Source organism: Epinephelus lanceolatus, chromosome 1, assembly GCF_041903045.1.
Source record: "Epinephelus lanceolatus isolate andai-2023 chromosome 1, ASM4190304v1, whole genome shotgun sequence".
In the NCBI taxonomy this organism is placed as follows: Eukaryota; Metazoa; Chordata; class Actinopteri; order Perciformes; family Serranidae; genus Epinephelus; species Epinephelus lanceolatus.
This window is the reverse complement of record NC_135734.1, coordinates 40,737,128-40,861,797: the sequence shown is the minus strand read 5'-3', so window position 1 is coordinate 40,861,797 and position 124,670 is coordinate 40,737,128. Positions and strand designations below refer to the sequence as shown.

The following is a 124,670-nucleotide window of genomic DNA, read 5'->3' as shown; positions in this document are numbered from 1 at the left end:
AGTAATCATTTTAGACCTTGCACAAGTGAAAAGATTAAAGAGACAATGCAATATAAAATGTATTTCTTTTTAAAATAGCATGTGAAAGTTTCGTATTCAGCTCGAGTCGTTGTGTGGGTTCAAAGATTTGATGAGGTTGGACTTGGTTTTTAATCAGAGCACTGAAGGCGTCCTCGGCCCTTTGAAATACAAGACAGCACAGAAAGCAAAATCTGTTCAGGACGGCAACTCGATTCCTTCAATAAATTTTATTGTGCCAATGTGTTTCAGAGAACGGCCTCCTTCTGCAGGGCGCACAAAGCACGCTGACTCCTTTTAGTGTGTGTATGCAGTGACTGAAAAAGGAGGTGTTTTTCTTCCCCTCACACACACAGGTGAAACTCTTTGAGGTTTCCTGGCCTCTGTGTAAAGATTTCGAGTTCATTTATGTTCTGTGTGCGAGGAGGCCGCTCTCCGAAAAGCTTTGACTCGACATAATAAAATTTACTGAAGGACTCAAGTTGCCGTCCTTCGTGTTTTTTATTTTCTGTGCAATCTTTAAAATGATGTTTGCGTACTGTAACTGCAGCGTGGTGAGAGTCCATGAGGCAGGACGGTGCTACAGGAATGTATTTTTATGTTTTTTTAATGTTATCGCTATTAAACAGCACAGTGTTTTGCAGTCATGTATATTTTATGAGGAGATATCCATCATATCGTTTGGTTATAGGTGCCAGCTGTCGCCTTGAATCCTGTGTTCACATCACAAATCACACAGTTTGCTCAGAGTTGTGTTGCACTTCAGATCATCACAGGAGCTGCGGAAATTTCCTATTTACTTTGTGAATTTTATGAGTTATAGTTTGGACTTGCTGATACTGTAGCATTTGTACATCACTGTGGATATTACACCACGTAGTATGAGTGATTTTATTCATGCACTTGCTTTTAAAGGTATAAACTACTGTTCAGGTATTTCCACAGTTCAATAAAGATCTAATAAAAATCCTGCAGCATGCAGCATGTTTAATGACATGGGATCTAGATTTAGATTTAGATGCGTTCACTGTTGGGAAGCGTAAAAATAAAAAAAGGTTGATTTAACTTGCTGGCTGCTCTGAGGGATATTACGTCTTTATTGTATTTCCTTTGTACTTAACCTCAACCTCTGAGAGGAAGGAGGGAGAGGAATTGGGAATCTCCAGGGGGATCCAATTATATTTTCTCCTGTGTTCACTGCAATATAATGACTTTGCAACAAGATCTCTCTCTGCTTTATGACTGTTATTTCTCATTTTATCTCACAAGACTCAAGAAGTTTATTTTTCGTAGAGGCCCTTTGTCTGGTGCCGTGTCATTGTTCTGACTGCACAAAATTCTGGAGCCCCATTAGTCGATTAAAAAATGTCACACTGGACCAAAAGCCCATTTTTATGAGAGCCTATTATCCCCAAAACAAACGGTTATTGCTGCCGAGTCATGCTTCTCTAAAAATACACACTCCACAGAGTTAGTTTAGTTTCTCAGCAGCTTTTGAGTGACCAAACCTGGATATATAGATTTTTTAAAACTTTATATTTATTAATTTTCCAATTATTTAATTAACAACTTTTCAATACATGAGTTCAGACCAGCTGACTGAATAACACCTCATTTCTCTTACAGTCTGTCCATGTATCCTTGCTTTAGGGCCCATTTATGCTCAACGTTAAATACGGATCCGGATATGGACGGAGCCTTCTGTTCGTGCTCCGCGTTCATTTCGTCCGTATTTCTGCACGTTTCCATAAAGCTTACGGATACGGGCCAAATGGAGCAGTGCCACCGGGAACCGCAGGGGAAGTGTTGCTGTCACTACCTGATACGTAGGTCTAGTGAGACACGAAGAAGAAATAACAATTGAGTTTCTCTCATCGGCAGTACTAGAGAAAAGAATTCTCCGTCCTCCAGTCGCGATGTATTTAACGGCCTCACGACCACCGCCTTCTACAACGCTGCCTCTGTTTTTTTCTTTCTTTTATTCTTTTTTGACTTTGTTGTTGTCATAAACTTTTGACGCTGGGCTGCCTCCTGGTGGATATATTGGTTAACATCCATGCCAACATAAAGGGCGCATGGAAGTATGTGGGCAGTGACGGTAACATCGTTTGAAACAGATGTATACATTTTCGTATGTAAAGGGAGCATAAATGAGCCCTAAGTCCTCAGGTGAAAGTTCACTTTTTCCATGGAATATAGTTCCTTTACACAACACATTGTCACTACGACCTCGTCACATATCGACGTTTGGTCATGGACTTTCCACGTCCACATACGTGCAAGGTACCCTGGGTGTGTTGGTTGTTGACGTTCTGGGACGCCGTGTCAAGTTCTGCCTGTTACATGCATTGTCTTCTGTCAAAATACTCTTCAGTATTCACAGGAAATTTACAGTTTACATGCAGTCTCTTTCAAAATAAAAGCACTACATCAGTACAATACTGAGAATTGACCTTTTTTTTTCCAAAACAACAAACAAACATGGTTGGGTTCAGGAAAAAAGAACAGGGTTTGGCTTCAGAATCTTACGGGACACGAACACTGCTCTCTCTCGCGAAAGTTGGTGTTTGTTGGACCTGCCCACCCCAGTCAGACTTTCACCGCCTTAACTTTCGTCCTTGTCCCACCATTTTTCCCCCGATGCTGCTGGGCGCCATTAAACTGGCCTTGTATCATGCCAACGTAAAAGGACAGCTTTTTTTATTTGGTTTCTGACTCCGCAAGTCACCGCCAGATTTCAATGACTTCAGAGTGAGACCAGGCTCCTCTCCAATGTCCATCCACTGTCTGGGCCTCGGAGCGTCACGTTTCAGCCAGTTCCTAGTATTGTCCTTTTTTCATGTCTGTATCATAGACTGTAGGGCCAGTATAAGAATACTGAACAGGTAAGTGTCTTTCTTATGAATAATTAGTACATAATCCCAAGTACACAGTTCGTGGGTCCCTTGGGATCTTTTAACCTAAAACTCTCTCAAGGATCAGAATAACCCCATCCCAGAATGTTTGTAGTTTTATTCATGACCAGAATATATGGGAGAATGTGAGTGATCAGCATTAACCTGCCCACAGAGTCTCCAGCAGTGTTGTTGTTTACCTTGCTTGTATTTTGTATATGGTGTGATAAAATATCGAATTACATTCTTCCAACCAAATTCTCTCCATCTTTTAGAGCTGGTGGAGGTTTGCAGCATGCTGCTCATCTCCCGACAGATTAATACTCAGTTCTGCTTTACATTTCAATTTCACATATTAAGTTTTCCCTCCATTACATTTTTGCACCTGTCAGTACTTTTATCACATCGTTACCTTCTCCTGAAATTAACCTGGATATTTTTAGCAAGCCTTTGCTGCGTTTCCCACCAGCGTTTGAGCGACTGAACCGAGGTGTTTTTCACCGACACGTCTCTGGTTTTCCAGCGACTTTTATGCCACCAAACTTGGATGTTTTAGCCAAAACGTTATCTTTTCCAACCATAACCAAGTGGGTTTTGTGCTTAAACCTAACCACACATTCCACCGCAGCATTGCTAAAAATGCAGCTAACACATTCTCACTCCAACCTCGTCACATTTCGACATTGGGTCATGGACTTTCCACGTCCACATACGACTTGCAAGGTACCCTGGGTGTGTTGGTTGTTGACGTTCTTGGACACAGTGTCAAGTTCTCTTCTTTCAAGATACACTGCCATCATCACAGAAAATAACAAGTGGTTGGGTTAAAGGTTGGTTAGGAAATAAAGAACCGGGTTTGGCTTTAGAATCTTACTGAACGCAAACACCGCTCTCTCGGGTGAAAGTCGGTGTTTGTTTGCCGCCTTAACTTTCGTCCTTGTCCTGCCGCGTTACCCCTTTAAGACATTAAAGGACACCTTTTTCGTTGGTTTCTGACGCTGCAAGTCACTGCCCAAGTGCCAGGTTTCGATGGCTTCAGAGTGAGACTGAGTTCATACAACATATGCCTGGTTTACAAAAATGTACAGTGCAGATATTTTTTCTAGTGATTGGGTTGTCTTACTTCAGGGAGTGTATATTTTCAGAGAAACAGGACTTTAGAGCTATGAGCATTTGTTTTGGGGATAATGGGACATCGAAACAATGGGCAGTTCCCCTTAATCTGACCTCTACATTTCTTTTCCTGTGACCATCTCATAATTTTAATCTAATGACCAATATAACAGGCCAAGAACTGCTTCTCTGTCGCCTGTGGTATCTGCTCTATACTTGCGGTAAATCATCCTATTTAAGTAAAAAACATTAAACTCTCCACATTAAAGAAACATTTGTCTTTTAAGGCTTGCATGGTACAAGTTAAAAATGAGGGATTAACATTTTCCCTGCAGATCATGTTGAGTTCAGCCATTGAGTTTCAGCATGAACAGACATGGGAACTTTCCAAGCCCGATAGCTTGTGGCTAAAATCTTTCTGTGCAGGCTTACACAAATTTGTCACCACCAACCAGAATTTATCTGCAGGCTGTAGGATCCTCAGATGATGCTCAGCTGGGCTGACTTGCCAAAAACGAGAAAATAATTTACAAATCTGGTTATAAAAAATTTTAAATTGGCGTAAAGAGATAAAAGTAACATCAAGGTTTGGATATTTGTTCGACTACAAGAAATTGAACATTTGCCTGATTTAATAAGCCGATACAGAGAAATGTCCTTTGGCTGAACATCCGGGGTTGATCAAGAGCAACTGAGAGCAAAAGGTGAAGTGTGTGTGTGTGTGTGTGTGTGTGTGTGTGTTTGTAGGAGTGGGGGTGTGTTTGTGACTGCATATACATGTGTCAGCATACACGCAAACGCCCAAATGCCCTTGCATGTGTGTGTGAGTGTGTGTCTGAGTGTGTGGAGAGGAAACAGAGGGAGCTCAAAGTGCAGAGCAGAGTGAGGAAATAGAGCAGAAGAATACAGGCCTGACATAAAGAAATCCCGGATAATTCTGCCTTAAGATGTGCAATGGCTGCAAAGAGCAGAGCCGAGCATCCAGAGGTCGTTCCCATGGCAACCTTTGCCCAGGGAGATCGCTGACCCTCCCGCCCCTACAGTACAAGCAGAGCACAGATTGTAGGTCACATATGGCACCAGCGATCCAATCAGGCCTAATCTGGCTTGACTTGTGGGTCATAAATTATACTGGAAAGCTGGTTTACACTGCGGCTTATCGCATCGGGAGACTCGGCTGTATGATAATGGTCGTGGCAACTTCAGGAATTGACCCATTAAATGTATATGTCAACAGATGCATGTTTCGTCTATCGGGAGAGAGCAGAAATAGATCAGGAGCGTATGATACAATAAAGAATAAAGCTGTCAACATGAGGTACATAAACACAAACATTAGTCACCTCATTTATTCAAATTATCCAGTATAAATGTTTTAGCTTTTCCCCCTTATTGTTCAGTCTATTGAACAACATATAATTGTATTAAAATCAAATGTAATTTTACTATTTTTAAGTGTGGATGGCAGCTTCTTGTGAATCACATTACAGTTAAAAAAAAAAAAAAAGTATGGAAATATTCACACAAAAGTAGCCTTAACTATTTTACTCATTTTTTAAAAACATTTTTTTTTTACATATTTTTTAAATATTTATTTCTTATATTTTATTTACTTGAAAATGATATACCCATACATTTATTCATGTATATTATTTACTTATTTTTTAACAGATTTTTTTCCATATGTGCATAAGTGAAAAGTGTATATAGTGTAAATAGTATTGAGTGTACAGTTGTGTCTAAATTTAGTACTTAATATTTTATATTTTTCTGATTCTTATATATATATATCTTTTTGTATTTTATATTTCTGAACCTCCAGGTTTATGAATCAGTGGTTGAATGGTGTGTCTTCCAGAATTGCCAAAATTATTCTTCTGTTACTTTCCTGACTTGCTTTGATTATGATTTGGAAAACATCATTCACCCCCTTAGAAGAATCTGATTTGATTTCCCTTCTGTAAAAGCCCCTCAAGCATTCCCAATAAGTATTTTCCCCTCAGATTGAACTGTTTCACCCTTATTATTTTCTTTTTTACCCTTAATCTAGATGACCGTGACATATTCAAAGAAATTTATGGGCAAAAAACCCCCCATTATACTAGGGCTGCATGAGATGCAAAAATAAAAATAAAAATAATATTGCAGTTTTTTTGACAGATATCACAATTGTGATATGAGTCATGGTTTTAGTAGCAACATTTAAATTTCATTTTCACTCAAAAAATATAAAATATAAAAATAAAAAAGGATGTGATTTCTGCTTGGGTCGGCACTAAACAAGCATGTTTTCTTACATGTATTATTAGAGTATTATTTTGGGGCCAGGGCATCTCTGTAGCACCAAAACGCTTCATTTACAATGCTCATGTGCGACACAGTTTACCTTTATCAAAAAGTTTGCAGCTCCTGTGATTTGGTTATTGCACTCGGCCATATTGCTATAATATTCCAATAATTTTCTGTTATTATTAAATTATATTTAATCCTTGGCTCTGACTGATTGTATGTGTAAGAATATTTATTTTCCTTTAAATAGTTCTGTTCTTTACTTCTGACCTTACTTAAAAAGTGTAGAGAATGAAGGCAACAAAATAAAGACCATGTTAAATGCACCAGATAAGGAAAAAATAAAATAATAATAATAATAATATATATATATATATATATATATATATATATATATATATATGTATGTATGTATGTATTAAAAGGCCCTTTTCAAAACACCCAAGGTCCCCTTACAGAGAAAAAAATAACACACACACAATGTTGCTATGATTAAACCAGTCAGACTGTTGGTGGTGAGGCAGAGGGTACAGTCAGTATTAGAAATTAATTTTTACCTTTTAAATCTCTTTTTTTCCTCTATTTTCTGTATCATTTATTATATTTTATTGCTCTGTAAAGCACTTTGAATCACCCTTGTGTATGAAATGTGCTTTACAAATAAAGCTGCCTTGCCTGGAGTGCATAAGCTAGTTTGAATAACTCACACAAAAAAATGCACTGATGAAAATATATCTATTGGCTATAAATGCATGAACAAATACACTCCCTTTGCTCGTAAAACAAAAGAAACGTACATACAGTACATGCATGTGTTGTCCTACATGGTGATGGTACTTATATTTTGGCTCAGTTAGACCCCAGACAGGTCTGACTGCCTGTTACAAAAAACAGAAATATGAATTTGGGATTTTGCTGCATAAAAAGCTCTTTCAATTCCAATCACAGACTTCTCAACATGTCATTAGCTCAAAATCATGGTTATGAGCAACTCTAAAAATACGTTAAGGTATGACGTTGATAAAACAATGCTAGGTATGTTTTCTGCTGTTAAATGAGACGTGATTTCCAAAAGAAATATGGTGAAATGGTGAATTTCAGTGCCAAAGAGCTCAAAACGTCTCTGTTCACAGATGTCACTTTATAATTCCGACTGTACGCAGAGCCATCAGCGCGAGGAACTCTGGGAGCAGCACTTTATCCAGGACATGAGGCTGAGAAGCCGGCGGCAATGCAGCAAAAAACACAGATATGATTTGAATGATTTATACGTCATGTTCCTGGTGTGTTGGGATAGTGCTGCTAGCCGACCTCAGAGGGGCCTTATAGTTTTATGTGCTTTTTGTAAAAGGGTTTCCAAACAGCAGTGAGGGAGCTTAACACAAGCTCCCATTTTCTGAGGTTCATAAAGCTGTTAAATCCTATTTTAGGTCAAGTCAGCGTCATGGTCTGGATCGTCTGAATTCTTAACACTCAGCTATGCATTAATAAAACCTTGATTTGTGTATGGGAAAACATTAATTTTCTGCAGGCAAGGCGCCGAGAAAATGATCTTTTTTACTTTACTTTCATGTGTTTCTCACAAACATGAGTCAGTTTGTGTGTCGACTCCTGCACGCTGATAAAAACACTGAATCTAATCTGGATGTAATAAACACAATGCTGCAGGAGATGGAAGTCTCTCTGGAAAAGCTTCTCGGTGGAATATAAATATTTCATGTGTGTGAATTTAAAGTACCAAAGTATTAGTTGTGGCAGACAGGGATGACTTTGGTGTCCAACATTTGCATGCATATTTTCTCCTCACATTTTAGACACTAAAAAAAAAAGTGTTTTCCCTCGGTGTTTGTCAGGTGGCGGAGGGGCTAAACAAGGCGGCGCCCCTCTATGTGTGCGACTCCAGCCTCAATCTGATAGAAACCAGCCCCCTGATCTCCGCCTGTCTCCCCTCGCTCCATCACTGCCCCGTGGTTGGCGATTTCATGAGTGAGCTGGTAATAATCACGGGTGACTGCATTCTCACCTTTTCGCTGGGATCTATAAGTGAAGGCGCAGCTACACTTTGTGAGGCCTACGGTGGCCATATGGGAATGCTTGAGGTCTGAAGTCAGAGGGATCGTTACATCTGCTTCTTGTTGCTTTATCTGCTTCTTATAAGCTTCCAAGCTGAAGGAATAACAGATTACATTAGGGCGAAATTGCTGCAATTACTTAGAAAAAAAATCAAAATGTGACGTATTATTGCAGTAAACACATGTTGTGATGTTTGTTGGAGCTTTTAGGAACACGCTGGAAGAGAAGACGAGCCCGTAGACGCAAATATAATTTTACACATCTTGAAATATTCCAGCAAAGTGCTCACAGGTGTTAATAAAATTATCTAATGTCTGCAGTCTGGGGTGAAATATTACTTCACGTGCATATTTGTTTCCTCTCATTTTAGTGTATTTTCAAAGTAATTTGATATATTGGCAGATTTCTGTGTGTGTTGTGCAGCTCAGGTGAGAACTGAACCTGTAATAGTTTCACAGTGTTGGTCTCTGTACCCAAATAGCTGCACAGCACTGCATGGCCGACCTACGTCTCCTCCTCCGCAGATTAAGCCCCGGTCTTCCTTTCAGTCAACCCACTGTGCTCACCAGTCGTGACGTCTGCTTACATAAATATACCGAGCCCAGTCTGACACACACACTTCTTTTCCCTCATAGTCTTTCCTACATTTGTTTACGCTTCAGTCATTTTTTATTTGTCTAATATACTTAACCCAGTTGAAAAATATGTGAATAAAAGGGGACATCACTCTGTCAGTAATCCAATATACACACTTTAAGTGGCTTTTTAATTTCCTAGATAATTAAAACAAACATTTATAAAGTTGACAGTCATCCAAAATAATTAAGTCCAAGAAAAATGTGGTCTTTCTAAATATTATACCTATTTTTTTAAACTATATTGTGCTTCAAAGACAAAGAAAAAAGTATGTTATCATCCCTGCACAGTTTTTGGCAATGATCTTTTCATATATTATATAATATATTTATGAACACTGCAGTTAGAGGAATATTTGTGTGAGTGCTAAGCAACTGTGTGTACTGTTTTATTAACAGAATTTATGCTCACTGGGTTGTTGGCATTAACTTAAGCTCTGTCAATTGCAATCACAGATACAGAGCAGATAAAAATCCACTTTATTTGACCCTATTTCACATCTGTATTACAAAAGTAATCCATCGTTTTGTGTTGCAGACTTCACCAAGCCTTTATGATTTGGTGGGTTGGACGTCACCGACCACTCACAGACAACAGCACTGGTAGATTTCTATCTATAAAGCAATATTGGGCAAACGTCCAGCCGACCTTGGCTCCCTTCTGTGTGTCAGCTCTGGTAGTTACCAGTCCTCCAGGTGGATGCTTTTTACTGTACCCTGGGTTTTTACAGATCTGAGGAACATTTCCTACTCTGCACCTTGGACATGAACAATCTCCAAAAAGACCTTAAATTAGACTTACTTATATCCATCAATGAATTTAAGGGCATCATAAAGAATGTGGTGACAGAGACATGTGCTTGTTTTAATGTTTGAATAGTTGATTTTTGTATTATATGTTGTATTTGTTGCATTTTGAATGTGTTTTGATTGGTTGCTACCTTGAAATTTTCAATCTCAATGGGACTTCCTGGTTAAATAAAGGTTAAATAAATAAAATAAATATTTTTCAAAGTAATTATTTGCTTTAAATTGTGTTCTTTAAGTTGTATTTTCTAATACATATTGTCTGTAATTTTCAGTTCTGGCTTTTATAGATGTAATATATAAATATAGTTTTAATTTGCACTGTGCTGCTGTGCTGACCAGACTCTGTGTGAATTATTTATTACTCCATTTTCAATATGAATTCCAGGGCAGCACCCGACTCGACAGATTTGGCTGTTCAACATGAAAAATGATTTATTTGCTCCATTTTTTCATATAGAGTTTAAGAGTTAAAACAAGGTTTGGCGAGACCTTCAGGCAACGTTCACGTAACACTGTGTAATAAGCAAGCCAAGTTAGCCCTCTGAGCTAACGCATGCTAACGACAGATCGCAGATGTGCACCGGTATTTTTTGCCAACACCTAACGTTAGACAAAAGCCAGAGACGGTCTCTGAAATTGCTGTGAGCTGTAAATTCACCACTTGTAAGCAGAAGGCAGAAGATAACGTTATCTCTGAGCCAGACCGGGTTAAGCCTCCTCTTCTTCCTGCAGGCAGCTGCCTGTGTTTCACTCAGACTCACCCTGGGTTTGTGTGTGTGGGGTGAGCGCTCACTCTGTAGCTTAATCTGGGGACTGAAATGTCCCCGGGGGTGCACTGTAGATGACTGACAAAAAAGATCCGACTGATTCAGATCTCCAACTTTCGGGGGGCAGCCCTAATAAATTCCATCTTAAATTAAAGTTTAGTAAATTAAAAAAAATAGTTTCTAACTCCCGTGTTGTCCTTCTGAACTCTGCAGCTGTATATTCAAAATGTCTGCAAGGTTCACCGAGCTAGATGGAACTCTCTGGTACAGTCAAGTGCACACAGTGTGAGTCATCAGACCTTTTCTTGTTACTGAATCATGCAATGTTCAACCTCTCAGACTGCTTGTTTTAGGAAATCAGCCTGCCCCCGCCTGAACGCGAGGAGGAGAGGTACGCCGGGAAAGGAGGAGTAAAAAAGGTGACAAGAGCAGAACTCTGAGGCTAATGCAATCTGAAATGGCCTGTAATGCCCCGTTTCTAAATTGGAAAAATTGACCTTCCTCGGAGAGGTGACACAAGCCTGCACTCCGAGACGTTTCAGGGGCTAAGTGGAGGTTTCAGAGCAAGCTGCAGCAGACCCTGGAGGCCAAGCAAATATTTCATGAGTAATTTAATATCTGGAACATGAGAGCGTGCTCCACTCAGGATGCTGGCCCGGATATGGACAGTGATCTGGGAGGGAGGAGAAGCGAAAGGGCAGACCAATGAGTAGTTAATGCTGTACATCAACTTCCCTCCAAGGGTGCTCCAGGGATACAGCATTATACCACCACCTTCCCTCCACTTGGCACACTTCTGCAAGCCCCTTGCAGTGGAACAGACATTAGCATCTACTATTTATTTAAAACGTGGAGCAAGTTACTGCTGCACTGCCCAAAAGTAGGTCTCAACATTATCAGCACCTCATACTGTATGAACGCAAACTTATAACTTAGCCTTCAGACCCTTTAAGGGACTTCTGGGCTTTTAATGGATGCTGACAACAAACAAAACCACATCCAAGCAGGTTTTCGAAGCTTTTCAGAGCAACAGAGGAAAAACACAGGTGTAGCTAATAACAATGATGATACTGTAGCTCTCTTTCACTCCAAGAACTGGCCCATCTGAATGGAGTACAGTCATTACCAATGGTATCAATTACACCTGTGCTTTCCTGCTAAGATAACTAATGGCCGAAGAGGACAATACATTTGTACAGGTCAAACACACTCTCCCTGACAGGTGGGTACTCATGTTTCTAATTAATTGATATGTATACCCCTTTAAGATCAGGGTTTGATCAAATTTGTGTTACTTGTAAAGTCCTGGTGTAGCTTCATCGTCTGCAATGTTGGGATAATCCCACCAGTCCTGAATAGCTCTGAGGGACATTTCATCAGGAATAAAAAGAGTACACCTACCAGGATACTGCACTCAAATGAAAGAAAGATAGCTGTGTAAAAAATGTGCTTGAATTAAAGTAAAAAGTAGGTCAGCTAAAACACTAAGAAAGAGAAGTGTTACACAGCGTTTTTACACATGGAAGGCGATGTTGCTAGGCAACGCAGTGACTGTAGAGTTAGTCACAACAGTCACTTTGTTGTTGCACTCACCTGTCTGACGTCATTGTGTGAGTCTTGTGCACTACAATCTTCTTCAGTCTGCTCCAGGTTCAACTTCTCTGCTTATTCATTCTCAAAGCATAATAATCCAGCCTCTCTGGTCCCAGTACAACCAGTCCACTCAGCCTCTCTGGTTCCACTGCACTCCTCAGTTTTCAAATATAACATGAAAGACAAAGTAATAAAACAAAAAGTTTCTCAAAAACGCAGAAATTACAGATGGATCCACAACAAGCATTTTAGCACTTAGCATGTGAGCTAGGCCTAGCAAATCAAACGTCTCTGTTACGTCGGCTTTGTGTCGGCCCACACCTGCCCACATACGGAAGTCGCCACAGAAGGCGGAATTTCATCTCTAGTTTAGCTCATGTTAGTTTTCATTTCATTTTCCCTAGTTGACGTTATCTGCTTATCTGGTTATCGTGAGCACTCGTTTTGGGTTAAAAGTGGAAGTGCTCAGAGCTCCCACCCATGGTCCAAACTAAATGAATAAAGGTCGTAGTTAATGAAGCATATGAATATTAATATAGAAGGAGTGCCCACTGAGCGCAGCTTCTTTTATTGATCGTTTGAACATCGTGTTGTGGTCATTTTCGATTAAAGGCCGATGTCTCGGCGACATATTGGCAATGAGCAAATGCTGTCCCTGCTACGTCTCAACGATCTAAACTTGATACATCGGGCCGACGTCGGCCAGTTGTATGTGTGTTATCTGGGTCAATAGCCTACAAACTCATGAGATGGTAAACAAACTTCTTAGCAACTTAAAACTCAAGTGTGTTGGATTTAATGGCATCTGGTAGTGAGATTGCAAGGGACTGAAACCTCCCCTGTGTGTGTTCCCTATGGTGCAATAAACGTGTTGAACTATGGCGGCCAATGCAAAAACACTAATGGCCTCATCGAGAGCCAGTGTTTGGTTTGTCTGTTCTGGGCTACTGTAGAAAAACATGGCGGGCTCCGTGGAAGAGGACCTGCTCCAATGTAGAGATAAATGGCTCATTGTGAGGTAATGAAAATACAATGATTCTTATTATTAGGTGATTATACACTAATGAAAAGATACTTATTTCCATTATTGCCAATATATCCACCTAAACCCTACACAAAGAACCTCTGATAGGCACTAACAGGATATAAAAGCTATAAAATTACCTCTTAAATTACAGTCGACCTCAGTGAATAGATGCAGTCTGTTGTTTTGCGGTTGATTAGTACTTCATTCTTCCAAAACAGTCATTCAAACAACTTGACTGCAGCAACCATCGGCATCTCTTCTACTTGTGCCTGCCAAACAGATCTATTTATCAAACATTTTGAATTGTTGTTGAACACCAGTGTCCATGAAAAGTGTATCTGTGGTCAGCTCTGTGCAGCCAACAAACTTGTTGACTGTCTCATTGGCGAAGTATTCCTGGCTTATACATCCACAAAGAAAACCAGAGGACCTGCTGTAGACTGCCGTAACTGCTCATTCTGAGGTAATTAAAACTCAACAAATCTTATTTTCATGTGATTATACACTAATGAAAACATAGTTGTAAATATTATATTTCAATCTCTGCCAGTATATGCCCCAAACTGTACAGACTGGAGGGCAGTAAAAAAGTATGTCGTGCAGGTTTGAATGATGAAAGCATGATTTAGCCTGCTTCAACAGAGAGGGGCTGACTTCTATTAAAGTATAATATAAACCATGTAAAATCAAAACTGGTGCAATATGTTTTTCTCTCCAGAACATTCAGTGCTGTCGCTGGTGGCTGGAAGCTAACGTTATAGGACAGTGAGCCTATGGTGTATAGCAGCAGGTGTTGGTTACAGAGGTCGGAGTTCAAGCAGTCTTTGTACAGGAGAAGCAGGTGAGGAGAAATTGTTCAGATAACATGAAAATTTGATTCAGTTTCCTCTACATTTGTTCTCTGTTTCCCAAAGTAGATTAAAAAATCATTATGTGTGTGTCATCTCTCCTCACTTACAACTTGTTTCCACTCACGTATGTGTACGGAGACGAGTCAACCGGAAATCCATTCATTCCTATGAGAATCTCTCTGATATCTGATGAGCCTGCAAAACTCTTCCCCTCTGTAATATTTTGGTCTGGGATTTGCCTCAGGTACTTTCAAAAAATTGAATTTTTGCGGTGGATTTTGTGTGACCATCTGACAGTGTGCTAGCTTAGCTAACGGGCCTCTAACTAGCTAACGGTTTACCTCAATTCAGTTGCCTGTGAGTTTGTTTGATTAAAAATAACTTGTATTATCTAGTTTTAACAGAATGTGAATCTAAGTAATGTTGAAAATACAATATGATTTATAATTTTAATATGCTACAGCCGCAGTGGTTAGCAATGTCGCCTCACAGCAAGAGGGTTCCTGGTTTTCAAATCCAGGGTGGGGGAGCCCTTCTGTGGGTTTTTTCTCGGTACTCCAGCTTCCTCCCACATTCCAAAGACATGCAGGTAAACTGGTGACTCTATTGTTCGTAGGTGTGAATCTGAGTGTGAATGGTTGTCTGTCTCTGTAGCCCCTTTTACACTGCCAGATTTTCGGTGAATGTTGGGCCGTTTTGCTGCGAGTGTTTAGACACACTGAGACAGATTGGCGAGTTGATCCGAGGTGCCCAATTTTCCGCCTCGTAGGGTAGTCATATTGGCGGAACCCTTTTTGTTTAAACAGACCAAGGCAGCCTTGTGCAACGGGAGGGGCTGTTGATGACTTGTGGGAGGAGCTGTTGATGATGCCGTGTGTGCGACCCACTGGCGGTGGATAAACAGGAAACAGCTGATAGCAGGAATTAGCGAGCAGCTAGTAGCAAGAAGGAAACGCAAACCTGACAGACACCGTAAAGATGAGCAACTGGGGAGACAAGGAATTGCCGCCCTCCTTGTCCTCGCAAACAAAGAGGGCATTACCCTCAGATGACGGGGACAGTGAAGGACGGGCCAACTTACGAGTGAATCGCCAAAGGACTGACTAGCCGCGGCTTCCCTCCCACGTCACTGGTTACGTCACACGCTGAGCTACACGTTTTGTTACTTGCTCACGCCCCCCATTGCCCCGAAAAAGGCGCATTCTGTATAAACATAATTTTGCTGCCTACCTACTCCCCGATTTTGTTTTTATACTGCCAATGCTGAAAAAACACTGATTGGGCTTTCCTGCAAATTTGCACAATTCATATCTAAAAAGGGCTTATGTGTCAGCCCTGTGATAGTCTAGTGACCTGTCCAGGGTGTACCCCACCTTTTGTCCAATATCAGCTGAGATAGGCTCCAGCTCCCCCACAACCTCTAACAGGATAAGCAGTGAATGATATGAAATAGCCTACAGTTATAGTCAGATTTATCAGTCTGATATGAAAGTGCAGGCATATGACTCGTTCAGCTGTTCATTTGTCTCGTTAATTAAATATTTCACAAAACATACCTGGCAGGTCAGCATTTTCACTTACTTGTTGCCATGCAGTATTGGTTCTGTTTTTGTCCCGGTAATGTTCCAAGCACATATTTGAAACTACTAGATGGTGAAACGCAGACAAAATAACCCTCGCCCACGGCTACAGGTAGTTTCTATCAGGTTTATATCCATGTGAAAAGATATGCACTTCCTTGTGTTGGACACTAGACGCATCATCCATATATTTAGAGATCTACAGCCACACACGCAAGTGGAAACGAGGTGTTAGGACATGCACATAGTATAGCTCATTTTATCTTATATGGTTGTCTTTAGGGTATTCATAGTACTTGGAGCTCCACTAGGCAATACTTTTACATAAATAATACCTCAGTGCTTCCCTATTTTGCACCTCTTGTACTTTAGGTCATATCTGCAAAACCTTGCTATTTACAGTTTATGGATTTCAGAGTGAAAGATTTCTCAGGAGTAAAGTTCAAATAGTTTTGAGCCCTCCAGCTGCCAGCATGCAGGTTTCACAACATTAAATTTGCAAAGGCTTTTTCACCTTCGGAAAATCATTTTCCTGATTCTTTAAACAAACATAGGGCCTCTCACAAGCCTTAGTTGTTGTCAAATAGCAACCGGGGGGCTTTCTAAGTCAATATATTAAAATGAATGCAGTCATCACTGGTTCAGCTCGGCCTTTGGACTTTCATGATTTACCATATAAAGCAGAAATAACCCTCCTGACATGAGGTTAATAGCAGCTCTGATGGATCTGATTATGTCTGGTGTCGTTTTGAAGCAGAACATAAGAGGGTACATATTATGGCTTTAGCCAAAAAGTTTGGGAGGTTCATACTGCGCCGATTACAGTCACGTGGGACAAAAACCTGTAGCATCTGTTATTGCTGGCACACACACACAGTCTAACTCATGTATTATTGAGAGAACGGGAGCTCCCAGGACGCGGCGAGGAAACATGTCGATGCCTTGTTGGGAACAGAGATGTGTGCAACCAAACAGGAGAGTTATTCAGCTGTGTGTAACACAACATGAAGCCATGATGTAAGTCAGAGTATCTTTGGGATAATGTCATTTTGAGCTGGGTTTTAAAATTACTATGAAATGCAACACCACATGTGCATCTGACTTAATGGAAACAGCTCTGTGATACATTACTTAATTTTTTAATTTAACAGCTGCGTTGTGTAATATGAATGTACCCTACTTTATACACTTTCTTTCAGTCACATTTCACCAGTACAATACAGTACAATACCAGTACAATATTTATGTCCCTAAACTGGCATGTAATGTAACCATAACTGACTGTTTGCTAAGACCAAATCAGAAATTATCTAATCATAGCAACAGAAACGAAGCATGGCAGGCCTGTCAAGGTTTGGGTTTCTCCACATGTCCAACAGGACGTTAATAAGAGTGACACACAGTATCTCAAGGATCTGGAGGGTGGTGTCTTTACAAAACCAAAATTACAAGAGCAAAGGTGTAAGGAACAGACTAAGCAGTATTTATCAGCTCTAACGTGAGCTGCAAACATTAGCACACCTGGCTAACATTTGTAGCAGTAAAATGGTGTTATTTTTAAAGGCAAGGGGCAGTGGTAGCCCTAGCACATTCAGCACCCTAGGCAAGCTTAACCTGGCAACCCAAATTTCTATGTTTCATATTCATTACAAAAAAAACGACAGGAGCTAATGAGAAATCAATACCAATGAAAACCATAGGCTAATAACAAGATAAGAAAATGGTAAGTGGACATTAGCAAATTTCATCTCTTTTTTTAATGTACTTAATATCAGTTTTGACAGGACAATCACTGTCTGGCTGGCAGAGCATGTATGCCCCCTCATCCCTGTTCATCGTCCCTGGGCCCCGCTTCGTTATTTCAATAGCCTCCCTGATCCAGCGCCGGTATTTGTTGTCCTCGTTGTGTATGATTCTGTGCATGACGAGGGGGCATTCATAGTTCATCTAAAAAGCCGATATTGGCTGATACCAATGATGTGATGTTATTGTGCATCCATAGTTATGTTATTGTCTGTAAATAACATGTGCAGGACTGGGACATCCACTCAACAGGAGCCAATGGGAGCTAAGATAAACACTAGTGACTCCAAAACTGCTCTTCATTTGGTTATTGTAAAAATTTAATTAAAAGCCCAAAACTTTGATTAAAAATACCCATGTTGCTGACTGATACAACTTCCTTTGGAGAGCCCTGTTTGGATACTTAAATTGGCAGACGGACGCATAGGGATCGCTGCCCGGTACAGCGTTGATAGGCCGGCATATGTTGATGACATCCATGGTCTGCCAGTTGCTACTGGAGCGTGACATACTTGAAGTCGTACTGCTCAAGAGTATTTGGGTCTGTCATCAAACACTCATGAGGCCTTTCAAGGCATGTGTAGGTTGTACTAGTGGAAGTGTATTTGTCCTCAACCTGGAATTTGGGGATTCCAGCTCCAAAGAGGAAGGAGATGAGTGTGGATCTGAGAGTGTTTTCTTTGTCCCAATTAAATGCCCAGTCCCTTCAACTAGCCCGGCGTGGCTACACATTTTGACAAATAAACGCCTGTCTCAATTAGATGCCTGGTCTGGTCGGCAAGCAGTTCATTCTTTTAACAGAAGTTTTTAAGATGTATAAAACCAGGTTGTTGGCTACCTCAAATTATGTGTCCATTCCTCGATTACCCTGTAAATTATTCATATTCCTGTAGTCTGTACGGGTCCTCAGATGAAAAGAATCCAAGGGTTTTTCATTAAAATTAATCCAAGTTGTGAGTTTTGTTTTAACAGGATAAAGTGGTGTTGTGTCGGTATGCCAGGTGCCTGGTACCATAACTCTCTTTCTCTCTCTGACGCTTCATCTGCCTGAGCTAGATCAAATGAATAATTCATAATTGATATATTATCTCAAGCCTAATTTTTAAACAAGTAATATTCATACTGGTTTAAATAAACAATTTGATTGTATTTCCTGATCTTTGTTTTGTGTGAAATGAATTAATTACAGGCCTGTTCCCAAATATAGACCTGTTGATTTCAGTGATTTAAGCATATAATAGCCTGGGTATTAAATTAATTTAATAATTATTAAATAAGTTGTAAATGGATTAAAATGTGTTTTAATTTTGGTTGTAACACTTCAGTCTTTTTGTCCATATAATAAAACAAGTTAATCCTATAATCATGTTTTAATGGTTGTTTAAACAGTAAAAATTAAGTAATGTGAACTGTTTTAACAGCGACCTGCAGACTCACTGAAAAGCTTAAGTTTAGTTGTTAACATCTCTCTTGAACAAGCCCTGTGTCACAGCAGGATCCCTCAGATTAGAGCTCTTCTCTCTTCACTAAGTGGCTCCTCAGTCTCCACAAATGATGTCTTTTTCTTCCACAGGAGGATGCTGCGAACCTGCTGACATTAAAATCGATCGCTGTCAACACGCTGCCATCCCTGATACCACAAGGGACATTGATAACTGGTGCTGGTGTGAAGACCTGCAGACGAAGACACACATCCCCGGTGTGCTGCAGGAGACGGAAGGTGAAGGAGAGTGTAGGAGAATTTGCAGGTCTTCATGTGCACTTACCTGTCACTTCTCAGTCTCAGGTGCTTCCTGATGTGACTACATGGACACATTCAGTTTAAAGGGTTATATTCAAGACAGTGGTGAGAGGAGAAATTACAAGTGCATGTACAGTATATTCATATGTAGCTGAGATACAATGATGCTCCTTTAGAGTCAGAATCAAAATAAAGTTGGTTACCAAGTAGGTTTTCACTTACAAAGAATGTACTGTGGTCTTTTCTGCATACATTAAACACACCATAAAATTATTAAGAAGAAATAAAAATAAATGTTGAGCACTTAAACAGTCAAGAATATAAATAAAGAACAGAAACTCTACGATAAAATTTTGGGGAAAAAAACTCACTGTAGACTCTTTTACTGTTCGGTTGGTGGGGCTTTGCTCGAAGCAAAACAATCCTCCACAGACAGCTAGCGCTAGCTAGCAAGTTCTGTTGGATTATTTTAAACAATGGAGAAAGATGATACGAGTTGTGCAATTAGAAAAACTCATTCTGAGTGCCTGAGTGCCCTCTGGCACAAACTGGTCCGTTCGTGGATTCGGAGCGCTGTCTGAATGTACCATTGGGTTATCTTGGAGCGTCAGAGCACCGAGTGGAGTGAATGTGTGATGAACTTAACTGTTCATTTATTCATATAGAAATATAAAGCTCCATTTCTTTGACCAACAGGGCTCTCATTTTAGTGTAGAATGTAGAATTTATGAACGCACCATGTCAGGTCACTCACTCTCCGGGACCACAAGTATTACTTGAATAAGTAAACACTGACCAACGGGACCAGATTGGCCGACATATTGTCACTCTGACCTAGTTGCATATTGACGTTTGGTCATGGACTTTCCACGTCCACATACGATGTGCAAGTTACCCATGGTGCGTTGGTTGTTGATGTTCATACAAAGGTTTTTGTACTGTTTACTTATTTTACATACTATACATATATTGCTGTGTACGTTATTCTTTTCCTTTGCTACTGTAACAAATTTCACTGCTGTGGGACGAATAAAGGAGTTCAAGCACTTTCTGTGCGCGCGCGCGCGCGTGTGTGTGTGTGTGTGTGTGTGTGCGCGTGGTTATGAGATGTGTTGACAGCCGCCAACACTGGATGGTGGAGTGATTGTGCCTGTTCAGCTCCGAGCTTCACCATAAGCCACGGCTGGCTGGATCAGGAGTGTCACACAGGGGTCAGGCAGAGTTTGGTCCCCTGAACTCTCCGATGTTAGCTGAAGCATGGCAGCATCGACGCTCCCACCCCCTCCAGGCACCGCTGCCCGCTAAATCTGTGTCAAACTATATGAGCCTGATAAATCTCCTCTGCAGTGCAAAATAATGAGAGACATCCGCTGTTCGCCTCTTGTTGGTGGAGGCTGATCAATGGGTCACCCACAGTTATTAAGTTGTGTAAATGACAATTGACAGAATGTAGTAAAGGAAAAACGTAGGCTGTCACAAAGATATACAGTGAATGACTTTTGAGCTCCAATAAGTCTAATATGTGTACAGCATTATACTGATGTGAAGATAATATTTTGATGTTTTACTGATGCAAAATCTGACTTAAATGATTTCCTACAGTGTTAAAGAGTTGCTCCCAATCCAACTCATACTCACCAGCAGTGTCAGATTAAGGCTTTAGTCCTTGTTTTTTCACTAAATTCCTGGAAACTACTGGTACTCAAGTATCTCTTCCTAGAAGTGACTACAACTTAGATCAGTGGATCCCGACCTGGGGTTGAGGACCTTCACAAGGGTAGCAAAATAAATCTGAGGGGTCACAAGATGATTGACAGGATGGCCACCTTATGTTTATTCAACAGCTTTTTATTTAAATTACAATGTTTTATTTAATTCAAGAACAGTGTAATACAGAGAAAAAACACCTGACAGCAGAGATAGACCCTAAAGCAGTGATACTCAACTCACAGCCCGGGGCCAAATAGGGTGCCAGGAAGCCACCCAACCAAACACATTCTCTCTCTGACCTCATCACATATCGATGTTTGGTCATAGATTTTCCACATTGAGGTTTGATGTGAAAGGTACCCTGGGTGCGTTGGTTACTGACATTCTGGGACACGGTGTAAACTTCAGCCTGTTACATGCATTGTCTTCTTTCAAAATACGCTTCCTTTTCCACAGAAAATTTACCATTTACATACAGTCTCTTTCACAATAAACACACTACTTTGGTACAACACCGCGAATTGAGGTTATTTCCTTCAACAACAAACACACGTGGTTGGGTTTTGGAAAAGAGAACAGGGTTTGGCTTTACGATCATATGGGAAGTGAACACCAGCCTACTGGGTAAAAGTCCGTGGTTGTTTGACCAATCCACCACCCCACCACCAAAACTAATTGATTCACTTTGGGAATTTTTTTAGTACTTTTTAATATAAATTAAGGACTAAAGTGCATAAAAAGCATCAAAATAGAGCCAGTTTATTAAGAAAAAGTGCCAGTGGAGGATCCAACCGACCCTCCTTTCCGAATGTCCTGTAATCCAAGAAACACTCCTGCATACACCTGACATATGCAGTTCGCTGCAGCTGGCCCCTGACCTCCTGTCATAAAGTGGCCCCCAGGAAAAGCAAATTCAGAGTCCCTGACCAAAAGGATGGAAAAACAACTGAAATGGAAAAAAGGGGAAAAGCAGCGTGGCATGCAGGCATACACACATTACATGGAAAGACATTACAGAGATCTCACAGCTTGAATTAGCTGCACAGATCAGAGAGTGCACAACTGATGCAGAGCATCAAAATACCCAGGAGAGAGCTTCAGACATTTGCAGGGCACTGGAAGGGTGCCAGTCTGCAGTGTAATGCCCCCTGTGTACCAGATCTGCTGCGCAATTTGGGAGGTAGTTTAGAAAAAGCATCCACAGCTTACTGAAAACTCTCTCGTTCCCCTTTAAGACTGAGCTAAAGCACTCCATCTGCAAATAAAAAAAATCCATACCACTGGTTAACAACAGGAGGTCTGGACATGATACAGTGAAATAAGATGCATCTTCTTGCTAACAAGAGAAGGTTGTTCAAAAGTTTTGGCTGGACACTCTTCTTAGAAAGTGCTTTACTTGAAAGATTCAGCAGAAACAGACCAGGATTCATCTGTATTTCTTTAGGTACTGGATCATTTTTATGTTGAACCACAGGTGGTGAAATACAATAAACACAGCTTCATTTTTAGGCATTCCAAGCCCAGATGTTTGAGAAACATTGGCTATGATTAAGTTTTTAAGAAAGAAGTAAGAAAATGTTGAGTAGTAACTTCTAACACACAAACATAACAAGCCCATTCAACATTTCATCAGCAGCAGTCATTAAGCAATTGTAGATATCAACAATTCCTTTATGACTGGTTAGAATTCCAAACCAATTACGTAAGTCCAATTTCCAGAAGGTACACTTGCATTTCAGTATTAATAATAATCTAATTTTGACTAGTAGCAAATTAAATAATTACTCTCATTAAATATATCTACAATTAATTTCTAAGTAGTCAAAATGTTGATTCATGATATCAACAATTAATCGATGTGTAGTCGAAATGTTGTTTGTTGATATCAGTAACTTAATTACAACTAGTAATTAAATTGTTGATATCAACAATTTAATCATCACTAGTAGCACTGTTCATTGTAGATATCTGCAAAAATAAATTAATTCTAAATATCTAAAATATATTAAGACAAGTCAGAATTAAATTATTGATATGGAACTGTAAAGTTAAATGTACCTTCAGATAACTAGAATTAAATTTAAGATATCTAAAATACAAGTGTACCTAGTGGAAATTCTATTCTTTGGTTGCTCATAGTGGTTTTAATATTTTAGTATTATACAGTCTTTTTTAGGTATGTAATTGTTCATGCCGGTTTTATCCTGTTTTATATTTGTGTGCTTGTTATATTGCTATATATTTGTGTTTTTAAATCTGCTATATAAATAAACTTGATATGATCTGATTTGATTTCCTTTTGTAATGAATCAGAATCAAATTTTAGATATATAAAAAAAAATGTCCACCAGAAAATGTCATTGTCGATATCTTCAATGATGTACATACACAGCCAAAATGAATTAGATAATTTGGGCTACATATTCAAATTTAATATGCTAATTTAAAAGGGGACTGTCGGCTCTTTGGTACTTTAATGGTATGATGCCCACACATCTGAAATGGTTTGTTGATTTGTCGGACATATTGGAAATGTTACTGTTGATATTTGAAATGGGAAATTACACTTCCACTAGTCACAATCCTTTGGAAATTCAGTTGTAGATATTTGTAATTGTTATTCTTACCAGTGAAAATGTAAGTAGAAATATTTATAATTCAATTAAAGATATCCACAAATAAGTTTTGACTGGCTGAAATGTGATTTAAAAGATATCTGTAACATGCCAAAGTTGTTTTGCAGATATCTTAAATTAACATTTCAACATGGCGAAATGCCATTTCCACTGGTGAAAACCAAATCCATACCTGTCAGCCCTATTGATTAAATGTTAAAAGGGCTCGCTGTTCAAAGACACAAGCTGACTGCACACTTATTGAAGAGTGTGAAGTGACAGGCGAAGAGAGAAGACCAAGATATATTTTTTTAGCAGGTGATAGACTAAACCGAAGATACACCGAGTAACATGGAAACAGGAATTCAATGCGACACCATTTCTTCTTGACATTTAATATTTTAAAATTTTAGAAACCTATGTCAAGGGTTGTTGTGTGGAATTTGTTATGGGCTTGTTCTGCCTCCTAGTGGTCAAAAACCTTATAATTCAACTTTAAATAAATGTCACTAAAATATATTGTTGTATATATTGTCCTGAAAACACTTCCACTTTCCATGTTTCATGTTGTAGGCACTCTTTTGGTATTAACAGGAGGGTGTCAAGGAGCCTCCAATCACATTAAAGCTATTTATTAGCATGAACATCATGTAATGCATGTCAAAAGCAAATAATTATACAAACCATATGAAGGGCCAAACAAGCATGAAGCATGAAGAAAAATTGGCAACAGATGGGATTTTCCCCCAGTGCAGTGACATCCCGTGAAATGCACATCAACCCTCCAATTAGTTAGTTGTACTCCTATACCAAACCACACACACACACATACACACACTCTCACGCATTCTGGATCTGTTTATGGTTTGCACAAGTGACACTGAGGGCAAGTTGCTGACCTACATAGACGGCAGTGTTTGAGTAGCTCTTAGTGGGAACGCTGCGTCCAGATGCCCTTCTCTGTGCTCCGGAGTGGAAATAGGTCAGAGGTCAGGAGAAAACCAATGAAAGAGGAGGACTCACACAATCATCAATGGGCTATGTGGAGGAGAACAAAAAAAAGGGCCGCTTGTTTATGCCATGTTTGCAGAGGGGCTGGGCTTGTCGGTGGCTACACATTTGACACCACAGGCGTGAATCTTCAGATCCACACGCGAGAGAGCGGCAAAGCTGACAGTGAGTCTCAGTCTCAGGGGCCGTAAACCTTAGAAATGTTCATTGGTGCATAATTTGGGAGTCTAACATTGAGTGGTTTCTAAAGGTCTTAGGATAGACTCAGTGCTACACATTATGATGTACCACTGGTGCTGAGATAATACATTATTACATGACAGTGCAGCTGGGGTCAGGGCTACGGCTAGGTCAGAGAACAAGTACACTTGTGAGGCACTAATATTTCACTAATATTTTATATAGTGTCCTTAAAAATTCCATTCAGATTCCCAATAAAATCTGAATTAACTTATCATTATTTTGCACAGAGGTTATAATTGTAACTTTTATGTCAATAATTCATACAGACACCACGGCTAATCTGGCTGGTAAATTAGCTAACTTGCTGTTTTCAAGTAACTCTATCAGCTAACGTTAAGAAACAACCAACACCATATTAAAGATTCTCTTCAACAGAAAGTAGCCCACTACAAGTTGTGCAAATGGTACGAAGTGGGCTCGGTCGTCTCTCCACTGCATCACCCACCTCGTTTGGATGTGTAGTAAATGTCGTGTGGATGGATGAAATCACATTCAAAACAACACAAAACTATAAAGAGTACAAATTAAATGTTAGTTCATTATTTTGGCAATTTTGTCCAATAGGTCAAACAGCGTGTTAGATCGTCAGTTCTTGCGAGAATATGCTGCTTAAACAGAGACAAATCTCGAACAAAGTTAATTTCCACCCCATTTGTCTGTCCGAAAAAATGCCATGTCAGTGTCAGAAGGTTCAGAAGGGTTGAGGTTGTTGAAATTGAGTCCAAGTTTTACTTCAGTGACTATGGGACGAAAGAAATAGGAATAATCTGTACTCACGTTCAATTCTCCCATCGAAATGAATGAACTTAGGGCCACCGTTAGTCTCCAGTTAGGGCAGTGGTGAAACCCACGTGACAGAGATACAGGAAATGAAGCTAAAGTGGGTTACTCAGTTTATCAGCAGTCTCTGGCTGTTGATGTGCAGCCTAGCTTAGTTCAGCCCTTGCTAACGTTATTCCTAGCAAAATATTTTAGTGGATTTGTCAGTAGCTAGCTCACCAAATTAATTCCCCAGCTAATGTGATACGTGATACTAACTCATGTATTATGATAATCTCTTTTAATTTAGCCAACAATAAATGATGTAATGGTACAAACTGTTTTCTACTAGCTAAGCGATGTAGTAGCGGCCAACAAGCTAACCGTAACTTAGGTTAATGTTAGCTAGCTAGCTGCAAATTAGCTATTCTACATGGCAGCCTCAGAATAAAGTGTCACTAATAACAAGGATTTTCTGAAAGTTACATACAGAACCTTTAACTCTGTGTCCGAGTTTCACACTATACTAGAGTTGCCACCCGTCCCATTTTTCCCAGAATTGTTCTCTTTTTTCATCAGCTGTCCCTGGAAAAAAAAAATCTCTCCTGGGACACAATTTGTCCCGTTTCTTGGGGAAAATGCAGCAGCAGCAGCAGGCCAAGGAGTCCATCCAGAACGACGCATAGTGCGTCCAAATTCACACCTGTTCTTCTCTATGGTTTTTCTCCACGACCGTGCGTCATAGTGAGAAACCACGCATATCACATGAAACAGCGGAATCGTAGCTTTCTGAATGTTTTCACAGGGAAAAAAAATGATAAAGTTACACTAAAATGATGTATAACAGAGCTTTCATACAGCTTTGCACACACATTACTCTTGGATGGATTACTTGCGAATGCAGGATTGCACAGAAATGCCACACATATCATATGAAAGTGCAGGAGAAGAGCTTTCCAATGATACCACACACATCATTGTGCTGTCCTCCCATCACGCTATAAATACAGATCAATTGTCTACCAAATAAAATCCTGACGAATTTCTTTACAACCCATGATACAGATCTTGTTATCAGTCACTTCATATAGTGAGGAATATCGTATATTACCACGTCTTAGGCTTGCGTGTGTTTCTCCCTGTCTATCCACATTTGTAGTCCAGCTTTCAAGATGCAAATATCTCCATATTGTCCAGTTGACACTCCATCAAACTTTGTATGACAAGACCAGCCACTTCACCTTTGCACACCCAGACAACTGCAGCCTAATTAATGCATACATGACAGGGCCGTAGTCACCATATACATCGAGGGGGACACGTTCCCGCCCCAATGCCCAATTTTTTTTTTTTTTACTGCAATCAAAGTGGCAAATATTATCTTGGAGGACATCATTGCACTTGGTTGACTATTTTTCTATGATCTTAGATGTAAATATTGCATGTTTCTTTCAGATAAAACACATTTTTGACTTGTGAATGAGTCAATGGAATTTCTTGCAATAATGAAAAAATACTGGCAATCATGTCCGCCTGGCACAAACCACGTTTTGGACAGCTGTGAAGTGACAGAATGTCCCACCATCATGGTTCTTATATTACCAGATTCCAGAGAGTCTCCCCTTTTCATATATGGCAGAATATGTCAACTTCCAACTTGCTATGCTGAGATACATGTAAAAATGTAAGAATTTAGTAACACAGATTTGTTTTTTTCATTGATATAAAAATTAATATAAAATATAGGCACATAGAAGGACATGAAATGACAGCAAATCTGGTCTCCTATGTCCGAATTTCATTGTTCATTGGTCAGTCTGAACTGGTAATAATGGACGAGCCCTCCGCCTCAAACATTTGGTCAAGTGTCCCTTTTTTTCACAAATCCAAGGTGGCACCCTACACTATACACAATTATAAATGTTTGCACTAGAGAATATCTAAAAAGTTTAAATGGAGGATATCAAGTTTAACTATATGGAGAGCATGTGGCTGGAAGAGTCTTACTAGATATAAAGAAATTACACTACTCAGGCTCCTCCAGCTGCTGGAGAGAACTGTGTCTCCCAACCACCACCATTTGCCTTTCCAAAACTAAATACTCTTTGGTATCAGATTTGTACAGTATTAGTTACCGTCTTTGGGACATAAATTAAATTAGATTTTTAATTTAAGTGGTACAAACTTCATTTTGGGCTGCTAACTGCTAGAAGAGCAATTAAAAAGAAATGACTTCATAAGACACACACCCCACTGAAAGAGAACTGATATGATATAATTTATGAAATCTTTGTAATGGAAAGTATTACCTTCTCAAGGATATGGGGTGCCGTTTGTAAAGTGGCTCACGCTGAAAATAACATCAACATTTTGCCACATTTAGCTTCAAATAATGTTTAAAAAAGTGTTGTGAATTTTTTAACGTCAACTTTTACTACATTTACAGCAATATTTGTTAACTTAGAAATATATTAAATAGTTAAATCTAAATATTAAATGTGGCACCTAAATGTTAAATGTTAAAAAAAATCTAAATGTTAAATCTAAATGCTAAATATAAATATAAATCTAAACGTTAAATTTAAATGCTAAATATAATTATAAATCTAAATGTTAAATCTAAATGCTAAATATAAATCTAAATGCTAAATATAAATCTAAATGTTAAATGTTAAATCTAAATGTTCTGGGTGAAACTAAATATTTAGCTAATATGCAAATTCACACTGTCGGTCACCGGAAGTACCAAAATAAAAGCTCGAGATGGTCAGACTGTGTTTATAGAATCAAATAATGAATTAAAACCAACTTATCGGGGGAAATGAACACTTGAACATACATTAGCGTGATAATAACTACCTAAAATAACAAGAAACATGTTTGGAGAAATTTTATTTGACGTGTACTTTGAGTTGTTAGTGTCCCTTCGGAGGGACTAACAACCGTTAGCTCTTAGCACCGTTAGCAGTGTCTGTAATGACTCATTAACTCTTAAACGGTCTGTGAAAAAAATATTTTTTTCCAGCGGATGTCTTAGTTAAAACATGATTGAGCTAGCAATGCAGTTTTGTGTTGCAATGTGTGGTATTTATTCAGTTTTGGGAAATCAAGATGTCTAGAAAGCATCAGTGGCTGCAGCAGCAGCAAAGCTACGTCATCCGTCAAAAGCCTCCCGTTAGCCCAAGTCCCAGTTAGGTCAATCATGTTGTAACTAAGACATCCGCTGGAAAAAATATTTTTTTTCACGGACCGTTTAGAGTTAAAGGGACATTGTGTAACATTTTCAGTTGTTTATTGGCAAAAATTGATGTCTGCATTCATAAATATGTCATCACTGGTGTACTGTTACCTCCACCAATAATCTGACTTATTTTCGTAAAAGGAGAATTTCAGATTTGTTTGTACATTGTGCGGGTAAGTCGTCTGTGGGGTTCCATTACGTTTCGCCATCTTGAGAATACACCCGCCAGCAAGGGACATACAGCACCGCCTTCGGCGTTTTCGTTGAGAGCCAGGCCAGCACTGCATGACTGAGGAGCCGAAGGAGAGGAGCAAGAGGCGCTTCGCTACTACCCTGGCAAATTTGAAACAAAGTCCCACTCTTTGAGCATAATGCAGGATCATGCATATGCAGCATCATGGGAGACGGAATCCTTGTCGCCAAGAAAGCACAAAAGGGAATAGAAAAGGCAGCATGACCGGCGAATTAAAAAAACGAAGGCCCACATCGGGGTAGCCTTTCCCAGGTAGAGAGAGCTGCTGAGGGAGAATGGTAATGCAATCATATGCCAGCGCCGCTGATGGCTGTTAGACGCTGTTAGCAGCCAGTCACTAACAGCCTCATCCCTCTCCTCGCATCACTGCACCGCTGTTAGCCGCTGTTAGCGCTGGTCTGTGATTGTATTACCTTTCTCCTTCAGCAGCTCTCTCCACCTGGGAAAGGCAACCCCAATGCTGACCCTTGTTTTTTTAATTCGCCGGTCATGCTGCCTTTTTGATTCCCTTTTGCACTTTCTTGGCGACGAGGATTCCGTCTCCCGTGATGCTGCATAATACATGATCCTGCATTATGCTCAAAGAGTGGGACTTTGTTATGCGGCAGTAGTGCCGCTGGCCACTAACAGCTGTTAGCGACGCAGTAATGCAAGGAGAGGGATGAGGTGTGTGAGGTTGAGCCACTTGTCAGTTGTCAAAGGACAAGACGTGATTGGTTTGTTTCAATTTACATCCACCCCAACAGTCCTACGTTGTAAACATAGCCAGCATGGTGAGGAGGGGGTTTGTCAACTCGCGTCGCGTGTGTCTGTGTAGGAGCCTGAATGAATACTCCATGTAGTATCGGATGACATGGTTTCATCAGTGTTATCATAGCTTTTTGGTACACAGCGGCTACAGTTGTTGTAATACGTGTTTGAAACAGTGAGGCGCTAGAGTGCGCCATCTGTTTGAATACAATATATGATTTCAACGTTAGATGGGAGAAATTCCAACACACTGTGGCTTTAATGAGTCATTACAGACACCGCTAATGGGGCTAACAGGTAACGGTTAGCCCCGCTGATCTACGATAACCATGTTATTAATTTCAGAACGTGATAGTAATGTTTGTTCAATCATTGTGTTTTTAGACTTTACAAACACCAGATTAGTCTAAACGGTGATATAGTGACATGAAAAATGTGAGATATGCATATATATATATGTAGCTAAACTCCGCTGGTTTTCTACCCGGAAGTATTTGTAAACAATAAGGTGATTCCCTCCGAAGGGACACTAACAACTCAAAGTACACATCAAATAAAATTTCTCCAAACACGTTTCTTGTTATTTTAGGTAGTTATTATCACGCTAATGTATGTTCAAGTGTCCATTTCCCCCGATAAGTTGGTATTAATTAGTTATTTGATTCTATAAACACAGTCTGACCATCTCAAGCTTTTATTTTGGTACTTCCAGTGACCGGCAGTGTGAATTTGCATATTAGCTAAATATTTAGTTTCAACATGTAGATTTAACATTTAACATTTAGATTTATATTTAGCATTTAGATTTAACATTTAGATTTAGATTTAACATTTATATTTATAATTATATTTAGCATTTAGATTTAACATTTAGATTTATATTTATATTTAGCATCTAGATTTAACATTTAGATTTAAATTTATATTTAGCATTTAGATTTAACATTTAGATTTAGATTTAGATTTAATATTTAGATTTAACATTTAACATTTAGGTGCCACATTTAATATTTAGATTTAACTATTTAATATATTTCTAAGTTAACAAATATTGCTGTAAGTGTGGTAAAAGGTGACGTTAAAAATTCACAACACTTTTTTAAACATTGTTTGAAGCTAAATGTGGCAAAATGTTGATGTTATTTTCAGTGTGAGCCACTTTACAAACGGCACCCCATACAATGAAACTTTAGAATATTAAATTCAAGTAAATTTGGATGAAGTGGAAAATGTATCTTTCCCTGAAAAGCACGCTTAAAAATAAATAATTAAATTGTTATCATCATTATTATTCAATCTCAAATGTAAAACACACCATGTTCTATGTTTGTGTTCTATAATCATTATAAAAAAGCTAAAAAGATGGTTCACCCTGTAAAAGTATCGTACTAAAGATGACTGTGTGAACTGCTGTTACTAAATGATACCAAATACATGTCAAAAAAGAAAAGAAAATAAAATTGATAAAACAAAGCAGATTCAAAGTTGTCAGACTTTTGAGTATGTCGTCGATGGACACTGTGAATCAATAAAGCAATTCACAGAGGAAATTGAGGAGCAGCTCACAGCTGCTAAAGATTAAAACAAATTGCAGATGGTAGTTAGACAGCAGCAAACATCTTGAAAAATAAAACGTAGGTACTAAATCTTTTACAAATCATATGTTGTGTCTTGGTGATTTTTGTAGCATCATTTTAAAGTCCCAGTCTCACATAAATCTTCTGGCACATGTATCTTTCAATTGAGAACAGAGCAGAAATAGTTTACTGATTTATTGTATACTAACTGTATACAGTAGTATGTGGGGAAGTGGGACCCAGACTAAGACCAGAGCGAATCGAGACCCCACCAGGCAACAAACAGTTTATTGTTCTCTCCAAATGTGAAGAGAACACGAGAGCTTCTCCTCACAGACGGACAGAGAGAAGTATGACATATTGAGTACATAATGCCTTGAATGTGTATACATGTGAGAAATGTGTATACTACATCAGCGAGAATTTCTGAGTATGAGATGTGAGCTTACTGGACAAACTCAGCTGCCACACAATGTGTTCTGTCTCGTCAGAGTGCGCAACGGGGGAGATTTTGAGCCAGGCAAAAAGCTGGTCATATGTTATTTTATAAAGTTTTAATATATTTCAGACTAATTATTTAGACTCCCAATACATGGTCCGTTTATCCAAAAAATCCAGCTGTTTTGGAAGATTTTTGCCACATTTTCAGTGATGTGAAAATCGCTGTCCTTCTGTCAGTCATGTTAAAGCCATGTTGGTTGAGTGTACTTAAGTGTGAACAGTCTCTTGGTCATGGCACACTTAATGCTTCATGTAATTGGCAGTATGAAATACATGCAGACTGAGTATGTGAGTCATAGTCAAGGTATCCTCATACAACAGTTTGTACGATATCTAACACAACGTGTTGTCACATTACCTGCTCAACGTAAAGTTATGTACTTACTGTAAAAATGCGTATGTGAGCTTTAGTAAGGCTACATAGGTTAGATTTAGAAAAATAAACATGGTTGGGCACCGTCACATTATGTACTTAAAATTCAGTTACGTACTTAAGATTAGGCTATGTACTTAACCAACGTTACATACCTCATGTAAACTTATGTAGGGTAGGCTTAGAAAAAAAATGTCATTGGCCGTTTTCACATCACATACTTAACTTAAAGTTACTTAATGTAAAGTTACACTGGTTAGTTAAGTTATGAAGGTTAGATTTAGAAACAGAAACATAGTTGGGCATTGTCACGCTACATACTTAAGATTAAGATATATACTTAACATAAAGTTACATACTTAATGTTAAAATGCATAGGTGACATTAAGTAAAGTTACATAGATTAGGTTTAGAAAAAGAAACATGGTTGGGCGTCATCACATTACGTACTTAAATTTAAGTTACGTAATTAACATAAAGTTACGTACTTAATGCAAGGTTACATACTCACCGTAAAGTTACGTACGTAATATAAAGTTACGTAGGTTAGGTTAAGGCAAGTTAAGTTAAGTTATGAAGGTTAGGTTTAGAAAAAGAAACATGGTTGGGTGTTGTCACATTATGCACTTAAATTCAAGTTATGTACTGAACATAAAGTTACATACTTAATGCAAGGCTGCGTACTTACCATAAAGTTACGTACATAATAGAAAGTTACATAGGTTTAGGAAAGTAAAGTTACAAAGGTTAGGTTTAGAAAAAGAAACATCGTTGAGCATCATCACGGTACATACTTAAATTTCAGTTAATTTTCTTAACATAAAGTTACATACTTAATGCAATGTTAGGTACTTGCCGTAAAGTTACGTATGTAATATATAGTTACGTAGGCTAGGTTTAGGCAAGTTAAGTTATGAAGGTTAGGTTTAGAAAAAGAAACATGGTTGGGTGTTGTCACATTAGGTAAATTTAAGTTACGTACTTAACATAGTTAATCTAAGGTCATGTCGGTTAGGATTAAAAAAATAAACTTGGTCAGGGTTGTCACATTATGTACTGAACGTATGTATGAGATGGGAACCTTCATGATCTTTGATGTGTTTGTTTAACTTCATCCATTTTTTAAAAAAAAAATTTCGGTATGTAAATTGCCTCGAGTACGTCCCCGACCGATCACATTTCCAGTCCCTTGTATTATGTTGTTAGGGGTGGTGCCGGTTGGTGCATTTCATAACACCAGGAAAGTTGCTTTTGTGCATCAATAACACGGACGTCCACTGACATAGTGCAGGTATTTGTAGACTTTGGTTGATGGCAGCTGCGTCAACAACTGCCATGAAAGGTGCCTTTGTGCATCTGTGGTATTTGAAGAGTTCGGAATGAGAACAAGCTGCACAACCAGGTCGTCAGGAAGATTGAGCTCACCTGGTCAAACTGCTTGCTCCACTACTTCACCTGGCTTCAACCTTTTTAATTTGGTTGTTTAGTTTGTCCTGTAGTTAGCTAAAATAATAATTCATAAGTCATGTGGTGCCCCCTCTTGTCCCTTCTTGAGCTTGTTTGTGACAGTTCAGTAATTTAAAAGCCAAGATAGCAGGAGTTTTTCTAGTTGACTGAGAGAAAGAGCCACAAAGCTGTGTTGCATTTTGGTCTAATGAGGCTTCTGCTGTTAGGAAAATTGGTTATCTCTGGCTCCTCTGTAGTGGGTTTCTCTGTCTCACTGCTGAACATTGGTCCAAAAATGTTGCTCTTTGAAATGTGTTTTCAGTTTTTTAGTTTTTGAATATGTTTTCAATTGCTTAAGGGAAGATTTTCCCCGTCTTAATAACAGCCCTGAAACTCACTGTAATTGTTTATCATGCTATCTGACCTTCAGTGTGCTGAGTGGAGACTTTACATAGTTTGTGGGGTTCCAACAAGAAAAAAAAAATTCCAGAAGAAACACATCGAGGATTTCTGTGTGATACTGTAATTGAGTGTCACATGTCGGTGCATTCGCTGGAATGTTCCTTATGCTAAACCACCCTCACCGTCGCTCCCATGTGTTGCAGTCACATGAGCGTTCTGGCAATTGGCACCGGTTAATTTTCCACTTTTCCCTCTCTAATGCTCCTGGCCTGACATGCTGGCAGGCAGCACAACAGTTTGTTGCCATCCACAGAACATCACAAACCGAGACGCTGCACCCCGGCCTTCCCCCCGGGGACCTGACTTGATTGCAATTTTCTATCAGGGATGGAAAAGTCTTGTGGGTTTTGTGTTGGTGGCAACTGTTGGAAAGACTGCAGAGACTTGGCACACAAATATCACATTATAAAAAAAAAAAAAAAAGAAGGTGGGAGGCCAAGATGCAACACAAGCCACCAGTGTTATTTACTTTAATAGTGTTTTCCTCTCTGCTGGAAAACACATGGCAGTTATCAGTGTACAATGGGAGATTAGCAGCATATTTACAATACAGTCCCATGATAATTTATCACGCAAGCTTTCTGTCACACACTGAACTCTTAGTTTCTCTTGTGTGTGCCAAAAGCACGGTGATGTAAGCCAGTCCAAGGTATTTAATCACTCAGAACTCTTTACATGTGACCTGAGCTTCATCTGAGAGCCGCTATGTGCTGCAGAAGGAGCCGACTGATGAATCGGAGACTGGATCATTCAGAAAAGCTGAGTGGAGCACTGATGACATCTAGTGGCAAAGAGATGTCACCACCGATCAGGATGTCAGTGATTGAAGTCAGGGAGGAGTCAGAATCAGAATCAGAATCAGAAATAATTCAATGATCCCCGAGGGGAAATTGTGATTTGTTACAGTCGCTCCAATGTAAGAAAAGAGAATTATAAGATGAATAACAGTATGAAATAGAAGTATGTAAATATAAAGCAATAAAATAAAATAAAATAAATGAAAGCCTTTGAGGAAAATTTCTCCCAACTGCTGCTTGGTCCCAAACACTTCACCTGAAACTGAAACAGCTACATGGAGTTCACCTATTTTTATTTCATTATTTGCACCTACTGTGACATATTTAAATGTCTTCCATTAAAATTATCATATTGTTCACTTATGGATCTGACTTGAAACAATATTTAATGAAGAGCCCTTGAATGTCACAGTGCTGCTCTGCACCCAGAGGCCTTCAGAGTTTTGGTTTAGGGCTATTTGACTTAAATGTCTTTCTTAGTCATTTTCACATCAGGGAGATTTTGTTGTCTAGGTTTTGGGTTTTCAGTTTGTTGTGTTTCCTTCCCTTTCCACTTCTTCTTGAGAGTTGGATGAGAATATGAATACCACTTTTACAGATGGTTAGCTTAGCATAAAGGCTAGATATGGTGAAAAAGAGAATCGGGTTCTGTCTAAAGCATAGACTATAAATTAATGGTTTGTGGACTCCCGTTCTGAAGCCTCAAATTTGCCATCTTGTTTTTTTGAGCCAGAAATGACCTGTGTCAAGTTCTGCCTGTTACATGCATTGTCTTCTTTCAAAATACACTTCTGTTTTCACAGGAAATACATACAGTCTCTTTCAAAATAAAGGCACTACGTTGGTACAACACCATGACTTCACTTTTTTCCCCTTCAACATGTTTGGGTTTAGGAAAAAGAACAGGGTTTGGCTTTAGAATCTTACGGGATGTGAACACCGCTCTCTTGGGTGAAGGTTGGTGTTTGTTGGACTGCCCCTAAACTATAATGGCAACCAGCCGCGTATCAGGCAGACGCCACAGGATGCCTTTATTCGTTGGAAATTTGTCTTTGGCTTCTCTCAAAAATCAAAGGTACAGACAGACACACAATACACCATTAAAAACTAACAATTTTACAATATATATACAGTACAGGCCAAAAGTTTGGACACACCTTCTCATTCAATGCGTTTTCTTTATTTTCATGACTATTTACATTGTAGATTCTCACTGAAGGCATCAAAACTATGAATGAACACATGTGGAGTTATGTACTTAACAAAAAAAGGTGAAATAACTGAAAACATGTTTTATATTCTAGTTTCTTCAAAATAGCCACCCTTTGCTCTGATTACTGCTTTGCACACTCTTGGCATTCTCTCCATGAGCTTCAAGAGGTAGTCACCTGAAATGGTTTCCACTTCACAGGTGTGCCTTATCAGGGTTAATTAGTGGAATTTCTTGCTTTATCAATGGGGTTGGGACCATCAGTTGTGTTGTGCAGAAGTCAGGTTAATACACAGCCGACAGCCCTATTGGACAACTGTTAAAATTCATATTATGGCAAGAACCAATCAGCTAACTAAAGAAAAACGAGTGGCCATCATTACTTTAAGAAATGAAGGTCAGTCAGTCCGGAAAATTGCAAAAACTTTAAATGTGTCCCCAAGTGGAGTCGCAAAAACCATCAAGCGCTACAACGAAACTGGCGCACATGAGGACCGACCCAGGAAAGGAAGACCAAGAGTCACCTCTGCTTCTGAGGATAAGTTCATCCGAGTCACCAGCCTCAGAAATCGCAAGTTAACAGCAGCTCAGATCAGAGACCAGATGAATGCCACACAGAGTTCTAGCAGCAGACCCATCTCTAGAACAACTGTTAAGAGGAGACTGCGCCAATCAGGCCTTCATGGTCAAATAGCTGCTAGGAAACCACTGCTAAGGAGAGGCAACAAGCAGAAGAGATTTGTTTGGGCCAAGAAACACAAGGAATGGACATTAGACCAGTGGAAATCTGTGCTTTGGTCTGATGAGTCCAAATTTGAGATCTTTGGTTCCAACCGCCGTGTCTTTGTGAGACGCAGAAAAGGTGAACGGATGGATTCCACATGCCTGGTTCCCACTGTGAAGCATGGAGGAGGAGGTGTGATGGTGTGGGGGTGTTTTGCTGGTGACACTGTTGGGGATTTATTCAAAATTGAAGGCACACTGAACCAGCATGGCTACCACAGCATCCTGCAGCGACATGCCATCCCATCCGGTTTGCGTTTAGTTGGACGATCATTTATTTTTCAACAGGACAATGACCCCAAACACACCTCCAGGCTGTGTAAGGGCTATTTGACCAAGAAGGAGAGTGATGGAGTGCTGCGGCAGATGACCTGGCCTCCACAGTCACCGGACCTGAACCCAATCGAGATGGTTTGGGGTGAGCTGGACCGCAGAGTGAAGGCAAAGGGGCCAACAAGTGCTAAACACCTCTGGGAACTCCTTCAAGACTGTTGGAAAACCATTTCAGGTGACTACCTCTTGAAGCTCATGGAGAGAATGCCAAGAGTGTGCAAAGCAGTAATCAGAGCAAAGGGTGGCTATTTTGAAGAAACTAGAATATAAAACATGTTTTCAGTTATTTCACCTTTTTTTGTTAAGTACATAACTCCACATGTGTTCATTCATAGTTTTGATGCCTTCAGTGAGAATCTACAATGTAAATAGTCATGAAAATAAAGAAAACGCATTGAATGAGAAGGTGTGTCCAAACTTTTGGCCTGTACTGTATATTGTACAATTATATATATATATGATACAAAAGTGCAAACAGGCAGGTAGGAGAAATAAATTATACAATAGTAAAGAGAGCACATCTCATAAAACAGTAGTGTTCCCTGATACAGTCATTCTGTGTTCACTGTCTGTATGGCAGAGATGCAAAATAAACTTCTTATATTGTTCTGACTGGTTCTTGGGATAAAGAAAAATCGAAGCCCAGACGGGAGCAACTCAAACTCTGAGTGTAATCTACGTGAGGTATCGGCTGTTATATGTTACAGCATTGTCAAATACATTGCTGAGTTGTTTCTATGACTTGCCAATGACCCTCTCTACAGTGTTGACAATCTTGGAGAGCTTGTTTTTGCTCTTTGTTGCTGAACCATGCTTTAATGTTAAATGATAAAATGCTTTTAACCGGGCTTCCGTATGCTACTTTAAGTATGTGCTGGCTAACACTGAAGCTTTTCAGCTTCCTGATTAAAAACAGGCGCTGATTGGCTTTCCTGAATATGCTCTCTGAGTTTCCATTAAAAGTTAATGTCTGTGTTTTTCTGCTCCTGTGATTGTCTGCCCTGCTGCTGATATGTTCCACCTGTTCCTCATCAGCACTGTTGTCTCCTGTTCCTCGTTACCGCCTACTGCCTACTGCCTACCGTCGTGCTTTTGACTCAGAGGCCGTTTACACGTCGCCGGCTATTTTCATAAACGGACATTTCACCGTCTCCGTTTTCAAAAAAGATCTTCGTTTACACTTACCCGTGTATATATACACAAGAGCATGCCAAACCTGTAGGTGGCAGTGTAACGAGAAGCTCAAGCCTTCCATGTATCCATTGTCACCATAGCAACATAGGTCGCACTTTTTACACAGGCGCAAGTTCCGGCGCATACTGTGACGTCGGCTGCCTATAACTCCGTTAATCTGCGTTTATCTCAGTTTACATGCAAACGCGCAACCGGAGTTTTCCAAAATCTCCACTCTGGCCGGAGTTTTTAGAAAGACTCGTTTTCAGAGGAGAAATCTCCGTTTGCGTGTAAACGAAGGGCACAAACGAAGGAAGATGTCTCCGTTTTTCAAAATCACCGTGTACATGTAAACGGCCTCTTAGGTGCTCATGAGTTTTGGAAGAAGAAGGAGAAGATACACTTTATTAATCCCAGAGGGGAAATTCAATTTTTTTCCCCTCAGTTGTCATATACACACAGAAATACACACACACGCACAACCAGGACCTTCACATGCATTAAATGGAGACATATCAGAGCGAGGGGGTTTCCTTGGACAGGCACCCCAAGCAGTTGGGGTTGGGTGCCTTACTCAGGGGTGTCTCAACGGTGCCCAGGAGGTGAGCTGGCACCTCTCCAGCTACCAGTCCAGGCTTCATGCTTGGTCCAGCGGTGCGTTGGCAGGACCATCATACAGATCGAGTCATGCACCGGAAAGCAGTGGAACTACTGTGCTTTCATAGATATACAGTAAACAAGTAAACAAACAGTAATCCTAACACCAGATATATTTCCTGCTAGGTAGCAGACACGGCCACAGCACAGAAGCATAATGTGAAGAGCAAGGTCAGCTGCTTTCAGGAGCAGTGGAAAGTTAAATACTTTTTCACTTAAAGATTTAACAGTTACAGTTCTGTTATTTGTAAGTGAATTTTAATAACCCATATGATGCAAGAAGCAGCTGGCCCCCAGGTATTTTTACATTATGTAATCGGGCGCTCGTTAAAAAAAAGTTTGGATAACCCTGCCATAAACTCCTAAAATATTGTTAACAGACAAAATGCTTATACATAACTTGTCTGACTAATCTAGGTCACTCTACATCACTGGTTCACAACCTGGGGGTCCCAACTACCACTACAGGTCGCCAAAGCTTCACAGGGGGTGGCAAGGGTTGTACAGAATCTTTGTAAGAAATACAAAATAGGTGTCTGCCTCAGCATTTTGTTCATTTCTGTAAAGAAAACTAAACAAAAAAGGTAATTTATCAAAGTTTAGCAAAAGGGCAGAGTGAAGACAAGCTATATTTTGTCCCCCCCTTTTGTCTGCGATGTTTCTGCATATATTGTGTCAACTTAGCAACTGGCGTACCAAAATATGTTGTTCCAACTTGAGAGGGTGTTCACATGAATTTTCCCAATTTAGAACTCATTTTTCGGATTATTCTGACACCACATAAATGTAGAATAGCTTTGTGTTTCCCTCTTTAAAGTAAAAAGCCTTAAAGTAAAAACATTTTACTTTTTATACTCAGATGTGTGTTTGTCATGCTGTTGGGTGTTTTTTCTTCCTGCTGGAACCAGTGTGTCTTGATTCTGATAAAGGAGAGAGCCCCTGGGTCTTAAGGCTGTTGCACTGCCATGAGTGTTTCAATTATGTGTCACTGGACGGCTTTTTAATGTCAGCTCTCGTTACACTAATCAACATTCATGTCTGTCAAAACATGTCAGTCATCTGTCTTGGGTTCATCTTGTTTGGCAATAATCTGATGATGACCTCAGCCTCACTGACATGAAGAAGATAAATATATGAAAGTAATGGCACTAAATGAGCTCTGAAAAGGTCAGCCGAAAAAAATAACTGAGTATCTTATTTATAATTTTAAACCATTACAATAGCCTTTAAATAACTATTTAAAACCCAGCAACATCAAGCATGATGATATTGAGCTTAAAGGTTCCGTGTGTCAGATTGAGTGGCATTTAGCCTTGAGGTTGCACAACTGAAACTCGTCCTGTGTGTCAGAGGGGTCGGAGAACTACGGTGGCCGACATGAAGATGTGAAAACGTGAACGGCCATGTCTAGAGCCAGTGTTTGGTTTGTCCATTCTGGGCTACTGCAAACAACGTGGCGGCCTTCATGGAAGAGGACTTGCTCCAGAGACTGTTGACAAACTGAGCCAGCGTACTTTAGATTCATTTCCTGTATGTGTGTCTTATGGGTTTTGCCACTGCCCCGCCCCTTTAGACGACTAGCAGCGGACCTGACAGCATTCATTCCAATGAGAAAAGTTAACGTGAGTACAGTTTATTACCGTTTCCTTCGCCCCATACTCACTAAAGTTAACACTGGACCCATTTTTCACAAGACCCAACCCTTCTCCACATTCTGACACTGAAATGACATCTTTTCCAGACACATAAATCAGAAGAAAATTAACTTTGTTCAAGACCCATCTCTTTGTTTTAGCCTCATACTCTCACGAGATGTGACAGCAACTGACATGATCTTACACTTGCTGATATCAGACATTTAGCTAGCGGATAAAAATGAGCAGCAAAATATAGAACAAATAAATACGGCGCATAGTGTCGTATTGTTTTGAATCTAATTTCATCCATCCACAAGATGTTTACTACACTTCCAAACGAGGTGGGGGAATGCGGTAGAGAGATGACCACGCCTACTTAGGAGACTGGAAGCGTACACCATTTCATACTATTGATGCCGTTTGCACTGGGCCATAGTGTCTTTGCTTGCTCCATATGTAGATATAAACAGCTCATTTTAGGGTAACGAAAACACAACAATTCTTATTTCCAGGTGCTTATAAACTAATGAAAACATAGTTATGAATATTATATCTAACTTCTGCTAATACATCCCCCTAAATTCTGCACACTGGACCTTTAAACCTTGTCATCTGTTCTCATAATGGGAATAAAAAAAAAAAATCATAATGCTTATTTCAAGACACAAAGTGCTTCTAGAAAATAAATAAATAAATATAACACTTTAAGGAGTAGTTCAACAGTTTGGGAATGCATTTCCTTTCTTGTAAACAAAATCTGCCAACCAGCTGTAGATAGATACAACCTGTTAATTTGTGAGCTTTAGAAATGCTGTAAGGTGCCTTTAGTGATCTTTGGACAGATCCATGTCAGCTGTTTTCCATTGTTTCCAGTCTTTGTGCTAAGCTAAGCTAAGCTAACTGTCCATTACAACTACATATTAAGGCTACTTTACGGACATAAGAGTATTCATCTTTAATCCAGCAAGAAATCAGATATGCCCCAAAATGTTGAATAAAAACAGTAAATGAGACATCAGAGGTAACTTCTGAATATTAAAGGTCTCATCTGGGAATTTTAATGTAATGCCATTTTTTTTTTTTTTTTTTTTTTTTGGTCACTTTCAGCTCGTCATCAAAATAAACTTTTCCTTAGGCAAGCTGCTGTGTCTGCAGGTCTGGACATATACTGGACATTTTCTAAAGACTTCCAGCCTTGAGGAAATCTCAGCTGAGAACTAAAGGTGCAGAAACATAATGAGGACATTCAGCTACATAAGAGTGTAGGATAAAATGAACAATTACATTCAGTATTTAAATTAGATTCAGTGTAAAGAAACTTTTTGAAATTGTGCCGGAGATATTACTTTTCCTTTCACCAGTTCAAGGTGAGACTGTGAATCTGAATGTATTCACTTCACACAAAACCTCAGATGGCATTCATCTGTCTTTTGAGTTCACAGAGACGAGACATTGACGGTCGGGCACAAAGAGAACCCAAGTCAATCAGTTTGCGCAAAGCATGAGCAATTTCAAATAGATTAATCGTCCCTGGGTCTGACATTTGCTTTGAAGGTTATCAAAGTTAACCACAGGGACCGTATCATTAAAGCTTCCTCACCTCAGTCATCTTTTCAACCCTTTTAGGACAGGAAATTAAAATAAATCCAGAGATATCAGACCACACTGTGATCTAGAATTCTGTTTTACATGAAAATACATTGTGTCATAGAAGCTGGTCCACCCAGCAGGAGTAACATTTGATTGTAATTAGACATTTAAATCTGTGATCGCAGGATACCACACAGATAAAGTTGTAGTTCGCACATTGTCCACTAGAGACCAGTATATCCTCTGCAGAAATGTGTTCCCCATCACTAATATTCTTCAGCCTTCACTCTGTGTGAAGCTGCACAGCCATTCTATGAGCTTAACACACTTCCAACAAAGGTTGAAGACGAGGCGTTGACCCTGCGCTATAGGCTACAGATCACAGTGTAAAAGTGAACCACCACATCACTGCTGATCGCCACACAACACAATGAATATAAAGCTGGTACTCAGCAGATAATCAAGCAGCTATGTGTCATCACAGTGTGTGCTGATGTTTGGCTTTTACCCATGCTGTCAGCCACTGGAAATTCGACGCTGGACAGGTGGGGAGCTTCGGGGGAAACAGGGCAACCTTCATCTGCACACACTGTGATGACACACAGCTGGTTGAATATCAGCAAAGTTTCCCTGCTTCCCTTCACTGGTCCCTGTACAGCAGGGTCGGCCATTTTTTCACTGTTATAATCATTAAAAAGCAGAAGCAGCATGTGTATACATTCAGTGGACTATATCTTCAGTAGCTAGCTGTCATGATCCTGGGTTTTTGTTTATGTTGTGTTATCTTGTGGACTTTGTTTTCTGTTTCCTCTTTGTGTTCGTTGTTTCATGTTATTCATTCATGTTTAATCTGCTTCCTGTTTTATTTTGTAGATTCTCTCCTCATGTGTCATGTCTGGTTTTACTTCCTGTCTTTGTGTGTATTCCCACCTGTTTTCTGTCACACCCGTTAGTCATTAGTCCTTCCCTGTTCCAAGAGTCTACCCTTCACACCTATTCTGTATTAGTCTTGTTTGCTCCACCCTAGTGTTTCCTCCACACCCTTGCTGTTAGCCAATCCTCATTGCCCGTGTCCACGGACTCCAGCTGTGTCTTATTCTTGTGATTAGTTTTTTGTGTATATATACCTGTGTGTTTCATTTGGACATCAGTTACTTGATTGAACTGGATGGTTTTTATCAGCCGCCCCAAGGGGCTGCCCACACCAATGCGGGTATTTATAAAACCGTGACTCTTTGCTCTCGGTTTGGCCTTTCATCCACACATAACCGCAGTTTTGGGCCCCTGTAATGGGAGTTATTTGTAACCGGAGTCCAGGGTGAACTTTTCCGGTGTCAGCAGTCATGTGTGGACAGGATAACTGCAGTTATTTTGTCTCGTCTCCATTGTATGACGTCACAGTGTACGACATAAACAGAAAACAGCTGTGTTATTACCTGATCCAGTGTGTGCGAGAGACGATTTGAGGATGGACCTAAACAAAATACTGCTGCTATTTAGCAGCATATCAGCACTTTGTGGCTGTATCATACAACTAACGCTACTCAACCACATCCAGCAACAGAGGCGCAAGAGTGTGCTATTACGGAGACTGCTCCTGCTGCGTAATAGTACCCCAACACACCGACACTGCTTGTTGTTTTTCCGGTAATGACGTTTTACTGTCTTGTGATTGGCTACAATGGCCTTACAGTTAGGAGTTATATCGCCACCTACTGCTTTGGCATGTGTATTACATTGCTTGATAGTGAAATTTGCGGTGTCATGTGGACGGAGGTATTTTTATTATGCTGCTCGTATGGACACAGATTTTTTAAAAGCTGGAGGCCAAAAAAGTTCGGTTTTAAAAATACCCGTGCTTGTGTGGACTAGGCCTAAAGCTCGGTTTTTGTTACAACCTCAAGCTGCCTGTTACCCTGCATTTGGGTCCTCCCTGCACTAGGGCTGGGCGGTATGACCTAAAATTCATATCACGGTATAAACTGAATCCCTTCACGGTAACGGTATATATCGCGGTATAAATTTAAGTGTAAAAGTTATAATAGAAGTGTTTCTGAATGGGTTTTGTAGTCCCTTAGCAAAGCTAAATTGATTAAAAAAAAAAAACAACAACAACAACAAAAGCAAAGATATAATGTATTTTTTAGAGCATTTATTGTGCAGAACGCAGATCTCAAAACTCAAAATTAAAACCCAGTACTCTATGGTGTAAAATGCCCCCTGGGATTTATATCAAAAGGTAATTTCCTTCTTTTAGCAACATCCTAAATGACTGAGTTGTGTTTTTTTCCACGTGGACCTTTATGCTCTGCCATTTCTCCTCTAATCATCACGCTGTAACCTGTGACAGGCTGCTATGATACCACAACTATCGCACATTCACATGAGTTTTTTGTGGAGCCCCTAGCGTCACATAGGTTTACATTACCAAAGGTTTATGACAAACTCTCTTGCCAAAAACCAACTCCCGTGTGCGCACGGTGAGAGAGAAGAGGGAGAGACGCTGTGCTGCTGCCAGAGGAGACATTGAATGAGTTCCCTCTGAGCGGTAAGTTGCTAAAAGAGTCTGAGAAGTCCGGGGCTGTTCATAAAACATTAACTCACTCACTCACAAGTTCTCCAGCAACACATGTTGCACGTGCTATGCTAAATCACGGACGTGAACCAGCCCCTCTTACTCCACTGTCTCTGTGCTCGCAGCCATTTTCACACTGAGGCAGGTGCGATGACGTCATCGACAATAGGACGGTAGAGCGCAAATCTCTACCGTGGGCCAAATTTATATCATTTCTGCCGTCTACCGCATATACCGTGCAGCCCTACCCTGCACTGATTTATGACACTTGCTAGCTAGCTAACCCCACAGTTCTCAGGGTTTGAGTTTGGTTTTGGAACAGGAAAGAAACATATATCTTTTTCCAGCCTCTCCAGGTAATGAGTGTCATTAAGACACAACGTGCCACAGGTACAACATTTAGCTCCAAATCCACAAAACCAGCCTGAACATGGAGGAAGTGTAAAACTGTGCTCGAGAGTCTATGTGACTTACAGCCTTGTTGTTGTCAGACCCTTGTCACAACTGGCTGGTGCTTAGCTATGAATGGCTTGTCTGCATTCGAGGGACGAGACTTAGCGAAGGGTCAGTTGGCATCTGAAGTTTCCCTGGGTGTAATATTAAAACTGTGTTGTATATAAAACACAACAAATTCAGTGAAAGTGATGTTATAAATCAGAAATGTTCAGATGCCATTGATTTAGACCAATAGTAATGTAAAAAATGAATTTGTACACCAACAGACAACTAAATTTACCATAAACTATTAACTGCCAAATACATCGTTAATCACTCAAGGAAGAAACAAACAACATTCAGTCCCTGTAGGAAGTCGTCTACAACACAGTAATTTATCTAGTAAACATGATGTGTAAAAGTGCACAAGAGTGAAATCAGCAACAGGGAATGGGAATCGCGGAGCAACTGGGGCAGCAGTGCTGCCGCAGCACCAACTTGGAAGGATAAGCATCTGTAGCTACGGTAGCTGCTGGTCTTATCATCTGTCATCTGACAGTTGTTCATAATCACTAATGTAGGCTTTAACCACATCTACAGTTCCATGGAGAGAAAAAGAGCAACAACTAACTGGAGCACGAAAGAAGTGCGTGTGTTGCACTCTGGAAAACAGGGATAAATAATCACACAGGTGATGCAGTGTTTCCTCAACCAGAGCTTTAGTGAAGTGAGTCAAATCATATTTTACAACAATACTTTCATTGAAACAGAGTACATCTGCACAAAAATACATCTGCATATACTGTATAAGTATGTTTACAGCTCAAATAATGTGATTAAATGCCACTTATTTTTAAACTGCACATTAATTTAACAATCTAAACCTGCAGTCTTTTAATACACAAATTGCATTATACAACAACTGAATCTAAATTATTAATAAAATAAAATACAGCATTCCTCAAACGTAATTCACATTTTCCCTATTAGTTCAGTCTCCTCAGTAAATCTGATGAAAAGTAGCTTAGTGAACTCACACCCCTTATACAAAAGTTACTAATTAAACAAATAAACTTGAACAAATCAAGTAACTACATAAACAGGATATAAACTGTGCAAAATGCATTCACTTTTGTGCATATACACACGTAAACAATGAAGACACTTGGCGTATTTATACAAGATGGCAGCAGTCTCGCTCGCTCGTACTTACTTTTAAATACCCAGTAAACATAATTTTAACTTACTCAAGCATCATATAAATGTTCTCCTCACAGTCAAAACGTCTTATGAATTTATCGGAAACGTTTTCACAGTTCACAATATCGACCACATACCTGGAAAACAGGGATAAATAATCACACAAGTGATGCAGTGTTTCCTCAACCAGAGCTTTAGTAAAGTGAGGCAAACATTGCGCGCGATCAGCGTTGCCAGGTGGGAAATGTAGGATTATCGTACCAGAGACTCAAAATTATCGTATTTTGAGGGAAATTATCGTACATCCATCATAACCAAAATAACAATCCTACTGATGCGCTATAGGCAATTATACAACAGTTAGTTTTGACCGAGTAATTTGATTGGACGAGAGGCATTCCGTCCGTGAGTGCTGATATAGAGTATAACATCACTGGGACATGTAACAGTAAAATTAAATTAAATTAAATTAAATTAAATTATGAGTGGTCGTCAGGAGAGGATGAGGAAAAGGAAAGCCAGGACTCTTCTGTGCAGACCTCCAGGTGTGTTTGTGTAACATCAGCCGACCTCGACAAACTGGAGAGGAGCAAAAATGAAGCGAACACGGTCAGGAATTATCAGTGATCATCTGATGAGGTACTGATGAGGATGAGGGAGAGTGGAAGCTGAATCCAGCCGTGCCAACGTCCAGGTTTGCCAACGTTTCATCAGCCAAACTGGACAAAGTTACACAGTTGCAGATCAATGTAAATACAAAGTAGCTTGTCAGTTCCTGGCGTGTGTGCTGCGTTGCCTGGCAACAGACTGGGGGAAATGTTTGTTTTCGCGGAGTTACATAACATACTTAAATAATTTATTTCATCACCTTTTGTTAACATTTCCTTACTCAGCATTACTGTTTAAGCTGTTGTTGAACTGTTGTATAACAGCAATATCACACTCGAGGTCGTGATGTACTGTATATCTCATTTTCGCTCGACTTCCTGATGGGTCCTAGCGCCTTGTGGGGCAGGTACAGTTGACCATTCAGCCAATCGTGCTCATTGTTCAGAGACAAACGTCACCCGTATCGCATGCTAAGCAAAGTGCGATTGGCTGGAAACATGTCACATGGGAACAGATGCCTTCAGGGCTCACAAAAAAACTCCGGTATACTGATTACAACCACACATTCATAAAATGGTCAAATTATCGTTCATTTGGCCTTTTTTGGGATTATTGATCGTACAGAGGGCCAAATCATCGTACAAATACGATAATTACCCTCTATGAGGGCGCAGACAAAAATAATCGATCCCCGATTCTGACAGATCTAGACCTCCTTAGTGGAAGACAGAGATTATTATAGCTTAGATTTTAACTGTAACAAATAAAACAAACAATGAAATGAATAAGAGATTATGTAACATTTTAACCCCTTTTTAAACATCTGATGAGTTTACAGTTTTAAACCGTTTTTTTAACTCTTCACATTTACTGTTTTTTTAACTCATATTTATAGTGACTTTATGGTCTTTTTAATCACATCTCAGCCCTTCTTTTTTCTTTTACCTATATGAGCTTTTTAACTTCAACAGGATTTTAACTTATTGCAGATTAATATATTACCTTTTTTAAACTATTACACGTGCCAACTTTTCATCCATCAAGTGATGTGGCGTTGGTGTTATACCAATGAGTGGCATGTCAGAGCTCATTATGGCCTAACATGCACATACAATCTGGAAATGAGCCATCTGCTTGTAAGCAAAGGAGTAAGGAAGATATTTATACTCCTAACCACATGTACAGCTCAAAAGGTCTTTTAACTTCTGAGGACCTGAGAACCTTTTTCCTCCTTTTTCTTTCATCTACACGTTGCTGTTAAATGTTAAGGAACCACATGGGGTAAAGGTCTTGATTCACATCCAGTTATTTACTGGATCTTGGATTTCCCCTTCGGAGGACTGGTGTCAAGGATTTATGCCAATCTAGCAGATGCATGCGTAGGAGAACTCCCAATAGTTAAGAAATTGGGAGAGAATTTAACTCCTGAGGAAAACACTATTGATTGGTATGCAGTTTGGAATGATATTTTTTAAATGTTCAAGGAAGCCAAACCACCATATGATCCATGCCAACATTTGCTGTGGAACATACTGGACTCCTAAGAGGAAGTATATCACTAAAGCCATTCCTAACCTTACTGCTCTTTCTGCCAGCCAGAACGCATTGGTACCCTCTTACTTATGGTCTGGGAATGTAAAGCAGTACATGAATTTAAGGTTAAATCAACCTCAGTAATATCTGACAATGTTTGGAGATCTATTTTCTATAGACCCAATTGACCCTTTGCTAAGCTCTGCTCCTAACTAACTGCACTCCCTAAAGAAATATAGTCAGGTTTTTTGAGAAATGAAAAGCGATTTTAGAGAGAATCAGACAGGTCTACAATATGCATTTGAAGGATATATCCAGGACACTGAACTCCCTCACCAGCAATACAAAGATAGTTTGTAGCTAAAATCTCACTTTCGGCAAGAGATCACAGTGTAAAAGTGAACCACCACATCAGTGGCGATCAAGACAGAACACCATGAATATAAACAGTAACTGTGACGATATTCAACCAGCAGTGCGTCATCACAATGTGTGCAGATCAATGGTCTTTCTGGTTTCTGTAGAGCAGGGTAGGTCTTTATTCACTGTTACACAGAATGTTGAATTAGCAACATTTTAGCAGGACATAGCTAATGTAATGGCTAGATTGGTTAGCACAAAAAAAGTACATCCCAAATACAAACATATGTCAGCTACTATAACTGACAGATAATCCTCCAACAAACATTTACAGAGTGTTTAAAAGGTTCCTGTCATATTTGCTTGGTCACAGATGAGACAAAATGGCAGATGTAACAATGTCAGTTAAACTGCAACTGCTATAGAGTGCCCCAAAAGTGACCCTACAACCTGGAAATGAGTTAGCATTTTTCCACTCTGGGTTCTCTCGTCTCAAAGTCAATGAGTTCTTTGAATGGGTTTTTGGATAGATTGCTGAAATAAGGTCTGTGGTTAGCACAAGCTTAAAAGACTTTAACGTTTTGCTCATGAATTTTGAAACTTTTACGTATCTTAAAAAAGGTGATTGCTGACAAATGGCTAAATGAGACTAAACTTCATCATGCCGAACACGGCTTTACAGCCTTATTGGGTTGACGACATTAAGTCATGCGACCACAGTGTAGTATGTATATAGCCTAATGTTAGCTTTTTACCTCTGTCGATTGCATTTAGGGTTCAAAAATCATTTAAATGATGCTCGTTTGTGAAGATTATCTTGCTGAACAAAACCTATAAGTTACAGCACGGCTTGTGCTGCATTTTCCTGATCAAACCCGACCCGAATCCGGGACAGTTATAATCGAACCAGGCCCAAACCCGACAGACTGTCTGATTTTTAAGTCCAAACTTGACCCGAGCCAGACGCAGTTTGTGACCTGACATAGTTATTGTTATCATGGTTACAGCTTGTCTGTTTACCATGATCACACATGGATAGTGTGTAAATGACCATCAAAAGGCTGCTGTTACGCATGGTCAAACATGCCACACGCACAGCAGCTCGTCTGGAACAGAGCCTGTGTTGCAGTCAAGCGTTGTCACGTAAAGAACAAATTCCAGGACTTGAATATGCCATAGCACTACACAGCAGCATGTCAAGTGGACCGAATCCAAACCAAGCCCAAGCAAAATTACTGATTTGTTATCCGAACCTGGCCCGACCCTTCAGGTTCCAACAGGTCCCGTCGGGCTCAGCTCAGGTAACCACACTCTAGTGTAAGTATCATAAACAGTCGTTTCCCTCAGAGCTTATTTTCCGTAACAATCCAAAATGCAGTGGAAAAACCATAGGCTTTTTGATGAGAGAACCAGGGTGATGCTAGTACCTTCTGCATCTGCCTATAGAAAAACGCCACTTTATAGAACTGTGATGGCAGTGGTCATTACTAGCAACAGAATCTTCAACTGAAACCAATGCTGTGTCTCAAATCACATACTTCCGCTAGTACACTTCCACGTAGTATACTATGTGCACTATGTACTCATTGGCGTAGTGTGCAAATTTCGACAGGGTAGTGTTGTCTCAAACCAAACATGGCTGTTGTGCACTCACCGCAAATTAGCTAGTTAGCAAACTAGCATTAGCATTCGCGTTATCGTTCACAGTACCAAATCATCACAGACTGCTAAATTAACCCAACAAACATACTGCTGGCTTATACCTGACAACAGTATAGTGGTGCTTAGTACAAAAAACACATGTATTTGTACAACGCAGTGACGTTCATGGTCCCACAGTCCTCGGCTGCCATTTCCAGTTTGAAAAGTGGTCCCTCCCCTTCCGCTACGTAGCCAAGATGGTGCCCACTGAGGGCGAGAAGTGTCCATAGTTCCACACTCAACTTTTTGACCGTTTTGAGTGCACCATCCGGGTACTCATAGTTCACTGCATTTTTCCATACTTCTCAGTGTGAACGCACTTATGCACTCAAAATATTAAGTGTAAGAACAGAAGTACGTAATTTGAGACACAGCACAACTGTAAGAGAACCATAGACTGTACAGTATATAAAGACAGTGAAGCATATCAGCCAATGTACCAGCTGTAGGCCTACAGATGTTGACTTTAGCTAGCAAGAAACATTAGCGACTGTTTGAGTGGCAGTCTAAGTGTGTGTGTGTGTGTGTGTGTGTGTGTGGCAGCACAGCTTCTAACTGATCTCACAACTCACCAGAAACTCCAGTTATTGCTGTAATACCCCTCCAATTTCTCTTCTTCTTGAACACACTTTAACACAGATAACAGCCAAGATCATTTTGACTGTGGATAAAAGGTAATCAATATTTGTCTGCTCACAGAATGATTGATGTAACAATGACAGTTAAACTTCTAGGGGTTGCCACTGGCAACAGGATATTTAATTAACTTAGGCCTACTGGTAAACCAACTGCCAGGTGCAGGACAGTTAGAACCTTTGATTTTGTTATTATACAGTAAATGTTTCATGTCACATGTACAGTAGGTCTTTATACTGTAATTTGTGAGAGCTGAATAACTGTCACCTTGTTCACAAAATGTCCATGCCATAATTTATCCTACACTGCCAGAAATTACTTTAGTTATGCAAAAACAGCACATATTTTATAGTTATTGATGCGGTACCAAACCTTTTTATCAATAGACTTTGTATTTAATTACTCTTATCTATATCTTTCTTTCTCTCCCAGTGGTTCTCACTCTCTCTGAAATCCTAATGATATTTGTGAATGATAGGTTACCACACGACTCATGCCCCACCATAATTTACTGTTTAATAAAAAGAATGCACTCATTTCAGGAAGAAATTTGATTTTCAAGGACTATCTTTTTGTTCTCCATCAGTTATAAAAGAGCTGAATACATTATCTTTATTACTGTTATTATTCAAAAGTGACATTTGTCAAGAGTTTGTGCGAATATTGCAGACACCTCATTCCTTTATATGTCCAGCTCTTCGTGTACACCACTACGGAGGTCAAATAAAGTATAAAGCATTTTTTATTAATGCACATATCTCTGATTGTTGATGGAAAACAAAAGATCGGATTTTCCATTTATGGTGGCATTAGTCTGTTAATGCTAGAGTCTGAGGATTACTGATGTCGACTACAGCGATGATGGAAAGAGGGGATGGTAATCATACATTATATATATAACATTTAATGAATATAGAATTAATTAAATAGAGTAGAGATCAGAGGTGGACGTGATGTTTTGCAAAAAAAAAAAAATGGGGACAAGGGAAATGGATTACAGGACAGTATTTGATTTTAAAGGGTTGAATTTATGGTACACATTGTGTCATACTTTTATAATAGATAATAGAATATGTACTTTTGCAGCTGCTGTAAATGAATATAAATATCAAAGATATTACTTAGGTTTTTGAGCACTTCAAGTATTAAGTGGTGCCTGCTGTTTTATTATATTTGAATATACCTCACCATATATCCTTGAGTTCTTTGTCTTTGTTCAAGGCATCTGATGTGATCAATCCCTATGTAACAACATACCTATCCTCCAGATTAAGTATTAATATGACAAGGGGATTACCACTCATATTACATACAGCAGTGATTTGTGTGCAGTCAAAGCCCCAGTGAGCGCAGCAGCTTGCAATTAAACTGCATCTCTTCGCAATAAGCCATGTGCGCTAAAATGAGTTGCCTATATGATGTGTTCACTTACCATTCCTGCTATCAGTGCCCAAGAGCACTTCATTATGTCCTAAATAAACAAATCAAACACGTCCCCCTCTTTTCTTGGAAAAAGAAAAAGCCCTAATAGCACGTTAGTCATCCACGTTGTCACAGACAACAAGCCAGTCGGAGCGCTTATCTGTGTTCATCAGTTTCTATTAAAATGCATGTGACCAACAAGTGGATGTTTTCCATGTTCCTGTTCAACATGAAATGAGAACATTGCAGATAATTAGACGAGACGTCATCTGAAATCTCATTCGAGTCGCATTCGGGGGAGAGAGTTCTAGTTTGAGCCTCGTCAGCTTCTGCCAATTTTTTTTGGTGTGTGTGTCTGTTCCAAGAAACGGCTCCAAAATCACAAGGCAAATGAATATGCCTCTTAAGTGTATGTGCCAGGAGGTTCAAAGAAACCAAAACAACACTCTCAGAAAGGGGTGGATGAGCTGGTTAGGCGATCAGTCTGCAAAAAGTCACTAACATGATTGAGCCACGGAAGTTGTTTTGTTTTGTTTTGTTATTTTCGGTATCTTTATACAGTGTTATTTTATTCAAGAAATCATGTTATCTGAATGCTGGGAAATAAAGTACAATCATATTTAGAATAACTAACAAACTGTCCATTTACAAATTACTTTTACAATTAGTTACAAAGCAGCCAACAGCAGAACCATACGGCATAGCTTTACAGCTAGCTGGCTAACCTTTAGGTTATGGTTAGCTCCTTGGCTGCCCTGCTAGCTGTAACTTAGCTACACTGCATCTGGCCTTGGCTTTTTCAAAGCTGATAAAATAGCCTAATTTGCTGTTTGCTAGCTAGCAATTAGTGCGTGTTAGAAAGCAAGCCAACGTTAGCTAATATTAGTTAGCTAAACCCCATGTCGTTTCCTCTGGGAATTTTTTCAGCACTAGGGGCACTGAAATGAGGATATAGGGTGTTGAATTAGAAAGCTTTAGTGTTTATCAGGCCACGATTGAGCAACAAAAGCACATGGTTAGATTTAGGCAACAAAAGCACGTGGTTAGGTTTGAGCAACAAAAGTACATGGTTAGATTTAGGCAACAAAAGCATGTGGTTAGGTTTCGGCCACAAAAGCACGTGGTTAGGTTTAGGCAACAAAAGCATTTGGTTAGGGTTGAGCAACAAAAGTACATGGTTAGGTTTAGGCAACAAAAGCATGTGGTTAGGTTTGAGCAACAAAAGTACATGGTTAGGTTTAGGCAACAAAAGCATATGGTTAGGTTTAGGCAACAAAAGCACATGGTTAGGTTTAGGCAACAAAAGCATGTGGTTAGGTTTAGGCAACAAAAGCACATGGTTAGGTTTGAGCAACAAAAGTACATGGTTAGGTTTAGGCAACAAAAGCATGTGGTTAGGTTTAGGCAACAAAAGCACATGGTTATGTTTCGGCAACAAAAGCACTTAGTTAGGTTTAGGCAACAACAGCACGTGGTTAGGTTTGAGCAACAAAAGCATGTGGTTAGGTTTAGGCAACAAAAGTACATGGTTAGGTATAGGCAACAAAAGCATGTGGTTAGGTTTAGGCAACAAAAGCACTTGGTTAGGTTTAGGCAACAACAGCACGTGGTTAGGTTTGAGCAGCAAAAGTACATGGTTAGGTTTAGGCAACAAAAGCATGTGGTTAGGTTTAGGCAACAAAAGTACATGGTTAGGTATAGGCAACAAAAGCATGTGGTTAGGTTTAGGCAACAAAAGTACATGGTTAGGTATAGGCAACAAAAGCATGTGGTTAGGTTTAGGCAACAGAAGCACTTGGTTAGGTTTCGGCAACAAAAGCATGTGGTTAGGGTTAGGCAACAAAAGCACATGGTTATGTTTCGGCAACAAAAGCACTTGGTTAGGTTTAGGCAACAAAAGCATGTGGTTAGGTTTGAGCAACAAAAGTACATGGTTAGGTTTAGGCAACAAAAGCATATGGTTAGGTTTAGGCAACAAAAGTACATGGTTAGGTTTAGGCAACAAAAGCATGTGGTTATGTTTCGGCAACAAAAGCACGTGGTTATGTTTCGGCAACAAAAGCACTTGGTTAGGTTTAGTCAACAACAGCACGTGGTTAGGTTTGAGCAACAAAAGTACATGGTTAGGTTTAGGCAACAAAAGCATGTGGTTAGGTTTAGGCAACAAAAGCACATGGTTATGTTTCGGCAACAAAAGCACTTGGTTAGGTTTAGGCAACAAAAGCATGTGGTTAGGTTTGAGCAACAAAAGTACATGGTTAGGTTTAGGCAACAAAAGCATGTGGTTAGGTTTAGGCAACAAAAGCATGTTGTTAGGTATAGGCAACAAAAGTATGTGGTTAGGTTTAGGCAACAGAAGCACTTGGTTAGGTTTTGGCAACAAAAGCATGTGGTTAGGTTTAGGCAACAAAAGCATGTGGTTAGGTTTGAGCAACAAAAGTACATGGTTAGGCTCGACAAGCAGGAAACACTGGCCTCTCAGGTAAAAGCACGGGATTAGTTGGGTCCCTCCATCACCCATCCCACCCGCCCTATAGGGAATTTCCTGCTCCTTATATTACATGTTCGTGTTTCAACCTGACACTGCCCAGCCATGTATTACACAGCTGCAGCTTTTTCTTTTTGGCCACGTTATAAGCTGACGCCACCTGTCTGCTTATCATACTGCCTGTAACACAGTTAATTCAGCGAGTGCAAACCTCAGCCGTAAGCCATAATCCATCTCTGCAAAATGTATTAAAAGGACACACAACCTGTGGATTCTGTGTTGTGGTTGGTGCCAATTGTTTGTTGATGTTAGAGGACTGTATTTCTTGGCTAATGTAGCTAACATCACTGTAAGCGCCATTTATCAGTGATAAGTTGATTTTATAGTTAGATGGTATGACTTCAATTCAAAGAGAAATATGTTTTAGTGTAATATTGAAGAGGTTACCTTGTTCCTGTATATTTTGACCTCTTTGAATCTTCATATCGGTCCTGTGCAACTACCCTATGTGACAAATGAACATGAAGTGAAGCCTTTGTCAATGTTTCTCAATTTTCAGTTTGAGAAAATAAACGAGGACGGTGATGCAACGTGGTTGTTTCACCGTTCGTTCGTTTGTTCGTTTGTCGGCATTGCTACCAAGACAACTCAACATGTAAGGCAGTCTTGTCATTAAGATGTGTTTTTTATAGAAGTGAATTGAGACAAAGATGAAAACTATGCAGACTAAAGACAGCCACTGCAATTACTGCTGCACTCTCTATCCCTGTATCTGAGGTAAGGAGAGATGTGACACGTTGTTGGGAGAAGGTTGCCGTGAGGGCTTTCGGCCAGAGGGATTTCTTGGCTCATCACATCCTATGGATTTTCTAAAAAAAATTTGGCTAGCATCCTTTTCTTAGGAGTCAGTCCACAGCCAGTTATAGGCAACTGAGAAAGTCAGAAAAGGTCTTAGTTTTGAAGTTATGTCACAATCCGCTCAATCATTGGCAATAAAAAAATATTAATACATGTAAAAAATTGCTTGCAGTACATTTAATGTTTGTTCCAGACATCCCTACTACTACCCAAGATGTCAATTTTTGAACACTGATATTTTTTAAAGGATCGTACATTATGATTACACACACACACACACACACACACACACACACACACACACACACACACAGGCCTGAAATACACACACATACCCAAACAGGATCTATACTCATGCATTAATGGAGAGATGTCATGGAAGGTTTGATTCCTTGCTCAGGAGGTGAACTGGCACCTATGCAGCTACCAGTCCTCACTCCGTACTTGGTCCATACAGGGACTTGAACCTGCGACCCTCCAGCCAAAGATGTAATCTCTATAAAACCAACAACCTCAGACCCATAACCTCATTAACGGACTGTGTATTGTTTCCCTATTAGTCAAAACTATTTTCAGCTCAGGAAATAACACCAGTCGGCTTTTTGTTTTGTTGAGCAAACTTGTCCTCATAAAACCACAAGCCATGCAGAGGAAAATAGATAATAAAAATAAACCCCGCACGCGCAGCACAGAGTGAGAGGGCACCCATTTTTGTGCCATGGCAGATGTGGCCATTGGCTGTGATGGTTAATCCAGAATGCTGGGTTTGATACAAGCAGGATTTAGCCATAACCATGATACTAACATCTGTCGGCGTCCCGCTCCGAGCTCTCAAACCCAGACGGAACAAAAGCAGGAATATTTTTGTCTTAGTGTTTTGATAGAAGAGGAGGGAGAGAAGCAGTCAATAGATTCAGAACCTGAGGTAAGTGTACAAAGAATTAATTAATGCACTGTAGGATGTTTTGTGGCCTAGAAAAGAGGCGCTTCATTCATTGCAGCTTATGTAACGTGTTTTTCCACTGGCCTTGATTCTAGACGCTTTGTGCATGTGGCGCATCAATTCATTCACAAATGTTTTTGCCTTTCTTATAAACTGAGAAACATTTGCATTTGGATTCTGAATACATCACAGGTGAGCTGTTTGCATCTTTCATATCATAACTGTGGTTTATTGGAGCCTTTTGTCATGAATGCACCTCACTGAATAGAGCAGCAAATTAATTTTAGCTGGGTGAAAAATGACTTATTATACTGAATTGCAACAACTTATTCTTTGCTTTGTTCATCACTACATGGCTCATTTTAATGAGAAAGACTTTTTTTAAAATTTTAATGGCTATTTTTTTGATAAAGCTACTTTTTGTTTTGGTTTTTTGACTGACTGCATGTCTGTCAGGGATACAGGTCAGTTAGATCACTTGTTCTGACATTTGCTTTATTATGGTCCCATCATGTCCACATCTGATTTATGAGTATCTCTCTTGTGACCAGCAGCACTGAGGTTAGTGAACACTTTAGTCAGTTGAGCTGTTCAATCGCATAATCAAACCCAGAAAGGTGTAAGAGGGAATGTTGTGCTGTGATGTTCTGTTTACCCTTCAAACTCTTGAAAGCTTTTAGACAGAAACATGGATCAAGGTACTTCATTTGTCCAATTTATCTTTTACCTTTTACACCTGCAAGTATTTACTACAGAATTACACAATTAAAAGACAAGCTGCCTTCTTGAGTGGCATAAATAATGTAAGAGTGAGAGCGCCAGTGGACATTATTATTGTAGACTGACGCAACAGCAAAGTAAATGAAGATAAAGTAGAGGCTTTTTACCCTTGCTATGTCCCGTCTCTCAAACACAGACGGGCCAATCATAGCTTAGCATTGTGGCTGTGATCCATATGCTGTCTCAATTCAGGGGCTGCAGCCTTCGAAGGCTGATTGCATCACATTGGCGCGACCAAGGCTGTCTCATCTCGAAGGCTCCTTCAAATGCAACCGAGAAATGCAGCCTTCTTTCCCAGAATTTGGAGGATGCAACGGATGAAAGGGTTTAACAATCTCTGGGTCCATGATTCAGGGCTAACTAAGTCAGCTGGTTGCTAGGTAACAGGATTGCCAATAGGTTGGGGCGAGAACAACTGGTGATGTAACCAGGAAATCCTCCGCAGACCAGACTGTCCCATTTCGGAGAACGTTCAGTTTGGCTGATGCGGTCTTCAAAGGATGTGGCCGATGTAGACCATGAAGGTCCCGTCCTTCAAAGGCTGTAACCTCTGAATTGAGACACAGCTGTTGACTCTAATGCAATCGTTTCAGATTTTCTTCATTTTCAATTTGGAGCTAAATGTTGTGCCTGGGGCACGTCGTGTATTAATGATACTTGTTACCTGGAGAGGTTGGAAAAAGATCTATGTTTCTTCCCTGTTCCAAAACCAAAAATCAAATCCTGAAAAGTGTAGCGTTAGCTAGCTAGCTACTGAAGATATAGCCTACTGAATGTATACACATGCTGCCTTTGCTTTTTAATGATTATAACAGTGAAACAAAGACCGACCCTGCTGTACAGGAACCAGTGAAGGGAAGCAGGGAAACTTTGCTGATATTCAACCAGCTGTGTGTCATCACAGTGTGTGCAGATGAACAGTGTTTGGCTCCCCCCACAGCTCCCCACCTGTCTTGCAGCAGAGGTCTGGGTACAGGGGGAAGCCAAACACCGTTCATCTGCACATATTGAATTCATTTTTGTGAAATTGACTGTTAGTCTTGTTTTAGAGTTTTCGCTCTTTTCCAACAACATTTCCCTTTTAGCAGACTCTAAAAGCCTCTGGCCTCCGTGCAGGTGGTGACAACAATCTGTATAACTTGGACTTCACATTAAATTGATTAATGGCCCAGAACCATGCCCCCTACAGTACACTTTATGTATGAAGGACTTCAATATAAATGAGTGTCTGGGAATACCATTTTTAGCCACAGGACCATCACCTCCAGCAACAAGCTAATAACCCTTCTGGAAAGATGCAGCCTGGTCAGCATTCAGAAGCTGCTCTGTAAGCAGTGGCTATTTGGCTCATTAGCCCTGGCACACTGAGTTAGAACTGAGGTCAGGTTTTAGCTCAGTGCTGAATATCTGATGGAATTTTAATTGGTTTGGAGGTGTTGAAATAAACAGCAGACAGTACAACTTTCCCTCCTTTTGCATATTTTTATTAAAGATATAAACTTGTATGATCTGTTGTGCTAATTTAGTTGGAGGAGCTGAACTTAGTGTCACATTAATATTTTTCCTATTTTTAAGAATGAATATTAGAAATAAGCAAAGGAAACATTCAGTAGTCAGGGAGATTATGATGCAGTAGGTGTAGCTGTCTTTCACAATGGTTCGTTCATCAACAGATGCCTGAATTTCTATAACTTTGCCTCTGAATCTAGAAACTGAACATATTGTTTGATTTATTGTCTTTTTATGAACAGACACTAATGATTTGCTGATTCTCTGCTTTTGAAAAAAAAGGAAGAAAATCCCAGACTGTCAAATTAATTAAGTTCAGTGCTTTAGTGTTCTTGTTTGTTTTCCTTTTTTTGTTGTTGCTGCACTGTGAAACATCGTGCTGGAAATGAGGTAAATCAGTCTATCAGTAAGATATATACAAGGCAGAATTTTCCAAAAGAACAATGTATGAACTAATACAGAAGTAATCCCTCTCAATCATCACCCACTAGAAGTGTGTGGTGGTGTATTTTTCTGCAGAGACTCTTCTCTCTGTCTGTATTTTCTTACTTTCTTCTTATTTTCTGTGTTCTGGATATTTATGGTCGTGTACCCCCACAGTTCTCAGGTGAGCTCTGGACTTTATAAAAAGATAGCGACCAGCTGCAGACCTTAAGCAGCAGGAGGCGAGAGACGCGTCTCTGGAAATATTCAAATATAGCAAGGCAAAATGTCAGACGAGACTGAATCTGGTGTTTGCTTTAACTTTCGAGTGTGTTCACCAACAGTATCTGACAATCCTGCATTATATCTTTAATGTTTGATTTCAAGCCAAATCAAGTTCAAGTTGTCCTTTTTTTAAAGATATTTTTGGGTGCTTTTTGTCTTATTTGATAAGAAAGATATAGCATGAAAGAGGGAGAGAGATGGGGTGATGACATGCAGCAAAGGGTTAGATTGCAACCCCAAATGGTGATATTGACATATATAACTGGTGGACTCTCATGTTGTCTGCGTTGTGTTGATATGAAGAAGCCCAGACTGTGGATATCTTTGAGCTGATCTCCGTTTATTCCTGACAACTGACAGCAAGAGGTTAAAACAAAACCCCCCGTCAATTACGACCATATAACCCAAGCCCCTCTCCCATGGAGTACAAGAGGCCAGTCTCACTCCAGTCGTCAAAATCCATCGCTTGGGCAGTGGCTTGCGGCGTCAGACACTGATAAAAAAAACGTAGTTTTAGTTTAATGGCAGTCGGAAAAATAAGGCGGCAAAAGTCCGAGTAGGATGGGCGGGAAGGTTGGTGGATGGGTCCAACAAACGCATTCGCGTCCTGCAAGATTAATAAGCCAAACCCTGTTCTTTTTTCCTAAACCCAACCACGTGTGTTAGTTGTGGGAGGAAAAAAAACGTCAATCCGCATTGTTGTACTGACGTAGTGCCTTTATTTTGAAAGAGAAAGAAGACAATGCATGTAACAGGCAGAACTTGACATGATGTCACAGAACGTCAACAACCAACGCACACAGGGTACCTTTCACGACATATCTGGACGTGGAAAGTCCATGACCAAACGTCGATATGTGACGAAGTCGGAGTGGGAATGTGTTGAGTACAACAGCAACAGGGTGGCCATGTTACATTCAATTTGGAACAAGAAAACACAGAAAACATACCTGACAGCGGGAGGTAAAAACAAAATCCTCAGTCAATTTTGACCATATAACTGGAGCCCCTACACAAATTAAGTGACACAGGCAGGAGACACCCCTTTACAGGTGGGGTAACCCCAAAGGTGAACGTAGGGGTACAGAAACGTTCCACATGTTCATTATGGGAGCCAAAGCATGTCAGGTAATTACTGCTGAATAACTGACACTGTTACAATTAGCCTTTTGTGCCCATAGAATTATCTTTGTAAAGATAGACTTACTTATTCCAACTTTAACTCAATAAAATAAGCTGCTAAAGACTCCCAAGGATGCATTCAGCCTTTTTTATTCCAGTCTTAAGAAATGTTTTGAAGACTTGTGAGTTATGTTAAGCTGAGGCAAGGTCATTTGTTCTGCTATCAGTGAAATCAATGGTAAACTGCTGCAGGTTACAATCCAAGTCACTTGAAAACACTTCAGTTTATGACATGCAGGATGTGGGTTTTGTCACTGTTTATTTTTGCTAAAGAAATTCCCATCTTTTTGAGAGAAAGCAAGACTGTGTGGGAAATAACTGAAAGACCCTGAAACTCCTTCACACAACTGTATAATAACTGCAAAGCATGCACAGTATGACTGTAACCCTGTGTAACTGTTCAATTTCAGCAACCTTATCCTTAAAAGTGCAACTGCTGTATACACCTTAACAAACTGTTCAGCAGCTGACAGGCAGCAAGGAAACATTAAAAAACATTAAAAAATACTTTCTATAACAGTGTGTATGTGGCTGTGCTCTTTAGCTCGACCAGTAAGAACAAGACAAGGCCTCACATGAATGGAGGCAGAAACACAAAGAGAGATGCTTAATGAAAACATCCTGAGACTTCATTCATTTTGTCCTTGTAAAGAGCCACAGTTAAGTCTTGCAATGCTAACACTTTAACCTGCATTCATAGTATAATCTTGAAGAGACAATTCAACCCAAACTCAAAAATACACAAGTAAAGCATGATTTATACTTGTGCGTCAGCTCTATGCAGAGCCTACGCCGTTGTGAGCATTTACACTTGTGCAGTGGTGTGTCTGTGTCACCTCCAAAACATTTTTAGTGTTAGTGTTAAGTTTAGCTGATTCAAAACACACATTAAACACACATTAAACATGGCTTAATAGAGACAATTTCAAACATAAGTACACAAATCAACTTCACTATAACTCGCAGCATTCACAGACAAACACTTGTCTTTATCTGGACACATTTTCCCCACAAATACAATATGCTAATGTTATTAGCACAAGCCTATGGCATTTTACATTGTAGAAATTAGCCTAGCATATGAAGCCAGGGACAACAACAACTGTAATGGTACATATTTTGGCTCCATTACAACTTACAAGGTTCACTGACACATAACTGTCATACTAAACATGTTTTCCAAACAAATGTAACATGCTAACATTATTAGCACAGGCCTATGGCATTTTACATGGTGTAAATTAGCCTAGTGGCTAGCTGAGATTTCCTTTGCTCATATATAGAGTGTGCCAGGGCTGACGTCAAAACCCGGAATTTTAGCATCGCGCTGGTTCCCGGAAGAGAAAGTGAATGTGATTTTTGCATTGCGTTTTGGATTATGTCAGAAAATAAGCTCTGTGGCTAACACAAGTTTATGATACTTACAGGTTTTGTTCAGTGAGATAATCTTCACATATGAACACTTTTCATACCGCATTTGAAGCTTAAATGCAATCGCCAGAAGTAAAAAGCTGTTAGGCTTTAACGGACTACATGACTACTCCACGGTCGCATGACTCTTGACGTCACCGCCACTAAGCTTTCAACTGATTTCGGCCGCTTTATTTTAAAAACATTGTATAATGGGGAAATCGGACTGTTTAAGCTAAATAAGAAGCTGTAATGGTGGACTGCCAGCACTCTTGCCTGTTCGGGGGTGATGACGTTTAATGTCCCCGACGGGGTTTGTAGTCGTATTGAGCAACTTGTTAGCAACCACCTTTTTTACGACACGTAAAAGCTTCAGAATTCACAAGTAGGGTATTTACTGACGTGTTTTATGTCGTAGAACAAAACCTGAAACTCGCTTAAGCTTTTGTTAAACACAGACCTTATTTGAGGCATTTTACCAAAATCCCATTCAAAAAACCTATTGACTTTTAGACGAGAGAACCGGAAGTGCTAAAAGCGCTAACGGAGTTCCGGGTTTACTGACACACTCTATTAAGCCATGATAAATCACATAGAAGACCTAAAATGCTATTTTAGTGGAGGTTTTATTGTCTTCACAATTTATTTTTTCTTATCTGTGAATTTAGAGTAGGCTATATAAGAGCTTTGTTTCCACTGAGGGAAATGGTTTCAGCTCACAAAAAAATAGACAGGAGCACTGCGACGCCGCCACATGTTACATTTCTGGGGAGGTGCACGTCAGGCTACGGCGTAGGTTACAGCGTAGGCTCTACGTCGACATGGACACAAGTGCATGGCACTTAATTTTACTACTTGATTCATTCGTCAGTCAAACTTCAATTCAGAATCAAGATATGACCCCAAGATTTTTATCAAGAGATTTAACAGAGGGGACCAAAGGGCCAAGATGAGGAGACAATTCTGGACAAGTGCTCTGGTCCAAATAAAATAACTTCAATTTCACTCTCACTGAGCCGGAGAAAGTTTGCAGCCATCCAGGAACTGATGTCATAAAGACACTTATTAAGGTCAGTTAGTTTGCTAATGTATTTTGGCTCTAAGGGGAGGTGGATCTGTGTGTCTAGTAGTTCCATTATTGAGGAGAGAAGGCAGACACCTCTGCGGCTGACATCTTCAACACTCAACAACTCACACCAAAACAATCTAGACTGATAGCACTACAGGGACGAGGAAATATATGCATTTTTGATTTGAGCTGAACTGACCCTTTAACATACTCTAAGCTTGTTTTACCAGGAAGCTTTTGTATATGTGCTATGTCATGTAGTCACTTCATAAAACAGCCTGTGATTTACAGTTTAATTTTATTGTATGAAGCTCGTACCAACTGTTTTTTCAACTGCTGATGCTTGAATGTAGAAATGGGGACAATAGGGAACAAATTGGTATTTAAAGAAAAGAAGAAATAAATTACACTTATATTTTTTATTATACTGGTAAAGTACTGGAAAACATAACTGACATTTATGAAAAATGACCTTAATAGTGTTGTTCTTTTTGAAAAATTAAAGAGTAAAAAGGGAAGAACAGCCACACATTGTATTACAGCCCACATGTCTGAGAGTGTGTGCTGTTTTCTCCACTCGTACGGTTCATTACTCCTCGCTTTTCACCTCGCCCTTGAGTGTGGCCATTTTGTACAGACATAAACACTCTTGCCTTTAAAAGTGTTAAGAAAACACTTCACAGAAATCAGTTCATTTCAAGAGTAGCCTGGCCTCAGGGTAAAGTGTGGAGGATAACACCTTGCCTCGTAACCATTCCCAGCCACCAACAAACCCAAGATAAAGTCGCTCAGATGCTTTGAAAGGTGAGATCTTGGGGTAACTGAGACTGCCCATGTTTACCTGTAACTCAAACACTTCCTTGCCTTGTTCATGCTAAAAATGTTCATTCAAATCAGTGACTGTGTGATGTACTTCTTCTCTGTCTTTCGGGTGCTGATCCAACACGTCATCTCACAGTGTGATAATTGCCCTCCACATGTAGCACGTCTAGGTCTCCATCTCCACCTCTGACACCTCTCACCTCTCCAGTGTCTGGCTGTCTATCACTATTATAAATAGTGCTCCTGCTGCAGTTGTTGGTGGTCATGTAGCGGCATCTTTTCTACAGGCCTGTTGACACCCCGGCTTCCTTTCTTACAGACTAGTGGGCTTTATTTCTGAGGAGAGCAAGCATACAAACAGAGAAATTGCACATTCTTCCTGCCATGGGTAGCACTAAGTGACATTCCACAATGACTCATACAATGTTTCTTAGTCTATGGTGTCACCCTGTTATATGTCAGAGCAGTCCAAACTGCCTCAGCAATAACAAAATGTCACCTCCTCCTCCTCTACTTTAACACCTGTGGATTTCTCTGCAGAGAGCAGCATCAAAAGAGTACATGGTGAACATTTTTTTTCATGCCACTAAACCTGCCGTCTCGCAGTAATGAAGCAAAGCAAAGGCGGAAAATTATGTGCGGAAGCTATAACTGCTTTTTCTTTTTCTAATGTAACAGCTGGTGCAGCAAAACCATGGGCAAGGCGGGGAGCAAAGTCCTCAGGGAGGCGTCAGTGGACGGGGTTCAAGCCCAGGTAAAAGCAACCGCCTCACACACATACAAGCTGTGCACACAACACACTCGGACACACAAACACATGGATGAACTGAACCTGCAAAGAAACACATTAAACTGCCTTGATGATGATGATGATGATGGTGATGATGTGAGTGTACATCCTGACTCTGGTGAAATGGACCAGCTGCTGTGCTCTCCAGCGATCACAGGTTATGCAACTAGGATCATCCGCAGCTTGCTTTCACACTTCATTTTCCCACATCACATCATGATACCTATAATCATCAAAATACATTACTGAGCTCTGGACAGACCATTAATATCTTATGATTAAGCCGAGAGAAGGAATGATCTGGATGTACCCGACGATGGATAGAAAGTCTATTCATCGCCAAGGTTTTCTGTGCGTTTAATTCATATAACCCACCAGCTAGAAGTAGATAGATCACATCTTCTATCAGGTGAAATATAATTTAAAATCGTGACAGTCCTAGATGTTGTGATAATGTATTTTCTGGAAATTCAATTGAAAAACCACTTATAGATAAAATAACCAGATTCCCACCTGCTCTGTTTTTTTTATGTGGTACCCCAAAAGCCCTATAAGATTACATTTTCTATATATCTTGTCTGCACAAGATAAAAAATATCATCTCTGAATGGGTTCTGTATGTTTTGGCTGAGCCAGTGAATAAAAACAAATAGAATACCATGAGTTTTCCTGCTCATGCATTTTTAGGGAGCTTCCAGACCTAGAGTTGTCTTGCTTTGGTCCAAATCAGGGACTGTTGTTGTTGTTACCAAGTTGCATAATTGCCTAGAGTTGGTTTGTATATTCACGGCAGCATTTACAAGCGGACCAGATAAAATACTTGGGGGAAAATCCAGGAAGTAAAGCAAACGTTGAAGAAGAGTACACTTGCAAGATAAATGTGACACTTTCTAATGTCACAATGGAGGGACAACTACGCAGGTTGATTTTAGCACTGCTCATCGTGGACTATATTGCTGTCATTGTTCATTTTAGTCAAACCATACAGTTTGAAAACGAGCCGCGGCTCCAACTAGAAAACAATGTTTTGATGCATTGGATGTGCTGAATGTGCATATTAAGGCAGTACAGGAGGAGGTGCACATTAATAATCCTCCAGGACTGTAACATGCTCATGTTTAACCCAAACAATGTGTCATGTGACTGCAGTTGGTTCAGATCCAGGTCGGAACACGTTCTCACCACAAATGTACCGCACCAGAGTTCATTTGAAACCGGACTGAGACCACCTCTTCAAGAAGGTCTCAGTCCGGTGGTTTTGATGTCACCCGTGTGCGACTGCTGTGTTCACACCTGCCCAAACAAACCGCACTTAGGAGGCAAATGAACTTGAGTTTGACTGAACCAAACCAAACAGGGCAGGTGTGAATGCACCTTTAAAGTTCCCCCTATGGATGCCTATAGTTCCTTCACTTAAAAGTCTAGTGTGTAGGATCTTGGGGGGATATACTGGCAGAAATGGAATGCAATGAAAAGCACGGTGGTGCAGTGGTTAGCATTGTTGCCTCACAACAACAGAGCTCCTGGTTTGAACCCAGGGTGAGGGAGTCCCTCTGTGTGGAGTTTGCATGTTCTCCCCGTGTCAGCGTGGGTTTTCTCAGGGTACTCCAGCTTCCTCTCACAGTCCAAAGACATGCAGGTTAACTTGTGACTCTAAATTGTCCGTATGTGTGAATGTGAGTGTGAATGGTTGTCTGTCTCTATGTGTCAGCCCTGTGATAGTCTGGTGACCTGTCCAGGGTGTACCCTGCCTCTCACCCAATGTCAGCTGGGATAGGCTCCGGCCCCCTGCGACCCCTAACAGGATGAGCAGCTAAAAAAAATGAATGAATGCTTCATTAGTGTACAGCCACCTAAAACTGAAAATCATTTTGCTTTTGTTATCTTTGAATGAGCCATTTATACCTACAAACCAAACAGATCCTCTTCCACGGACTCCGCCATGTTATTTCTACAGTAGCCCAGAATGGACAAATCAAACTCTCTGCCTCACAGGACAAGTTTCACTTGCTTGCAATGTGCGACGTCACTGCTAGATGTCAGTAAATCCTACACACTAGACCTTTAGAGCCTTTCCACTTTATCTGTGTGCACCTCAAATCTGTGTTTAACACAAACAGGATTTGTGACATCTTAATTAGTCTGAACACTGTGCCATGGATCTCATGGAACTTACACTAGTCTGATGTAGAGACTTGGAGCCTCCAGCAATCAATACTGAGACTCCTCATTGAAGTTAGAGACATCTTGCAACCAGCAGTTAAACTTCTGAAATGAACATAACTTGCATATTTATAGATTCTGAATTGGACTGAGGAATAGATATAATTTCAGGAATTTTTAAGGAGATGATGGAACTTTTTGTGACCTTATCACCATATCAGACACAAATTATTATTCTAAGCAAAACATTTTTTATAGGCCTATATCTATTTTCATGAAATACAGCCTGCAATGACAAACCAGAGATATTAAAAGGGTGAATACATCGGTATAAACATAAAGCAAATCTCATCTATCATCTCCTGCTATACATCATCAGATCATGCAACTCTACCGCCCACTTCTAGATAAGGAGATAAGATGAGCATGCTAAGCAACTGTAGGCATTGCTCTTGAATACTAAAGACAGATGAGATTAAACTTTAAGGTAAATCTGGCACAGATTACAACCTACATGTTGACAGCATCACAGCAGTTTTTTGACTGTTAGTGGTACATATTAGCATTGTATGTAAATTGTACTGGTTTATAAATTTAATGGTAATCAGAGAATAGTTTTAGCTCCAAAGACTACAAACACACCGTCAGGTTTTTATGCTCCATCAGCTCTTACTTTTTGCAGCAAAGGTACAAGATCTCATTTGTAAATTGTTCTCCAGTGAGCTGTGATTGTATTTTTAGCATTGAAATTCAACAAACAAATCAAAACATGCAAACACATTGACTTGGAATCTCTTGGACTCTTTCTGTGCAGCCATATGACAGCTGGCAGTGATCTGAGTGAAGAAGTTGTTGACCGCAGTCGTATCTTATCATCAGTTATTATCCAAATTCCCCTCAACATCCCAAATTGCCTGTCATAACCTCACCCATCTGATCCAGAGTCGCTGCACCCAAGTGATTGTACTTTTCAGCTCATGTCCTGGCTAAAAGGCGCACCATATCACCCCTATCTCGACTCATGACGGCTGAGTGGGTGCCATCTTCGTCAGCTCGGTGGCGGGCTCCACAAGGCGAAGGACTGAAGTGAATTGATTCACGGGGATTAGGGATTAAGACTTCCCCCGGCCGCTTTGGTGGAGTAAATCTGGGGATTATGATGTCAACAGCCTGTGGCTGCAGGAAAGGAAATTGAATTGTGAGGGGACGGGAGTGCCGTTGGCCCAGGATTACAGCACAGTCAGTGAGAAATCAGAGATGGGAGTCCATGTCTGTGCCTTTCTCCTGCTCAGGAAAACCTCCATGGGGAACCATTTACTGCCTTTGGGGTGCAGGATTTACATAGTAAAACTAACTCTGAGTAGATGTTTGAGGTGTTGATTGTGTGATTAGATTAGTGTGTCACTGGTGATTCAGATCTTCCTGCTCTGGCCTGTGAAGCATCAGGTGGTAAGTACCGTTGAGTGCAACAGGAATCACTTGTATAAAGACTTCTTTTACAACTAGAATCAGCAGAAAACATTGAGAAGAATATCTGTTCAGTGAATCCACAAATATGGGAAACTTTATCAAGTGTGTAACCAAACAATTTCACAGACTGGGTGCTAATCTTGTGTGTTGTTGTGTTCCTTCTCTTTCCACATTCAAGCCCACTCCTGCTGTGGCTGCTCCTGCTCCTGCTCCTGCTGCAAGTGTTAAATTCCAAGGACTCACTAAAACTGGCAAGATGAAGGTGAAATGGACCCAAGTGGGTTTGGTGTTCTTCCTCGTTTTGTCACTGGTGATGACAGGATGCTTCCTCTGGCAATACCAGCTGCCAAAACTGCTGCCAGGTAAGACTGAACTGTTGGTAACAGGTGGTGGACCACACTGTGTGAGGTGTTTTCTCTTCAGACGAAAAAGGTCTCGGCAACCAGGATCTTAGCAAATCCTTCTACCTTAATGGACTTTTTAAGGAGCTGCAGTATCATCTATAAAACGTTTTTCAGACCACATGTTTTGATCGGGTTAACCTGAATGTAAAAACTGCAAATGACAGTGAGCGCTGACCTATTTAAAGCCGGCTGCCTTAAGATTTGACCTTTTTTTGAGACTTGAAAGTAGAAAGATAATTTAAATTCCATAATTTCTTTTTCTGTGGTGATCTAAAAATCTCACTGTCTGCAACCTTGAACTTGGGGCATCCAGTAACTACAGCCTCTTCCTCATTTATACATTCACCTCTGAATCAGAGCCGTTAGCTTGCAGCTAAACTCTGGATGCCCCTTCTTATCTGATCTTATAGCCACAGTAACAATCCACAGCCTCAGTTACTGCAATGTTGATAATCAATAGATTATTTTCTCGTAATTAGGGAGATACACATCTCGTAATTAAGAAGTCAAACGATCTCTGAATTGTTCAATCTTTATCTTGTAATTATGAGATACAGCATTAGCTTGCTAAAACATTACTCCACAGTTGTGCTTGCTGGGCAACATGATCTCATCCCTTTGACATTTTTCTGTGTGGCAGGAGTCCCAGTGTTACTAAAATGACGCCTGGGGCAGCCTCATGTGTGTATCTTGATGTAGAAGGGGTCAGTGGTTTGGTTCAGACAACAGAACTTCTTGGTTATGGCAGGAAAAGATCGTAGCCCAGCTTTGAGCAGGCTGTTCTCATGCGCTGTTTTTACGTTTTCAAATTTAGTATATCACACGTATCTTGGAAGGCTGCGATCATGTGACGAATGTGCCAACCAAAGTAAAGAAAGAAGCGGTCCCGAGCGGTCCCGTAGCAGACTCTCACGCTCTTTAAACTATGTCCATGGCTCTTAATGTCTGATAATGACGTAAAAGGGTTTACATTGGAGTTGGTGCCCAGACAACATTTGCATGTGGGGCTCATGTAGGAAGTAAATGGGCTGAAAATGGGCCCTATATGGGATTGTCCACAGGTTCAATAATGGCCCCATGCCAATTGCCCACATGGATGAGTTTACCCAAATGGGAATGCATGGGTTTTGCAAGGGCTACCTGGGTACTAAGTGGGTATGGGCAAAACATGGGGATCTTACCTGGAGCCCACGTGGGTATGATCAACCTTGTGGGTAATCTGCATGGTACCACTTTAGAACATGTGGACAATTCCATATCCTCCTGAGACTTTTGTTTGGTATGCATTTTTAATTTCTCCTTTTTTTTAGATCAGTAGGACCTGATCAGTATAAAAACCTAAATATTATCAACAATAGATAAGTCCCAATGTCCTCAACAAGAACTTTCTAATTAACAGTGTCTTAGGTTGTTACTGTCGATAAAATTGGTCAAATTTGTTGCCATATCAAAGTACAAATATTATTAATCATAAAATAAACAAGTTTCAACCATAAAGTGTGATCAGGTTGGCTACTGACTGACTTGGCAGAGATGGCTGCCATCTTGTTTTTACACGGATCAGTGTATTGTGCTCTTACTACCACTAGATGGCACAAAAAGTGTCCACGAACTAGGACAACAGGTCTTAGTTAAGAATAATGAAGTATAAGGTCCAGCAAACTCAAAATGCGATGTCCCCTTATGAGGACACAGGGTCTCAGGAGGATATAGGACCCATTTGTCAGGCCATTTACTACCCAAACGGGCCCCACATAGAAATGCTGGCTTGATGGAAAGCCCACTACGTCTGGTGCAAATGCTACACGGTGCCCCCGGCATCACAATAAAGTTACGAGTTCACAGGATCCGTCATTTCCACGCTTCCCATTAATCGTCTGTGTGCAGCCATGCAATGCATTCTGGTCGTGTTGCATTTCAAGAGACAGTGAAATCAAAGCTAGTTTATACAAATCAGGGGGGGTCCAGCATGACTCGCCACCAATGGAAACTCCTGAAAATCTTTACCTCACAACTAAACAACAACTAAACATTGTCAATTTAAAATTAAGAGTCAGTAACTGCATGGCTTATTTCTCGCCTTAATTGTTTTCAGAAACTATTTTCACAATATAAGAGAAAGTTGCCAAATGAGCTGCTTTGTTGGTCTGATTTGACATCTGGGAGCAGAAAGCCCACATGCCTGGTGGTACGCCCATCAAGCATCCTATGCTGGGAAGCGCCGCGACCCTTTGTGTCTGAAAATGCCCCATATGTTCACATACTGTAATGACGCTGGTGCGGTGGTGAGGCAGTGTATTTTGAAACTCTGTGAGTGAGCCCAGTCTGTGCTGTGAGTGTGCATAATTAGGAGCATCATAACATGTTCAAGATCTCAAAAAGCAGTGCCAGTTAGAGCAGTAATTTGATCATTTTCAATTTCTAGGACAGTACAAGCTGTATTTCAAAAAGAAATAAGAGCACAAATGTTTGAAACTGACGTGTGAAATTAATTACAGTGAAATGTTTTGATTGTAATTCCTTCAAACTAAATGTCAAACTGCAGCGAGCGTGCTTTAAATAATAAATTTGGTTGAAATATGTTGACAGTTAATTAAAGGGTCTCATCAGGCTCTTTAGTTTCATTTGTTCAGAGCCAAAATGCCTTATTCTGCTAAACACAGTCCCTGCTGATAACCTCTATGCGATGTATATGAGTAAACGTCAGAGTCAGAGTAGACGTCAAGTGATATTATAAATGGGAAAAACAGCTCCACCGGCTCCGATTCATATTTTCCAATGTGCACAACATACATCTTTTTATATTTCAACAACCTTATTTTTCATGTATAGTGGTCCTTCAGAATGAAAAGGCTAACGGTGGCCTGAAGCTACAGTGAAACATATTGAAATATCATATTGTTCATACAGAGTTCACAGTGGGACCAGGCAATGTCTCTATTGATCAGCTGGCTGTATATCATATATCCTGTCAAATTCTATCCTATCAGATCAACAGGGTTCATCAAGAAGCGCAGAGAATTAATAAAGCCCAGAGCTAGCCAATTATACCGCATCACACTGGCCTTTGTGCCACTGATACATTATTCTATCAAATATCAAGTGGGAATTACAACTGCCTGTCACCCTGTGCTTCCTTTTCTCTCTTTTCCTCTCTCTCTTTTCTCATTTCCCACCCGCCGCCCAGATGATGAGATGGGTCGGAATGCCAAATCAGAGATGATGTGTCCTCGCTTCCCCGAACCTCTGCCGCTGGAGCATCCTATCCCCAGTCTGAAAGAGGCCCTGGAGAAGGTGAGAGGAGCGGTCCATCACACGCGGATTTAAAACTGAGGTTGTATTTCTGTCATGCCTGCTCAAGTCCGAGGAAATTTACAGGCCGGCCACGGTAATCCTTCACACCAAATGCTGTCGCTGTTGACAGAAGGAGATTATAGATAGAGTGGATAAAAAACTGAGGGTCTGTCTGAGCAGGAAGCAGCAGTGTTGATGACCAGTTGAAATGCAATGAAATATATGCACCTCAGCACCCATCAGAGATTGTGAAAATAAATAGTCATGGTTGCTCATTAGTAATGAGGAGAAATGCGAAGGAATGGATGAACATCTCCAATATCTGACTCATTAATTTGAAGTTGAGCAGAAGTTTGCCAGTTAAAGTTCAGTTTACAGTTGTACTGAAAAAAGCTTCTTTCATCTCCGCCACCAAACACCTAAAGCCAAATTGAGCATGAAAATCAGTTTGTTATTCATTACATTCAATTAGTTTTGAAGAATGATTTTGTTTTATCAGCAGATTTCACTTCACCAAACAAAATGCGATTATTTCTCCTGGTACTTTGTTCCTGCTCTGTCTCCTACAGGTGGACGCTTTGCTTCGGCAGAGTGTTAACCCTATCAGCCTTCCCTCTTTGTCGGCCATCGTGATCTTAAATGACACTGTTTTGTGGACTGGCAACTTTGGAAAAAGGAATGGCAGTGACCCTCTCTCAGGACCCCCCAATGAGTACACCATATACAGGTGAGTACTGCACAGAAACCTACTGCACAAATATAACAGATGTCCCTGTTCAGCCCACTTGGCAGAAAAAATGTTGGCATTGTATGTTTCTGCAAACCATGACTACATTTACACATTATTATGTGACAAATATGTTGAATCTTAATGTTATGCTGTGGTTAACCTATATAGGCACAAAAGCCACATGGTTATGGTAAGGAAAAGATCATGTTGTGGCTTGAAATTCCCAGTTTGGGGGCATAATCCCTGCTGGAAAAGCAGCAGTGTCTCCGTAAAAAAACAATATTTTTTCATGCCACTACTCTGACAGGAATTGCAGGAATATGTTGGTAAAAAAACAACTGCGTTTTGTGGCACAATTTCTGTTGGAAAAACAGTGACTAGTTGCTACAAAAAAAAATCACGTTTGGTGCCTAAAAAAACTGCTGCAACAACCTGATCTCACAGAAATACATGAAATGACCACGACCTCTTAACACCGCATTCCGTGGTGGCAGCATGTAATGGGTTGAAATTACGTGCTGCCACCACGAAAACAATGCCAATGTAAAGTCAATTAGGGTCCTCTCCCGTGGTGGACACACGGATTCCCTGATTCAATCACGTCACGTCAACCTCGTTTTCCTCAATGATATCTTTAACATTCCTGTACACACACAAAAACGCGGAAGTGTTCTTGATATTAAAACGGCAAATACATTCTCCTGTTATAATTTCCCACCAATAATAATAATAATGATAATAACGTGATAGTTCGGCTGTTCTAGATATTTGTTATAGCCTATTCAAATATTCAATCACAAAAACGCCGTTTCTAGAGAACTTGCTAAAATATCTGAAATGAACCATCACGCCTACTTTTTCTTAACATATTTCATCTAGGTGCAGTGTCATTACTAGTTCAGCTTTACTAGACATTTGATATATTCAGTAAATGTATCTTTTTACGACCCTGTTTTACAAACCACAAAAAAACCTACCGTCCCAAAAACGCCGTTTTTAGAGTACTATCTAAAATAACTACGATTAGCCAATATCCTTGCTTTTTTTCTTAACATAGTCCATCTAGGTGCAGTGTAATAACTACTTCGGCTTTACTAGATATTAGATTTATTCAGTAGATCTAGCTTTTTACAACCCTATTTTACATGCCGCAAACGAACCTACTGTCCCAAGAACGCCGTTTCTAGTGTATTAGCTAAAATATCGAAAATTAGCGGACATCTTTACTTTTTCTTACCATAGTTCATCTAGGTGGAGTCTAATAACTCGTTCGGCTTTACTTGATATTAGATATATTCAGTAGATATATCTTTTTACAACCCTATTTAGAGCCCTACTTTGCAAATCAGAAGAACTACAACTATGTTGCTGATATGTATCAAACTGCATGGCGCGGTCCCAGGGAATTGTAGTTTTTTAAAAATCTAAGTGTTTTTCCCAGATTTGGAAGTTGTAAATACTGAATTGAGAGTACACTGTGGACTTTAAGGGGATGGTAAACACATTTGTGAAATCAGATTTTAAATATCTAATTTTTAAATGGGTGAAAATTAATTGTATCCATATTTTATCCATATCTGACAGCACCCACAGTTGTTGACTACACTATACACATGATAGCTGAGGTCAAGAGCTCTCTATAACAGTTGGTCCCATGTCTGTACCCCCTTTCGTTGCTGAGTTATAAGCCCTCAAACATGCACTGAGGTCAAGGTTCAAAGGTCAATGGCTGAAAGCAGGAGCCATGTAGAATCTTCATACTGACATATGTCACTCTCCAGGTTGAGACCTTTCCAATGATGTATTTGGTTTAGCTCTACGACAAAGTTTAGATTTTTTCATTTTTTGGACACAGGCCATGCCAGGTGTAGTTTTAGAGAGCACTTTGAAGGCCCTGTGTATAAAATGAGTTTTGTTTGTTTCTTTGCTTGTTTTTATCTTTTTTACTGTAGATAGTTACTAAAACGAGTCATCCTCAGACAATACAATACTACTAAAAAGTAAAACCAATAATAACAATAATGAAATAAGCAAAAATAATATTAAAATCATATTGAAATGTTAAAATCTATTTACAGAGTGGAATGGTAGCCTAATAGATAACTTAGATAATATTTATTATTGTTTAGACACTTTATTATTGCTTAGATACTATTTAGCCTATTATTGTATTTACTTTAACATGTTCTACTTTTGAGTAATTTCCGAGAAGTTATGATAAAAAAAATAAAAAATTACAGACTATAGGAGACAACCTCTTCAATGTCTCACGTCAATTAATTAACACGATTTGTCGGCTTTTTATAATGCCTTTTTTTTTTTTTTTTTGCTGCTGTCTCCAGTTGAGAGTGGTGATTTGCTAAATACATTCTACAATAATAATTAGATTAACATTTGGTCTATAATATTGTTGGCTATATTACGCATTTTAATTAAAAAAAACGGAAGAATAAAAGAAATAAACACCGAAATAATTACTTTTTTTATTGATACTCCTCTCTGACACACACACCACACACACACACACACATTGAACACGCGATTGAATGAATGAATGGTTCAGCCACAGTCCCGCCGGCTGGCGTGGTCACATTGAGATTACATTTGTTTTTTATTACTAACAAAATGTTTTATATTGACCGTATGAATGGTTTCATTTTCAAATAAATATTTGGAAACGAAAATATGCTTTGGTGTACTTTTACAGAGTTTTGCAATATGTATATAGCCTACCTGTATCAAAATGTATAATTTTCAGCAGCAGTTTGTGTGACAGCTGCCATGGTCGGACATATAACCAGCGGGGCAGCCGTTCTGTGGCGCTGGCTTGGGGTCCACTCTCCCCTGGTGGAGTGGAGGGTGGCCGGGTTGCCAGGGGCAGACGGCTCCATGTGATGGTGTTTCCTCTCTGGTTCTTCCATGCTCAGCCTTATTTTTATCTTCTTATTTATTTATTTATTACTGGCGTCTGGATTCAGTTACGGCAGACGGATGGCAATCTGAAATGGAATGAAGCCCACAGACAGCGGACAGCAGCTACAAAACAGTAGTGGAACACGCCCCATCCGCCCACAGCACAATGTTCTTAAAGCCCTACACTATCAAAAGCTGGCAAAATACATTTATTTTATTTTATGGCCTTGACATTAACCTGTCATATTGTTGAGTTATCAAGGACACTTCCGCGTTTTTGTGTGTGTACAGGAATGTTAAAGATATCATTGAGGAAAACGAAGTTGACGTGACGTGATTGAATCAGGGAATCTGTGTGTCCACCACGAGAGAGGACCCTAATTGACTTTACATTGGCATTGTTTTTGTGGTGGCAGCACGTAATTTCAACCCATTACGTGCTGCCACCATGGAATGCGGTGTTAAGAGGTCGTGGTCATTTCACGTATTTCTGTGAGATCAGGTTGGCTGCAAACACAGCTACAGGTAGCTACAAAACACTCATTTGGTGCCTCAAAAGCCACTAGAAAATCAGCAAGGGGTCACTTCAAAACACACACATTAGGTGGCTAGAGGCTGCTGGAAAAACAGCTACAGGTTGATACTAAACACCCACATTAGGTGGCTAAGAGCTGTTGGAAAAACAGCTACAGGCTGCTACAAAACACCCACATTTAATGCCGTAAACACCGCTGTAAAAACAGCAAAACGTTGCTACAAAACACCCATGTTTGGAGCCCAAAAAACTGCTGCAAACACAGCTACAGGTAGCTACAAAACACTCACATTTGGTGCCTCAAAAGCCACTAGAAAATCAGCAAGGGGTCACTTCAAAACGCCCACATTAGGTGGCTAGAGGCTGCTGGAAAAACAGCTACAGGTCGCTACTAAATACTCACATTAGGTGGCTAAGAGCAGCTGGAAAAACAGCTACAGGCTGCTACAAAACACCCACATTTGGAGCCTAGGTAAACCCACATTACAACGGTATCAACTTAAAAGCAGTTTAAGCCTTCTCCATGCTGCTAGGATTAAAATTCTGGGGTAGAAATAATTATTTTTGAAATGTTGAATGTAAACTAAACTCCCAAATTTCTGGTTATCTCTGTTTATTGTCACTGACCTTGTTTTTTTTTTTTTTACTGATTCTGTAGCTGCAGTCTGAAACATTAAACACATTACTTCCTGTGCTGCAGAGGAGGCAGTGTGTTTTCATTATCAAATGAGCTCTATTACATCACTTTAATTAATTGTAATGGGCACATAAGCTCTGGATATAAATATTCTTCAGCCGGCACACATCTGCACAGCAGCTCCAGACTGATGTGTAATTGATGTTGCAGCATGATGGTGATCATGTTACCTCTGGGTGTCTCATGGTTACTGTAAAAAGGGTAAAGTAACTGTCGAGGGCGTGTTACAGTGCAGGAGCGACATTAGAAAAAAGCTTAAAGTAAAAAAAAGAACTGTTAAAACAATTTATGGTGTATTATGGTTAAAGCATTTAGTGTCTGATGAGTTAGGACATTTTGCACAGTGGCCACGGCAGAAACAAATCCTGGAGGTTGATTAGACAGCCAGGCCACAGTGTTAGGTTGTCAGAATGAACCAGTCCATTCTTTAGATTGTGGAATTGTTTAATGTGATCAAGTGAGGCCCAGAGCTGAAATTATTCAGAGACTGATCACTTTAGAGAGTAAAGTTTTTGCCAGAAGAGAATATTCAGTAGAGAAAGTGATCCTCAAGGAAGAAGTGGCAAGTGTTGTTTTCTTACTTTAAATAGATAGGCTGGAGAGATATATGGTGTGTGGGGAAATCACCAGGCAGGAAAGGCTCTCTCTTTTTATGATTTAGATTGGAACAGTACAGTACTTTCTAAACAGTCCTAAGAATCAACAAAATACATAATAGTTCAGTGGTTTCAAAATGTTTGTGCCAACAGGCAAGCCAAAATCTCAAGGCACACCTGTATTTATATCTGTGCACGTGTTATCACTCTTACCGTGACATAAATGTTTGTTGTGGTTATCACAAAATCCCATGGCACACCTGGATTTGCATCACTGTACACCTTTTGAGAACCACTACAACATTCATATAATATCTAAGGAGTCTACACGAATGAGCGCACCTACTGGTATATTAGGTTTAGGTAAAGGATCATGGTTGGGCCTCATAATCTTTCATACTTAACATAAAGTTAAGTAGGTTAGGTTTAGGAAAGGAAGCATGGTTGGGCGTTGTCACATTATGTAGTTAATGGAAAGTTCCGTACTTGTAAAGTGACAATGTGATGACGTGACAACGTACCTTCAAATTAGTTCACTTAGTTCCACACGTCATGAATACAGGTCTCCTGCATGGATGTATAAAGAGACCTGGATACAGCACTGAGGGTGAGATCTAATTATCCTATGAAATTCGCTCAGTGGCACACGAAGCCAAAAATGATCAACTTCCACCGTATGAAAGTACCAGGATCTTCCGCATTGTGCGGCCCATAGAACAGGTGCGCTAGAGACAGCCACTGGGCATGGTTGAGCACATCCAAGCACAGCCTACTGGCCAACTTCTGCGGGTCAAGCAGCTGACTTCGGGTTAACTGCTCTGCTAACTTGAATGGGGATAAACTGAGTTAAACCTGTGGGTTTTTTAGACTTTCTAAACGTCATCAAACCAAATGGAACAAATCTTGTTATTAAAACGAGTCATTTTGCGGGGTTTGTAACACTTAAAAAAAAAAAAAATCTAAGTACTGCTGTTTGACCACTACAAAAATTGGCTTGAAAGCCAGACAGACTTCCCGGGGGCTTGGTCTCCTGAGGGAAAGTCCGCTGTTTCTTTGACACATCCACCACCCCAACCTACCTCGTTACACGGACTTTTGCTCTTGGTCACGGGATCACAGCCGCATCATTACGTGGGTTACATACAAATTCTGGTGCATAACTTTTCATAGGTATACATACAAACAGTGCATGAGAACAGCCTGCAAGAGTTGGCCTGCATATAACCAGATGGAATTGAAAGTAAAAGTTTTTAACTGTTAGAACAGATTGTTTTGATAAAAGTTTATTTAATAAAATAATGAACAAACAAAGAAGAAGAGAGAACAGAGAAAAATAAAACCTCACATGAGTCTGCAATTACCTCTTACCTCCGAAAATAAAAATATAAACAGATCAGAGTCAGAATAACAGTTCATGCAGTTTAACAGACAAATCCAGTGCAATCAATAGATAAAACAAGATAAGCTGCTCACACAAAATCAAAGTGTGCACCACATTTAGGCAATCCACAGACTCATCGACTGTTTTCCTCCCCTCATGACTTAAAGGGGTACTTTAGCAATTTAGTATTGCAAGTTGTTGGCTTTGCGAAAGAAGGATTGGTCCGAATTGATGCAGCAGATGCCTTTTAGTCCCTAAGCTGAGATCTTACAGTTTCAGTGATGCAACATGATAGCATCTTTCATCTGACGCTCCCCGCCTGATAAAAGCCCACAACTCAAAGTAAAGCTGGCTTTTTGTTAAAAATTAGAAGTCTTCAAACCAAATGCAAGAAATGAATGATGTCATGGTCAGGGGTTGTTTTCTTAGATTTTAGAAAGCTGCTTTTGACCCACAGCAGACATACAACAATGCTCACATGAGTTGTATTAGGTGTAAAATGGTGGAATGTCCCTTTAAAGATGGCTTGTAATTGTTACTGGTACAATTAAGCAGTCCCAACAAATTAACTTTAAAAGTTCTGTATGTAAACTTTAATCACATTTTATTGCCATTGGGTGAGCGAATTGTAACATAACTTGAAATCTGAGACCTTCCCTTACTTTCTCGGTTGCATAAAGCCTCTTTCACACAGAGCGCGATTTTCGCGGCGCCCACCGCGGGGTAGGGCGCAGAGCAAGTGGAGAGCAAGGCGCGCAAGACAGGATTTGGGGGAGTACAGGCTCGTTCAGGAGCTACAGCTCCATGATGACCGCTTCCGGGTCTACTTCAGACTCTTCTCTGCTACTGGACGCGCCGAGGTGTCGTCACAGCGCGTTGTGGTGAAATTAAAAAATGTTCAATTCGAGCACAGGCTGGCGGGGCGCAGACGCCGCGGCATGCGCCCTCTCGTGCGCCCCTCAGCTCAGCGGCAGAGCAGTGCGCTCTTGTGCTGCGGTAGCACATACACAATGAATGGGTTCGTCAGCGGAGGTCTGCGCTTTGCGCGCTCTGTGTGAAAAGGGCTTAAAACAGTCTGTGGACTGGTTTCTATGCCAGGGACTCAAGTCGAATTTACTGGGAAAATCCAAAGGATGTGACCAACACATTCTCACTCCAACCTCGTCACATATCGATGTTTGGTCATGGACTTCCCACATATGATGTGCAAGGTACCACAGATGAGTTGGTTGTTGACGTTCTGGGACACTGTGTCAAGTTCTGCCTGTTACACGCATTGTCTTCTTTCAAAATACACTTCTATTTTCAGAAGAAATTTACCGTTTACATGCAGTCTCTTTCAAAATAAAAGCACTAAGGCAGTACAACACCACAAATTGACGTTTTTTTCCTTCAACAATAAAAACACGTGGTTGGGTTTAGGAAAACAGCTCTCCTGGGCGAAAGTCTGTGTTTGTTGGACCCATTCACCACCCCTCCCACCTGCCCCAGTCATACTTTCGCCACTTTCAGTTTCGTTCTTCCTCTGGCACGTTTCCCCCTGACGCCACAGGGGGTGACGCCATGAGCATTCCTATGCCTTGCCTTTCTTCAGCTCCTCTGCAGCACTAACAGTGTGAAACAGTAGCTGACAACTAAGAATTGGAGTTCGCTAAAGTGATCAAACGATTGGTGGCCACCAGAATACAGAGTCCACACATGCCTAATTGTTTCCATACATTTTGCAGAAATATGAAATATGAATCCTGTGTGTTTCCATTAAATGTACGGACTTTGGTAAAAACTATGAATTCGTGTGAGTTTTCTGCAGAACCGGAAACAAAACAAGTCTCGCATTCTTCTTCTTCTACGTTTTCTGGCGGTTGGCAACCAGCTTGTAAATGCATTACCGCCTTTCGGACCCAGAGTGTGGATATCACCATGGAGAGAGGTGCGCTACATCAGACTTAATTCGAACATAACTGTTTCCATCCCCCGTTTTGCGAATCAATATTTTTCAAATCAACCAAAACCCACCTAAAGCGAGTGTATTTTAGTGTGTGCGAGTCAGGGGATTTTAATTCAAATTTTGGCGTTTCAATCATAATTTTCCAATGCGATACTTCTAGATGCGCATCTAAACAGGCTGATGGAAACATGGCTACTGACGTGAAATATATTGTGATTTTGTTGTTGTGGCTGGCTAACGTTAGCTTGCTTTCTAACATAGACAAATTGCTAGCTAGCACATGTAGCAAACTACTGTACTCCGTGGATAACGTCAGTTTACTCATACAGACTCTTAAGGCTGGTTTGCAAATTACTTTATCAGTTAAGAAACAACCAATGCCAGATGAATGCAACACAGCTAAGTGGCCAACAAGCTAACTGTAAGCTAAGCCAAGTTTAGCCAGCTAGCTGTAAAGCTACGCCTCTGGATCTGCCATTGGTTGCAAGTAACGTTAGCTGATACAGTAATTTGCGAATGGAAAGCTAGTTAGTATTATGGAGTCAATGGTCCAAATTAAATATAGGAACATATAGATAGTAACGTTATTCTTAATATAACTGTAATTTATTTTCCAGTATTCTATCAACATGATGCCGGTTAATCACAGTCAGTCTCGTTAGTCACTGTTGTGGCTGATGCAAGTGCTCACTCGCAGCTACTGCAGTTCACTTTACAGCCTCAGAGAAAGGTGACACTGATAACAAGGATTTAGTATAAGTTACATACTGTATTTGACCAGCCAACATATAGGCCTATGTGCACATATGCAGTCTTCAGTCAGACATAACTTTTACTAAAGTGTCTCCAGCACTTTGTGCACTGTAGCGCACATTAGAGGTGACATTTAGAAGCAGATACATATTTCTTGAGTTCTCTAAGATGCTCAGTGTTCTGACTCATTCACATTCACCGCTGCTCCTGAAAGTGCTGATGCTCAATTTAAGTAATTTTTCCCCACAATTTAACATAAACTCCGCAGCAGGCAATTTCGCTCAGTGGAAGCGGACACACTCCGTTACTTCAATGAGCTTTTAACGCGAGCACTCTTCTTTGAAATAAAAACTCTGCACTCCGTGAGGATTAAAGTCCTGAGCATTTTTTTGTAATTTGTGTAAGTTGTGTAATTTGAAAACTTTAGGGCTCACAACCACCGCCCAGTGCAGAGAACTAGTATGCATTTTAGTTTAGTTTGTAATAGAGGACAGCGGTGTGAGCAACACAAAGCATTGTGGGACTCAAGGACATGGCAGCTAGGATAGAGACCGAGTACTGTTAGACGTCGGGGCAAGTTAGTCTATATCTTACCCAGCTTGAAGCCACGCTGGAATGGTCAAGATTTGCTGCATTATCAACTGGCAACCTGTAAACTGATATTCAGTAACCTGACCCCAAACTGTAAACCCACAAACTGGAGCTTGTAACAGCTGGTGAACCAGGTGAGCGTGGCCTCAAATGCACAACTCTGGAGACAGTTCCAGTAAATAACAGTCTTTACTGGTCAAAGGGTAAGTTTGGTACACAGAGGGACAAACAGTGGAGGCAAACAAATCCAATAGAGATGAGGCAGAGGCAGAGTCAATCAACAGACTAAATTCAAAAACCAAGAAAAGGACACAGGGAAACAAAAGGCTGGACACACACTAAATACTCTGGTGAAGGGAAGGATAACGAGACATAGGTGAAGTCATCAAAAGGGAGGGAAAATACACAGGGACAGGAAGTGAAGTGAATTGAAACGAGAGGAGATGTGAGTTTCAAAGTAAAACAGGAAACAACATGAATGAATTAAATACATAACATAACCTGAGAAACTTGAGCTGTGACAGAGCTGAAAGTCATTACTGACAGTTAACCTGCTGTTGGTTATATCCTCCTGGGACCCAGAAGAAAAAAAGTTTTGATATCAAGATTTGTTTTATGTAATTTAAGTATTAGACTTGAAAGAAACATTTTGCATCAAAAAAAATTCAAAAATATTATTTATTTATTTTTTATCACATGTCCTCTGTAGAGGACATCGGGACTTAGTCGGGTCTTAAATTTCCAGAGTTAGTCAATGAGTTTCAATTGAGTTACAATGGGACTATGGGGTATTTTATGCTTTATCTCTAAATATATGCGCTACAAAGAACTTTTACTCCCCTGGAATTATTATGTGGCTGTCTTCAATGCTTAACACTATGATAGATAGCTGTAGCAAGGTAGAGTGTATTCTTAATAGCTATACCAATGGGCCTGACGTTGCAGTCAGGGTGCAGGATTGGTACCCTGTACCACTGGGTTTAAGGGCCTAGTGGTCCAACTGCACTCACCCCTCACTATCTATGATGTGATGAGGTGTAATGCTTGCTATGTAGTCATTAAACACTCGCCCAGGCAATAAGAAGTGATGGGGAGCCCCATAGTTTGACCCATGACCCCTATGTGACAGACCCCAAAGACCAGGTAAACTTTATTGTGTGTGGTGGCCTAGGAAGGGTAAAGAACAGTGGAGTGAAGCTTTATAGATACGATTGTATGTGTGAATACACTCTCAGCAAGAATTGTCATTGTTTAAAGGAAATAGAGCAAGAAGTTTCCCGAAATCCTCCTTTTAGGTAGTATCCTACCATAGATGCATGGGAATGTACGTTCACCTAAGGTGTTCTTATTTTCCAATAAACCTCCAAATTCTTGTGTACACATTACTTCAGAGTCTCACTCCAAGCCAAATTTCTGCTTTCACACTGACTAACCTTTAAAATGTATTAGAAATTATGAGAAAAAAGCATCATTCCCCTTAATGGCCTTCTGCCCGCTGAATCATGGAAACTGGTTAAAAGACAGGGGGTACTAAGTCCTGATGTCCTCTACAGAGGACATTGAATAAAAGGTGTATTTTGAAAAGGTTAAAATTACTCTGGATTTCTGAAATCTCTCTAAATTAAAGTTAAGACCCTTATATTCAAGAAACTAATTAAATATTAACAAAATAATCATAACTTTTGCCAGAAAATGATCAATTACCACTCTGGCAGCAAAAAACGAGAAAAACGTAATGGCAGCCATTTTGAAAAGGGTGTGTGTTTGCCCTGTTAACCCCACCCACATAATGTCTACATCATTAGAAAGCCCTGGATGTCCTCTTCAGAACACAATTTGACCCAAATGGATAATGCATAATGCATACTTGAGTTACACTAGTTAGACCAATGTCCTCCACAGAGGACAAAAATGAATTGTCAGGACCCAGTCATTTCAAGTAAATAGGCTATCACAATAATAGACGTGTGTTTTCTGTATTAAAAGTACAAACGTAGGAAGGCAGTGAGTCCTCGACCATATCAGCTTCACGGTGAATATGGATCAGACAGGTAGAAATTCAACCATACACATGATTCATGTGTGGAAAAACTACAATTTTAACATCTACCTATCCAAAAAAAAAAGTTTTTTTTCTTTTTCAAGGCCCTGTAAGGGGAGTTTGATTCGGATCATAGTATTTTGCAGCACTGTGAGTAGTTACAAGAGACACAGACCACTGATGAAGGTGTACATTTGAGTTGTCAGCCTTTTTCTATTTAACAGATGAAAATTTCTCAACACGTGTGGTTGGTTTTTTTTTTGTGGCTTTTATTCTGCCAGACAAGTCCATAAAAAGTCACGGACAGAACGCCAGAAAGCAAAAGACACTTTAAGGGGAACTGATGGAAAGCGAAAAGAAAAATAAATCAGAAAGGCGAGACATGAGAGTAGAGTAAGAGTTTTCCAAAAAACAAAAACAAAACTGTGCCTCACTGTGCCAACATAAAAATACACACTCTGTTCTCTTTCAGAATTGCAAGCCTGTCCAAAATCTTTCCGACACTGATGCTGTACAAACTGTGGGAGGACGGGAAGATCGGCTCCCTGGATGACCCTCTGGAGAAATACGTGGAGAACTTCACCATCAAAAACCCTCTGGGGAAGACACGGGACTCTGAGCTGAAATACGTGACAGATGGCCTGATATTTCTGGACAGCGGGGAGGTTCAGATCCGCTCGTCCTCTGTTACCCTGCGCAGGATGGCCAGCCAACTCTCAGGTATCTTAGATATGGATTTTATTATATTTCTGGTGCTGGATACGGAGACGTGTAAACCCACAGGAGCTGACCTATTGGAACTGAAGGCTGGAATAAAAACTACTGAAATAAGAGGAAGGAGAAGAAAGGGTTTCTGGTATATGACAAACGTTTTCTCTGATCAACGTTAAATGTGAACATCCAGGCTGCAGTTTACTCTTATTTCTGATGAATAAAGTTAAAGTTCTTGCTGCAAACACTGTGATGCCACACAGCTGGTTCAATATCAGTGAAGTTTCCCTTTATATTCATTGTCTTGTGTAGCGATCAGCAGTGATGTGGTGGTTCACTTTTACACTGTGATCTGTAGCCTATAGTTCGGCTTTAGCTTCTAACTATCTTTGTCTTTTTAACCTGTTGTTGCTGCTGAGTCAGTTTGACATCCTGGATATATCCTTCAAACACAGACTGTAGACCGCTCTGTCTGCTTCTCTCTGGAATCTATCAGACAAAGAGACAACTTAGTTGCAGGACTTGAAAAACACAAGGTCTTTACTAAAAGGTCAGTGCACAGGAAAAAAAAACAGTCCAACAATACAAACAAAGGTTTCCAAAAGGCACGGGGCTTGAGCAGAATACAAAAATGCAAAAATCAGATCACAAACCAAGAGAACACTAGGAAAAGATGGCTAGAGCATGTGCTCAAACAGCTGAGAATGAACAAACTGGACTGGACTTAATACACAAGGGAGGAGGAGTAACGAGGAAAAGGTGAAACCAGTCATTGCAGGGCAGGTAATCAGGCAGGAGGGAAACACACAGGGGCAGGAAGTAAAGTACGTGAAATGAGAGACAAGGGTGGTCATCAAATGAAAACAGGAAATATTATGAAAAACTGAAAACAAGGAGAGCATGACCTTTAAAGGATAGTGCACCCAAAAATGAAAATTCAGCCATTATCTACTCACCCATATGCCGAGGGAGGCCCTGGTGAAGTTTTAGAGTCCTCACAACACTTGCGGAGATCCAAAGGGAGAGGAAGTAGCAGCACAACTCCACCTAATGGAGGCTTACGGCACCCCAGATTCAAACGTCCAAAAACATATAATTGAAACCACAAAATATCTCCATACTGCTCGTCCATAGTGATCCAAGTGTCCTGAAGCCCTGACATAAAAAGTTCTTTGGAAAAACGTCATTTGAACTCTGTTTTTAGCTTCATTGTAGCCTGTAGCTCTAACTGCCTCTCTGTGGACCGCGCTCACATGTGTGCGCTTGTGCACCAGACCAGCAAAAGCACGTGAACACACATGAACGCCGTGCCCATGTCTCACGGTCTTGCGCAAGTGCACACACGTGAGTGCGGTCTACAGAGCAGCAGTTAGAACTACAGGCTACAGTGAGGCTAAAAACAGAGTTCAAATGACGTTTTTCCAAACAACTTTTTATGTCGGGGCTTCAGGATACTTGGATCACTATAGACGAGCAGTATGGAGATATTCTGTGGTTTCAATTATGTGTTTTTGGACGTTTGAATCTGGGGCGCCGTCAGCCTCCATTAGGTGTGCAGTTGTGTTGCTACCCCCTCTCCCCTTGGATCTCCGGAAGTGTTGTGAGGACTCTAAAACTTCACCTGAGCCTCCCTCTGCATATGGGTGAGTAGATAATGGCTGAATTTTCATTTTTGGGTGCACTATCCCTTTAATAAGGACCTCAGGGTATAACAGAATTACAATTTAATTTTTCCAAAAATATGATAATATTTCTTCAGGCAGGCAGGTGCTGGACAAAAAAGGTAGCAATGGATAACAAAGAAAGGTCCACTCTCCTGTAGCTCTCCTAAATTCGATTTATTAGCACATCCAAGTACCGTCCACTTCCAAATCCACTTGTGAATGCGCAAATGAATTGCACTCAAGGGAGCTACAGTGTGCAGACCATTCTCTGTGTCTAATAAAAATATAATCCTAAACATCTGTGAGGTTTCCGCTGTTATTGAAAGCAACTGATGAACAGCTACTTACTGTATGTAGAAGAAAAATAAATCTTTGTATCTGGACATTTAAATGGATTCCTGCAACAGTAAAATAAACATTTAGTGCCTGAGCTGTTCACGAGTCACATCTATATACTGACACAGTTTCGTTTGTCATGCATAAACCGGCACTTGTTTGTCTCAAGAAGCTTTTCAATTTGTAACACCTCACTCTTTGTAATGAATTAAAATAAAAGATGAGAGAAACGCTCGAGGCCAAATGAATCCTGAATATTAAAATACGCTTCCTCGTCTCATTTATCTTTGAGGAATCAAGTCCGGACATAATAATCACGCTCACAGAAATGAACTGAATTCATCTTGTACCAGGAAAGTTCTCTCGAAATAACCACCAGACTGAAATAAAATGTGATGAGATATTTCTCTGAGCAGCACAGAGAAAAATGTCTTGTGCATACAAATACAATTCCTTTGTTGCATCTGCTGCTTTTATTTACTACTCTAATTTTTTTTTTTGTTTAACACTATAAATGTGGGCTGATCCAGGCCTGCCCAGGAGACTTCGGGCCACGAGTCTGCTTTGGAAAGGAAAAACTCAATCTGCAATCAATCTGCTGCAAGATGATGTCCTCGTCGCGGACCCAGGCACCAAGTGAGATTTGTTATGCTGCCTTGAATTCAGTATCTCAATATTTACATTTTTATTGTGCAAACTGGGGAAATAAATTGTATTGAATTTTACAAAGGAGGGCTTTAAAGGGACAGTTCACCCCAAAATCAAACATACATATTTTTCCTATTTCCTGTAGTGCTGTTTATCAGTCTCGATTATTTTGGTGTGAGTTGCAGAGTGTTGGAGATATCAGCTGTGGAGATGTCTGCCTTCTCTCCAGTATAATGGAACTAGATGGCACTCAGCTTGTGGTGCTCAAAGTGCCAAAAATTACATTTGGAAACTCAACAGCAATGTCTCTTTCCAGAAATCATGACCTGGTTTCATGAATAAACTATTTTCTCTCTACCAAACTACACCCACCAATCGCTGAGTTTGTCAAATGCATTTTTTGGCACTTTGAGCAGCACAAGCTGAGTGACATCTAGTTACATTATACTGGGGAGAAGGCAGACATCTCTGGATTATCTTGAGTGACCAGGTCAAGATATCTGGGAAGAGATATTGCTGTTCAGAAAAGGCACATATATCTCCAACACTCTGCAGCTCACACCAAAACAATCAAGAATGTACAAGAATGTATTTTTGATTTTGGTGTGAACTGTCCTTTTAGGATTATATTGTGAAAGCAAGTTAAAATGTTGGTATTTCATGGTACTTCATTAAGTATCTGTCTTTGTAAAAAAAAAATACTGATCTTGAAGAAGGCCCACAGGCCAAAACCTCATCATCAAAATAAAAGAAATGCATGCACAGCCAGTATGTGCAACACTTGTTTTCCAATATTACGGCACAGGATTCCTGCCTGTCTGTTTAAAGCAATAGTCGGACATGTTGGCATACACGCTTAATCACTTTCTTGTCAAGGGTTTGATACTACTCTCATGTCTGCACTGTAAACATATAGCTACAGTCAGCAGCCAGTTAGCTTAGCTTAGCATAAAGTCTGGAGACAAACAAACAGCTAGCCTAGCCCTGGCTCTGTCCAAAGGTTACGAAATCCACCAACCAGTGCCTCAAAAGTTCATTTATTAATATACTTTTGTTCATTTAAAATGTAAAGAAACAGAAGTGTAAACATGCTGTGCTGGTAGGTAGATTTCTTTTGAGCCATGGACCGAGCCAGACTAGCTGTTTTCCCCTGTTTTCAGCCTTTATGTTAAGCTAAGCAAAAAAAAAGTGTCTGCTTGCTGTAGCTGAGAAGGAAGCTAGTAAGCTTATTTCCCGAAAAAAATTTTTAGGATAAATTAAAAGTTTCATGTTAAAAAGTTTCTTTGCCTTTTTTCTAAATCAGCATAAATTTCTAAGACACTCTTTCATTTGCTTCCTTCTAGATGTCACTACAGCAACCTTGCCTTCTCGCTGCTGGCTCATGTGATGGCCGAGCGAGTGGCCGCCGTCGACTACCAGCGGTGGATCACAGACAACATCCTGGACCGGCTGGGGATGGAGGACACCAGCTTTGACATCACCCCGGGGCTCCAGGGCCAGATGGCTGTGGGGGTTTACTCTAACGGAAAGCCCGCCCCACTCTACGACCTGGGCTGGTACCGACCTTCAGGTCAGATGTTCTCCACGGCCGCAGACTTGGCCAAACTCGCCATGGTGCTGCTGGGCGCTTACCACCGCAAGATGCTTGAGCCAGACTCGTTGAAGATCATGCTGACCCCGCTCTTCAGGTGCGATAAGGACTACTTCGCCAACCGCACCGGGACGCCGTGGGAGGTGAATGAGCTAATGGGCTATGAGATGCTGCGTAAAGATGGTGATCTGGACGGCTACTCTGCCACCTTCTCCCTGGTGCCCAGGCTAAAGCTCGGCCTGGTGGTCCTAATGGCGGGCAGCCGATCGCAGAACCAGGACCTGGTCACTAAGGCCTACAGCCACATCATACCAGCCATAGAAAAAGCTTTTAGGGAAGCAAGGAAGGTCCTTTCTCCACCGCCAAACCCAGAACCTTACGTCGGCTTTTTCACCTACAGCAACATCACCTTCTACGAGATCAAAGCCGGGGCAGACGGAGTTCTGATCATGCAGCAGTTTGGACCTCAGATTGAAGAGCTCATCCCAGAGAAGTACAGGACAATAAAGCTCAACTTCCTGGTCGAGCGAGTCTTCAGAGTGGTTTTTGAAAAAGAGTACCCTTGTGTTTTGCGAGTCGGCACGGCCTCAGTGTCCCTGGAGGCCCAAGATGGACAATTATTTAACTTCTACACATTTGACAAGCGCGGTTTGTCCCCCGGTTTCGACGCGCCAGGACTGAACACGTACAATGTGGTCAGAATAGCCCGCAGGCCAGCCTTCTCAAGCTGAACCGCTGCGATGCTGTAGGCTAAAGCAAAGTGGTGTGTCCTTGGGATATGCGAGGGACTATAAACAGAAAGGGGGATTGAATATTAAAAGACCAAATGGGAAACTGCGGTCAAAGATGAGATTGTGCTCTTGATTTACAAAGAGCACAAAGAGTCACAGCGATATGTAGAATGTCCTGCACAGGAAATTAATTACTTTCTCTGCCGAGTGATGTATATGACTGTCTTTCATTATGCCTCCCGACTGTTCACATTATGGTGATACAGTACATGTTTTTCCTGCCTTCTTTGAAACCACTTTTACATTGTCACAGTCTCCTCTGTCCTTGAGTTTGCATGAATATTTACATTGATCTCATTTTCAATTCTCAGACCATGATTGCAGCTCCCCCAAACTAATCGGATCATACATATTCATCCCCCAGTGGTTAGAGGGAGCAAAATGTTTCTTTGTGTTACTATGACCTACTGTTTGCTTCTGGCAGGTTGAACCAGGATGTTTTCACGGCACACATAAATATGCATGATGTTGATTTAATGTCAAAAATCACGCACGGAGATACAAAATATTTTAGCTGCCCAATGAGAGGCGATTAAGGACAGAGAGGCTTTTGGTCGCCTGTGTGACCCTTTGCTGTTTAATCCCTAAAAAATGGACTCCAATTTCGTCTCAACCTCTAACACCAATATGAATAATACACTGCTCTGAGTGCTGCATGGAAATGACAGATTCAAGTGTACAAAAATAACTCACAGGAGGCGAAGGCGGATGTTTTACCTTTTATATTATACTGCGTGTCTGAGGATGTGATAGAAACGGAATGGATATTGAAAATGTTGCTTGGTCTTGAAGCCCCAGGTGCAATGAGTGCAATTGAGGGAATGTGAAGATATAAATCTACTGTAGCCACTTCATCCGTCTGCGGATGGAAATATTGGAACTGGCATTCAACTATGTAATGCAATGTTGTCACGGCCAACGAAGTGAAGCTCATTCTGATGGATGGTACAAGTAGAAAAGCAGTCACGGGCCGTGCAGTATTTTGAGCCACACTGAAACAAACTGTACCAGCGTGCAAAGTCTGTTGATTCTCTGCTGTTGTTGAGGTGTGTTATTTGTGATGTCAGATGAGGCTAATGCAGCCTTCAGAAAAGCCACAATCACACAATGCAATCATGATGATGAATAAAACTTTGTGCACTCATATTCCAGTCGTCAAACCAATCCAGGCATTAACAGCTGAAAAACAAAAACTGCTACATGTGGACAGCTTAAACATTTATTTCTTTTTAAATCAGGCATTGCACAAGAGCCATAATCAGCAATAACTTTGCAAACCACAGTGAACAAGAGCTGATCAATCAGTCCAACCATGTACATGATGGCGGGCCGTGCAACAAGACACGAGATTAGGAAAAGCTCACAGTAAAGCATTACATTCTTTGTTCACAAGATCCACTGAAACACAGAGAAATATGACTTGTTTTTTTTTTTTTTTTTGCTGCCCGGCAACACATCAATTTTCCAAATAAGAACAAAAATAATATGACATGTCAGGAGTCAAATCAGATTTGACTGTCCCACTTTCCCTCTGGATTCTCCCTCTAAGGCATACAGCAGTTTCAGTATAAGACAGCAGGTGGAATATGCAGGCACTGTTGAACAATATCATCCAGCATAACAAACAAAATCAACGCACAAGCTCTTTAATGACATATAATAAGTTTAACAGTTTGACATTTTGGTAAACATGTTCATTTTTTTTCTTGCAGAGAGCTGGATGAGAAGATCAAGATGGTTAGCTTAGCTTAGCATTAAGATGAGAAACAAGGGAAACAGCTCACATAGCTCTGTCCTAAGGTTAAAAAAATCCACTTTTCAGCACAGGTAAATTCTTCGATTAAGACGTTACATCTCATTTGTTTAGAGCCAGATTTGAAAACACCGTTCTTGGCCCCATAAAACCACAACTTCTTGCTTTTAAAGCTGCAGAAAAATGTAGGTTAGAGCATCTTTAGCCTCAGTTAAGTTAAGTTATTTAAGTGAAATAGAATAGTGAGGCTACAAGGGTGCAACATATCCTCATACAGTAGTCCCTTTTATACTGCCAGATTTTCGGCGAATGTTGGGCCGTTTTGCTGGCAAGCTGCGAGCGTTTAGACACACAGAGCCGGATTGGCGAGTTGATCCGAGGTGCCTAATTTTCCACCTCATAGGGTAGTCATATTGGCGGAACCCTTTTGGTTTAAAAAGAACAAGGCGGCCTTCCACCACGGGAGGGGCTGCTGATGATTGGTGGGAGGAGCTGCTGATGACGCCACACGTGCGACCTACTGGCGGTGGACTTACAGGAAACAGCTGATAGCAGGAATTAGCGAGCAGCTAGTAGCAAAAGGGAAACGCAAACCTGAAAGACACTGTAAAGATGAGCAACTGGAAAGACAAGGAATTGCGCGCCCTCCTTGTCCTCGCAAACAAAGAGGCCATTAACCATCAGATGACGGGGACTGTGAAGAACGGGCCGACTTACGAGAGAATCGTTAAAGGACTGGCCAGCCGCGGCTTCCCTCCCATGTCACTGTTTACGTCACGCTGAGCTACACATTTTGTCACTTGCTCACGCCCCTATTGCCCCAAAAAAGGCGCATTCTGTATAAACAAAAGTAGGTAGGTGGCATTTTGCTTCACTCCCCGATTTTGTTTTTACACTGCCAATGCTGAAAGAAGACTGATTGGGCTTTCCTGCAAATTTGCACAATTCCTATCTAAAAAGGGCTGATGTTTCATATGGTAACTTACTAAAATGCACATACAGAGTTTGTATGATATCTTACGAATAAGTGCCCCAGGAATGATGTCATGTATTTTACAGTCATGTACTTAACGTAAAGTTGCATAGGCAAGTAAAGTTACTTAGTTTAGGTTTAGAAAAGGAAACATGGTGATGACGTACCTTAAAACTGACTCAAAGTTCACTTAGTTTCACATGGTTCTGAAAACCAGTCTCCTGGGGGAAAGTTCTGTGTTGTGTGAACCAGTTCAGCACTTTGATGTATCAGGGAGAACTGGATACAGCGATGAATGTGGGGCCCTAGTCATGGGATTTGAAGGATGTTATGCTGTCAGACTGTTGGATGTGTGGAGGTAAGGAGTTCCAGAGCCTGGAGGCAGTGCAGCTGAAAGCCCTGGCACCCATGGTGCTGAGGCGTGAGGTAGGAATGGTCAAGAGACCAGCTGAGGACAAGCGCAGGGAGCGGGAGGGGGGGTACTCCTAGAGAAGGTCAGAGAGGTAAGTGGGGGCAAGGTTGTGGAGGGCTTTGAAGGTGAAGCCAGTGTAGTTAGAAGAGTATCAGAGTGGTGGTTGGATGATTTGGTACTGGACTGCATTACAATAGTCAATACAGGTTGTAACAAATGGGTGGACCAAGACTTGTGGTGGTCTGGGACAGTGATGGGTGGAGTCTAGACATGTTATGGAGGTGGAAGAAAGCAGTTCCGGTAATGTTTTTTATGTGGGGTTCGAATGAAAGAGTGCTGTCCAAAATGACACCAAGACTCTTGACCTGACTGGAGGAGGGTACAGAGAAGTTGTCAGTGATGATGCATGGGATTTGGGTGTTTTGACTTACAGTGCGGCCAAATGCGGCCCAGCATCTGACTTCAGCTGGCCAAACCGCTAACTAGGGGGCTCCACTAACTTGAATGGGGATAAAATGATTTAATCTTGAGACTCCTTTTAGACTTTCCAAATTATATCCGACTGAATGGATCAAATCCTGATAATGAAACGAGTAATTTTGCAGGGTTTATGATGCTCAAAAAAAAAAAATGTATCTAATGATTCACAGATGTTTCTTTCACCATTGTAAGTGTATGGGAAAAAGTCTTTTTGGGCCCAATGGCAACATGTGATGGACACCAGATTTTGCAGTACCAGTGTTTTATAATAATTAATACGAAAATTGGCCCAGCTGTGTTAATTAGAGAGCATTAAACCTGCTGGTAAGTGGCTTTTGTTACCTTTGGACAGAGCCAGGGTGGTAGTTTTGCCCTGTTTTCAAACTGTATGTTAAAGGTACATTATGCAGGAATTCTCAGTTACTGTTCATAAACACAACCTTCAAACTTGGCCCTTCCCCTGCTGAACTATTGTAGCAACATTTAATTTGTTGTAGTGGAAAAGACGATACATATGTCGCCTCACAGCAAGAGGGTTCCTGGTTCGAACCCAGGGTGGGAGAGCCCTTTTGTGCGGAGTTTGCATGTTCTCCCTGTGTCAGCGTGGGTTTTCTCCAGGTACTCCAGCTTCCTCCCACAGTCCAAAGACATGCAGGTTAACTGGTGACTCTAAATTGTCCGTAGGTGTGAGTGTGAATGGTTGTCTGTCTCTATGTGTCAGCCCTGTGATAGTCTGGTGACCTGTCCAGGGTGTACCCTGCCTCTCACCCAATGTCAGCTGGGATAGGCTCCAGCCCACCTAAGACCCCTAACAGGATAAGCGGTAACAGAAAATGAACAAAAGACCCACCTGTCCAACAGAATACTCCACATTGCTCTTTATCCCTATCCTCTTCTTCAGTGCTTGCCAACATAAGCAAAAGCAAACCCCAGATTCACTCTTTGTCAGCTTGGCGTTTCGCCTTGCTGTATTTGTGTTTTTTCAGCACTGTGTCCCTGATTTTCATAGTTACCTCTTGGATGCATGCTGTCGCTACCTTTTTATAAAGTCCTGGCCTCACCCGTGCGCCGAGTCCATTAATGTCCTGAACACAGTAAAATAAAAAGAATATATGAAAATACAGGCAGAGGGCAGAGGCTACGCAGATACACACACAACCAAAAACTTATAGCTGGTCATAAATGATCATTCAGAGGGATGACTTTTATGAGTCTATACATTGTGTTTTCAGAAAATCCTGCATAGTATACCTCTACACTAAGGTAACCATCTCCTGACATTTGCTTCATATTCAACAGATATGAGAGTGCTACTAATCTTCTTATCTAACTCTCGTTATATTTCCCAAAATGTCAAACTATGATTTTTATGCCGGATGCTTGTCAGCTCATTCAGACCAAGTCTCAGTTAGAACACGGAGGTCTTGCAGGTCGTCTCCTCACATGCACACGTGAGGACTGCAGTGTCCCTGTTCAGTGTCATGTTGGGAGACAGCAAAGGGATGAAAGCGTTGGAGTCCTTACCCTCAGTCTGAGCTCTGCCACTTGAGACAGAGGGTTCCAGTAAAATCTTAGGGAACGGCGGTGAGTCTCTGACGGAGCTATTATCTTCTGTATGGGAGCAAACGAGTTCTCGGAAACACTCCCTGAAGCGTGTGGAGAGCAGGCTGTAGATGATGGGGTTGACTGCTGAGCTGAGGTAGAAGAAGACGCCCGACAGGATGTGGACGTACTGATAAATGTTGTGCATCAAATCGGTCCACTGGCTGATGGAGCTCCACAGGAGCCTCTCGATGTGGAAGGGCGCCCAGCAGACTCCAAACACCGCCACCACGATTGCTAGAGCATCAGGACACAGACAATGAGGCTGTTACAAACTTGTTTTTACAAGTTAAACTATTTTCTTTGCTGCTGCTTTCTTTCATTAAGCTTTGAAACCTGGTACCCTTACTGGGAAGATCAGACTAGACAGAGACAGAGACGGGACTGAGTGGAAAGAAAAGGGGGCTACATGCTTAAAGAACACCACCCTGTAATGGACACAGGTGGGGATCCAGATGTACTAGAACACCCTGTTTTTTAGTAGTTTCCCCCTGCAGTTAGACATGCTCTGTGTACAAATAATCAGAGTTAATAGGTAATAAAACATACCAATATTCAATTCATTACACTCAAAGGTGCTCCTACTACAGACTCACAGCCTTGGCACAATAAGTCCGTAGTTTTTGTTTTTTAAATCCATCATCCAATTAAAATCATTGCAGATAGAAACTTTGCACGCTGAAATTTGCAGTACGAAGCAAAAATGTAAAGACACTTTTGTTATATGCTGGCTGTCTTTCCTCTCTGCCTTTACATTGTCTCTAACTGTGTGCGGTTCACGTCCTCCTCCTCATTATCATCATCCACCTGAAAAAAGTAGGCTGTCTGAGTTATGAAACTGTGCACTCTGTTCCTCTATCTTGTTGTAGATGTACATATGTGTCCCTGCACATTATGCCATGTTTTCTTCACTGCCTGTTGGTCAAACAATGTTCGAAAGGCTTTTAATGGATGCAAACGAAAAAGTTTTTTAGTTTTAGATGTGTGCAAAGGCCTTTACTTGGACCAGGGTGACCAGTAGCTTACTGTGGTTAATGCTAATGTTAGCAAACTTAATATTGCTGTCTAACAGCCATTATTGAGTCAGTTCACTGTAGAGCTGCAAAAATTATTTGATTAATCGATTAGTTGATCACCAGAAAATACACTGAGCAAACTATTTTGATCATCAATTGTCATTTTTCATGCAAAAAATTCAAACATTATCTGGCTCCTACTTGTCAAATATGAGGATATGATGTGTTTTGTAAGCTTTTGAAGACAAGACACACCATTTTTTATCCTTAGCAAGGAAATTTGGTTGTTGCAGCAGTACGAGGACAGACATCAATAACGAAAAGTATAGAAATAGCCTATAAAACAAGCAGTGCACACACTAAAATAAGAACAGAGTAAAAATAGAAACAAGGGCAGTTAATAAATGTAATCAAAAACAGCCAATTTGAATACATCTCCTTGGGCTGTGGAGATTTACAGCATTTCAGACTATTCTGTGAAAAAAAATACTAATCAAATAATCAAGATTTAATAGATAAAATCATCATTGGTTGCAGCCCTGGTTCACTGACTTCCTCTCACTGTTAGTTAGGTTGCTCAAATAACCTTTTTATATTTGCGGAAATTGTCACCAAATTCACACAGCACAAAATTAGACAGATAATCTGTGGGAAAAAATATTCCTCTGCCTACTCTATTACCTTGTAGCATTTCTAACGGCCTTGTGAGCAAAGACAACCAGTCAGAGCTGAGGAGTCTCTAACACAGCTGTCAATCACTGCTTGTTAACTGCGGTCAAACTGTCAATCTAGGCAGTGCTGATTGAATATAAATCAACACTCTGTTACTGCACTGCCTGTTTCTTGCCTCAGATGTTTTCAGAAACATATTGTAGTGTACTGTAAAGCTGCAAAATCTGAAAGTTGGTCTGGCTGGTAGCTGTGCTTGGTACTTGGTACTATTTTTGACATGACAGTGGGTCACAAAGTTTCTCATTTTACAGCTAAACAGTGCACTAAAATATGTTTCTGAAAACATTTGAGGCAAGAAACTGGCAATGCAGTAACAGAATTGTGATTAATTTTTGATCAGCGTCAGAATTTCCATGCGGGAAATATCCACGAAGTGAACAAAACGTTGAGGAAGAGTACACGTTCAAGATAAATGTGACACTTTCTATTGTCACAATGGAGGGACAACTACACAGGTTGATTTTTTTTTTTTTTTTTGGATGTGCTGAATGTGCATATTAAGGCAGTACAGGAGGAGGTGCACATTAATAATCCTCCAGGACTGTAACATGCTCATGTTTAACCCAAACAATGTGTCATGTGATTGCAGTTGGTTCACATCCAGGTCAGAACACGTTCTCACCACAAACGAACTGCACCAGAGTTTGTTTGTAACCTGACTGAAACCACCTCTTCAAGAAGGTCTTGGTCAGGTTGTGTTGGTGCTCTGAGTTTAATTGAACCAAACCAAACAGGGCAGGTGTGAAAGCAACTTCAGGATATGGTGACAGTTTCAGCAAATATCACAAAGTTATTTCTTGAAAACTTAAACAGCGACGTCTGAAGCAGGTGACTTAAGAGGATCTTGTAAATGCAACTCTTTGCTGAAGTGGCAGCAAAAGTAGTAATGTACCACTTTAACAGCCACAATGTTTAATATAAACCCCTGAAAAACTCCCAGACATCATTTAAAAGTCTATTTTAGATTAAATATAGACATCCTAATCATGTACATTAACTCTAACAAGATAAAACTAGAATACTGTTGCTCCATTAACTTCCTTTTGATGTGGTCTAAAAGATAAAACTGAATTAAGTCTTTAAAATTTTAGGATTTTATGGTACTATTACTCATGGCTATTTGTAAATGTGTCACGCTGAGCAGTGGAGGTTGATGATGAAGCACTCTTATATTCCTCTCCTAATGCTGCATGCATTATGCCCTCAGTCTCTGAAGGAGGTGCAGCCTGTTTGGCTGTTTACGGTGGTGGGCATATGGCATCAAGCTAACTGACGTAGCTTTGTTTGGAGGCTTGGTGGCTCTCCACACAGTCAGAGATATTTATAAATGTGAGAGAAGCAAACATTTGATACTTGGTTTCTCTCTTTTCCCAACAACAGAGTTTGTGAGATTCATCTGTTTAAACCCTTAACAAACAGTGAAGCTTAAAGGTTGGCGAGATCATCTCATCCCATGTTGTTTGACAGAATCACATTTATATTCCGTATCATCTTGTTCCAGCTCTTCACCGAAGATACATGATGTTTACTCTGTGAGTGAAATATTCAGGCTCAAGATCCCAGATGACATGCATCATTTCAAACACATTTCCATAAAAATTCAGCCTGACATGTTTGCTCTCTCCATTCAAGCTTAAACACAGGTCTGTGGGTCTGAACACAATTTGGCTGCACAGCACGAGTTTCAACTGGCTGACCCACACTCGCAGGGAAGCAACATTTAGTGATATTTTCTCAACCAGGTTTGTAACATAACAATTTAGGTACTATAAATGAACTGTGGTAAACTTCCCTCCCAACACATTCATGGACCTTCCACGTCCAGATACGAAGTGCAAGGTACCCTGGGTGCGTTGGTTGTTCACGTTCTGGGACGCCGTGTCAAGTTCTTTCAAAGTACACTTCTGTTTTCACAGGAAATTCACTGTTTACATACAGTCTCTTTCAAAATAAAATCACTACGTCAGTACGACAATGTGAATTGATGTTTTTTTTGCTCCAACAACTAATGCACGTGGTTGGGTTTAGGAAAAAATAACAGGCTTGGCTTTATAATCTTACGGGACGCGAATGCCGCTCTCCCGGCTGAAATTACGAGTTTCTTTAATCAACCACAGCTCCCACCCACCCTACTGGAGTTTCACCACCTTAACTTTCATTCTTGTCCCTCCACATTTAATGGCAACCAGCTGCATATCATGCTGATGTTAAAGGATGGCTTTTTTCGTCTGTGCCTGACACCGCAAGTCACTGCCCCAGCACCGGATTTCAATTTTCATACCAAGATCTCCCTGCTACTGTCAGCTCAATTTTTGCTGTCTCTTGAGGCTGTTGCTCGAACTGCAGATTGTGCTTCCACATTTTCATCCGTCCGCCATCACGAACATGAAGAGTAAGGTAGCAGATCGAACTCAAACTGTAAAACCAGGCAGTGCTGATCAATTGTAAACTACGATTTTGTGATTGCGCTGCCTTTTTCTCCCCTAAAATGTCCTCAGAAACGTATTTAAAGCCCCTACAAGGAACTTCCATTTTGAGTTGATTTTGGCGACCCTGTGGACAAAAGTGGTAGTGTTTTGCCGGAATGAAGCCTACATTTCCCATGAGCTCTAGCGCGTATTGTCGTAAAGACGCTTACTTGGCTCGTGCATGTGTTTGTTTTGGGGATGAATAAAACAACAAGACGGGAAAACTTTGCCCCCGCTCCTATCGGGGATCCCAGCTCACCTCTGCCGCGCCCCAGCTCCACCTCTCCAGCGTAAGCACCACCGCCGGGGTAAACGCAGAGGTCAGCTGGTAAGGCTGAAGGCCTGTTTGGCGAGCACTTCCACGGCTTCTTGGACTGAGTATGGAGCGGTGCCTCGCCTCTTTATTTCTCGGCACTTGCTGGACCCTGTCGACGCCTGGCTGGTACCTGTTGTCGGCCCGGATGAAGTGTTCCAGCACCGCGGCCCCTGCTCTCCTCGTCCCTGCTGGTGTGGGGTGAATCTGCGCAACCTGCGGCCTCTGTGTGTGGCTCCCCAGACAGCTAACGCCGTGGACCCCCCAGCTCCTGCCAGGATTGGGCTGGTAAATGCTAGATCGCTAGCAAACAAAACATTTATCCTGAAGGATTTCTTGACTTCCCGAGAATTGGATTTTCTCTGTGTGACTGAGACGTGGCTGACTGATGGTGAGTCCAGTGCTTTCACAGAACTTTTACCTGATGATTGCTGCTGTTTTAACTCCCCGCAGACGTCGGGTCGAGGAGGAGGAATAGCGACTATTTATAAGAGTCACTAAATGTAAGCAGCTAGGTAAGATGACATGTGTCGTCTGAGTGCCGTAAATCGTTTCATCCTGGAAGCGACCTGGTGCGGACCCGGAGACAGTTTCCTAAATGTATGGAAATACACTATACAGAAATAGCTTATCTTCACACCGATGGTCTCATTTGCTGTTGTAGGTCACACACAGACATCAGCAGAAACGAGAGACTTTTGCATATCCAGTTAAAAGTTCCTTGTAGTGGCTTTAAGTGCTCTGTTTGCCTGTAATACAAGAATTCACTAATTCACTACAGGACAGGTGACATGCTTTATGTTCTACAGCGAGCTGCAGGTGATTTGACCAGTTGGGTTTCAGGTGACACTATCAGACAGCTTGAGTCGAGCTCAGACGTTCTAAAACAGTTTTGTCTCGTCGCAAACAAATCTTATTTCCAGGTAATTTTACTCAGAAGGAAACATACTTATTATATTTTATTCCATTTTAGCCAGTACATTCCCCTAAATCCTACACACTGGACCTTTAAGATATAACGGTTGCCATGTTTTTCTTTTTAGCGTGTTAGCATGCTAACATTTACTGGTCAGCAATAAACTCAAAGAGCAGCTGAGGCTGATTCACAGGTATTTGGTTAAGCAGCACATATTGTCATGGTCTCTATCTCTACTTCATTGCTTGTGTTTCTGTGTGTTCCCTGCCCCCTGCCCTCATGTGGTCTCCCTGCACGTGTGTCTGTGATTGTGTGTGTTTGTGGGCAGGGCTACTCATGCTCCTGAGCCCCTGCAGCTGTCGCATCTGCATCTCATTATCAAATCAACTGCTGCAGTAGTATATCAACCCCAGCTTTCCTGATTTTTCAGTCTACTACAGCGGTAGTTATGCTCACAGGCCAAGTCGTACTTTGCTTTGTTCCTCTGTTTCTGAGTTAACAATCTTCTTTCCCTGTGCCCCCGACTCATCTCTGCCTGCCAGTCTGCTGCTCTGGATTCTCACTCTCCTGTCTGCCTGCTTACTCTCAGCATGGGCGGATTATGAAACAATGCTGACACTTCGGGCCCCTGGGTCTGTGCCCAGTAGGTCCATTCAGTAATCCATCCATGGCCCATCAATTCAGCCACTGGATCAGCCTCAAGAATACTAACCCTCATCCTCTTCCCTCCCCGCGTGCCAATAGCTCCATTCCTTCAAGTCTGAAACAAACCTTTTTAAAACTGTTTTCCAGAGGCTGTGTGCTGCGCTCTGGGCTCACTTAACAACATATTCAAAATTTGAAATTTAGGCCTAATGATGGTGCAAAAAGTAAAAGTAAAAGGATCACCAAACTTATTCGTAAGAGGGAGATGAATGCCCAGTGTCACTGCAAACAGTCCAGCAGCTGTTCGTATCATTTCTAAGGAAAAACTAAGTGTTATAGTGATGCTGGAAAAAATGCCAGCGCTTCCTCTGAGAACCATGAATGTCTGTAAATAATTTCATGGCAATCCACCCAGCAGCTGTTGAGATATTTCAGTGTGAAGCAAAGACACTGAGTGTTAACTAAGAATGTTTTTGGTGCTGCAAAGACTCAAAATCAATGTCATGAGGAGTGTGTGTGTGTTTTGATCAGATTCAGTCCCCGGCAACATGATCATCAAACAGCTGTCAGCAGATGTTGATTTTTATGAAGCTAAACTGGCAGTAGAAACACTTGACATCTCCCATGTGAACATACAGTACAGCGCTCTGACCTTGACAGGTAACATGAGGTTCATGTTGAATTCCATCACTTACAGGAAGGAACTGGTGAATGAATTAGGCTGTCAGGTCTGAGGAGGGGCATTAACTCAAACTTCAGTTCTGGATGAGCCAGTTATTGCTCTTGATGGAGCTACAGTGTGCGGACCTGTGTGTTTGTGTTTTTAAATAGCCTGTCAGGGCCTTGAAGATGACTCCAACTGGAATGTAATACCATCTGTTATTTTACAAGTGGTGGACAACCTGTTCTCATTCCCAGGGCGTCAAATACGGCAGCTTGCTCAGTGGCCCCTGGCTTTAATTACCAATACACAAGGCACCTACAACATCCTATGAGACACACCAGGCTTTCAACCAACTCCAGTGTAATCCCACTGCAGTAATAATGTAGAAGAAAGAGTGAAAAGGTTCAAGTGGGGTGGGAGAGAGGGATGGGTAAAACACAAACAGGACTTTCACCCAGGAGAGCAGAGTTCGTGTCTGATGTGAAACCAAAAGTCAACTTGATGTTTTTTTTTAACCATGAAACACATTTACTGGCATACATGATGCAGTTGTGAGGTATCACAGTGGTCAAGGGACATACTTGTTAAATTACTGTAGCAAAGGTAGTTATTTGAACCCAAACCATGATTATTCTTGGTTTGGGTTGTTCTTCAGGTGTATAAGAGCAGGTTGTTGGCTACCTCAGATTACATCTCAATTCCTCGATTACCCTGTAAATTATTCATATTCCTTTAGTCCATAAGGGTCTTCAGATTAAAAGAATCAAAAAGGTTTTTCATAAACATTAATCCAAGATGTGAGTGTTGTTTTAACAGGATAAAGTGGCTGGATTACTGTAATGCACTTTTTGCTGCACTGACAAACAGACGTTAAGTAAACTCCAGCTTAATCAGAATGCAGCAGCCAGAGTTTTAACAAAAACTAAGGTCTGACCACGTAACTGCTATTTCATCTTCTCTTCACTGGCTCCAAATAAAACCAAGAACTGATTTCACAGTACTTCTTATTGTTTTTAAATGCTTTAATGGTTTAGCTTTTTCCTATGTTGCTGACATGCTCAAAGAATACACACCAGGGAGATCCCTTAGATCATCAAATAAAGGTCTACTCATTGTACCTAAAATCACCCTCAATCAGCTCATGGTGCTTTTAGTCATTATGGTCCGACTCTCTGGAATTCTCCTCCACATGAACTACAGTCTGCTGCAACAGAGTTCTCTTTTAAGAGCAAAATAAAAACGTATCTTTTATCGCAAGCATTAAGTGAGGTTTTTAAGTGTATTTTGAATAATTATTGTAATTATCTCCCCTTTTTTTGATTGTTTTTATCATGTCCCGCTTGTTTTTATATATTCATTTCCGTAACTGCTTATGCTGTTAGGAATTGGAGGGGGGCTGGAGCCTATCCCAGCTGACACTGGGCGAGAGGCAGGGTACACCCTGGACAGGTCGCCAGACTATCACAGGGCTGACACATAGAGACAGACAACCATTCACGTTCACATTTACACCTACGGACAATTTAGAGTCCCCAATTAACCTGCATGTCTTTGGACTGTGGGAGGAAGCTGGAGTACCTGGAGAAAACCCACGGTGACATAAAGAGAACATGCAAACTCGAACCAGGAACCCTCTTTCTGTGAGGCGACGATGCTAACCACTGCAGCACCATGCAGTGTTTGTCATGTATGATGTATCTTAAGCACACTGAGTTCACGCTTGTCGTATGAAATGTGCTATATAAACGAAGTTGACTTCATTATTCTGGACAATAAAGATTACTGCAGTGAGAGAGGAGAAAGACCATTTTAAGCTCTTAAATTACGAGACAAGAGGAAGGTTCTCTCTCTTGAGATGAATTTAAATGAATGGAAAAATGGGCAAAATCTCATACTGGTGTTGGGCTTAGTTATGTCTGGGGAGAAATATAATGGACAGAGGAGAGGAGGAGATCTTCCTTTGAGTTTTTATTTCCTCTGTGCTGTAGCGTGTAATGAACTGAAATACACACGGCAACAGAAATATTCCAAATTGATGCTAAAGGGGTACATAGAGCATCATCGTTTGAAACCTGGGGCCACTGCCAAGCTGCTGCATTTGACGAGCTGGGAGTGAGAACGTGTTGTCGTGGGAGATGATGGATAAATTAAGTCTAGATAGAGCTCCTCACACAGAGAATGACAAATAGATAATCTATGAATTTAGAGTTACAGCGCCCAGATGAACTGTATACTGTCAGAACTGTACTAAAACTGTACAGGAAGCCTCTTCAAGCTCCAATGCTTAGAGGACATGAATCCCTCCAGAATGCAAATGATCCATACAAAGACCTGAGAATCCTCTGGCATTATTTGCTCTGTGTGTTCCTCACGTTTGTCTTTTGGGAACATGTCTTGGCATGTATAATACAGATTAGAGGCGATCTGCTGTCACATCATGGCAACCTCTGACATGTGTTTCCCAAGAGAGAAAATAACTCACAGAGCATCTTGTTGATCTGTCTCCTGCGCCCGTTCACACTGAATTTCCTTCGAATGCTGCTGCAGTTCTTTCCCAGGCTGCTGTTGGGCTGCTGCCTTTCACTGCACAGGTGAAGACCCATCACCAAGTACAGCACGCTAATCACCATCATGGGCACGAAGTAGAAGCACACGGTGGTGATCTGCATGACCATGTTATAGATCCACAGGGGCTTCAGCACAGTGCATATAGCCGACTCCTCCTTTCTCTCTGGGAGGTAAAAAATGCCGTGCAGGGAGGTGTTGGGGATGGCACAGACCATTGACACCACCCACACGATGGTGATGACCCGCTTGGCGTGCTGGTTAGTCGACAGGTACCGCGTTTTGAGCGGGTGCACCACAGCGATGTACCTCTCCACGCTCAGAGCTGTGACGTTGAGGATTGAGGCGAAGCACACCGTCTCAAAGAGGAAGGTCTTGAAGTAGCAGCCGCCCTCGCCGAAGGGGAATGGGTAGTTCTGCCACAGGTCGTAGATCTCCAGAGGCATCCCGAACAACAACACCAGGAGGTCCGACACGGCCAGACTCAACAGGTAGAGGTTGGTGGGGTTCCTCATCTTCTTGTGCTTTGCGATCACCGCACATGTGAGCAGATTCCCAGACAAGCCCGTGAGGAAGATGAGGAGGTAAATGCTGGTCACAGGCAGGAAGAAGGGCGATCGTTTCGGACCCAGGATTTCAAAAAGGTTGACTTCAGTAAATGGATCATCCGTGTAATTCCCAGTGGCATTGGGTGGCATGCTGGTGTTGGATCCATTTGAAGGGAAGCCCTGCAGAGAGAGCTCCATTTCAGAGAGGAAAACTGAAGGATTAACGGGGAGGTGTCAACACATCCTGCGTCGATTTCTGGGTTTGCTCAACTCTGGGATCCGGCTATAAAAAGATAAAGTAGAAAGATGAAAGTAAAACCGTTATCAGAAGAGCATTTTATTTGACATGACTGCTCTGCGATGATTGGGGTCAAACTTCAGCTTAACATTTCTTTTTTCCTCTTGTTTCTTTTACACACTTTAAAACTGTAACTCAGGGATTCACACACTCCCAGAACTTAACACCTAATTACAACGTTTAAAAGATTTTAATCTTTGACCTGGCACGCTCAAAATGAAAGGTACATCTGAATAAAAGATGTCTGATATTTAAATAGGTACCATCATTACAGCTGCTGCTAATGGTTGTTTTCATTAGTATTCGAGCAATAATCCAAAGACCCCAAAGACATATAGTGTACAGTAATATATGACTTAAACAAAGCAGCAAATCTTCATATTTGACAAGTTGCAACAAGAAAATGTAAAACTTTTTGCTTGAAAACAAATCGCCAAAACAATTAATCAATTATAAGAATAGACCCTGATAAATTTTCTGTCCTTCTCCTAATTGATTAATCAACTAAGTGTTGCAGCTTTACATGTATACCCCCCAGGTGACAGACAGATTAATGTGGCATCCTAAAGTGCTTCATTTTCAAGGGGGATCAGCACCCGCAGGAAATACAGGAGACAAACACACACAGTCAGGGCAAATTAATAACATATTTACCCAGTGGCGTAAGGTAGTTATGACGAGCCCCAGTGCACACTACCGTGATGGGTCCTAACGCACGCTAGTTACTACTTATAAGGTGCACACACATGCCACTGGCAACTACATGATCCAAAGGAATCTTATGTATTGAGCTTTGCTACTGTCTCCTCCTGTTCGTTTCTTACTGACACTTTTATGTTTGAAAGAAACGACTGCTCGCTCTGTTCAGGGTTTTTTTAAGTTTATGTAGAATAAGCATTAATTTTGTCAAAGATTGCAACTGACTATTTTACCAAGAAGAGAAAATCATGACGGAGATGGGTTTGCACTTTTTAAGGGCATATGGTCTAAAGCACAGTGGTTCCTAACTGGTGGGTCATCGTCCAAAAGTGGATCACGGCACCATTCTGAATGGACCGCAAGTGACTCTAAAACTTGTCAAGTTTGTAATAAGAGCTTTTATTTTGAAGTGCCATTTCCTGCTGTAGAGTGAGTGACTAACCGACAGGTACTTGACAGAGACAGCAAAGTCAACCCGGCCTCACTCCGAAGTCACTGAAATCCGGTGCTTGAACAGTGACTTGTTGCGTCAGACACTGATGAAAAAAGCCATCCTTTAAATGTCGGCATGATACGTGGCCAGTCATCGCTATAATTTTTTTTTTAAAAAAAAGAAGATTTATTTTGGGCATTTTTGCCTTTAATGGATAGTTTAGTCTGAAAGGGGGAGAGAGAGGGGATGACATGCAGCAAAGGGCCCCAGGCTGGAATTGAGCCAAGGTCGCTGCAGCAAGGACGGAGCCTTTGTACAAGAGGCCCCTGCTCTATCCACTAAGCGACCGACGTCCCCCTATTACAGTTATTAACAGTGCTCGGCGGCGCTAGGGGGAAATGCAGCGGGACAAGAATTGAAGTTAAGGCAGCAAAAGTCTGACTTGGTGGTGGATGTGTCCAACAACACAGACTTTCAACCGTGAGAGCGGTGTTTGTGTCCTGCGAGATTACCTGTGAGACTTTTTTCCTAAACCTAACCACGTGTGTTAGTTGTTGGAGGGAAAAAACATCAATTTGTGTAATCGTGTTATTATATTGACATAGTGCGTTTTAAAAGAGACTGTCAGTAAACGGTTAATTTCCTGTGAAACCAGAAGTGTATTTTGAAAGGAGACAAACTTGACACGGCATCCCAGAACGTCAACAACCAAAACACCCTCTTGGGGCGTCGGTGGCTTAGTGGATAGAGCAGGCGCCCCATGTACAAGGCTGTTGCTGCAGCGGCTCGGGTTCAAGTCCAGCCTGTGGCCCTTTGCTGCATGTCATCCCCTCTCTCTCTCCCCCTTTCACACTTAGCTGTCCTATCAATTAAAGGCAAAATGCCTAAAAAACAACAACAAAAAAAACAAACAACCAACACACCCAGGGTACCTTTCACACCGTATCTGGACATGGAATGTCCACGACCAAACGTCAATATGTGACAAGGTCGGAGTGAGAATGTGTCGGCAAACTAGCTCAACGACATGTCCAAACGAAAGTATGACGCTAAATATGTTAAACTGTGGTACCCTGAACTGAAGATGAAGGAGAAATCTGGACCCTGTGGACCACTGTTGGAAACCACTGCTCTGGCAAATGAACCATTTTTATTTTAGTGAGAGTTTTTGTTAGAAACACACTGGTGTAGTTTCAAGGTGGGGATCCGAATCATTCGCCCCCACCCTGAGGGGCACCATGCAGCTGCACTGTCTTTAATTACGCCCCTGTGTTTGCCTGCTGATGTCCACCTGGTGCAGAGATGCATCACTCTTATATCAAACCACACTTTGAATGTAATTATTTAGCATTTTAGGTCAGTGAATGTTATGTAAAACTTAATTCAATTATACTTTTGTTATGAAACTACAGTATCTCATTATCAATCTAATTATCATTAAATATTAACTGTTCTATTTTAAAATGTCTGTGACCTAATATATGCAACTCTGCAGATCTCACTGCAGCAATAAAGACACAAGACCTGATTTCGTCTAAATTACATAATATTTTATGGTACAGACTCTTTCATGACAAAACACATTTTGTGTTGGTCACGCATGAAGAAGAATCACTTCATTGATGAAAACGAATTGGTCTCATGTGCAAACTGAAGATTTCCCCCGTGTGTTGCTTTTACTGCCTCACTAATATGGTTCAAATTATCCCCACCAACCAGATACTGCTGAGGATAATTGCCATTACACACACTGCACTGATAGATGCTAATGACTTCTATTAGAAGGTTAATTATGTCCCCACATTTCATGCATCACCCTGCTAATCCAAGGTTTTGTGACTAACACAGTGTGAGCTGCATTGTTGGAGTTAACCTGAAAGACACTGAGACTCTAATGTTCCTCTAATGTTCCTGCAGGGAATTATAACCTGTCTGTGATCTGAGCATCATATTTAATGATATTTTGATTTAAAAAAAAAAAAATCAATCAAGTCAGTTAATAGTATTTGGGGGATTTAATGCCACTTGTCAAACACTTCAAAGCATCTGTCACAAAGGAAATAAAGATGTAAACACAGACTATATCTACTTGATCACACACTGGCAGCCTTTAACTTTTGCTTTAAAAGATTTAAAATAGAAATAAAGCTCACCTTCACGCTGCTGCTCTGCAAAGCGCTTCTTATAACGAGCTCTCTGTGCGCTCATGATCCCAAATGACAGAACAAATTAGGCGAACTGAGAGAAAAACAGCGAATGCAAAAGTTGTTTGACGCGCCACAGACAAGAGGAGACAGACGGAGCACGGTGCGTGCGTTGCAGCCAGGTCCTCCTTCAGACTGATACAGGATGAACGGAGGAGAGAGGCAGAGAGACTGAGGTGGTGGTGGTGGGGGGTGGGGGTCTCATGAGATCATCCATCTGCCTAATTTATTTAGCCTATATGGTTTGAGAGGTCTGGATCAGGGAGTGCGCTCATGAGCTTTGCTGTTCAACAACAAGAGACAATATTTGCATAAATGAAAAAGACCACACTTGATAAATCTGAATGTTGCAGCTGATTCAACTCTCCAGGAATATTTTAGCACTATTTTGGGATATCTTTTTTTTTTTTTTTTTTTTTTTTGTTGTTGTTTAATTAAAAAAACTCATAAAATGCTGCTGTGTACCAGGGAAACATCAGGGACTGCAAAATATAAGAGAAGGTGTGTGAGGCAGGGTCACAAAAGAGCAGAGGGTTCTGTATTTTTAATTTTGCTCAAGGCAGAGTAGCAACTTTTATCATTCTCTCCACCAACTCATCAAATATCAACTCTTGGTCAGCAGCCCGTCAGCGTCAGACACAGATGCACAGAGTCAGCCTTTAGTGGTGGTATGGGGCGCAATGGGTGGTGGCATTTGTTGACGCTCCAGGCAACCACCATGGTGTAAGTGAGAAAGTCTGCATAGGTTGGGTGGGAGGGAAGGTGGATGGTTTAGACACAATTTAAAGTTTCCCCCAGGAGCTCGCTGTTGTTGTCTCTGGGAGACCAGTTATTTTAAAAATGAAGTAGTGTGCTAGTATGTGTAGCATATGCTAGCAACGTACATCATGTGATGTACATGATGCTTTTTTTCTAAACTACATCTACGTGTTTGCTATGTGGTCATTTTGTTAAACACACATTAATATATAAGAGTGGTGCATTGGCTAACAACGGCGTTTACATGCAAACTATATTCCGATTAAGGTCAATATTCAGGTTAAGGTAATGTTCCGAATAAGGTGTTTATATGCGCTGCAGCAACTGGAATATTCCGTTTACATGTTAATTGACATATTCCCGTGTTTCGGTGTATTCCAGAAAAGACCCCGAGCTACTGGCCTACCAGAAACGCTCTTATTTAATGCAACACTCAACCTACGGGGGGCAGCGATATGCCTATAGACGAATTCGGCGAGCGATTTGTGTATGCCGCCATCTTGCGGCGCCGCCATTGCTGCGGTGACATGTCATCAATTCATTACGCTGTCATTGTGAATTGACTCTCTACAATGACAGCATCATGTATAGCTGGATTGATGATGTTAGACGGTGGCCTCTGGTAACTGATGAAGGTATCTTAAATGAGTACCGATATTATTATAGAAATTAATCATTTGTTTGAGCGATAAGCAGGTAAGATTAGAGTAATAGGGAGATAATAGACTGTATCATTAAACACTGTGTAATATAACGTTAGCATACGTTATGTGTGCTGACGTTAGCAAGCTAGCAGCGTGACATTTAATCATTATGGACAGGCTACGTGACTAAAAACAACAACACGTGTTTGTGTTTTGTTTTAGGTATTCAAGAATATTTTATCGATCGCCTGGCCTCCGATGACCAAAAAAAACGGCAATTACAGGTCTCTGATTGAGGGTCAAAATTACCAGAGCTCCGGATGGGTCGGGCAAATTTTACACCGCCTTTTAGACGACCATCACATCATATTGAAGGAGATCAATATTGATCGCCTTCAATATGATGTGATGGTCACGTAGCCTGTCCATAATGATTAAATGTCACGCTGCTAGCTTGCTAACGTCAGCACACGTAACGTATTGTAACAGTCGAATATATGAAATGTGCCTTTAACATGATACTGTGTCGCTTAACAGCAACGTCATCAAGCAGCGCTTGTTAAGATTTCTGTCTGTTGAGAGCGCACCCAAACGCTGGTCGGACTACACCTATGTGCTCCCGCTTTCCTTTATGTCTCTCAACACAACAGTAATGGTTGAAAGTACGTGTGGCAACTATTGTGTTCATGTGTGGAATTGTAGTAGCCGTACAACCGGGCTTGGTAAGGTTGGAGTGTTTTAAGTGGACGTGAAAATAAACGACGAGCATTTGTGAAATCCCACACGTGTGTGAAAGTGAGTTTCTGCCTGTCCTCTAACTCCAAAGAGCTACACGGACCCAAAACCATTACAGTATGCTAACGTTATATTACACAGTGTTTAATGATACAGTCTATTATCTCCCTATTACTCTAATCTTTCCTGCTTATCGCTCAAACAAATGATTAATCACTATATTAACATCGATACTCATTTAAGATACCTTCATCAGTTACCGGAGGCCAGAGAGTAAGTTCACACTGACAGCATTATGAACTGATGACTGACACATGTCACCGTAGCAATGGCGCCGCCGCAAGATGGCGGCATACACAAATCACTCGCCGAATTCATCTATAGGCGTCTGGTCTGCCGGAAATACAGAAGAAGAAGAAGAAGAAGAAGAAGAAGTTGTGTTTACAATGAACAGAAGCTGTAATGTTTGTTTCCGACATACCCCTGTGTTGTCCTAGTGCGCTTTTGCACCACAACTTAACTACAACACTCCTGCTGATCCATTTTGTCCTCAACAATGGAAGACGAGAGCGAGAAGAAAAAGCGAACGCGTGTATGGACCTTTCCTTCCAGCTTATGCCGTTCACGCCAGCCAGAGCCCCCCGGAGTCTATGAATGAAGGTACGAAGCCAGTTCTGCTGTTCTCCCCGCTTGCCATAACCATAATAACACTGACAGCCCAGGATTTCTTGGGAGTCGAGACATAACTGAATATTCTGGTATGGGGCATTTTCCGATTAAGGTTTATACATGTCACAATATTCTGGTTAAAACAGGCACATGCCAGGGGTGTTATTCAGAATATTCTCCAACCAGAATATGACCTTAATCGGGTTATGCACGTGTTTACATGACTCGCGTGCAACTGGAATATTGAGGATATTCCGAATAATACAGGAATATGGTGTGCATGTAAACGTAGTCAGTGTCACCGCACAGCAAGAGGGTTCCTGGTTTGAACCCAGGGTGCGGGAGCCCTTCTGTGTGGAGTTTGCATGTTCTCCCTGTGTCAGCGTGGGTTTCCTCCAGGTACTCCAGCTTCCTCCCACAGTCCAAAGACATACATGTTAATTGGTGACTCTAAATTGTCTGTAGGTGTGAATGTGAGTGTCAATGGTTGTCTGTCTCTATGTGTCAGCCCTGTGATAGTCTGGTGACCTGTCCAGGGTGGACCCGCCTCTCACCCAATGTCAGCTGGGATAGGCTCCAGTGCCCCCGTGACCCCCAACAGGATAAGCAGCTGCAGAAATGAGGAGTCAGAGGCAGAATCTGGTTTACTGCCGAGTAAGTTTTCACATTTCCTTCACTGCAGCTCAGCAAGGAAACACTGAATGGGAAAACACAAAGAAAGAATTCTGTCAGTGGATTTTTTCCTCCATCAAAACACCGGAAACACAATAGGAAGAGATCAATACACGTCCTCTATTAACAGGAGGGATGATTACAAAAAGCAGAACCTGCTTCTGTGTCAGTGTGGGCACCTGACTGTTGAAAATGTATGAACCTATCCTTTAAATGTGCACAGCCATGCTGACATACAGTACATTAAGCCTAAAGCCTGTTGCCTGTTTCGCCACATGCCTTCATACAGGGACAGGTTTTGAGCCAAAATACCTGTTTTTGTGTCATCATTTTTGAATGCCCTGCAGATGTGGAAAGTACACCTTGACTAAATAATTCAATTGAAAAGACCTAAATATAGAACACCCAGAACATGTTATGAGGGCTGCTCCAAAGAACGTAATTTCAAAAGGATTTCTTCTCAGGAATACTTAAGTGCAGACGGAGGTGTGTCCTCTGGTAGAGTTAATTGGAGCATATGCAGATGTTTAAAAGCTTGACAAGCAGAACCTTTAATGACTGTAGGTACCATCATAATACATGTACTAGATTTGTGTCTGAATATTAAATCCATTGCATCATATGCTACAGTAGTTTGAAAAGGTATTATAGGACAGAAACAGGCGTATCTAATTCTTTATGTTTCGTAACCATCTGTACCATCTGTCTGGTCCTATGGCTGGAGACTTCCTCCTCGTATCGTGATGAGAAATGTTGCCAAAGTCCTTTTTAAACAGCTCCATCACACTGGAAGAGACACATTTCACATTATGTTTGTGTTATTATGCGTCACAATGAAGCATGAGCTGTGCAGTATCTCACAGATTTAAATAAACAGCAGAGGGATCATCTTTCACTCTGCGTGGCATAACTTGGAAGAGCAACTTGCAGTAGATGCTGGATTATCTACTTAATGAAACATCAACGTTGCCAAATAAACACTTTATATGGCCGTCAGCCCTCCTGCTGCACCAACACCATATGATTAAATTTAACGAATCATTAATTTTTTGCATATTTGCATGCTTGGAAAGTTAAAGCTCTTGGTCTTGTTTTAAAATGGAATAGTGTATCACAATTTATATAGATATTATAACCCTAATAGGTTATTGATACAGTAGATGGGCAGAAATTCTGTGATTGTGAATAATCTCAGCCGTTTTTGAACACACCATAATGAATTACAAACTCACACCTGGTTAAAAGCTCTTCGTTCTGAGAGCAGGAAGCTCAGACATTGTAAATCTTATTGGTCTTTGTCAGTCATGTGTTTGTATTATCTGTGACCATACATGTAGGTTATGGGGGCGCAGGGGTCACGTTGCCCTGAATGTTTCGACCATGTGCATTTGACCCCCCAGTAAAAACATGACATTAGCGGAGGACTTTTACACAATAAAAAAGCACAAATTTGTGCTTAAAAATTCGCCAGAATGCAGGAAATTATTTGTCTGAGCATCAAAAAATCTGCTACCATGGCACCATTTTAAAGGTAAAGCTTCAATAGGTGGTACAGTTGCCCCCCTAGAATGCTGGCTCCCCATTTCCCCCATAAACTGATGACGGGCAACACATTCTCACTCAACCTCATCACATCTTGACATTGGGTCATGGACTGTCCACATTGAGGTCAATGTGCAAAGTTCCCTGGGTGCGACGGTTGTTGGCGTTCTTGGACGCTGTGTCAACTTCAGCCTGAACATGCATTGTTTGTTTTCAAAATACACTTCCTTTTTTACAGGAAATGAATAGTTTGCATACAGTCTCTTGAAAATAAATGTGCTATGTCAGTACAGCATGGCAAAGTGATGTTTTTTTCCTTCAACAACAAAGCATGTGGTTATATTTAGGCAACAAAAGTCAGGATTAGAATATATGCAGTCCACATAATTCGGTCTTAATCAGTATATAGGTCAGCGTTGTCACAGTGAAATTTAAGGTGTGTTGATTGATTCACGTTGTCACCTCATGCATTATATAACTCCTCTTTCATTTCAGCAAGAGGAGGAAAAGTTTTACATTTTACTGTATAATAAGTGTATATATATATATATATATATATATGTATGTATGTATGTATGTATGTAAGGCCTGAAACTGAAACCACAACAAAGGGCTCTAGTTTCCCGGCGCGGCACAGGGTGGCGCAGGGTGGCGCAGGTTGGCGAACCCCGCGCAGAGCTAGTTTCGAGCAGCGCAACCCGAGGCACGCTCAGTTTGGTAGTTTGGCAGACCGAGGTGCGCTGAGATGGGTGTGGCAGCGCAGCAGGGGGAGGTGTCGACAGATCCAGCTTGGCGCAGTGGCAGTTTCGTGCCAAAAGGCTTCGCCAAAAGTGCGCTAAAAGCTCGCCAGCTGAAACCAGGTCTACTGTCAGCGCAGGTGGAGGGCAGCCGGTCCAGTGGAAGTTTGGCTGACCGGTGGACACTGCACACACATCACCAAAACCTCACAGGCAGGTTTTGAGAATATCAGGCACATTAACAATGCAATAAATACCCCCCCCAAAAAAACACTATTCAATGCAACTATCTGCAATCAGCACATAAATGTATCTTTATATCAACTGTCCCGTCACATCTGATGTCAGATCAAAGGGGATTGGCACCATTTGGCACGTTTGGCACGCGTAATGGAAACCCAACCTGGTTTGATTAACAAAACTAATGAGTTCACATCCCTTTCAGCCAACCACAAACAGCCACAGCATCAGATAGGGAGTATATATTCAGCATCTGTCATCTTAGAAAAATCAAAAGAAATGAAACAGAGTGAGACTGCGAGAGAGAAAGAGAGAGCGCGCACGCACGAGAGAAACACAACATTGATTTACAATTGTGGTGACCTCCTCCCAGGCTACCTTTGCATCATCAGCCCGTGGAAGTCTGCTCGCAGTTCCGTATATTCGGACACTGCGAGCTTGGACCTCTCGGACCAAAACATCACTTTCCTCCTGCGAGAAGTTTCTCTCATTACGCCTTCGCGCGGTGCATTTAAGGGCGAGGAGAGGGGCTCATTTGATTGGTGTGATGTGTGTAAAACCCACTCCACGCCTTCTCTCCTCCCTCTTTCTGACTTGCGCAGGTAGGAGGGACGGAGGTGGAAAAGAGGAGTAGCTGCGCCAGGCGCACAGTGTGCCAAACTTGCAAAATCCGCCTGGCCACACCCAGTTGGCGAAGCGCAGGTGCACTGCGCCCCCGCCTTGCCTGGTCAGCAAAACTAGAGCCAATATACTTTTAAAGAACAAACTGAGTGTCCAGGAGTTGTGGAGCAGAAGTAGATTTCAGATCTCAGCTTCAAACCATAGGGTGATGTAGTTCACTCCTGAAGCACTGTGTACCTGCTGAGACATTTTCTGCCGAACACAGAGAAGTCTGATTGTACGTACTTCCTGAAAAGTTTTTTTTAAAGAGGTTCAGAGTTTATTCCGAGCAACAACAGAAAAAAAATCAGTGCAGCGTCCCTGTAGTCCTCATCTTTTTGTCATCACTAAATATAGTAGAAAATGCATTTTTTACAATAGCTGAGCTGAAGTCAAACATCAGTGAACCCATAATCATCCATCTCACACGGTGTCTGGCTGAAACTCATTGACGCTGAGCCCTCGACTGATGCAGCCTCGGATCTTTTGTCCTCTCTCTTTGACAGCAAAGGTTATATGCACTGTGTGTGAGCACTAATCTGCTCTGTCAACATTTGGTGTCCATCCTAAATAGACTAACGACTGCATTTCTCTGTGTATAATTATTCAGGCTGTGTCTTCATCCTGCTAACAGAGAGTGACCTATTTAGTTCAAATCCATTCTCTCCACAAAGACTATTACTTTTTTAAGTGATCCGCAGGAAGTTGTGACTCTTATTAGTATTCATAGCTGGCGTGGCGCTCTCCATACTGTGTGATGAATATACATAATGTCCTTCTTATCCACAGTCAGTTTTCTTAAAGTGCCAGTCTGTGGCTTTGTTTAAAGTACAGAACACCGCCTGCTGTTTATATAAACGAGTTTAGTCATTACCTGAAACATATTTCTGTTGTTTATTTATCGTGGCTCTAAATTGTTTATTTCTCCCCTTCATTTGCATAAATGAATGACAATTAGCAGAACTGCTAACCTACTTAATGGAGAGGGGAAAACATTTGCTGTGCTGAATTTCTGCCATTTGTTGTGTAATACTTAAAATCCCGGCAGGAGACAAATACAGGATTTGGAAGAAACACCAAAGTATATTAATGCTTTTTGGCAGATGTTTTCCAGACTGCCTTAAAATTCTACTGAGAGTTGGTGCTGATGTCGACACCATCAAATCAAATGAACAGACTTCTGTTTAATTAATAAACGAGAGTCTGAAGATCAATATTTTCCCTGCTATAGAATGAGCAAGAGAAATGGCTGCATGCACTTTAGAGTAGAACAGAAACGCTATGCTCTATTTTGTCACCTGTTTTAAACTTCCAACAACCAACCTCATTTTTTACGGTGTTTCTAAGTCTATTTGATGTCTGTCCTTTTTGCAGAGTCCAACAAAACTGCAGGAATAATCAAATCCAAGGCAATCATGGTGTGAAATCATTTATGTACTGTTGTATTTCCAACTGCTATTAGAGTTTTATTTGCATATGAAACAAACAGAATTCAGAAAGAGAAGAGACTACTGACATCACAGTGACTCTATAATCAGATGCATTGGAAGGGGGCACAAAAGAGGTGACAGGACTGTCCAGCTGTCTTTGTTGCTACTATTGGGTTCACACCACGTCAGTGACAAAAACATGACATGTCATCACATTTTAAAGGGGATCTGTGACAAAATTCAGAGCGTATGAGTTGTCTGACCCCATACATCGGTTTGTATAATATCCTACAAATTAGCGCCACATGAATGATAAGTTATGATAATGATAATGCAAAGTTACAAAGTTTTAGGCAAGCAAAGTTACTGTGGTCAGGTTTAGGAAAAGAAACATGGTGACAACATACCCTAAAATGACTCAAAGTTCACTCAGATCTCATAGTTGCAAACATCGATCTCCTGGCAGAAAGTCCTGTGTCTGTCACCCGTCCACCATCTTATCCTGCCTCTTTATACACAACCTCTTTCTTTTTTTACCCACTTCAGCACATTGGTGAAGCGACCGCAGCCTCCTTAAATAGCTGGACTGGCTCGTAAATACATGGGATATGTAGCAATTTTGGTGCATTAGTTTTTGTAGGATAATGTACAGTGTATGAGAACAGTCTGTGTCTGGACATGGTTCTCAACATGGAGTTGACTCAGCTAGCAGCTAACGGTGCTAACCCATGGGGTTAGGGTTAGGCTTAGGGTTAAACTTTCACAAATCATGCAGCAAACTTCCGATTTGGTCCTGCACAAACTTGAATGGGGGCTCCTCTAGACTTTCAAAATGTTATCGGACGAATGGGTCAAATCACAATAGAGAAACAAGTCATTTCACAGGGGTTGTAATGTTCTAAAAAAGCTTCCACTGATTTACAGTTCAATCAGGAGAGACAGAAGACTGAAGTAAAGATATTATTTAACACAGAATATGAGTGTACAGATTAACAGATGATTTAACAGAAGTCTTTGGCGCTTGGACACCAGACGGAGATATTTTTTGATCGAGGGAAATCTGAGTGGCAGCAGGATAAATCCCTCCATGGAGTCCAGACACTGGTGGCAGTGGTGGTGGCTGATGACTCTGAGGCTGCTGAGGCAGATGAGGCTGATGAATCCGTAAAGACTGGCTGGTAATGGGGAGGTGGAGGGAGCACACAACAGCAGCAAGAAAGAGCTACGGTAGAGGGAGAACCATATTTAAAATGAGGAGCAGTAAGATGAGGCTGACAGAGAAGGTATGTCGCTGTGCTATTGGTTGATTGTGAATCAGTTGAAAAACTGCTGACTGTGTCTGTTTTATTTATTGTTTTTTATACCAGTAGGTGTTTTTTGTCATGTATGTTTTATTGTCTTCTTTTGCACTGTGTGGGCTGAGCACCCATAATTTCATTGTACCCTGTACAATGACAATAAAGTCTATTCTATTCTATTCTATGACTCATTTGACCTACCCAGACAATGACACCCAGAGATAATGAGTGAGTATGTGTGCAATTACTGAATGGCAGGGTGAGAAAGAAATCTCACAGCCTGAGCATGACAAGTATTGTCTTTCTGACTGAGCTTTAGCTAGAGCATCATATGTCTCCATCACAATGTACGTCTACAGGGGGAAAAAGTGTTTTGGGCCCAGTGGCATCATGTGAAGGACCCAGATCTTGGCTATTTTGAAAATTTGCTTCAAAGCCTGCCTCTGTCAACTCCATAATCAGTATTAAACAACAGCAACAGCGCTGACAGAGATACCGGTGTTTGCCATGGGGGAGCCAGAGAGTTGGCACTACGTTTCTGTGATCACGCCTTGCCATTATCAGCAGTGACCATCATGTAAGTGTAGTGCCAACAGGGGTGATGAATCAGCCAGTGCCGACCTGGTTAATCACAATACACACAGAGCGAGCGTGACTTCGCTCTCACCTCAGGACTCCATTATATCTTTACTTAGCAAAGTGGTTTGCTGCTATATTGATGCTCTGAATGTCACATACAGTAGCTTTAAGTTTATACAGCAAACTTGTTGGTAAACAGTTGCCTTTTTGCACATCCAACAGTTAGAGAGTGTGGGATAAAAAGGTTTTCTCAGTGCATCAGAGTTCAAAGGTTTACGCACAAAAGCCGAGCTGGTCCCAGGAGCAGACTAAACTCTTTCAATACATGTACTTTTATGCTGTTCACCTGCCCCATCCGCTGTGGGCTTTTGCTGGCAGAGCCCTCCTGCCATCCCACCCTCTGATCACTACGCCCTAATTCTGTCATTGTTTCATGAACTCAGCGCTCACTCTTGGCACCAACCTCTCTGACACGATTGTTTCTCATCTCCTGAGCATGATGACCTCGGCTGAATGCAGTTTGCAGATACACACAAATATTCTGTTGGACCCATAGTACAAACTGCAAAGGCATACACAAGGGATACTGAGCTGAGAGCCCGCGGGCCAAATCTGGCCCTCGATAGGGTGCTGGGTGCCCCCAACTACTTTCTAATTCACACTGGAAATAAATTGATTCGCACTGTGCATTTTTTGTTGTAGTTGTTTTGCTTTTGATACAAATAGGGTGCCAGAGTGCATAAAAAAAACATCAAAACAGAGTTTGTTTATCGAATAAAGCGCCAGAGGATCCCCCAGACCCCCTGACAGAGGTCCAAGCTATGACTTGAATATCCTCAATTCCTTCAGACACACCTACGTACACCTGACCTGCTGCGTGTGGCCCCCAGCCTCCTGTCATTTTCCAAAAGTGGCCCCCAGGCAAAGCAAGTTGAGTATTCCTGGCATGCACCATCATATTTAGCTTTTTATCTAGTTACAAGCAAATATATGCTTAACCATGACTATCTGTTTATTAGTTCAGGCTGTACAATTTATCGATACACTCACTCAAGCAAAAATGAGTTCATATTTCTCACAGGAGCAACATTAGAACTCATTTGGAGTTTGTTTCTGGCCAATACTCACTCTCTTTTAACTTTGTTTTTGTTCTCCAACAAACTTCTAAGGGAAATATCTGGCTCTTTAACTGCAGTACACTCCGCTATCTTCACCGTAGTCGTGTCTGTCTGCCGGTTGGTGCTGAGCAGATATTGTACGGTCTGTTTTTACAGCTTTTTTGATGACAAAGAGCTACCTGCTATGACTGAAAATTATGCTGCAAGAGCGGTGTAAGTGAACCAAAATGCTGAGATAGATGAAGCTGTGAAGCTCAATAAAAACTGAGGGGATTATTTTCTGTAGGGTCATCACTATAAGCGACCCTTTCACATACAAGTAGCCACTGTTAATATAAAACTATTGAATATAGCAGTTTTAAGGTCAGTCCTATTACCTGATCTTGAACTCTGTGTTATCCAATTTGAAAATGTTCTTTATTTCACTTTTTTGCTTTTATGATGCATATTTCTAAACCAATGTGTTGAATAAAAGCACAAAGAGGGAAAACAGGAGGTCAAAGGAGATCAGCAGCTTTTTGATTAAGGTGAATTTTCATCCCACAGTTCTGTCTACATCAAATGCTAGCAGCTATATCACACAGGAAGAGGGACTATGAAGTGTATTTGTCTCTCGTACAGCTTGCAACCTTGATAATTTAAATGTTGAATACAGAAATGGCAGTACAATAGACAGAGGAAGTCACTTATAGCCTCTGAGAGGGCGCTGAATCAATGCTATTGATGTGTCTGCCTAAAAGGTAGCTTTTTTTCTTTTAAGCAAACAACATTAAACAGAAACAAAGAAAAATCCACCCCCTCTTTGTCCAATCCAGTTTTTACTTTCAACTATAAACCAAATGGATCAATAGTTTTCAAAGTCACAAAACACAATGGGGAATACAGTTATGCTCTCAGACAATCCATCATTGTCCGACAATATCTAATTTCAAGAGTGTATGCTTTGTCAACTGCAGCAGGTGAATAGGCAGGTGTCCCTCTGGCTTTACAAACTCAGTTTTTGCCTTTGACACCTTCAGTAAGGTCACCAACAGAGGGCACAGTAAGTTCAGGTTGTGACACTGACTGCACACACCTCCAGAGGGAAGACAAAGTAATGTGTGTGTGTGCATGACGTGATGCCTGTGTGTTATTTATAACCAGATGTGTTGCCTGACATATTTCCATTTACGCATTATATTGCCAAAAGTCTGTGGACACCAGTGTTTACACACTGTTGTGTACTTTTGGTCTCAGGCTGTTTGTGTTGCCCCATAAAACGTTACAGCCTCTTTAAACTAATTGTTGAGGGTTTTAGACCCACAGCTTTACTCTTTTGGTTCACTCTCACTGCTCTTATCAGCACTGTTTACAGCTGCGGCAGCTATTGTTCAGCAAAAAAAAAAAAAAAAAAGATCTCAAGCCTTTTTACAGTGACCAAAACAGTGATATCTTGTTGCTCCAGTGTGTGATTTTAGACAGCATGCCGGCATCACAGAAGCAAAAGAGGCATGTAGGGTGTGACATGTAACACAACAGCGGCAGCCTCTAGTGTGACATGTAACATACACATCAGCAGCTCTTTATAAACAATAATAATGGCATACCATGGCAATAACAATCATTTACTGTCCCTGTTACATGGCGGCTAATCTCATCTCCTGCTCAGAGGGTAAGGAGCTCCTGAACCTAATTTCTTTTCCAATTTGCCCACGACATTTTCCGTTTCTGTTCTTCTTTAAGTTAGCTGCTAACTACTATCAGCAACTTTTTAAATCTCCCGTGGTGGGTTGCACACATAATACTAAGGCTGCCCCCAACTAAGAATTTTCCAAGTCGACTGTGGTCGTCATTCAGGGCCATTAGTCAACTTCAAGGTTGAAGGTGTGAGAAAGAATAGTATCAGTAACATTGTTAACACTGTGCTACATTACAGAGAAATACAAAACCGTACTAATGAACCCTCATTAATATAGGCCTATATTTTATCTACAAGTGCACGTCACACACTGAGCGAGCCACCTGTTAATGACGCTGTGGGCTAATGGGCATGTAGCTACTTCCATGTTTCAGATGATACGTCATGTTTGTAGTCGACCAGTGAAGATGAGTTTACGTATCACCTTGGGTTCGTCCTTCACCTTCTCAAAATGATCCCACACTTTGGATTTCCTGCCAGACATGTTATTAACTAGCCTGTGGAATAACCGCAGGTACCAGCCCTGGAAATTAGAGGCCGAACACACGCTGCACCTTTAACCACCTGAAAAAGCGAGGTCAGATGCTGGGCATTACTTTTGTGCCTTTTTTGTGGCAGCTTTCAACAGCGCAGCGGCAAGTTGCTAAGCAACCTTAACAAGCACCATACAGCCTATTTACCTGAAATCCTGAGTGCAGAGCTGATCTTCTTCCAGGTGCTGTTTTTAAGTGTGTAGGCCATTCGTCCGTGGGACAGATGTAAAGCTCTGGGTAACCCTGCACTATCATGATCAACTTTTGCGTGTTTATCAGACTGAATATTTACAGAACAAGAGAAAGATATCTGTCGGCTGTGATTGGTTTGTCACGTGACTCCTGTCTGACTGCTGAGCGTGGCCACTTCCTGTGTCTAGTCTTTTTAAATTAAATTCCCATATGGTCCAGTCATATAGGTTTTGATTTAATTTTAGAAGACGCAGCTCCTGATAGAGTTTCATGTTTTTTTTTCTGGAACTAAGCAACCAATTAAACCTTTCCGACTAATAACCTTTCTGGCTGACTAATGTTTGGTCGACTCTTTGGGGGCAGCCATACATAACACACTGTCAAAACATCACACCTGTGCTGCCCATGATCAAGTTTTGCCGACTGTCCTGTTTAACAGAGGTTTCAGTGTTGTTACTCCCTCTGAAGCTGCTTTAAAGGCAGGACAACTCTGTCCCCTCATTCTGCGAGTTTACCTCTTACACAGGACGGCAAGGCAACATAATGAAATTCCCACCTTGAAGAGGCAGTGTAAAAGGAGCTTTAGATAAAGTCACTAAATGCCACCTGCTGAGCAGCAGACTGCAGACAGACACAGTTAGCATCAAGCAGCCAGAGTGTGTTTGGCTGCTCAAAGAGCCAGATGTTATCCTCAGGAGTTGCAAACAGACACAGAGCTTGAGGAGAATCAATATTGGACTTACATTCATTAAATGGACATAAACACGACTCCAAATGAATACTAAAGTGCTGCTCCATATCTGTTGGATATGTAAATGTAATAATGGTTTAGACCCCCGGGGGTGTTGATGGAGTTCCAGGGGGGACCCCAGAACAATGTATTTCCACTATTTAATTAGAAGTAAGGCCAATGTGAGTGAGGGCGCTTTTTATTATTCTGTTGGACCCATAGACTGTATATGAAGATGGATGACATGACCATTTCATAAAAGTGAAGCCAAAATATCTTGATCGCCCCCTGGTGGCTGGTTGCAGTACAGGTTATAATGGCTTCCCCCTTCATGTTAGTGGATGAAACATGGGCCCCAAACTAAAAACTCAAAGTAAACGTCAAATTACTTTTTCCCCAAAGATGGTTTCTGTCATTTTAGGCAGTTCTGATCAAGCTGTTTTTCTGATAAATTTAGCTATTTGATGCTAACAGCTTGGGTTAGCAGACAGGTTTGACGTCAGGATTGACAGCTGCATGTGCCAATCTATGTGCTTGTGTTCAGTGGCGCTGCTTGTGATCGGTTGGACTGGTGTATGGACGGGAACTTGATCTCGCAAAGACTCTGCAGACTTTGGCTCCAAATGAGGTCACCGGCACATAATTACAGCGGCTGTATTTGGGATATTTCGGCTTCACTTTTGTACAGTAGGAAGCCGTGGAGATGTGTTGTCCTTCTTCATACGAAGTCTCCGACATGACATAGGCACACATTTTGGGGGGTCAAAACCTGTTCAGCTTCAACCATAAAATGTAATCAGGTTTTGAACCTGTCCACTTTTGTGTCAGGATCGGCTGCAGACTGACTTGGCAGAGATGGCTGCCATCTTGTTTTTACATGGATTAGTGCATTGTGCTCTACCACTAGATGGCACAAAAAAGTGTCCACGAACAAGGACAACAGGTCTGAGTTAAGCAGAATGAAGTATAAGGTCCAGTAAACCCAAAACGGGATGTCCTCATATGAGGACACAGGGTCTCAGGAGGCTAAACCTTGTTTCTCTGTGCCTCCACACTCACTGGTCACTGCCTGCCACCTGCCAGAGTGCCCTGGATTAACCCAAGACACACTTTCTTGCTTTATTGAAAATA

At 41.0% G+C, this 124,670-nt stretch overlaps 2 protein-coding genes across 3 annotated transcripts; one reads left to right on the top strand and one right to left on the bottom strand.

Moving 5' to 3' along the window:
• The first annotated feature begins 56,947 nt into the window (after window positions 1-56,947).
• On the top strand, window positions 56,948-95,809 carry lactbl1b (lactamase, beta-like 1b). 2 transcript variants are annotated; one of them, XM_033626054.2, is made up of 8 exons: window positions 56,948-57,057; window positions 65,234-65,309; window positions 69,157-69,340; window positions 72,570-72,676; window positions 73,246-73,403; window positions 85,334-85,581; window positions 88,103-88,208; window positions 89,564-95,809. In XM_033626054.2, exons 2-8 carry the CDS (start codon window positions 65,250-65,252, stop codon window positions 90,540-90,542), a joined length of 1,842 nt encoding a protein of 613 aa, XP_033481945.2. In that variant the 5' UTR covers window positions 56,948-57,057; window positions 65,234-65,249; the 3' UTR covers window positions 90,543-95,809. The 2 variants fall into 2 exon arrangements, with proteins under 2 accessions (XP_033481945.2, XP_033481946.2); XM_033626055.2 differs by lacking the exons at window positions 56,948-57,057; window positions 65,234-65,309 and adding an exon at window positions 68,768-68,957.
• On the bottom strand, window positions 95,629-109,440 carry nmur3 (neuromedin U receptor 3). Its single transcript, XM_033626166.2, has 3 exons — window positions 109,273-109,440; window positions 105,059-105,972; window positions 95,629-96,059 (listed from the first exon to the last, which is right to left on the bottom strand). Exons 2-3 carry the CDS (start codon window positions 105,885-105,887, stop codon window positions 95,629-95,631), a joined length of 1,260 nt encoding a protein of 419 aa, XP_033482057.1. The 5' UTR covers window positions 105,888-105,972; window positions 109,273-109,440.
• Window positions 109,441-124,670: the final 15,230 nt, after the last annotated feature.

Coding starts and splice junctions, on each gene's coding strand:
- lactbl1b (XM_033626054.2), top strand. CDS start 65,250: ATGGGCAAGGCGGGGAGCAAAGTCCTCAGGGAGGCGTCAGTGGACGGG. Junction 72,677..73,245: donor TGAAAGAGGCCCTGGAGAAG/GTGAGAGGAGCG, acceptor TGTCTCCTACAG/GTGGACGCTTTGCTTCGGCA. Junction 88,209..89,563: donor GTCGCGGACCCAGGCACCAA/GTGAGATTTGTT, acceptor GCTTCCTTCTAG/ATGTCACTACAGCAACCTTG.
- nmur3 (XM_033626166.2), bottom strand. CDS start 105,887: ATGGAGCTCTCTCTGCAGGGCTTCCCTTCAAATGGATCCAACACCAGC. Junction 96,060..105,058: donor ACAGATCAACAAGATGCTCT/GTGAGTTATTTT, acceptor CTGATGCTCTAG/CAATCGTGGTGGCGGTGTTT.